Genomic DNA, 144,179 nt, shown 5'->3' with positions numbered 1-144,179 from the left:
TTCGGGGACCAACTGACGGAAGAATCTCTGCCACTTTCAGCATTTGGCTGCATTGGTCACTCTGGTGTGAACAGTTTGCCAGCAGATGGGGCAAGAAAGAGAATAGGAGGATGTCACAGGAGGCCTTTAGGAGTCAGGCTGGTCAATGTTGTACATCACTTAGGTCCACTTTCCCTTGGCCAGGACTCAGTCCATAGGCCACAGTTAGGTTCTGGAAGGCTGGGGAACTCGAGGAAGTAAAGGAACAGGTTTGGAGAAGAGCTACTCAGTCTCTGCTACTGGTATGACAAATACGTTCACGGGAGGGAAAATACAAAACGCCTCTAAATATGTTTTTAAAATCCCCAGCCTTGTTCATAATAAGGCAAATGTGTATTTTAACTACAGTAAGATAGCACTCATTATTTATCATGTTGCCCAATCTACTGTTTGAAACACACTCTTTTGGTGAGGATGTGGGGAAACAGAAATGCTCCTGCATTGTTAGTGAGGGTGTGAATTGATACAACGCCTGGAGAGGGCAATTTAGCAATATCTGTCAAAATCATGTGTGCATTTTCCCTTTGATCCAGAAATCCTACTTCTGTGATTTTATCCACTGGATGTACTTGCACATGTGTGGCATGATGACACATGTAAGCTTATTCAATGCAGATGTGTCTGTGATAACATAAGATTGGAAAAACCATAAGTGTCCATCAGTAGCAGACTGGTAAATAAATAAAAGTGAGTACATCTATATAAAAGGGTACCACGCAGCTATTTAAGAAAAAAGAATGTTATTTAGCTTAGTGGTTAAGTGTACGTTCTGGAACTACACTGCGTGGGTCCAATCCTGATTCTCCCCATTTTTAGCCATGTTACCTTTGACAAGTTATTCACATTCTGTGTGCTTTAGTTTCTTCATCGATAAACAAGGATAATATTTACTTCATTGGGTATGATGAGGGTTAAGCCAACAGGTTTAAAGCACTTAAAACAATGGCATGACAAGCACTCTCTAACTTTTGCCTCATTGTGATCACGCAGAAAGGTCTCCAAGATACATTAGAAATGGAAAAATTCAGGCCCAGACTCTGTTTGGTATTTAACCACTTGCATATAAAGAGGAGTGGTTGAAATACATATATATGCTTGTATATGCGCAATATAAAAGGAAGTATATATAAGAACCTGGTGGAAAAGTGTTGTTGCCTTTGGGGAGGAGAACTGTATGATTCTACAACTGGGGTGAGAGGCATACTTTTTTAAAAAATTTATTTATTTTTGGCTGCGTTGGGTCTTCGTTGCCGCGTGCAGGCTTTCTCTAGTTGCAGCGAGTGTGGGCTACTCTTTGTTGTGGTGCGCGGGCTTCTCATTGCGGTGGCTTCTCTTGTTGCAGAGAACAGGCTCTGGCGTGCAGTCTTCAGTAGATGGGGCATGCGGGCTTCAATAGTTGTGGCTCGCAGGCTCTAGAGCGCAGGCTCGGTAGTTGTGGCGCACAGGCTTAGTTGCTCCGAGGCATGTGGGATCTTCCCGGACCAGGGCTCGAACCCATGTCTCCTGCACTGGCAGGCGGATTCTTAACCACTGCACCACCAGGGAAGAACCAAGAGGCATACTTTTGACTGTATGTTTTGAAAGTTTTGAATTTTATACTGTGCGTGTGTATCACCTCTTCATTTTTTTTCTTTTTCTTTTTGTTAAAGGCAAGAAGAAAAGAAAAAGCAATAACATGGGCTTTGGAGCTATGCAAACTGAATTTGTGACCTTTTCTACCACGCAGGTCCAACTATATAAGGAGGGGCCTAATGCAAAATGAAAATGTGGGGCTTCTCATTCAAAAAGGCAGTGAAGGGACTTCCCTGGCTGTCCAGTGGTTAAGAATCCGCCTTCCAATGTAGGGGACTCAGGTTCAATCCCTGGTCAGGGAACAAGATTCGACATGCCGCAGGGCAACTAAGCCCATGTGCTCTAGATCCCGCGCGCCGCAACTACTGAGCCTGCGTGCCACAACTACTGAGCCCACGCACCACAGCAAAAGATCCTGCATGTCACAATGAAGATCCCGTGTGCCGCAACTAAGACCCAACGCAGCCAAATAAATAAATATTTTAAAAAATTGTTATTGCCCCCCCTTTCTCCCACAGTCTCTCTGTTGACCTGCCATGGTGTTTTGTATTTGCTGTTTAATGCCACGAAGGTCCTCACAGGTATCTTGGGCCCCCCACCTCTGGACCTGGCACTCTCCACCCTGCCCCTTCCTGTACACACACCCAGGCCCCCACCATGTGTGCCATTAGTTAACTTCTCTGGGGCTTCAATCTCTTCATCAGCAAAACGGAGGTTTTAGAAAATACACAAAACCTCAGTGAGATTTTTTTGAAACTTCAGTGAGATTTTATGTGTAAAGTGCTTAGCATATTACTTGATACCATGCCACAAATCATTACATGTTGAATATAACTATTAAATTACTAATGAGACTATAATTTGTATTATGTTAGGAAAAATGAATAGGTATATCAGAATTCTCATCATTAAGTACTTTATTAAAATAACGTACGGTGGTATAATGAACACATACAAACATCACAACAGGTAGAAACATCGACCACTGTAGATTAAACAGGAGTGTTCCTCCTACAGTTTTAGGTGGAGTAATGTGTCCCATTCCATCCCCAAAGCTGTCACCCGTCCCTAAAACTGTCAGCTATTCACCCATCTGCAGATAATATCAGCAAGTTCAGAACGAAGCATCTGACCATTATGAATCCATTTGGGGAAAAATTGGTCCTGATGAGACACATGTGGTTCACAGAAGCTGGATCAAGTACCTGAGTTCCCATGGCAACCAAGGATATCAAGGAACTCTGTCTCCCATAGAAAATGCAGGGTGAGGCTTTCTCGAAGAGGTAGGCCTGGAAGTTGCTGGGAAGGGTTGGTGCCTCTCTCCACTTTACGCCAGGCCCACATCCTTTCTACATACAAAAACCGCCTCTTGGGGTGCCATTTTCATGCTTCCATGGAGGACCAGTGCCCATGGGTTCAGACATCTTCTGTGTCCCCAGCCCAGAACATCATCCTCCTTGCCTCCACCTGTCCTTCCTTCCTCATGGGGTTGGGTGCTTCTTTTCACTCAGCAAAGTACCACTGTCTCTGTACATACTCTCTCACTGGAGTTATCCCGGGGTGTGTTACATTCCCCTGCCCCATTAATAGGGTGACCAGGTGGGGCAGTAGCTGCAGGGGAGTGTGGGGGTCAACACAGGAGAAATTATAGCAGGTTTGTAGCCTGATGGGAATGATCATATGTGGTGTAAGGCCGTGACTCAGTGTTAGTTTTCTCCATGTGATGAGCAGTTTCTCCAAATGTTGCCCTTTTCAACAACACAGTGTTGGAAGAGGAAGTCCACCATGCACCCTGAGTGTTCCTTTGTGGTTTTGCTGGGTATGCCAAGAATTTAAAGCCCTAACCACTCTTAACCAGGGAGATTTCTCAGGGTTTTATTTGTACTGAGCAATCCTGAGGGATAAGGTAACACCTCCCCCAAAGAGCAGGATTGCTTCTGCTCACTACAAAAGCAGTAAGTCTCCCAAGCTCAGGGCCCCCTCCTGTATCACAGCTTTCTGCATGTGCAGGCATCCAGGTAAGTCTACCTTCATCGCCCCCAGGGGACTTTGGGCACATGTAGCACTGGTGCAGACCTGTCGCTCTGGCTACTGCTTTTGCTGCGAGTGTAAAGTCCTTTGTCTCTCACTCAGGAGTCTTCTGTCTTCTGCCAGGATCTGTCAACCTGTGGCAAATTAACTTGTGAACTTGCAAGCAGGATAAAATCTCAGACCCTCCACTGTCCTTGACACACAGATTTAAGTACATCATGCCTCTGTTTCCTTTGGCTTTAAGATAAGGGACAAGTTAGCCAACATGGTCTTCCAGGCCCTGACTGGCCCGGCCCTGCCTACCTCTCCAGGTTCTTGTGCCACTTTCCCCCACATCTCTCTGCTCTTTAGTCATATGAAGGAAGGAAGCAGTGGCTGATGTGTGGCACTTGCCTGATGGTTACAAGGAGGCCTCAGTGTTGCTGACAACATGTCCTGCTACTCACGGCTAAGCCCTGTTGTTCTCCTGTTGGACATAAACAACCAAATCACCCAACCCAAACTCAACTCCCATAATAGGTCCTTTCTAACGTGATCTTCCTGGCACATATTCACGGTTCCACACGTCATTCATTTCTTCGCTGCAATGAGTAATAAATACAACTTAAATTTATCTCCCTGTGTATTCCTAGTGTTCTTTGGCTAGAAGGCATTAACATATACAATGTCAGAAGTTCTTTCAGCTTATCAAACATGGCAATTTCTTTCCTGCCGCAGGGACTTTGCACATACTGTTCTGTCTGCCTGGAATACTGTTCTCCTCTCCTCCTTTCCCTTGCTAACCTCTCCCTATCCTGAACTTGTTGGCATAAATTTTGCTTTCTATAGAATGTTTTCCTGACTTTCTGAGCAAAGTTTGGTTTTATATTCTGATAGCACTATGTATTTTTCCTTTATGCACATGTGTCATAATTTATAGCATTGATGTATATTTGTTACTTTTAATTTTTTTATATCTAAATATAGATACCCATCTTCCTTGCTTATTACTATTATGCAATATCTGTCAATAGGCCTGGTACATTGTGGGGACCCAATAGACACCATTTACTTATTCTACAAATAATTTTTTTGGCCTACTCTTTGCTGGTTACTATTCTATGATCTTCAGATCCAAAGGTGAAACAGATAAAATCATGGCCCTAGTGGAGATTACATCTCTGCCAGGGAAGGAAACAATATAAGAATTATACAAGTCCCTCCAAACATATTTATTGAGAGCCTGGGAGATATAACGCACTGCTCTAAAAGCTAGCGATGCAGCAGAGTACAAAATCAATATAATTTGTACCCTCAAGATGAGGTTAATTTGATAAGATTTGGCATGAAATAAAATGTGATGTGGTCATAGAGAATGGAGGGGTGCTCCCTCCATTTGATGTGGCAGACAGGAAGGTCTCTCTGAGAAGGTGATATGTGCTCAGAGTACTGTGGAATAAATAGGAAATGTAGTTATTGATCATGTATTTTGATGGTCATTTTATTAACCTTTTTTTTCCAAAGAAAATGGAGAGCAATAGGAGGTTGTTGAGCTGAGTAGGTGATTTAACTTACATTTTACCAGGATTTCTCAGCCTATTGTGAGGAGTACTGACACAGGATTGAGAGGTGAGAGACAAGAGTGATAACAAGAAAATTAGCTAAGAGGCTACTGAAATTATCCAGGTAAGAAATGATGGTGTCTTAGATCATGATGCTGTGGCACATATATCTGAGATGCACCTGTCATATTCATCTTCAAAATGATACTTGCCTTCCAATTGAGAAGAATGTGTTTAACTGACAACTGTTAGCTCTCTGAGCCTGCCTTTGCTTTCCAACTGAACTCCTAATCTTCTCTGGTGGCCCCCACCCAGTAACTGAACAAGACAGTGGTAGGCAAAGTCAGGATTCTTACTGGGTGGGCTTCCCTGGTGGCGCAGTGGTTGAGAATCTGCCTGCCAATGCAGGGGACATGGGTTCGAGCCCTGGTCTGGGAAGATCCCACATGCCGCGCAGCAACTAGGCCACAATTACTGAGCCTGCACATCTGGAGCCTGTGCTCTGCAACAAGCGAGGCCGAGATAGTGAGAGGCCTGCACACCACGATGAAGAGTGGCCCCCGTTTGCCACAACTAGAGAAAGCTCTTGCACAGAAATGAAGACCCAACACAGCCATAAATAAATAAAATTTTTTTAAAAAAGAATTCTTACTGGTTGACTCCCAGCCACCGTCTGAGCAAAGTGGCTCTACAAGGGCTTAACCATTTCCACCAAACATGGGCTCCTCTAACAGACAATATTTGCCCTAGAGCTCTTCACTATGCTGAGAGAGATTTCTCCAGCTCTGCATCATGGTTCAAAGGCTCTCTCTGCTCAATCTTTGTTCTTCCCTTTCATTTCACAGGTGTTACTCCCGGTGGTGGTTAATTTTGTGTGTCCAGGGGTTCCCGGACATTTGGCCAAACATTATTGCTGGATGTGTCTGTGAAAATGTTTCTGGATGAGATTAACATTGAATTGGTGGACTGAGCAAAGCAGATTGCCCTCTCTAATGTTGGTGTGCCTCTTCCAATCAGTTGAAGACCTGGATAGAACAAATGGAGTAAGAAGGAACTCTTCCTGCCTGCCCATTGAGCTGGGACATCAGTCTCTTCTAGCTTTTGTATTCAACCTGAAAAATCAGCTTGTTTCTGTTCATACATGTGATAAATAGCAAAACTGAATTTGAATTCAATTCTATTTGACTCCAAAGCTTATGCCATTTACCTCTATATCCTTTCAGTTTGGGCTTAGGTGGTTGGAAGGTGGTGGCCTGTCTTTAATAGATACATTTATTTAGGGTAATTCTTAAATCATAAAATGATACAGGAAGTAGTCTTGCGTCTTCTAATCACAAATTCAATATCTTTCATGGTTATAGGACTAATCAGATTATCAGATTATATATACTGTCTTGGTTGAATTTTGGCAGGTTGTGATTTTTGAGGAATATGTCTTTGTATTCTAAGTTGTCAAATTTATGAATGTAAAATTATTTGTACTATTCCATATTATGTTTTTAATTATGTAGAATCTTTAATGATATCCCCTATTTTATTCATGGTTTTGGTGATTTGTGAGTCATCTCATTTAATTTTTACTATTCTAGCAAAATGTTTACCAATGTTATTGACTTTTTCTCAAAGAACTTCTTTTTGTTAATACTTGCATTATATATTTTTTCTGTGTTTTCACTTTACCTATGTCACTGAGTTTGAAGTGAGTTTCTTGTAAACAGCAGCATTTGTTATTTTGTCACAGGTTCTTGAGGCTCCGGTTTGTATTTGGTCTACTTCTATGTTCAGATTGAATAAATTCTCTTGATATGTCCTTGATTCACTGATTCTGTCCTTTCTTCTCCACTGTACTATTGAGCTGAATTTTCTTATTTCAGTATTATATTATTTCTTACTGAGAGTTCCTAATTTTTCATTTAAGAGCATTTCAAATTGCTTGTGGAAGCATTTTTTATGACAGCTGCTTTAAAATTCTTATCAAGGGGGTCTCAGGCCCTGTGGATGAAGAGGGTTCCTGGGTGGAGCTGCTTGTTGAGGTAGGAGCACTCTGGAATCTGCCACCCTGTTGCCTCTTATCTCCTGTAGGGGAGGGTAGGCCAGTAGGGAAGAAATTCATTTTCCCTGGCTGCTTATTATCAGCAGGTCTCCTGATAAATCCTACTGGTCATTGCCACCAGGCTCCATTGGGTGTTGGTGATGGTATTTCTATTCACCTCAGGAGAGAAATAAGCCTACCTGGGCTTTCTGCTGCTGATAGGTTGGAGTTTGGGAAATGCCAGGCCCTGGTGTGTGTGTGTGTGTGTGTGTGCGCGCGCGTGTGTGTGTGTATTGTGGTGGTGGTGGTGAGGTTGTCATAAGACACTCTGCCACCATGCTGTTCCCACAGTCCTGGGGCCCTAACTAGCTTGCCTTCCTCTTTCCACCTTTCAGAGTTCTCATTTAGTTCCTCCTTGCATTATTTCCAGAGTTTATAGTTAGAAAGGAGGAGCAGGAAAAAATGAGTCCATGGCTACTCACTTATACCATTTTTAGAATTCCATTTTTTTTTTTTTTTTTTTTTTTTTTTTTGCCGTACGCGGGCCTCTCACTGTTGTGGCCTCTCCCGTTGCGGAGCACAGGCTCCAGACGCGCAGGCTCAGCGGCCATGGCTCACGGGCCCAGCCGCTCCGCGGCATGTGGGACCTTCCCGGACTGGGGCACGAAATCGTGTCCCCTGCATCGGCAGGCGGACTCTCAACCACTGCGCCACCAGGGAAGCCCAGGCATTTGATTTTTATTTACTGTAGTGTTTCTGAGTGTATCTCTCTGTATAGATTTTTAGTTATTGTTCTAAGTATTACATTATACACTATACATATTATTCCATTATACATTGTAGGTACATTACTTATCACAGTCCACCCATGTCTTCATTTTTTAGTTTAAGTAAAGTGTAGAAAACTTTCCAGTTTTTAAGTCCCTTTGCTCTCCCTTATTATAATATAATCATCTTAAATATTTCTCTACATACTTTGTGAACCACTTAAGACAATGCTATAATTTATCCTTCAATTCCTAAACATAGTTTAGAAAACTAAAGAGAAAGAAAGTCTACTATATGTACCCCTAATTTTTCTCTTTTTGCTGTTCTTTCTTCCTTCTCAATGTTCCAAGACTCCTTTCATCATTTTCTTTCTATTTAGAAAAATTGTTTCTAGCCATTCTGTTGGGAACAAATTCTCTTAGTTTTCCTTCATCTGAGAATGTCTTGATCTCTTCCTTTTTTCTGACAGATATTTTCTCTGGATATAGATTTTTTTGTTAAGTTATTTTCTTGCAGCCCTTGAAAAATGTTTTACCACTTCCTTCTAGCCTCAATGTTTATGATGATAAATCTATTGCCAATCTAAATTGTTTCTTCCTTATGTATAATGCATCACTTCTCTCTTGCTGCTTTCAAGAATTTTTCCCCCAAATTTGGGAAATTTTCTTCCAATATTTCTTCAAATACACTCACAGTTCCACTCTTTTTCTCTCTCCTGTGAGTCTCTGATGACAGGAATGTTAGGTATTTTGTAATAGTCCAAGTACCTGAGGCTCTGTCCTTTTTTTTTCAGTCTCTCTCTCTGTTCGTATTAGGTAATTTTATTGTTCTATATTCAAGTTCACTTATTCAGTTCTGTCTTCTCTATTCTGGCTCCGAGTCCATCCAGTGATTTTATTTTGGTTTTTGTATTTTCAGTTTTAAAATTTCTATTTGAGCCTCCTTTATGTCTTCTATTTCTTTGCTGATACTTTATATTTCTTTGCTGAGATTTTCAATCTTTTTTGTTTCAGGTGTGTTTGTAATGCACATTGAAACATTTATATGAGGGCTGCTTTAAATACTTGTCAGATAATACCAATATCTGTGTCATCTCAGTGTTGGCACATGTAGATTGTCTTTTCTCATTCCAGTTGAGATTTTCCTGGTTCTTGATATGATGAGTGATTTGTGTTGTATTTTGGACATTTTTTGTAGCATGTTATGAAGACTCTGGATCTTATTTAAATCCTTCGTTTCAACAGACTCCCTCTGACACCATACAGGTGGGAGAAGGGGAAGTGCTGCTTTATCATTGCCAGGTGTATGTGGAAGTCTAGGTTCCTCACTCAGCTTCCCTTGATACCCAGGAAGGGAGGGGCTCCTCGTTACCGTTAAAAGGTGGACAGGAGTTCAGGCTCCCTACTTGGCCAACACTGAGACTACCCCATCTGTATGTTGTGGGGCACCTCATTACTGTTCCCTGTATGGCCTCTACTGAAACCACAGGGGAATGCTTCCTTGTCACTGGGTGAGGATAAATGTCTCAGCTCCCCACTGGGCTTTGTCTGAAACCACTCTGATTCAGGAAAAGACATGCCTTGTTACAGCCAGGTGAGAATGGAAGTCTAAGCTCTCCACTCAGCCTTTATTGACCAAGGGGTGAGGTAAGGCCACATTATTTTCCATGATGTTTGGCTGGAGTAAGGCAATAATTGCCTTAATTTTCCTATCTTGTTATGCTGATGCTTGTTATCTTTTCCCAGTTCTTTGGCTACAGAAATAAGGCTTTTCTTGAAAATGTACCCATTGGCATTTCTGGGTTGCTAGATTCTGTTGCACCCAGTCTTGGATATATGAGACAAAAGAAAAAAAATTTAGGAACTCACTGCTGTGTTGTACTTCATGTCCTGAGGTTCCTAGCTGGTCTGATTTCTTCTTTTCGCCTATCAAGTGTAGGGTTTTTAGCTGTTCTTAGTGGAAAGAATGAGAAGTGTGTCTACTTTATCTTGTCCCATAAACTGACAGGTGATTTTTAATGAGAATTTTAGTTTGCAAGTGGATCAATAATTTATATCTTTGCATCAGTATGTTCTCTTCATATCTACAATGGAAAAAAGTCCTAATGAGAAGGTTTCCTTGGCGCACAAATAAGAGTCATAGTTCTTATGGGTTATGTCAATGAACCTAACATACTCATCGCTCCTACCAAAGGAATTAAATGTTTAAATTTTCTTCTTAATGTACTACTTGCTGGACTCCATATTGACACCCCATTCCCTCTTTGTTTACTAGCTTTTCTACAGCCTGTGTCCAATATAGTCTATTAGATTTCAAGTTTCTTGGATTCTAGCCTATGCTTTTCATATTGTACTCGTCATTTTCATGGATCTAGGCATTGCTAAACTACTTCAGACACAAATTTGTAGACATGGTTGCAAATACAGCATACATAGTAGTCCATGATACATTATATAAGAGCATTTTGGTATCTGAATAATACATGAGAAATTTTAAAATGAAGTTAATATACCTTAATGGCATGATAAAATGACTTCATAAGTTTAGAGAAAGATAGAACTCAATTATCTAAAGTTCTTATGATCACTAACTTTAAAATATCATAACATGTTAAAGACATTTAAGATGGTATATAGAATTGTACAGTGTAGGCCCATGCACCCACCATCCTGCCTAATAAATTAAACTATACTAATGCTAATGTTTTGTGTTCTTTGAATCATTATTATGGTTTGGCAATTTTTGAGTACAGAGTAAGGAACATAAGAGTTGATGTCAGGCCTAGGATCTAGTCCAAGCTTTACTATTCACTAGTTAACTGACCTAGGCAAGTCACTTAACCTCTTTGACACTCAGTTTCCTCATCTGTAAAACTGGGGTAGGGATGGTGCCTATTTCACAAGGTGGTTGTAACAGTCAAATTAGATGATTTTCTTAGTTAAGATGTTTTATCCAGTGCCTGGCACCCAATAAATGTAGTTTCTATTGTCATTTTTGTATCATCCCAAGCAGTGCGAGGAAAACAATAGTGAGTAGGCCATTATTCTAGTCTTCAAGGAGCTTGTCAAAAAGTAAGAAGGATAAATTGGATACAAAAACAGCTACTATAAGAGCTGTGGTAAGATAAATACCATAAGGGTAGGATTGCCAAAATGCTGTGAGAGTTCAAAGGTTTGGAACATGGTAGCTGATGTCAGAATTTTGTACCCAATTGTTACATGTGTGATTTCGTTAACACTGAGGTCTGGATATACAGCATTAAAGCTAGGAGGGCAAGTATGCTGCCACCCCCCTTCTTATATCCATGGGCAGACACTACTTCTTGATCTCAGATATGGCCTTAAAATTTTCTTGACATACTGCCTCAAGTCATCATTATTAATCAACTGGAGTTGTCCCTGAAATAGCGTAGGTACCTAAAGTATGATGCTCCTGGGAGGACATCAAGAAGAAAGGGACATAGGCTAACAGTGCCAAATAGTAGAAGCAAGAGATAGAAAGGTATTAAATTTTGAAGAAAGTCATCATTGGTGAATTTTGAGAGACACATTACATTAAATTGGATCCATAGTAAAGGTCATAGAGTTTGGAGCTTGAAGTGGATAGAGTTAATGGCCATTGGTGTTGTGGGCATCAAGGAGCTTTGAGGCTAAATTTGGATGGGTAATCCAAATAAATGTTGAAGTTGCCCATGAAAACAGCAGAAATTGCAGTGAAAAACAAGAACTGACTATAGTAGTCCCACCTTATCCGAGGTTTTGCTTTCTGTGGTTTCAGTTATCCAGAGTCAACTGCAGTCCAAAAATACTAAATGGAAAATTCCAGAAATAAAAAATTCATAAGTTTTAAATTGCACGCCATTCTGAGTAGCATAATGAAATCTCTAGCTGTCCCGCTCTGTCGCAGGCATCCCTTTGTCCAACATGTCCTGCCTGTTAGTCTCTTAGTAGCCGTCTAGGTTATCAGATTGTTGCAGTTTTGCAATGTTTGTGTTCAAGTAACCTTATTTTACTTAATAATGGCCCCAAAGCACAAGAGTAGTGATGCTGACAATTTGGATACACCAAAGGGAAGCTGTAAAGTGTTTCTTTTAAGTGAAAAGGTGAAAGTTCTCTACTTAAGGAAAGTAAAATATATGCTGAGGTTGCTAAGATCTACAGTAAGAACAAATCTTCTATCTGTGAAATTTTGAAGAAGGAAAAAGAAATTCATGCTAGTTTTGCTGTCGCACCTCAAACTGCAAAAGTTAGGGCCGCAGTGTGTGACAAGTACTTAGTTAAGATGGAAAAAGCATTAAATTTGTGCAATAAGATATTTTGAGAGAGAGAAAGACCATATTCACTTAACTTTTATTACAGTATATTATTATAATTGTTCTATTTTATTATTAGTTATTGTTAATCTCTTATTGTGCCTAATTTAGAAATTAAATTTTATCATGGGTATGTACATGTAGGAAAAACATTATATATATATATATATATATATATATATATATATATATATATATATATTCAGTACTCTCTGCAGTTTCAGTCATCCACTGGGGGTCTACTCTTGGAATGTATCCCCTGCAGATAAGTGGGGACTTCTATACATGCTGAAGAGGAATTACCTAGAACATAGTAGGCTTTAACAAGGAAGAAGATTTGTTTACATGTCTACTCCCTCCCTCTACTAGATTGTGGCATCTCAAAGCCAAGGAATTATATCTTATTTTCTTGGAATCTCAGCACCTAATACAGAGTACAAAACATTGAATGAATGGTTGAATGAATAAGGGAATGTTTGGTGACGATCAAGCAAGTGAATGTAGGCAACGTATTTGAAAGCAAGTTGAAAAGACCACCACAAAAGAGATTAGATTGGGGACTAAAGAGAAGTGCTGAAAGCTGAGTTTCCCTTGAGCAAATTGTATCTTCCTTTTCCTGAGTCTTCAATAGGCAATTTGCCCTATTAAGCACTCATCCTTACCTCAGTCTATTTCAAAGGCTCTCATCCTTGTCTGCAAGTTAGAAACACCTAAGTAGTTTAATTAAAAATTCAGTTGCCCTAGCTGTACCCCCCAGACCAATCAAATCAGAATCTCTGGAAGTATGACTTAGTCATCAGTATTTTAAAAAGCTCCCCAGGTAATTTGTGCTGCCAAGATTGAGAACTACTGGGTTGGGACTGGCTAAAACAAAGTACAAGTGTATTAAATTATTTAATTACACAAAAATTCAGTTTTACAGCCAGAATTAATTTCTAGTACTTTTAAAAATAAGAAATGGGGCTTCCCTGGTGACGCAGTGGTTGAGAGTCCGCCTGCCGATGCAGGGGACACGGCTTCGTGCCCCAGTCCGGGAAGATCCCACATGCCACGGAGCAGCTGGGCCCGTGAGCCATGGCCACTGAGCCTGCGCGTCCGGAGCCTGTGCTCTGCAACGGGAGAGGCCACAACAGTGAGAGGCCCACGTACCGCAAAAAAAATTTTTTAAATAAATAAATAAATAAAAATAAAATAAGAAATGAAGTATCTCAGTTCTCAACTTCTGTTTACAATGTTTATTCCATGATTACATAGTGCCTGGAGGCCTACAGATGGGTTGTGTTAGGCCCTCATAGTGCTGAAAAGTTTTGAATTGGTTGCCAACATTTAAAAATCAGATTTTACATAAAAATAGCAGCTTCCAACTTCTCTTGAAAATTAGAAGTGCTGGTAACATGATGTTTGCAAAATTTATTGAGAATGCGAGTTCACTAGTGGTACCAATCAGTCAAAACTGAATAGCTGATGCCCCAGTTAGATGGAAATATTCAGTTGTGTTTCCTTTTTTTTTCTTTCTTTTTTTTTCGTTCTGATTAGAGATTTACCCATTTTATTGATCTCATAGAATGAGCTTTTTGTTTCATTAATTATTCTGTGTTGTTTTTATCTTTTCTCTTTCATCAGTTTCCACTTTGATCTTCACTATTCCCTTTCTTCTGCTTACTTTGGGATTAATGTTCTCTTCTTTATCTAGCTTCCTAAGGAGGTCATTAATTTGAAACCTTTCTTATTTTCTAATGTAGACATTCAGTGCTATAAATTTCCTCCTAAGTACTTCTATATTTTTATATAATTGACATGTAACATTACATTAGTTTCAGGTGTAAAACATAATGATTCAATATCTGTTCTAAGTACTTTAGCAGTATCCCACAAAATTTGATATACTGTGTTTTCATTTTATTCAGTTAAAAGTACTTTTTAATTTCCTTCTTGATTTACCCTATAGTCCATGAGTTATTTAAAAGTTTATTATTTAGTTTCCAAATATTTAGGGATTTTCCAGAGTCTTTCTGTTATTGATTTCTAATTTAATAACTTTAGCATCTGATAATACACTTTGTATGACTTAATTCCTTTAAAATGTATTAGGACTTGTTTTTATTCCACAGAATATGATCTATAACAGCAAATGTTCCATGTGTACTTGAGAAGAATGTGTATTCTACTGTTTTTGGGTACAGTGTTCTGTAAATGTCAATCAGGTCTAGCTGGTTGATTGTATTGTTCAAGTTGGCTTCATGTCCTTGCTGATTTTCCGCTTACATTTTCTATTAGCTATTGAAACAGGAATATTGAAATCCCTGACATTGTAGATTTGAATATTTCTCTTTGTAGCTGTGAGATAATAGAAAATGTATATTGGTCTCAGATCCCAGTTTCTGACACAGAGCTCCTAAACCCCTTGTAAGTTCCTAAGGGATAAGAGTACTAGAAACATCTTTTGTTACAATATTTGGTCTTTGACCTCAGTTCCTGACACAGGGCTCCTGAAACCCTTGGAAATTTCTAAGTGATAATAGCACTAGAAGCATCTTTTGTGCTAATGAGGTGACTCTGGGTGGGCTTCTGGACAGGAGGTGGTCACCAGAATGATGAAGTCATGGTGAGAAGCTTGGAATTCTCAGCTTCACCCTCCCATCCTCAAGAGAGGGAAAAGGGGATGGAAATGGAGCTAATAATTCATTATGCCTACATGAGGAAGCCTTCATAATATCCCAGTAGTGTAGTATTCGGAGAGCCTCACCTAGGACGGTGATGCATCCCAAATTCGTGGAAACAGAAGCTCCTGTGCTCAGGACCCTCCCAGGCCTTCATCTACGTATCTGGCTATTCATCTGTATCCTTTATCATATCCTTTAATAAACTGGTAAATATAAGTGTCTCCCTAAGTTCTGTGAGCTGCTCTAGCAAATTAATCAAACCTGAAGATGAGACTATAAGAACCCAGTGGTCAGAAGCACAGGTGACAACCTGGACTTTCAGTTGGCATCTGAAGTGAGGGGAGCAGTCTTGTGGGACTGAATCCTTAAACCTGTGGGATCTGATGCTATCTCCAGGTAGTGTCAGATTTGAATTGAATTGAGTTAAATTGTAGGACACCCAGCTGGCATCACATAATTGCTTGGTGTGGGAAACCCACCCACACATCTGGTGTCAGAGTGTGATAGTAGTGTGAGAGTAAAGGAAAAACACAGGAAGAGGACTGGTTTTTTTTTTTTTTTCCTAACACAGTTCTATCAGGTTTTGCTCCATATATTTTGACACGATGTTATTAGGTACATAACCATTTATGATTGTTATGTCCTCTTATTTAATTGACTAATTTATCATTATTAAATATCCTTCCTTTTCTGTGATAATATCCTTTACCCTAAAATGTACTTTGTCTCATAAATTTAACATCTCCAGGTTTCTCTCCACTAGAGTTAACATGGTATACCTTTATCAAATCTTTTATTATATTTTTGCCTTTGCCTATATTTCTTATAGGCAGCATGCAGCTGTGTCTTGTATTTTTATCCAATCTGCCAATCTATAACTTTAAATTGGGGTGTTCAGACAAGTTAGATTTTGTCATTATTGATATGGTTTAGTTTGAGTTTAGTATTTTTCTATTTATTTCTATTATTTTCTATTCTATTTTTCTATTTATTTTCTATTTGTCCCATCTGTTCTCTGTTTCTTTCTTTCTCTTTCTCTGCCTTCTTTTCCATTAGTCAAGTATTTTTCTGATTCCATTTTATCCCCTTTGTCAGTTTATACTATAACTTTTTGTTTTGTTATTTTAGTGGTCAGTCTTAGATGACATATATCTAACTTACTGTAACCTACCTTCAAGTAATATTATACCACTTTGGGTACAATATAAGATCCTTAAAATAGCCTGCTCATTCTCCCCTCCTGGTCTTTATTCTATTGCTCTATACATTTTACTTTTACATATATTATAAAACTTACAATACATTATTATTTTTTGTTTAAACAATCAATTTTCTTTTAAAAAGTTTTAAATAATAAGAAAAATATTTTCATATAGTTATCCTTTTTGGTACCATTTCCAGAGGAAAAACACATTACTGTGTGTCTCCTCCATTTTCAATACTCTAACGCTACTTCACTTCTGACACCAGATGTGTCAGGGTGGCAGGGAGTTTCCCCACAGCACACAATTCTGCACCAGCTGGGTGTCCTACAACTTAATTCTGACACTATCTACCTGGAGATAGCGTCAGATACCAAAGGTTAAGAATTCAGTCCCACAAAACCACCCCCATCACTTCAGATGTCAATCGCAAGTTCAAGTTGTTACCTGTGCTTCTGACCTGCTGACTATAAATCAGAGGTTTCCATGACCCCCTCCTCAGATTCAATTAATTTGCTAGAGCAGCTCACAGAACACAGGAAAACATTTATTTACTAAATTACTGGTTTATTATAAAAGGAATAGTCAGATGAAAGAGTTGCATAGGGCAAGGTATGTGGGAAGGGGCAGAGTTTCCATGCTCTCTCTGGGCGCACCCCACTCTTCTTGCATCTCAGGATGTTCAGCAACCTGGAAGCTCTCTGAGCACGTCCATTTGGGTTTTCATGGAGGCTTTATTACATAGGCATGATGAATTAAATATTTGGCTATTGGTGATTGAACTCAATCTTCAGCCCCTCTCCTTTTGCTGGAGGGTGTGTGTGTGTGTGTGTGTGTGTGTGTGTGTGTGTGTGTGTGTTTAGGGGGTAAGCTGAAAGTTCTAACCCTCTGATCAAGGTTGTTTTCCCCTGGCAACCAGCCCTCATCCTTAGTGGCTTTCCAAAAATCACCTCATTAACATAATCTCAGACGTGGTTGAAAGGGGTTTGTTATGAATAAATAACAAGACACCCATTTCACCTTTATGCCCTAAAACTATTTCAGGAACTGAGGACAAAAGACCAAATATTATAACAAAAGATGCCCCTATGGCTCTTATGCAGGAAACTGCAAGAATTTTAGGAGCTATGTACCAAGAACAGCAGATGAAGACCAAATATATATTTCTTATTATTAATAACAATATCACACTATTTCTGGCCCTCTTTATTCCTTTCTGTAGATACATATTGCCATCTGGTATCATTTTTCTTTTTCCTGAAGCACTTTTAGTATTTCTTGTAGTACAAGTCTGCCAGTAATAAATTATTTCAGCTTTTATATGTCTGAAAAGTGTCTTTATTTTGCCTTTATTTTTGAAAGATATTCTTGCCAGATACAGAATTTACCTTACCATTTTATTTCCTTTCAGTATTTTAAAGATTTTTCTGCACTGTCTTCTTACTTGCATCGTTTCCCAGGAGAAATCTGATGTCATCATTTTCTTTCTTCCCCTGTACATAACAAGTCTTTTATCTCTGGGTGCTTTTAAGATTTTATCTTTTTCACTGGTTTTAAACACTTTGATCATAATGTAATAGGTGTAGTTTTCTTCATTTTTCTTGTGCTTGGAATTCATTTATCTTCTTGGTTCTGTGAGTTTATAGTTTTTATCAAATTTATACATTTTCAGCCATTATTTCTTCAATTTATTTTCTGTCTCCTTCCCTTCTCTCTTTCAGACTCCAATTATCCTTTCATTAGTTACTGGTCCATAGCCCACTGATATGCTGTTCATTTTTTATAACTCATTTTTCTCCTGTTTCATTTCAGATAGTTCATGCCATCAAGTACATTAATCTTTTCTTATGCAACGTCTAATCAGCCATTAATTCTATCCATCATATTTTTCATCATAAAAATTTTATTTTTCATCTCAAGAATGTCTATTTGGGTCTTTTTCATATATTCCACATCTCTACTTAACTTTTTGAACATTTGGAATACAGTTATAATGTCTATTTAAATGTCTATGTCTGCTAATTCTAACATCTCAGCTTTGAATCAGTTCTAATTGAATTTTCTCCTCGATAATTTTTGTTTATATTTTTATGCTTTTTACATTCTTTGTAATTTTTAATTGAATACTAGCTAGATATTATAGATTTTACCTTGTTCAATGTTAAATATGTCTCTATTCCTATAAATATTCTTTACATAGTTCTGGGAAATAATTAAGCTACCTGGAAATGGTTTGATATTATTGGGTCATGTTTTTGTTTTATTACAGTACTGGAGTAGTGCTCATTCTAGGCCTAATGATTCCCTGCTACGGAAGCTACTCTTCTGTGTACTCTAACCTCATGCTCCATGAATTTTGAGGTGTTTTAGTGTGGCTGGTGGGAACAGGCATTATTTCTGGCTCTGCCTTCCCAGCATATACTGTTAGTTCTAATCCTATTGGGTGACTCTATATCTGGCCTTGGGTACTTTCCTCACATGCATGTTCTGATCAGTCATCAACTGAATGCTGAAGGGGAATCTCAGTAGATATCTGAAGTTTGACCTCTGTGCAGTTTCTTTTCTTTAGTACTCTCTCCTGAAAGTTCTAGCCACCTAGGTCTCTCTGGCCACTCAGCCCCATGTTCTCAATGCAAGGAGTCCATCAGTCTTCTTCTCAATTCTCCCTCCCTATGTAAATTGATACAGCCACTATGGAGAACAGTACGGAGGCTCCTTAAAAAACTACAAATAGAACTACCATACGACCCAGCAATCCCACTACTGGGCATATACTCTGAGAAAACCATAATTCAAAAAGAGTCATGTACCAAAATGTTCATTGCAGCTCTATTTACAATAGCCAGGAGATGGAAGCAACCTAAGTGTCCATCATTGGATGAATGGATAAAGAAGATGTGGCACATATATACAATGGAATATTACTCAGCCATAAAAAGAAATGAAATTGAGTTAGTTGTTGTGAGTGGATGGACCTAGATTCTGTCATACAGAGTGAAGTAAGTCAGAAAGAGAAAGACAAATACCATATGCTAACACATATATATGGAATTTAAGAAAAAAAAAAAGGTCATGAAGAACCTAGGGGTAAGACGGGAATAAAGACACAGACCTACTAGAGAATGGACTTGAGGATATGGGAAGGGGCAAGGGTAAGCTGTGACAAAGTGAGAGAGTGACATGGACATATATACACTACCAAACGTAAAATAGATAGCTAGTGGGAAGCAGCCGCATAGCACAGGGAGATCAGCTCGGTGCTTTGTGACCACCTGGAGGGGTGGGATAGGGAGGGTGGGAGGGAGGGAGATGCAAGAGGGAAGAGATGTGGAGATATATGTATATGTATAGCTGATTCACTTTGTTATAAAGCAGAAACTAACACACCATTGTAAAGCAATTATACTCCAATAAAGATGTTAAAAAAAAATTCTCCCTCCCTGCACTATAGCCCAGAAAATCTCTCAAAGCAATAAACTGGGGTAATCTTTGAGCTTACTTCATTTGTTTCCTGGATCTCTGGATTGCTGGATCTCTGGATCTCCAGTGTCTTGAAAACTGATGTTTCATATTATTTAAAACATCTTTTGGTTGTCCCAGCTTTGAGGGTAAATCTTGGTTTTTTACTCCATATTATCCATAAGCAGAAATATCTGTTCCTTTTTCTTATTGTCTTTTAAATTGAGGTATTTTACATGAAATAATATGCACTACTCATGTGTGTAGAGCTCAATTATCTAAATATCTGTGCAATCATTGTCCAGATCAAGTTATTAAAATTGTTAAGCACTCCTAGAAGGTTCCCTCATCCTCCTCCACTACTTTGTTTTATTGCAAGACAGCTACCTTGTTCTTATGCTACAGTCATGATAAATCCATGTAATTTTATTGCTGCCACACTTCAGCTATCAATCCCTATCTTCTGTCTTCTAGAAGTAGTCTCACTTCAGATATTTTTTTAAGAGGTGGCTATTACAGAACAGAGTGGATTTATTTGTACTTTTTAAAAATTGAGGTATAAAAACTGGACAGCTACATGTAAAAGAATGAAATTGGAACATTTCCTAACACCACATACAAAAATAAACTTAAAATTGATTAAAGACCTAAACCTAAGACCAGATACTCCTAGAGGAAAACATAGGCAGAACACTTTTTGACATAAATTGCAGCAATATATTTTTGGATCCGTATCCTAGAGTAATGGAAAAAAAAAAGTAAACAAATGGGACCTAATTACACGTAAAAGCTTCTGTACAGCAAAGGAAACCATAAACAAAACAAAAAGGCATCCCACAGAATCAGAGAAAATAGTTGCAAACAATGCAACCGACAAGAGATTAATTTCCGAAGTATACAAACAGCTCATACAGCTCAATTTCAAAAAAAAAAAAAAAAAACAACCCAATCAAAAACTGGGCAGAAGACCTAAATAGACATTTTCCCAAAGAAGACATACAGATGGCCAACAAACACATGAAAGGATGCTCAACATCACTAATTATTAGAGAAATGCAAATCAAAACCACAATGAGATATCACCTCACACCAGTCAGAATGGCCATCATCAAAAAATCTACAAATAATACATGATGGAGAGGGTGTGGAGAAAAGGGAACCTTCCTACACTGTTGGTGGGAATGTACATTGGTGCAGCCACTATAGAGAATAGTATGGAGGTTGCTTAAGAAACTAAAAATAGAGTTACCATATGATCCAGCAGTCCCACTCCTGGGCATATATCTGGAGAAAACTCTAATTCAAAAAGATACATGCACCCCAATATTCATAGCAGCACAATTTACAATAGCCAAGACATGGAAGTGACCTAAGTGTCCATTGACAGATGAATGGATAAAGGAGATGTGGTAAATATATACAACAGAATATTACTCAGCCATAAAAAAGAATGAAATCATGCCATCTGCAGCAACATGGATGGACCTAGAGATTATCATACTAAGTGAAGTAAGTCAGACAGAGAAATACAAATATCATATGATATCACTTATATGTGGAATGATACAAACGAGGTTATTTACCAAACAGAAATAGACTCACAGACTTAGAAGACAAATTTATGGTTATCAAAGGGGACGGGGGGAGAGATAAATTTGGAATTTGAGATTAACAGATACAGACTACTATATATAAAATAGATAGACAAGACCTACTGTATAGCACAGGAAACTATATTCAATATCTTGTAATAACCTATAATGCAAAAGAATTTGAAAAAGAAATAGATATATATATAAATGAATCACTTTGCTATACACCTGAAACATTGTAAATCAACTCTACTTCAATAAAAAAATTAAAATTAAAAAAATAAGTAAATAAGGTAGTGGAAAAGAATGATAAGGAAGGTAAAGAACCCAAAATAGGTGCACAATTGGAGTTAATCCAGCTGGGCAACTCTGGGAGATAGTGAATGCATCTTAGAGTTATATCAATTAAGGTAGAAGAAACTACTGTATTTAGCCACTCACTCCCATCACTCATTAGTTGAGCATTACTTCTAAGGGAAATATCTCTCTAACACTTTTGGCTTGTTCTGATTGAAAATAAGTGTACTCCTGTAGCAAGAAACAAAATCAAAAGGTCCCTCAGACAGAAAGTTGAGATGTTCAATAAGGGCAACCTTCATTGTAAAGACGTGAGTGTGGACAGGATATGGTCAGGGCAAAAATATCTGCCACAGTGTCTATTTGATACTTAGTGATTATGTGGGGTATACAAAACCTTCAAATGTCAAATGTCAAACAAGATATGAGTATTAAAGTGTTAACTGACAATATTAAATACTATAAAGATTTTCTTAAAGAACACGTGGATCAACATAAATAAAAAGTACAGATAAATCATTTACATTCAAAGATATGACAGTTCTAGGTGGGAAATGAAATAATAAAAATAAGAAAATGCAGTATATTTTTTGATCAGTCAACGTAGTGGAAAACAGATGGAAATCTAAACTTTGAAAAAAAATAAAATTGAGGTATAATTGACATATAACATTATATTAGTTTCAGGTGTACAACATAATGATTTGATATTTGTATGTATTACAAAATGATCACCACAATAAGCCTAGTTAACATTTGTCACCACACATAGTTCCATAAACAATTTTTTTATGATAAGGACTTTTAAGATTTACTCTCTTAGCAACTTTCAAATATACAATCCAGTATTATTAACTAACTATAGTGACCATCTGTACATTACATTCCCATGACTTATTTATTTTATAACTGAAAGTTTGTACCTTTTGACTCCCTTCACTGATTTTGCCCACCCCCTACCCCCTGCCTCAGGCAACCACCAGTCTGTTTTCTGTATCTATGAGCTTGGTTTTTTTGTTTCTTTGTTTTGTTTTGTTTTTAATTCCACATATAAGTGAGGTCATCAGATACTTGTCTGTGACTTATTTTACTTAGCATAGTACCCCCAAGGTTTCCATCCATGTTGTCACAAATGGCAAGATTTCCTTCTGTTTTATGGCTGACTAGTAGTCCATTTCATATATATATATATATATATATATATATATATATATATACCCATCTCTTTATCTATTCTTCCATTGATAGACACTTAGTTTTCTTGCATATCTTGGCTATTGTAAATAATGCTGCAATGAACATGGGGATGCTTATATCTTTTCTAATTAGTATTTTAGTTTTCTTTGGATAAATTCCCAGAAGTGGAATTGCTGGATCATAAGGTAGTTTTATTTTCAGTTTTCTAAAGATCCTCCATACTGTTTTTTATTGTGCCTGCACCAATTTACATTCCCATCAACAGTGAACAAGCGTTCCCTTTTCTTCACATCCTTGCCAACACTTTTTGTCAAATGATACTGAGCCTGAGTATTCATATTTTCCCAGTTTGACACCAAAACCCACCCAATCTCACCATTACCAGTTATTTATCATTCACATAGTAGCCTATCAATAGATGCTAGTAAAAGTGAGCGTTGCTAATAGAATTACAACCATGACTCCAATCAAGAAAAGTAGCATGATGCTGTGGAAAAAGTAGTGGCTTACCTCCTCTTTTTCATCTTTCCTGTCTAGATAGCAAGTCAAAAACTTTATTTTTAAATCCGTGGTATTCTTTCCTGAGTTTATGATATTTTTTCATCTGCCAATTACCAATTTTTCATGTTTCCCAGACTTCAACAGTCAAAAAAACTTAAATAAATAATAAAGGAATATTTCTTTGATTCTGCTCCCACCTAGTCTTCAGAAACTTCAGTCTTTGCCAAATTGCACCTAAATGACTTTGAGAGAACCCAGGGAGGTTTCTTTTGCCCTCCCGGTTTTCTTACCTTGCTTATCATAAGAATTACCTCAGAATCTTCTCACACCTACCCTTCTCCTCCTTCTCCTCCTTCTCCTCCTTCTCCTTCACCTCCTTCTCCTTCTCCTTCTCCTTCTCCTTCTTCTTCTTCTTCTTCTTCTTCTTCCTCTTTTCCCTCTTCCTCTCCTTCTCCTTCTCCTTCTTCTGTTAACTTTTTTGTATAGTATGAGGTAGGGGTCCAAATTCATTATTTTGTATGTGGCTATTCAGTTGCTGAGGACCACTGAAAATACTACTCTGTCACTATGAATTCTTGTCACTCTTGGTCTATGGTTGATGAAAATCAATAGACTAATTGCAAGAGTTAATTTCTGGACTTTCCACTTCATTCCATTTATCTATATGTCTATTTTTATGCCAATACCACAATGTCTTGACTGCTCTAGGTTTGTAGAAAATTTTAAGATCAGGGATTCTGTGTCCTTCAATTTTGAATTTATTTTAAAGACTGTTTTAGCCATTGTGAGCCCCATGAATTTCCATATGAATTTTAGGGCTACCTTGTCAATTTCTGCAAAAATAATATATGTAGGATTTGATAAGGGATTCCACTGAATCTGTAGATCAACTTGGAGAGTATTGCCATCCGAACAGTACTAAGTTTTCTGATTCATGAACTTGGGATTTCTTTCCATTTATTTAGGTCTTCTTGAATTACTTTTAATAATGTTTTGTAGCCTAAGAGTATAATTTTTAAATTTCTTTTATTAAATTTATTCCTAATTATGTTTTCTGATTCTATGGTAAGTGGAATTATTTCCTTGATTTCATTTTTGGATTGTTCAATGTTAATGTATAAAAATATAACTGAATTTCATATATTGATCTTGTACTTTACAAACATGCTAAACCCATTTATTAGTTCTAATAGGTTTTCTTTTGGAGATTCTTAGGATTTTCTATAAACGAGATCACGTCTTCTGCAAATAGAGATAGTTTACTTCTTTTCAATCAAGATTTCTTTTTTTTTAATCTTGTTGCATAACTGCCCTCTCTAGAACCTCTAGTACAATGCTCTAGTACAATGTTGAATAGAAGTGGTGAAAGTGTATATCCTTGCCTTATCATTTATCTTACAGAGAAAGCATTCAATCTTTAATTATTAAATATGATAATAGCTGTGCATTTTTCATAGAAGACCTTTATAAGGTTGAGGAAGTTCCACTCTATTTCTAATTTGGCTTTATTTTTTTAATCATGAAGAGGTATTGGATTTTGTCAAATGCTCTTTCTGTGTCTGTTCAGATGATTTGTGGTTTTTGTCCTTTATTCTATTGATATGGTGACTTACTTTAAAAGATTTTCAGATTTTATACTAACTTTGCATTTATAGGATATATTCTACTTAGTCATAATATGATCCCTTGTATATGCTGGTAGGTTTGGTTTGGTAGTATTTTTTTGAGGACTTTTGCATAGAGGTCTGTAGTTTTCCTTTCTTGTCATGCCTTTGTCTGCTTTTGTTAATAGGAAAATACTGGCCTTGTAGAATTTGGGAAATATTTCTTCTCTTCTATTTTCTGTAACAATTTGTAAAGAATTGGTATTGATTTTAATTAATCATTTAAAAGTTTGGTAGAATTTATCAGTGTGTCTGGACCTGGACTTTTCTTGTAGGAAGTTTTATAAATTACAAATTCAATCTCTATAGTTGTTATAGGTGTATTTTGATTCTCCACTTCTTGAGTTAGTTTCAGTAGTTAGATGAAATGGACAAATTCCTAGAAAGAATCAAAGTATTCTAATTTATTGGGAACAGTTGCTCATAGCATTCTCTTATATTCTTTCTTGTTTCTTTAATGCCAGTAGTAACACTCACTCTCTCATTCCTCATTTTAGTAATTTGAGTCTTCTGCCTTTTTTCTTTTGGTCATTCTAGATAAAGAGTTATGAATTTTGTTGCTCTTTTCAGAGAATTGATTTTTTTGTTTTGTTGATTTTCAATTTGTTGTTTTATGGCCTAGTATATTGTCTAACCTGGAGAACGTTCCACGTGTACTGGACAAGAATATGTAGTCTGCTTATTTTAGGTGGAGCATTCTATAGATGTCTATTAAGTCTAGTTTCTTTATAGTGCTGTTCAGGTCTTCTAGTTCCTTGTTGATCTTCTGCTTTATTGTTCTAAACATTTCTGAAAATAGACTGTGAAAGTTTCCAACTATTATTGTTGAATTCTCCATAACTCTCTTCAATTCTGCAACTTTCTGCTTCTTTCATTTGAAGCTCTGTTTTGGGATGTATATATATTTACAAATTTAATATCTTACAGGCAGATATACTCTTTTATCCTTATAAAGTTTTTCCTTTATTTATAATAAACATTTTTGTTTTAAAGTCTATTTTTTCTAATATTATTGTAGCCACTCCAGCTTTTATACCTAATAGTGAAAAGCTGAATGCTTTCCCCTTAATTTCTGGAACAAGACAAAGAAACTATTCTTACCTCTTCTATTCAACATTGTATTAGAAGTCCTAAACAGTGCAATTAAGCACGAAAAATAAATAAAATTTACACTAATTGGAAAGGGGAAAAAAAGTTTCCTATTTGCAGACATAATTGTCTAGAAAAAAATTCATAAGCAATCTAGTGGGAGGGAGACACAAGAGGGAAGAGATATGGGGACATATGTATATGTGTAACTGATTCACTTTGTTATAAAGCAGAAACTAACACACCATTGTAAAGCAATTATACTCCAATAAACATGTTTTCTTAAAAAAAGAAAACCCTAGAAGTATCAAGTGAGTTTAACAAAAACTCAGGATATCAGTCAACACACAAAATCAATCATATATCTAAATACTAGTAATGAAATTTTTAAAAATTATACTAACTCCAACATTTAAACAAAATAGGAGAAACAATACAATTTATGATAGCTCAAAAAGGGAAGCAATTAGGTGTGAATTTAACAACAACAACAACGAAACAAACAGGATCTACATATTGAAAACTGTAGGGCACTGATTAAAGGAAACTACGAAGATCTAAAGAAATGCAGACAGATCTAGTGCTCATGGATTTGTAGAGTCCTCTTTACAAGAGAAAAGGGAACACTCTTGCACTGTTGGTGGGAATGTAAATTGATACAGCCACTATGGAGAACAGTATGGAGGTTCCTTAAAAAACTACAAATAGAACTACCATACGACCCAGCAATCCCACTACTGGGCATATACCCTGAGAAAACCATAATTCAAAAAGAGTCATGTACCAAAATGTTCATTGCAGCTCTATTTACAATAGCCAGGAGATGGAAGCAACCTAAGTGTCCATCATTGGATGAATGGATAAAGAAGATGTGGCACATATATACAATGGAATATTACTCAGCCATAAAACAGAATGAAAGTGAGTTATTTGTAGTGAGGTGGATGGACCTAGAATCTGTCATACAGAGTGAAGTAAGTCAGAAAGAGAAAAACAAATACCATATGCTAACACATATATATGGAATCTAAGAAAAAAACAAAAACGGTCATGAAGAACCTAGGGGTAAGACGGGAATAAAGACACAGACCTACTAGAGCACGGACTTGAGGATATGCGGAGGGGGAAGGGTAAGCTGTGACAAAGTGAGAGAGTGGCATGGACATATATACACTACCAAATGTAAAATAGATAGCTAGTGGGAAGTAGCCGCATAGCACAGGGAGATCAGCTAGGTGGTTTGTGACCACCTAGAGGGGTGGGATAGGGAGGGTGGGAGGGAGGGAGACGCAAGAGCGAAGAGCTATGGGAACATATGTATATGTATAACTGATTCACTTTGTTATAAAGCAGAAACTAACACACCATTTTAAAGCAATTATACTCCAATAAAGATGTTAAAAAAGATGACAATTATCTCAAGTTAATTTATAGATTTAACACAATTTCAGTCAAATCACAACAGGATTTTTGGTTGTTATAGAAAACCTGATTCCTTAATTTATAGGGAAAGTCAAAGGAATTAGAATCACCAAACCAACTTTGAAAAAGAAGAATATATTTGGAGGAATCACACACTACTTGAGATTAAGATTTACTTTAAAACTACAGTTATCGGGATAGCATGGTATTGGTGAAGGGGTAACACATAGATCAGTGGAAAAGAATAGAGCATTCAGAAATAGACCAATACAAATATGGTGAATTGATTTTTTTAACAAAGGTACAGATTCAATGGAGAAATAATTGTCCTTTTAACAAATTGTGTGCATACTAAAATCACAAAGAGATTCTACTACATATCTATTAGAAGGCTAACATAAAAGTAGTGTAAAGAATACCAAGTGCTGGCAAGGATGTAGAGCAACTATAATTCTCACACATTGATGGTGGGAATACAAAATGGTATAGTCAGTTTGGAAAACATTTTTGCAGTTTCTTATAAAGTTAAACATCTACACATCATAACCATTTATGAGCAGTCCTATTTCTAGGCATTTCTTTTGAGAAATTAAAATTGATGTTCACACAGAAGACTGCATATGAATGCTATAGCTGCTTAATTCATCATCTTCAAAAGTGGAAACCACCCAAATGTTTTTCAACTGGTGAATTGATAAACAATTTGCAACACATCCATATGATGAAATACACGTCATAAATAAAGACTAATGAATGGTTGATATATGCATCAACTTGGATGAATCTCAAAGGTGTTATCCTAGGTAAAAGAAGGCTGGCTCAAAAGGTTACATATTCTATGCTTCCATTTATGTGACATTTTAGAAAAGAAGAAACTAGATTGAAAGATAACATTAGGGATAGGGAAGACTGTGTGACTAAAACAGGATATCGTAGGGACTTTTGGGGGTTATGGGATCTGAACCATCTCTCAACCAAGATAATTATTAATAAATTTCCTTGGGCTATGCAATCCTCCTCTGCCTCTCATCAACTACCCTATCCATCAATCCATGTCTTTCTGTTCATATAGGCATGTGTTTCCTTTTTAAAAATTTATTGAAATTTTTTATCCTATTCCATTTAATCCCTCTACAGGTTTAAATGTATGCATTTTTCCTTATTCTACTTTTTACTCTCACTGTGAATCTGTTATTTTAGCGGTAACTTTTGAATATTTCTTATAATTATTTAACTTAACAATGTCTGAACTTTAAAAATATATTAACCTCTCTCCCAAACAAATGAATTCTGATGTCCATCTCCTCCTGAGTTGTATGATATTTTTGTTCAGAATCTTTGAATCACCATTTTTTCAACCCCAGCAATCAGTATGATTATTATGTTTTTATACACACCATGTTTTTTTAGATTGACATACATGTTTATCATTTTATTTGCTCTTAATTCCTTAGCTTTTCAGACTGTCCTTCTGGTATCATTTTCCATAGCCTGTAGTGCAGTAATTTTCAATCTTCTCTGTGCATCAGAAAGGAGCTTTAAAGGAGGTTTAAAAATATATGTAAATGCCTGACCTCACTCCTAAGCTTTAGATTAATTTTGGCTGGGATGGGGATCAGGCATTGGTATTTAAAAAAAGAAGAAAGACGAAAGCTCTCCTAGTGATTCTAATGGGCACCCAGAGTTGAGAACTACTGTTTTATAAGGTCCATATTTATGTTATTTTGTTTATTGCTTGTCTTCCTAACTAAGATGTAAGTTACAAAAGTGCAGGGATTTTTTTCACTCTTTTATTTATGCATGTATCTCTACTGCCTTGAACAGTGACAATTACACAGAAGTTGACCAACAAATGTTTGTTGAGTGAATGAAAGAAAGTGCTAAGAATACTAAACATGGCAGACAAGGGGAGCAGTTGTCTGGTTTTGGTTAAGGAGTGAAATGAAACATCAGCAAGGTTTCATGAGAGATAAAATGTGAGCTGACCTTTGAAAGATGAATATGAGTTAGCGGAGTGTGAATGCACAGAGATTTGAGATCTTGGTGCACTTTCCAAATTATAAACAGTTGTGTAAGACTTGGATTTAGGGTGGGAGAGGTTGAGTGATGAGAGATGGGATGAGAGAAAGAGACAGAGTTAGACAACCAAGGCTTTTGTATACCATAGTTGGCATTTGGGGAGTAATATAGAAGGTCTGAACTAAGATAGTGATCCTGGTTACTGAGAGAAGTGAATAAAGTTTATAAATGTTCAGTGAGCTCTTCTATAATGGCAACCCTCTTCCCGTCCCCCACATAGTGTAACCCCCATAGTACATTGCTATCCCATTTACCTGGTTTATTTCTATGTAGCGCTTGTCACCACTTAACATGTGTTTTCTTAAATATTTTATTAGCCATGAAACAAGAATGTAAGTTCTGTGAGGGCAGAAATTTTTGTCCATTTTGGCCATGGTTCTATCCTCAGGGCCTGGTGCATATTAATCTGCTCAATAAATATTTGTTGCATGAAATAATCAGAATTTTGATTGTGGAAGGCATCAAGGAAAATGCTCAGGTTTCACTGCTTCTGGATTTCTGATAATCCACTGACTATTTTTTTCCAGCTCAGTTCCAAATACAATTAATTCTTAATAGCATAAACCCCTCATTTTCTGTATTTGGTCATTGATTACCACAATAGCCTCTAAACCAACCTCTCTGCCTCCAGGTTGCACTGGTACAACCCATTTTCTATATTTTGGTTTAAGACATTACTAGATGCTTTTTGTTGTTGTTGAGGCAAGAGATAGAGACTTTATGTGGAAAGCCAGCAGATGGAGAAGATGGCAGACTAGAGTCCCCAGAAAACCATCTTGACTAGATGCTTTCTTGCTTAAAATTCATTTTTGGCTTTCTGTTTTCTTCATAATAAGCTCAAACTCTGTAACATGGCATGCAAGGTCCTTCTTCGTCTGGCCTCTTCTTACATCCAGGCTTCATCTCTCATCACCGCTTCTTTCACACCACACTTCAAATCCACTGTCATTCTTCCTTTTCATTCATCCATTCAATCACTTATTCAACATTAAACCAGGCTTTATTGAGCACCTTCTAGGAGATAAGGTCTGTTTTAGGTTTTTAGTATTCACCAGTCAATTGGATAGCCATAGTTGCAACACTGTCTTCTCTTTACCGATTATTATTGTCACATTATAGTGCTGCTAGTTGTTTATGTGTTCATTTCCCCCACTGGTTGGAGGGTCTTGAAATCCAGGACTATGTCTTATTCTTCTTTATATGGACAATATCAGGAGCAGAACCTTACACTGAGTGGTTGTTCAAAATCTGTTGGGTGAATGACAAAATATGAGTCAAATGTTGAAATGAACTATACAAATACTAGCAAAAGTAAGGACCTTGTGTCAGCCCCCGTCATTGCCTTGACCACATTTTGGTCGTTTACTCATTCGACAAACATTTATAATCACCTATTTTATGCTATACTCTTATGTGTTTAAATGTCGCCTTTAGCCCCTCCCTATGTTGTGGGGTTCTAGTGCAATGCCTCTGGGTATAGAACAGTGTTTGGTACATTTGTGGATTTATTGAAAATAACCACAAAAGAGGAGGCCTGGGGTACAGATTTTGGGCCCAGAAGAGCTTTCTGGAGGTAATGACAATAGTTAACTCAATATTGAACTTTTAACCAGAGTAAGGATTATTCTTATTATTGAAACTTTTTGTCAAATTATCATTGTCTTCATTTTCGGGGGGAGTATACAAGAACGCTTTCTAAATGAGTTCACTTTTATTTATTTGGAAATTTGAGTATGGCACGTAACTCTCTGGATACCATTCCAAGACAAAAATGATTCAGATTAAGAAGTTTTAAAAATCTTGAAATCGAAGTATGCCACTAATAAACATGAATTTATTATTATTTTTTTAATGCCAGGAAGCAGTAAATCAGTATCGTAAATACGTAACTGTAGACATCCGAGAGTTAAGGGACTAAAGGTAAGGGAGGTATTTGAAAGTCTGCATCAGGAAGGCGAGGTGACAAATTGGATACGTAGAGTTTGGCGGAGATGCTGTAGTACCTGGGATGACTAGGGCTAGGATTTGTAAAAAGTTACTGATTCCCTCTTCCAGACATCTTACGTCACTATCCGGGTTCCCATCTGGTGAGAGAGCCACTGAGATACAGTATTTCAAGAGCTTGCTAGAGAGTCACAGGAAGTTGTCTGGAGTGAAGGCGGGGGAAGGGTGTGGTGGTCCGGGCTAAAGCTTCCTCCAAACAAAAGAAAATAGCACTTCCGGTCACGCCATCGTCGCGTCGCGGCGTTCTTCATCAAGGTGAGTGTAAAGAAAGGGACTGGTAATTTTCACAAGTGAGTCCGCAGACACCTCAGGGACGGTTTCCTCCTTGCTTCAACATGAGGTGGAAAGAATTCATCCCCAGGGTACACTGAAGGATGTTTCTGACGCTTGTGGTTCCGATCGCTCACTCTCCTCTCTCTTACGCCTCGGGAGATGGCTGGCCGTCATCCCCTTCCGCCTTCTGACTCTCGTCGTCCTTTTATCCCTGATTATTCTTCACTTCTCCTCTTTATCCCGAATCCTCTAACCAGTCTTTCTGAGTTTGGGTCATTCCCTCTACCACCGATTTCCTTCCTACCTCTTACTCCCACCTTCCACCCCGCTCCCCTCTTAGCCTCAGAACTTTTGCTACCTCCTTCCCCCACTCTGAACCTACATTCTTCCTTCTTTTTACTTTCGACCCCAGTATTTTACTCCCCCTGAAGACTTCTGATCTCTTCGGTCCCACTCCTGCAGAGGCCGGTGAATTATATACTTTCTGAAATTAGATGTGACTTCAATTTCAAGGGCAAGGCTGGCTTTTGTTCTTTTTAAAAATAAGAAAAGGAGCAGAAATTTTAGAGCTCTCAGAGACATAGGAACTTGTTCAAATTATGTCCTTTTATGTATTTATTTTTTACCCAAAACGAAATCACATATCAGGTATTGCACTGGTTTCAGCCCTCCACTCATGACACTTAAAAAAATTTTGGTATACAATTGAATCCCCAAATTTTTAGAGTGGCAAACATAGTGGATTTTGCCTATAATTTGGTGTCAGCTTTAGAGGCTGGAAGCTTTCCCATCCCCTTTAGAATTTCTCACAGAGCAGAAATGGTTGACAGATATGACATCCAATCACAAATTTATCGTTTCATGTGAGTTCGGTTTATTATGTAAATCTTTTTCTGGTGTCCAGTAGCAACATTGAAGAGCAAGTTGGCAGAATTTTCAGGCAAAGATTTTTTTCTAGGAGCTTCGCATGTATTATCTATTTGGTGCAATATGAACTTTGTCTTTTTTTTTCATTTGTTGCAATGTGAAATGTATTTTTCTGCTCCATTTATCATGTGTAATTTGTCTTGCAAGAATATTCATTAATTATCACAATTTATTATTTCAGTTCTTTACCCAAGGGAGAGGAAATGATCATTAAATTTATAATGAGTGTCAGGGATTTTTCAGGCTCTAAAGAGGAATTTAACCAGAGATCTCTTTGAACAAGCAACTTATTCCCTCTTCCTCCTGTAGCTAATGTGTTAGGCTTGCCAAAATAAGAGATGATTCTTTTTTCTAGGCCAGGTATAATTTTCAGTTCTTTAACGAGGAGACTGAGGTTTCATGACACCAAAACACTTAGGAACTTTTTCAAAGGGTATTGCTGATGTCTATTTATTATCTATTCAAATCATAATTTAACAGCACTTAAATATCACACTGGCTTTAACCCACTGGGTGTGCATCCATCCATCCATTCATTCAAGAGTTTTTTTATTGAATAGCTTTTATACGCCAGACAGTGTTTTAAGCACTGAGGATATAACAGTGGAAAATAAAAACAAGAACAAAGTCCTTTAAACTACTCTAGAGACAATAAGTGAATATATAAGAAATATGTAATAGATTGTGATGGGGAGGCTGTACTATGTTAGATAGGATGGTCAGGAAGGCCTCCCTGGTATCGTGACATTTGAGCAGAAACCTAAAGGAAGAGAGAGCACAAACTATACAGTTATTAGTGGAAAAATAGGGTATATCTATGACAGTGTCTCTGCATTTGTTGGTCACTCTGCTTCCAACATTCCCTCTCCTCCCTTCTGCTTGTGGTCACTTTACTGCATAGCATTAATGAACCACTCTGCATACTCAGATGATCTAATCTGTCTGTGTAAATTCCCCATATTCTCTTCTGCTTGGCTAGCTTCTTGCTACCATTTAAGTGGATTGTCAGTTACCAGCCCCTCTAGGAAGACGTATCTCTGTCTCTATCCTCACCTCTTCCTCAATCTGTTTATTTGTGGTGCATTGTGTGCTGTCCTACAGCATACTTGCTTTCCTCTCTCACTGCTCTTATCACTGCGTGTTCATAATATGTTGCCCATAAATGTTTGGTATGGTAAATTGAAATGAATTTAGTGGCTCCCTAATTAATGTTCAAAACCACTCTCTAAAGTCAGTATCATCATTGTCATTTTCCTGATGATAAAACCAAGATTCAGGTGGATAGTAACTTGCTAACTAATAAAACCAAGTTAGTAACTTGCTAACTAATAAAACCAGGACTCAGGTGGATAGTAACTTGGTAGTGGAGTTAATGGAGTTAAAGTCTGTCAGACACTCAGTCCTGGCCTGGTCCTCTCTTTCTCTGTCTCTTTTCATTAATGAGAAATAGAAAATACACAGAATATTTTATTTTATTAGAAATAGTCTGGGTATAAAAATTTCATTTTGTAAGTTTCCTTTCACAAGTCAGATTATATCAGGTGCTTGATTTACTTCCTAGTTATAAATATTAAGAACTGAGAGGTGTGATTACTCTTTTTACTTGAATATTTTTTAATAAAATATTTAAACAAGCATAAGTTGAAAGAAGAGTACAATTAATACTTTTATACTCTGAACCTAGACTCAACAGTTGTTAACTTTTGCCATATTAGCTCACTTATTCACTGACTTGCTCACTATTCATCCATCCAATTTTTAAAAATTGAAGTATAATGTTTTATCTATTTTTTGATCTATTTTGGCTGAACCATTTGAGATTTGTAGGCATTATTTTTAAGTAAACTTAAATACATGCAGAAAGGTGCACATATAAGTGTACAGCTCAAAGCATTTTCACCCCTGTGTAACCTACCATATGATCTATCAATTCCACCCCTGGGTATATATCCAGAAAAAATGAAAACACTAGTTCAAAAAGATGCATGCACCCCAGTGTCCATAGCACCACTAATTACAATAGCCAGGATATGGAAGCAACTCAAGTATTCATCAACAGATGAATGGATAAAGATGTGGTGTATATATACAATGGAATATTACTCAGCCATAAAAAAGAATGAAATCCTGCCATTTGCAGCAATGTGTATGGACCTGGAGAATATTATGCTTAGTAAAATAAGTGAGACAGAAAGACGAATACATTATGGTATCACTTATATGTGGAATCTAAAAAATAATACAAATGAATGTATATAGCCAAACAGAAACAGACTTAGAGATATAGAAAACAAACTAGTGGTTACCAGAAGGGAGAGGGGCAAATTACAGGTATGGGATTAACAGATACAAACTACTATGTATAAAATAGATAAGCAAGGAGGATATGTTGTATAGCACAGGGAATTATAGCCATAATCTTGTAATAATTTTAATGTAGTATAATCTATAAAAATATTGTCACTGTGCTGTACACCTGAAACTAATATAATATTGTAAGTCAACTATACTTCAGTAAAAAAAAATAGAAAATTATCAGTATTTGAAATCCCTTGAATGTATTCCCTACCAGTCACAAACTGAACTCCAAATTAATCACATCTTGGCTTCTATCACTGTATAATAATTTTGCCTATTTTTGGACTCTATAAAAATATAATAGTATAGTATGTATTTTTTGGTGTTTGACTTATTTGGCTTAAGATTTTGTTTTTGAGATTGATCCAAGTTATTGGACGTAGTAGTAATTCCTTCATTCTTATTGCTGTGTATTCCATTGTGTGAATATACCGCAACTGATGGGCATTTTGGTTTTTTACATCTTTGGCCTGCAAATAGTACTGTAAACATTCTAGAACATGTCTTTTGGTGATTATATGCACAGCTTTCTGTTGAGCATACACCTAATAGTAGAATTGATGAATCACAGGTTATGGATAAGATTAGCTTTAGTAGATACTGCCAATTGGTTTTCCAAATTGGTTGTACTAAAAAACTCCTAATAGAAAATTTTAAGAGTTCCATTTGCTCTAGAATATTGCCAACACTTGTCATTGTGTTGTCTTTCTAAGGAAAAAAAAAGTAGCCATTCTAGTGGTTATTAATGGTACCTCGTTGTGGTTTTAATTTGCATATCTCTGGTGATAAATGTGTGTCTTTTCATGTTTGTTGGCCTGGGTATCTTTTTTTGAGGTGCCTGTTCAAGTCTTTTGACCACTTTTTCTCTTTGACTATCCTTTTCTTATTGATTTGTAGGAGATCTTTCTATATTAAGGATGTGAATACTTAGATCTATTTATTTGCAAATCTCAGTTGCTTGCATTTTCAGTCTCTTAATGGTGTCTTTTGATGAACTGAATAAGGCACACCTTGGTTTGGTTCTAGACCATTGCAATAAAGTGAATATCACAGTAAAGCAAGTCTTATGAAATTTTTGGTTCCCAAGTACATATAAAAGTTAATTTTACACTATGCTGTAGTATAGTAAGTGTTCAATAGCATTGTCTAAAAAACAATGTACATACCTTAATTAAAAGATACTTTATTACTAAAAAAAGTTAACCATCATCTGACAACACAGGGTTGCCACAAACATTTAATTTGTAAAAAATGCAATATCTGTGAAGCGTACTAATACAAGATATGCCTGTATCTCAATTTTAATATTGTTCAATTTATAATTTTTCCCCTTCATGAGTAGTGCTTGTTTGTCCTGGTTAAGAAATCTTTGCCTTTCCCAAGGTCATGAAGATATTTTTCTATGTGGTGTTACTGTTTAATCTCATTTATATTTCCAATTCATTTGATATTCATTTTATTGTATGTTGCCAGTATGAGTTATGGATATAGGTAAAGGCCCACTGTTTTGTTGTTATTGTTGAAACAGACGTACAGTCAATCCAATACCACTTATTGAAAAGGTCATCCTTTCCCTCCTATAGTGTCATCATCTTTTTCATAAATCAAAGGTTAGGTTATATATGACGGTTTGTTTCTGGATTCTGTTCATTTTGGTTTCTCTATTCTTATATGAGTACCACTGTCATAATTAATGTAACTTTATAATGTATCTTATTTATGGTCAGTAAGTCCTACAGTTTAGCTCTTTTTCTTCAATAATGCTTTGGTTATTCTTTTCTTTTTTTATCGGTATGTGGGCCTCTCACTGTTGTGGCCTCTCCCGTTGCAGAGTACAGGCTCCGGATGCGCAGGCTCAGCGGCCATGGCTCACGGGCCTAGCCGCCTCGCGGCATGTGGGATCTTCCCGGACCGGGGCACGAACCCGTGTCCCCTGCATCGGCAGACGGACTCTCAACCACTGCACCACCAGGGAAGCCCTATTCTTGGCCTTTTGAATTCCAATATACATTGTTGAATCAGCTTGTCAATTTTCACAAAAATCTTTCTTGGCATTATGATTGAGATACCATTTTAATAGATCAGTTTGAAGAGCACATATGGCACTTTTCCCATAAATATCTCAGTGTTCATCTCCTAATAATAGGAACATTTTGTAAATAATTTAATTGCCATTATCTCACTAAGAAAAAATAACAATAATTCCTAATATCATCTAATACCTACCTACTCCATTTTCAAATTAATTTTTTCCCCACAACTATTTTATACTTGGTATTTAAAACCATCAGCCAACATAATGTGTTTTTTTTAACATTTTTATTGGAATATAATTGCTTTACAATGTTGTGTGTGTTTCTGCTGTATAACAAAGTGAATCAGCTATATGTATACATATATCCACATATCCGTTCCCGCTTGAATCTCCCACCTTCCCTATCCCACCATGCTAGGCAGTCACAAAACAGCGAGCTGATCTCCCTGTGCTAGGCAGCTGCTTCCTACTATCTATTTTACATTTGGTAGTGTATATATGTCATTGCTGCTCTCTCATTTTGTCCCAGCTTACCCTTCCCCCTCCCCATGTCATCAAGTCCATTCTGTACTTCTGCGTCTTTATTCCTGTCCTGCCCCTAGGTTCATGAGAACCATTTTTTTTTTTAGATTCCATATACATGTGTTAGCATACGGTATTTGTTTTTTCTTTCTGACTTACTTCACTCTATGACAGACTCTACGTCCATCCACCTCACTACAAATAACTCAATTTCGTTTTTTTATGGCTGAGTAATATTACACTGTATATATGTGCCACATCTTCTTTATCCATTCACATGTCAATGGACACTTAGGTTGCTTCCATGTCCTGGCTATTGTAAATAGAGCTGCAATGAACATTGTGGTACATGACTCTTTTTGAATTATGGTTCTCTTAGGGTACATGTCCAGTAGTGGGATTGCTGGGTCGTATGGTAGTTCTAGTTTCAGTTTCTTAAGGAACCTCCATACTGTTCTCCATAGTGGCTGTATCAATTTACATTCCCACCAACACTGCAAGAGGGTTCCCTTTTCTCCGCACCCTCTCCAGCATTTATTGTTTGTAGGTTTTTTGATGATGGCCATTCTGACTGGTGTGAGGTGATACCTCATTGGAGTTTTGATTTGCATTTCTCTAATGATTAGTGATGTTGAGCATCCTTTCATGTGTTTGTTGGCAATCTGTATATCTTCTTTGGAGAAATGTCTATTTAGGTTTTCCACCCATTTTTGGATTGGTTTGTTTGTTTTTTTGATATTGAGCTGCATGAGCTGCTTGTATATTTTGGAGATTAATCTTTTGTCAGTTGCTTCATTTGCAAATATTTGCTCCCATTCTGAGGGTTGTCTTTTCTTCTTGTTTATGGTTTCCTTTGCTGTGCAAAAGCTTTTAAGTTTCATTAGGTCCCATTTGTTTATTTTTGTTTTTATTTCCATTTCTCTAGGAGGTGGGTCAGAAAGGATCTTGCTGTGATTTATGTCACAGAGTGTTCTGCCTGTGTTTTCCTCTAAGAGTTTGATAGTGTCTGGCCTTACATTTAGATCTTTAATCCATTTTGAGTTTATTTTTGTATATGGTGTTAGGGAGTATTCTAATTTCATTCTTTCACATGTAGCTGTTCAGTTTTCCCAGCACCACTTACTGAAGAGGTTGTCTTCTCTCCATGGTTTATTCTTGCCTCCTTTATCAAAAATGAGGTGACCATATGTGCGTGGGTTTATCTCTGGGCTTTCTATCCTGTTCCATTGATCTATATTTCTGTTTTTGTGCCAGTACCATACTGTCTTGATTACTGTAGCTTTGTAGTGTACTCTGAAGTCAGGGAGCTGACTTCTCCAGCTCCGTTTTTCTTTCTCAAGCTTGCTTTGGCTCTTTGGGGTCTTTTGTGTTTCCATACTAATCGTGAAATTTTTTGTTCTAGTTCTGTGAAAAATGCCATTGGTAGTTTGGTAGGGATTGCATTGATTCTATAGATTGCTTTGGGTAGTATAATCGGTTTCACAGTGTTGATTCTTCCAATCCAAAAACATGGTATAGCTCTCCATCTGTTTGTATCGTCTTTAATTTCTTTCACCAGTGTCTTATAGTTTTCTGCATAGAGGTCTTTTGTCTCCTTAGGTAGGTTTATTCCTAGGTTTTTTATTCTTTTTGTTGCAGTGGAAAATGGGAGTGTTTCCTTAATTTCTCTTTCAGATTTTTCGTCATTAGTGTATAGGAATGCAAGAGTTTCTGTGCATTAGTCTTGTATCCTGCTGCTTTACCAAATTCACCTCTAGCAGTTTTCTGGTAGCGTCTTTAGGATTCTCTATGTATAGTATCATGTCATCTGCAAACAGTGACAGCTTTACTTCTTCTTTTCTGCTTTGGATTCCTTTTATTTCTTTTTCTTCTCTGATTGCTGTGGCTAAAAGTTCCAAAACTATGTTGGATAATAGTAGTGAGTGTGTACAACCCTGTCTTGTTTCTGATCTTTGAGGAAATGGTTTCAATTTTTCACCATTGAGAACGTTGCTGGCTGTGGGTTTGTAATATATGGACTTTATTATGTTGAGGTAAGTTCCCTTTATGCCTACTTTCTGAGGGCTTTTTATAATAAATGGGTGTTGAATTTTCTCAAAAGCTTTTTTTTCATCTATTAAGATGATCATATGGTTTTTCTCCTTCAGTTGGTTAATATGGTGTATCACATTGATTGATTTGTGTATATTGAAGAATCCTTGCATTCCTGGGATAAACCCCACTTGATTATGGTGTGTGATTCTTTTAATGTGCTGTTGGATTCTGTTTGCTAGTATTTTGTTGACGATTTTTGCATCTATGTTCATCAGTAATATTGGCCTGTAGTTTTTGTTTTTTGTGACATCTTTGTTTGGTTTGGGAGTGTTCCTCCCTCTGCTATGTTTTGGAGGAATTATAGGTGTTAGCTCTTCTCCAAATGTGTGATAGAATTCGCCTGTGAAGCCCTCTGGTCCTGGGCTTTTGTTTGTTGGAAGATTTTTAATCACATTCTCAATTTCAGTGCTTGTGATTGGTCTGTTCATATTTTCTACTTCTTCCTGGTTCAGTCTCAGAAAGTTGTGCTTTTCTAAGAATTTGTCCATATCTTCCAGGTTGTCCATTTTATTGGCATATAGTTGCTTGTAGTAATCTTCATGATCCTTTGTATTTCTGCAATGTCAATGTTACTTCTCCATTTTCATTTCTAATTCTATTGATTTGAGTCTTCTGCCTTTTTTTCTTGATGAGTCTGGCCAATGGTTTATCAATTTTGTTTATCTTCTTAAAGAACCAGCTTTTAGTTTTATTGATCTTTGCTATCAGTTCCTTCATTTCTTTTTCATTTATGTCTGATCTGATCTTTATGATTTCTTTCTGCGAACTTTGGGGGTTTTTTTGTTCTTCTTTCTCTAATTGCTTTAGGTGTAAGGTTAGGTTGTTTATTTCAGATGTTTCTTGTTTCTTGAGGTAGGATTTTATTTGTATAAACTTCCCTCTTAGAACTGCTTTTGCTGCATCCCATAGGTTTTGGGTCATCGCGTTTTCATTGTCACTTGTTTCTAGGTATTTTTCGATTTCTTCTTTGATGTCTTCAGTGATCTCTTGGTTATTTAGTAGTGTATTGTTTAGCCTACATGTGTTTGTAATTTTTACAGATTCTTTCCTGTAATTGGCATCTAGTCTCATAGCGTTGTGGTCAGAAAAGATACCTGATACGATTTTAATTTTCTTAAATTTACCAAGGCTTGATTTGTGACCCAATATATGATCTATCCTGGAGAATGTTCCATGAGCACTTGAGAAGAATGTGTATTCTTTTGTTTTTGGGTTGAATGTCCTATAAATATCAACTAAATCCATCTTGTTTCTTGTGTCATTTAAAGCTTGTGTTTCCTTATTTATTTTCATTTTGGATGATCTGTCCATTGGTGAAAGTGGGGTGTTAAATCCCCTACTATTATTGTGTTACTGTCGATTTCCCCGTTCATGGTTGTTAGCATTTGCCTTATGTATTGAGGTACTCCTATGTTGGGTGTGTAAATTTTACAAGTGTTACATCATTTTGGATTGATCCCTTGATCATTATGTAGTGTCCTCGTTTGTCTTTTAGTTATGTTTATTTTAAAGTCTATTTTGTCTGATGTAAGAATTGCTCCTCCAGTTTTTTTTTGATTTCCATTTGCATGGAATATCTTTAACCCTCCCCCTAGTTTCAGTCTGTATGTGTCCCTAGGTGTGAAGTGGGTCGCTTGTAGACAGCATATATACGGGTCTTGTTTTTGTATCAATTCAGCCAGTCTATGTCTTTTGACAGGAGCATTTAACCATTCACATTTAAGGTAATTATTGATATGTATGTTCGTATTACCATTTTCTTCATTGTTTTGCGTTTGTTTTTGTATGTATTTTTCTTCTCTTGTGTTTCCTGCCTAGAGAAGTTCCTTTAGCATTTGTTGTAAAGCTGGTTTGGTGGTGCTGAAATCTCTTAACCTTTGCCTGTCTGTAAAGGTTATAATTTATCCTTTGAATCTGAATGAGATCCTTGCTGGGGAGAGTAACCTTGGTTGTAGTTTTTTCCCTTTCATCACTTTAAATATGTCCTGCCAGTCCCTTCTGGCTTACAGAGTTTCTGCTGTAATATCAGCTGTTAACTTTATGGGTGTTCCCTTGTATGTTATTTGTTGCTTTTCCCTTGCTACTTTGAATATTTTTTCTTAGTATTTAATTTTTGATAGTTTGATTAATATGTGTTTTGGCGTTTTTCTCTTGAATTGATCCTGTATGGGACTCTTTGCGCTTCCTGGACTTGATTGCCTATTTCCTTTCCCGTATTAGGGAAGTTTTCAACTATAATCTCTTCAAATATTTTCTCAGTCCCTTTCGTTTTCTCTTCTTCTTCTGGGATCCCTATAATTCAAATGTTGGTGCATTTAATGTTGTCCCAGCGGTCTCTGAGACTGTCCTCAATTCTTTTCATTCTTTTTTCTGTATTCTGCTCTGACATTGTTATCTTTTTTCTTTATTCTACTCTGCCATTGTTATTTCCCCTATTTTATCTTCCAGGTCACTTATCCGTTCTTCTGCCTCAGTTATTCTGCTATTGATTCCTTCCAGAGAATTTTTAATTTCACTTATTGTGTTGTTCGTCATTGTTTAGTCTTCAGTTCTCCTAGGTCCTTGTTAAACGTTTCTTGTATTTTCTATTTCCAAGATTTTGGAGTATTTTTGCTATCATTACTTCAATTCTTTTTCAGGTAGAATGCCTATTTCCTCTTCATTTGTTTGGTCTGGTGGGTTTTTACCTTGCTCCTTCATGCGCTGTGTGTTTTTCTGCCTTCTCATTTTACTTTACTTACTGTGTTTGGGGTTTCCTTTTTGCAGGCTGCAGGTTCGTAGTTCCCGTTGTTTTTGGTGTCTGCCTGCAGTGGGTGAGGTTGGTTCAGTGGCTTGTGTAGGCTTCCTGTTGGAAGGGACTAGTGCCTTTGTTCTTGTGGGGGCGGCTGGATCTTGTCTTTTTAGTGGGCAGTGTTGCGTCTGGTGGTGTGTTTTGGGGTATCTGTGAACTTAGTATGATTTTAGGCACCCTCTCTGCTAATGGGTGGGGTTGTGTTCCTGTCTTGCTAGTTGTTTGGCATGGGGCGTCCAGCACTGGAGTTTGCTGGCTGTTGGATGGACCTGGGTCTTAGCTTTGAGACAGAGATCTCTGGGAGAGCTCTTGCTGATTGATATTACATGCAGCCGGGAGGTTTTTGGTGGTCCAATGTCCTGAACTCAGCTCTCCCACCTCAGAGGCTTAGGCCTGACCCCAGGCCAGAGCACCAAGACCTTGTCAGCCACACGGCTGCCGAATCAACTAGCTCTGAAAATGGATGGCGCTGGAGCGTGGGGCCCACGCCCTCCATTGCTGGCAGATGGAGAGTGTGGGAGAGGTCAGGGGTGACAATGCAGTCTCCTAACATGTTTTTATATTTCTTAAGATTTTATTGTCATCATTTTCTATATTTTATTGAACTTGTTATATATTTAGTACTTTTCAATTCATTGCATTCATTATTTCTTCTATTGCTCAAACTATCAAGTTTGGAAGGAGCCAGTTGGAAGTCTTTCACATTGGCTTGTGTTTTTTTTTTTAATTGAAATTTTCAGATAGATTTAACTATTTTTTTTTTTTTTTTTTTTTTTTTGCGGTACGCGGGCCTCTCACTGCTGTGGCCTCTCCCGTTGCAGAGCACAGGCTCCGCACGCGCAGGCCCAGCGGCCATGGCTCACGGGCCCAGCCGCTCCACGGCATGTGGGATCTTCCCGGACCGGGGCACGAACCCACGCCCCCTGCATCGGCAGGCGGACTCTCAACCACCGCGCCACCAGGGAAGCCCCCAGATAGATTTAAAGTAGAAAATAGTAAAACACACACACACACCCAAAAACTGTGCATGACTCTATTCCTAAGCTTCAACAAGTAATACCATTTTGCCAATTTTGTTTGATCTTTTCTCCTGACCCACTTTTTTCACAGGGACATATTAAAGCAATCCCAGCCATCCTGTCATTGCACAGATAAATAACTCATTCTGTATCCCTAACTCATAGGTGCGTTATATAAGGAACCACTAGGCCATTATATTTACCTAATAAGTTTAATAATAATTCTTTATATTATCTAATGCTCAGTCCATATTCAAATTTCCATGATTGTCTTAAAAATGTCTATTTACAGTAGCTTTTTAAAATATATGTCCAAAGGCCATTTATTGCTACTGGATGTTTTTCTGTTGAGTCTCCTTTCCTATAAATCCTCTATACACCCCTCCCCACCCCCAATTTTAAAAACCATTGATTTATTGGAGAAACTAAATCATTTGTCTGATTGACAAATGGATTTAGATGATTGCTTCTTTGAGGTGGTTTTTATTGTGTTTTCCCCTCCCCATGTTTCCTGTTCACTGGCATTTAGAGCTAGAGGCTTGCGTAGATTCAGTTTAATTATTTTTTAAGGGAAAGAATCATTTCAGACAGTGTTACACACTTTCTTTTGCATTTCATCATGTGTCATTTTATCTTTTTAACTGATGCTGGGATTGATTTGTGTTTGCAGGTGATCTCAGCCTGATACCTCCATTGTAGCATTTCCTACCACCCTTTCTCCTGTTGATTTTAGCAGCCGTTGAAGATAATTGTCTAATTCATTATTTCAGTAGTGGTTGGAAAGTAGTGGTCTAATTCTAGCACTCATTCTCCATTTGTTAGCTGGGATTATTTTATAAAGGAGACCTTTTCCTTACCAGGTATCTTTTTCATCCTGAAATGTGTTTCATGAAAAGAAAGTCAAGATTTACAAACAGAAATAGACTCACAGACATAGAAAACTAACTTATGGTTATCAAAGGGGATAGCAGGGTTGAGGGGAGGGAGAGATAAATTAGGAGTTTGGGATTAATGTATGCATACTACTATATATAAAATAGTTAAACAACAAGGACCTACTCTATAGCACAGGGAACCATACCCAATATCTTATAAAAACCTATAATGGAAAAGAATCTGAAAAATTATGTAATATATATATATACACTTTCACATATGTGTGTGTAAATGAATCGCTTTGCCATACACTTGAAACTAACAGAATATTGTAAGTTAACTATACTTCAGTTAAAAAATGAGTTAACGTTAAAAAACAAAAGGATAAATACTTTTTTATCATTTATTAATTTTCAGAGAATTGGTTTCCTAGAGACCTTCATTGTTTAATATCATTAGGAATTCATGGATTTTTATGTAGTTAATGTGTATCCATTGTGATTAAAAAATGTTTTTTACTGTGGTTGGTTTACAATATTGTTTTAGTTTCATGTACAGCAAAGTGATTCAGTTACATTTTTATTCAGATTATTTTCCATTATAGGTTATTACAAGATATTAAATATAGTTCTCTGTGCTATACAGTAAATCCTTGTTACTTATCTATTTTATATATAGTAGTGTGTATCTATTAATCCCATACTCCTAATTTATCCCTCCTCCCCCCCTCTTTCCCCTGTGGTAATTATAAGTTTGTTTTCTATGTCTGTGAGTCTGTTTCTGTTTTTTTAAATTTATTTATTTTTATTTTTATTTATTTTTGGCTGTGTTGGATCTTTGTTGCTGAGTGCAGGCTTTAGTTGGGCGAGTGGGGGCTGCTCTTCTCTGCGGTGCGCGGGTTTCTCATTGTGGTGGCTTCTCTTGTTGGGGAGCATGAGCTCTAGGCACGCAGGCTTCAGTAGTTGTGGCTTGCGGGCTCTAGAGCACAGGCTCAGTAGTTGTGGCGCATGGGCTTAGTTGCTCCGCGGCATGTGGGATCTTCCCGGACCAGGGCTCGAACCTGTGTCCCCTGCATTGACAGGTGGATTCTTCCCACCAGGGAAGCCCTGTTTCTGTTTTGTAAATAGATTCATTTGTATTATTTTTTAGATTCCACCTGTAAGTGATATCATATGATATTTGTCTTTCTCTGCCTGACTTACTTCACTTAGTGTGATATTCTTTAGGTCCATCCATGTTCCGGTGGCAATATTTCATTTTTTAAGTCTGAGTAGTATTCCATTGTATAGAAATACCATATCTCTTAAGCCGGTAGTCTGTTGATGGGCACTTGGGTTGCTTCCATGTCTTGGCTATTGTAAATAGTGCTGATATAAGCATTGGCGTGCATATATTTCTTTGAATTAGAGTTTTTGTCTTTTCCAGATACATGCCCAGGAGTGGGATTGCTGGATCATAGGATAGTTCTATTTTTAGTGTTTTAAGGAATATCTGTACTGTTTTCCATAGTGGCTGCACCAATTTACATTCCCACCAACTGTATAGGAGGGTTCCCTTTTCTGCACACTCTTTCCAGTACTGATTATTTGTAGCATTATGATTTTTTTTGATGCTCAAATTGTGCCATTTTATTTTATTTATTTATTTTAAATATTTTTTATTTTTATTTTTTAATTATATTTTTATTTATTTGGCTACGTTGGGTCTTCGTTGCTGCACTTGGGCTTTCTCTGGTTGCGGCAAGTCGGGGGCTACTCTTCATTTTGGGGCATGGGCTTCTTATTGCACTGGCTTCTCTTGTTGCAGAGCATGGGCTCTAGGCACGCAGGTATCAGTAGGTTTGGCACGTGGGCTCAGCAGTTGTGGTTCACGGGCTCTAGAGAGCAGGCTCAGTAGTCATGGCGCACAGCCTCAGTTGCTCTGCAGCATGTGGGATCTTTCTGGACCAGGGATCGAACCTGTGTCTCCTGCATTGTCAGGTGGATTCTTAACAGCTGCGCCACCAGGGAAGTCCTATTTATTTTCTTAACTTAATTTTTATTGTAGTATAGTTGCTTTACAATGTTGTGTTAGCTTCTACTGTACAGCAAAGTGAATCAGCTATACGTATAATATATCCCCTCTCTTTTGGATTTCCTTCCCATTTAGATTACCACAGAGCATTGAGTAGAGTTCCCTGAGCTATACATTAGGGTCTCATTAGTTACCTATTTTATACATAGTATCAATAGTTGTATATATGTCAATCCCAATCTCCCAGTTCATCTCACACCCCCCTTGGTGTCAATATATTTGTTCTCTACATCTGTGTCTCTATTTCTCCTTTGCAAATAAGATCATCTATACCATCTTTCTCGATTCCCCATAAATGCATTAATATACGATGTTTGTTTTTCTCCTTCAGACTTACTTGACTCTGTATGACAATCTCTAGGTCCATCCATATCTCTACAAGTGACCCAATTTACTACTTTTTATGGCTCAGTAATATTCCATTGTATATACATACCACATCTTCTTTATCCATTCCTCTGTTGATGGACATTTAGGTTGCTTCCATGTCCTGGCTATTGTAAATAGTGCTGCAATGAATATTGGGGTGCATGTATTTATTGAGTTATGGCTTTTCTCTGGGTATATGCCCAGTAGTGGGATTGCTAGGTCATATGTTAGTTCTATTTTTTAGTTTTTTAAGGAACCTCCAGACTGTTCTCCATAGTGGCCATATAAATTTACATTCCCACCAACAGTGCATGGTTCCCTTTTCTCCACACCCTCTCCAGCATTTATTGTTTGTAGATATTTTTTGATGATGGCCATTCTGACTGGTGTGAGATGATACCTCAGTGTAGTTTTGATTTGCATTTCTCTAATACTTAGTGATGTTGAGCACCTTTTCATGTGTTTGTTGACCATCTGTATGTCTTCTTTGCAGAAATGTCTATTTACGTCTTCTGCCCATTTTTTGATTTGGTTGTGAGCTTTTTTTGGTATTTAGCTGCATGAGCTGTTTGTATATTTTGGAGATTAATCCTTTGTAAGTTGCTTTGTTTGCAAATATTTTCTCCCATTGTGAGGGTTGTCCTTTTGCCTTATTTATGGTTTCTCTTGCTGTGCAAAAGCTTTTAAGTTTAATTAGGTCCCATTTGTTTATTTTTGTTTTTATTTTCATTACTCTAGGTGGTGGGTCAAAAAAGATTTTGTTACATTTTACATCAAGCAGTGTTTGCCTATGTTTTCCTCTAAGAGTTTTACAGTGTCTGACCTTACATTCAGGTCTTTAATCCATTTTGAGTTTATTTTTGTGTAAGATGTTAGGGAGTTTTCTAATTTCATTGTTTTACATGTAGCTGTCCAGTTTTCCCAGCACCACTTGTTGAAGAGGCTGTCTTTTCTCCATTGTGTATTCCTACCTCCTTTGTCATAGATTAGGTGACCATAAGTGTGTGGGTTTATCTGTGGGCTTTCTATCCTGTTCCATTGATCTATATTTCTTTTTTTGTGTCAGTACCATACTGTCTTCATTACTGTAGCTTGGTAGTATAGTCTGAAGTCAGTGATCCTGATTCCTCCGGCTCTGTTTTTCTTTTGCAAAATTGCTTTGGCTATTCGGTGTCTTTTGTGTTTCCATACATAGTTCTTTGAAAAATGCTATTAGGAATTTGAAAGGGATTGCACTGAATCTGTAGATTACTATGAGTAGGATAGTCATTTTCTCAGTTATGTTTTTTTAACACCTTTATTGGAGTATAATTGCTTTACAATGGTCTGTTACTTTCTGCTTTATAACAAAGTGAATCAGCTATACGTATACATATATCCCCATATCTCCTCCCACTTGCTTCTCCCTCCCACCCGCCATATCCCACCCCTCTAGGTGGTCACAAATCACAGAGTTGATCTCCCTGTGCTATGTGGCTGCTTCCCGCTAGCTCTCTATTTTACATTTGGTAGTGTATATATGTCCATGCGACTGTCTCACTTAGTTCCAGCTTACCCTTCTCCCCATGTCCTCAAGTCCATTCTCTACATCTGCGTCTATATTCCTGTCTTGCCCTTAGGTTCTTCAGAACCTTTTTTTTTTTTTTTAGATTCTATATATGTGTTAGCATATGGATTTTTTAAACATCTTTATTGGAGTATAATTGTTCTACAATGGTGTATTAGTTTCTGCTGTATAACAGTGAGTCAGCTATACGTATGCATATATCCCCATATCTCCTACCTCTACCTTCTCTCCTACCTATCTCCTATCCTCCTACCTCCCATCCTCCCTATCCAACCCCTCTAGGTGGTCACAAAGCACCAAGCCAATCTCCCTGTGCTATGCGGCTGCTTCCCGCTAGCTATCTATTTTACATTTCGTAGCGTATGTATGTCCATGCCACTCTCTTTCTTCCTCCCAGCTTACCCTCCACCCTCCCTGTGTCCTCAAATCCATTCTCTACATCTGCGTCGTTTGTCCTGTCCTGTGCCTAGGAATTTGAGGACCGTTTTTGTTTTGTGTTTTTTTAGATTCCATATATATGTGTTAGCATACGGTATATGTTTTTCTCTTTCTGACTTACTTCACTCTGTATGACAGTCTCTAGGTCCATCCACCTCACTACAAATAACTCAATTTCGTTTCTTTTTATGGCTGAGTAATATTCCATTGTATATATGTGCCACATCTTCTTTAGGCATTCATCTGTCAGTGGACACATAGGTTGCTTCCCTGTCCTGGCTATTATAAATAGAACCGCAATGAACAATGTGGTACATGTCTCTTTTTGAATTATGGTTCTGTCAGCGTATATGCCCAGTAGTGGGATTGCTGGGTCGTATGGTAGTTCTATTTTTAGTTTTTTAAGGAACCTCCATACTGTTCTCCATAGTGGCTGTATCAATTTACATTCCCACCAACAGTGCAAGAGGGTTCTCTTTTCTCCACACCCTCTCCAGCATTTATTGTCTGTAGATTTTTGATGATGGCCATTCTCAGTGATGTGAGGTGATACCTCACTGTAGTTTTGATTTACATTTCTCTAATGATTATTGATGTTGAGCATCCTTTCCTGTGTTGCCAATCTGTATATCTTCTTTGGAGAAATGTCTATTTAGGTCTTCTGCCCGTTTTTGGATTGGGTTCTTTAGTTTTTAGTTATTGAGCTGCATGAGCTGCTTGTAAATTTTGGAAATTAATCCTTTGTCAGTTACTTCATTTGCAAATATTTTCTCCCATTCTGAGGGTTGTCTGTTGGTCTTGTTTATGGTTTCCTTTGCTGTGCAAAAGCTTTTAAGTTTCATTGGTCCCATTTGTTTATTTTTGTTTTTATTTCCATTTCTCTAGGAGGTGGGTCAAAAAGGATCTTGCTGTGATTTATGTCATAGGGTGTTCTGCCTATGTTTTCCTCTAAGAGTTTGATACTTTCTGGCCTTGCGTTTAGGTCTTTAATTCATTTTTAGATTATTTTTGTGTATGGTGTTAGGGAGTGTTCTAATCTCATACTTTTACATGTACCTGTCCAGTTGTCCCAGCACCACTTTCTGAAGAGGCTGTCTTTTCTCCACTGTATATTCTTGCCTCCTTTATCAAAGATAAGGTGACCATATGTGTGGTAGTTTATCTCTGGCCTTGCTATCCTGTTCCATTGATCTATATTTCTGTTTTTGTGCCAGTACCATACTGTCGTGATTACTGTAGCTTTGTAGTATAGTCAGAAGTCAGGGAGCCTGATTCCTCCAGCTCCATTTTTCGTTCTCAAGCTTGCTTTGGCTATTTGGGATCTTTTGTGTTTCCATACAAATTGTGAAATTTTTTGTTCTAGTTCTGTGAAAAATGCCAGTTGGAGTTTGACAGGGATTGCATTGAATCTGTAAATTGCTTTGGGTAGTAGAGTCATTTTCACAATGTTGATTCTTCCAATCCAAGAACGTGGTATATTGCTCTATCTATTTGTATCATCTTTAATTTCTTTCATCAATGTCTTATAATTTTCTGCATAAAGGTCTTTTGTCTCCTTAGGTAGGTTTATTCCTAGATATTTTATTCTTTTTGTTGCAGTGGTAAATGGGAGTGTTTTCTTAATTTCACTTTCAGATTTTTCATCATTGGTGTATAGGAATGCCAGAGATTTCTGTGCATTAATTTTGTATCCTGCTACTGGTAGCATCTTTAGGATACTCTACGTATAGTATCATGTCATCTGCAAACAGTGACAGCTTTACTTCTTCTTTTCTGATTTGAATTCTTTTTCTTTCTTTTTCTTCTCTGATTGCTGTGGTTAAATCTTCCAAAACTATGTTGAATAAGAGAGGTGAGAGTGGGCAACCTTGTCTTGTTCCTGATCTTAGTGGAAATGCTTTCAGTTTTTCACCATTGAGGACGATGTTGGCTGTGGGCTTGTCATATATGGCCTTTATTATGTTGAGGAAAGTTCCCTCTATGCCTACTTTCTGCAGGGTTTTTATCATAAATGGGTGTTGAATTTTGTTGAAAGCTTTTTATGCATCTATTGAGATGATCATATCATTTTCTCCTTCAGTTTGTTAATATGGTGTATCACATTGATTAATTTGCATATGTTGAAGAATCCTTGCATTCCTGGAATAAACCCCACTTGATCATGGTGTATGATCCTTTTAATGTGCTGTTGGATTCTGTTTGCTAGTATTTTGTTGAGGATTTTTGCATCTATGTTCATCAGTGATATTGGCCTGTATTTTTCTTTCTTTGTGACATCTTTGTCTGGTTTTAGTATCAGGGTGATGGTGTCCTCATAGAATGAGTTTGGCAGTGTTCCTCCCTCTGCTATATTTTGGAATAGTTTGAGAAGGATAGGTGTTAGCTCTTCTCTAAATGATAGAATTCGCCTCTGAAGCCATCTGGTCCTGGGCTTTTGTTTGTTGGAAGATTTTTAATCACAGTTTCAATTTCAGTGCTTGTGATTGGTCTGTTCATATTTTCTATTTCTTCCTGGTTCAGTCTCGGCAGGTTGTGCATTTCTAAGAATTTGTACATTTCTTCCAGGTTGACCATTTTATTGGCATAGAGTTGCTTCTAGTAATCTCACCTGATCCTTTTTATTTCTGCAGTGTCAGTTGTTACTTCTCCTTTTTCATTTCTAATTCTATTGATTTGAGTCTTCTCCTTTTTTTTCTTGATGAATCTGGCTAATGGTTTATCAATTTTGTTTACCTTCTCAAAGAACCAGCTTTTAGTTTTATTGATCTTTGCTCTTGTTTCTTTCATTTATTTCTGATCTGATCTTTATGATTTCCTTTCTTCTGCTAACTTTGGTTTTTTTTTTTGCTCTTGTTTCTCTAATTGCTTTTGGTGGAAGGTTAGGTTGTTTATTTGAAATGTTTCCTGTTTCTTAAGGTAGGATTGTATTGCTGTTAACTTCCCTCTTAGAACTGCTTTTGCTTCTTCCCATAGGTTTTGGGTCATCATGTCTCCATTATTATTTGTTTCTAGGTATTTTTTGATTTCCTCTTTGGTTTCTTCAGTGATCACCTCCTTACTAAGTAGTGTATTGTTTAGCCTCCTTGTGTTTGTATTTTTTACAGATCTTTTCTTGTAATTGATATCTAGTCTCATTGCGTTGTGGTTGGAAAAGATACTTGATATGATTTCAATTTTCTTAAATTTACCAAGGCTTGATTTGTGACCCAAGATATGATCTATCCTGGAGAATGTTCCATGAGCACTTGAGAAAAATGTGTATTCTGTTGTTTTTGGATGGAATGTCCTATAAATATCAATTAAGTCCATGTTGTTTAATGTATCATTTAAAGCTTGTGTTTCCTTATTTATATTCATTTTGGTTGAACTGTCCTTTGGTGAAAGTGGGGTGTTAAAATCCCCTACTATGATTGTGTTACTGTCGATTTCCCCTTTTATGGCTGTTAGTATTTGCCTTATATTTTGAGGTGCTCCTACGTTGAGTGCATAAATATTTACAATTGTTATATCTTCTTCTTGGATTGATCCCTTGATCATTATGTAGTGTCCTTCTTTGTCTCTTGTAATAGTCTTTATTTTAAAGTCTATTTTGTCTGATATGAGAATTGCTACTCCAGCTTTCTTTTGATTTCCTTTTGCACAGAGTATCTTTTTCCCTCCCCTTAGTTTCAGTTTGTATGTGTCCCTAGGTCTGAAGTGGGTCTCTTGTAGACAGCATATATATGGGTCTTGTTTTTTATCCATTCAGCCAGTCTGTGTCTTTTGGTGGGAGCATTTAATCCATTTACATTTAAGGAAATTATCAATATGTATGTTCCTATTATCATTTTCTTAATTGTTTTGCATTTGTTATTGTAGGTCTTTTCTTTCTCTTGTGTTTCCTGCCTAGAGAAGTTCCTTTAGCATTTGTTTTAAATCTGGTTTGGTGGTGCTGATTTCTCTTAATTTTTGCTTGCCTGTAACGTGTTAAATTTCTCTGTCAAATCTGAATCAGATCCTTGCTGGGTCCAGTAATCTTGGTTGTAGGTTGTTCCCTTTCATCACTTTAAATATGTCCTGCCACTACCTTCTGGATTGCAGAGTTTCTGCTGAAAGATCAGTTGTTAACCTTATGGGGATTCCCTTGTGTGTTATTTGTTGTTTTCCCTTTGCTGTTTTTAATATGGTTTTTTTGTATTTAATTTTTGATTAAATACATATTGATTAAATATGTGTCTTGGCGTGTTTCTCCTTGGATTTATCCTGTATTGGGCTCTCTGTGCTTCCTGGACTTGATTAACTCTTTCCTTTCCCATATTAGGGAAGTTTTCAACTATAATCTCTTCAAATATTTTGTCAGTCCCTTTCTTTTTCTCTTCTTCTTCTGGAACCCCTATAATTCGAATGTTGTTGCGTTTAATGTTGTCCCAGAGGTCTCTGAGACTGTTCTCAATTCTTTTCATTCTTTTTTCTTTATTCTGCTCTGCAGTAGTTATTTCCACTATTTTATCTTCCAGGTCACTTATCCGTTCTTCTGCCTCAGTTATTCTGCTATTGATCCCATCTAGAGTATTTTTCATTTCATTTATTGTGTTGTTCATCGTTGCTTGTTTCCTCTTTAGTTCTTCTAGGTCCTTGTTAAATGTTTCTTGTACTTTCTCTATTCTATTTCCCAGATTTTGGATCATCTTTACTATCATTATTCTGAATTCTTTTTCAGGTAGACTGCCTATTTCCTCTTCATTTGTTAGGTCTGGTGGGTTTTTACCTTGCTCCTTCATCTGCTGTGTGTTTTTCTGTCTTCTCATTTTGCTTATCTTACTGTGTTTGGGGTCTCCATTTTGCAGGCAGCTGGTTCGTAGTTCCCGTTGTTTTTGGTGTCTGTCCCCAGTTGCTAAAGTTGGTTCAGTGGGTTGTGTAGCCTTCCTGGTGGAGAGGACTAGTGCCTGTGTTCTGGTGGATGAGGCTGGATCTTGTCTTTCTGTTGGGCAGGTGTACGTCTGGTGGTGTGTTTTGGGGTGTCTGTGGCCTTATTATGATTTTAGGCAGCCTCTCTGCTAACGGGTGGGGTTGTTTTACTGTCTTGCTAGTTGTTTGGCAAAGGTTGTCCAGCACTGTAGCTTGCTGGTCGTTGAGTGAAGCTGGGTCTTGGTGTTGAGATGGACATCTCTGGGGGATTTTCGCCGTTTGATATTACGTGGAGCTGGGAGGTCTCTTGTGGACCAGTGTCCTGAAGTTGGTTCTCCCACCTCGGAGGCACAGCACTGACTCCTGGCTGGAGCACCAAGAGCCTTTTATCCACTCAGCTTGTATCCAGAAGAAAGCACAGAGAGACCACTGGGAAAGACGCTTGGCTGCAGAAACCAGGCTGCCTAACCTGGCCACACAAACCTGGAGCCAGGCCGAGTTTCACTTGCTCACAGGGTGCCTCGTGCAGAGGCCTTGCACGGCCCTTCAGCACAGATTCCCTGTATGCTATAATTTATAAACCACTCTGTCAACCTACGACAGTATTTTTCAAAAGCATTTTTGTTATTTTTGAATCCCTGTGTGGACATATTGAAAACAGCACTCCAATGATTGTTGTAAAGCAAAGGATGCAACCTTTCACGCCACCCTAGTCTCGAAGCTCCCATCCCTGTTCCTCAGGCCGAGTCCCCATGGGAACCCTCCTTATTAATTTTCTGTCTGGATGATCTGTCCATTGGTGTAAGTGGGGTGTTAAAGTCTCCCACTATTAATGTGTTACTGTCGATTTCCCCTTTTATGGTTGTTAGCATTTGCCTTATGTATTGAGGTCCTCCTATGTTGGGTGCATAAGTATTTACAATTTTTATATATTCTTTTTGGATTGATCCTGTGACCATTATGTAGTGTCCTTCCTTGTCTCTTGTAACAGTCTTCATTTTAAAATCTATTTTGTCTGATATGAGTATTGCTACTCCAGCTTTCTTTTGATTTCCATTTGCATGGAATATCTTTTTCCCTCCCTTTAGTTTCAGTCTATATGTGTCCCTAGGTCTGAAGTGGGTGTCTTGTAGACAGCATACATACGGGTCTTGTTTTTGTATCCATTCAGCCCGTCTGTGTCTTTTGGTTGGAGCATTTAATCCATTTACATTTAAGGTAATTATCAATATGTATATTCTTATTACCATTTTCTTAATTGTTTTGGGTTTGTTTTTATAGGTCTTTTTTCTTCTCGTGTTTCACACCTAGGGAAGTTCCTTTAGCATTTGTTGTAAAGTTGGTTTGGTGGTGCTGAATTCTGTTAGCTTTTGTTTGTCTGTAAAGGTTTTAATTTTTCCGTCGAATCTGAATAAGATCCTTGCTGGGTAGACTAATCTTGTTTGTTGAAATTGTGCCTTTCTAGAAATTAGGAGTCCTTTTTGTTTGGTTCCTGTATCATTTTCACATGATTTCATTAGATCTTGACTTCACTGCTCTCTGATATATTTTCAGCTCATCATGTATACTCCCTGCTCCAGCCCTGGAATCAGTTATTTTGCAAGGAATTGTGTATTCTTTCAGTAGGGATTGGTACTTAGAAAACAAGATGTGAATTCTCAGGGGATTTTTTTTTTTTTTTTTAGTCCTGCTGCCTGACCTTTTGTTATGCCATTTTCCTCACTATTTTGAACACATTTGAATGACTCCATCAGCATTGCATTGAAAATTTGCTGAGCATGACCTTTATTTGTTTATGTACTCATTCATTCAGCAAAAACGTATGGAGCACTTACAACCAGGTATATGGTCTTATGTTCAGTGCAGGGGATGTGAAGGTAAACCTGACTGGTTTCCAGTCCTTGGTGAAGATTCATTATTGTGGGGATATGAGTAAATAAACAGGCAATGTCTAAAGACTGTGATCAGTACTATGGTGGACATAGGCAAGTGGGATTGACAGTCTGTGGGAGCACAGATTGGGCACCTGAAAATGCTTTGGAATGGGGCGATAATGGTTGATATTGGATGAGTAGAAGAAGTATGAAGGTGAAAGAGCCATGAAGGGTGTTCCAGTCAGAGGAAGCTGGAAGAGGCAGTGGGATCTTGATGTATTCAAGGAGAGGTATGTATGTAGTTAGTTATAAGTGGAACATAAATTTTATGTAGGGGAGGAGAGACAAAACTGGAAACATGAATGGGGGCCAGGACATTGAGAGCCCCAGAGGTCAGGTCAGAGAACTGGGCTTTCACTCTGAAGGGTATGAGGGAGAAGTAATGCAGTTGTCTTAAGCAGATGAGATATATAATCACCCCTGTGACGTACTGATGATGCATTGGGTGGTAGATGGGAGTGGGGCAGTATGAGAATGGTAAGAAGGAGAGAGGTGTAACTGTCAGGAGAGAGATAATGTCATGTTACAGTGCGCTTTAGATGTGTGTGTGATATGTGGGAGAATTGTGTGTGTGTGTGTGTGTGTGTGTTACAATAGGTTATAATATACATACCATAGGTTATATATACACACAATAGGTTATATATGTTATATATACAGTTGTATACAACAGATTATTATAAAACACATAATATATAATGTATATACATATACATAACTTTCCCACACACCACACACATGTATAGAATAATATATAATATATACAAAATAGATCTGTGCATACACATGGATGTAGTGTTGTATGTCTGTAATTCTGTTTGCTCATGTATATCCAGGGGCCGTCTCATTGCCACAGGTCTAAAATAGAGAATATTTCAGTGGAGAAACATCCCCCAAGGAAAGCTGAAGAGTGGGAAAGGGCTAACAAAGACTGTCTCCTTGACCAAACTTTAGTCATGTTCCTTTGAGCCCTCTTTTCAACTAAACGTCATCCTTGGGCATTGTCTTTGGCCTGCTTAGTTTTAGAAAGGATTCTGCTAATTCAATTTAGCCAGAATCCCCCAACCCTTACTTGATATTTTAACACTCTGATCTGCCTTCAGCGAGAATCCCAAGTTAGTTTAGCAACAATCACCTTCGTCTTGACGTTTCCTTTTAGTAATTTTCTATAGCTTCTTGGCTATAGATCCCCAGCTGTCTTTACTGTACTCAGAGTTGAGTCCAATCTCTCTCCCCTGTAGCAATAGTCTTGACACCTATCACAATAGTCCTCAATAAAGTCTTTCTTACCATTTTAACAAGTGTCAGAATAATTTTTTCTTTAACAGGCCACACCAAAACTTTTGCCTATTGTGCTCTTCCTCTTCAAAGCTCCACCAGTTGGCACCGAGGCCCAGTTGTGTATCCTTGAGTAATCTGAGAATTCCTCTTCCTCCTCTCCTTCCTGGGATTTAAGGGTATGAGGTGATTTTTTTTTCAGCTTCTCCCAGAGGTTAGAATATAGCTTTAACAGTTATCTCTGGGAGGGTGGAATGATGATTGAAGATGCTTATCTCCTTTTATGTGTTTCTCTGTGCCAGGCACTGTTGTACACTAATGAACATGTATTGCACTTCTTTTTTAAAACTACTATCTTAAACTTTTAAAAATATAAAATGTGAAATTTATCTACATGGATATATAACGTGGATTTGAGAGGGTTCTCTTAGGTTAAGGATTTAGGGGAAACCAGAGCAGTGAGCGTGTATGGATCAGTGCATTGATGAAGGCTAAAATACAGCAGGCCAGTAGTGTAATTGGCGAAAGTGTTGATGAAGTGAATGTAGACTACTGTGTCAAGACTCTTGTCTATGAAAAGTAGAATAGATAACAAATGATATGTGTATATTTTTAGGATGAGAGATCTGAGCGTGTTTATATGTTCTGCAGAGGAGGAGCTAATAAAAACAGAGGTTATTGAAAATACAGGAGAGAAATGGGATAACTGGAGAAGCAAATGTGGAAAAGCTGTGGTATAGAGAACACGTGGAAGGACTGGCCATGAACAAGAGAAAGGGCATCACTTCTGATATTGCAGTTAAAGAGGGTCAGAAAGGCTTGTTTGTGAGGTTTTGGAAAGGCAAGAGATTGAGGGAGTTTCTTTCTTGCCCCAATATATTCTCTCTGAATAAGGCAGTAAGGGCATTCTGGAGTGTGAGAGGGGATGACCAGGAGCCAGAGGAAAGAGGAAGAAGGTTGCACCCTTCTTTGGGGAATGAGAGAAGATTGATGGGCAGTAATGAACACCTCTCTGAGCTGGAAATAAAATGTTTTTAGTCTTGTCCTTTTTTCCAGGTGTGTTCGGCTGCCAAAAAGTGGGAGCAAGGAAGGCAAGCATTGGGTTTGATTTTAGACTTGTGAATGTGTGATGATGATTTTGGGTGGTGGGAGGTTTGAGGGGCTAAGTAGATTATTGAGGTTACTGATGAGATTAGTTCAGGTTATAGACCATGGGATTTAGTCTCATCAGGAAAAAGTGTGTTCTCAGGAGGATTCTGTAGAACCAGAGAAGGAGAAGCTGTGTGAATATGTGGGTGGGTGTCAGTGAAGCTGTGTGGAGGTTTCAAAGCTCAAAGAGTGGATGTTAGATAGAGGTGGAATGGCAGACAAGAAATCATGGTCAGAGTAGGATATAGGAGCTTAAGATTTCAGGGGGAAAGTAGTTCTGGATGATGAGAAGATTCCGTGGGTGGGTGAGCTGGAGTAGAAGGAGGTCAAGGAACTGTGAAGCTGGGGTGATGGACAAGTTAGCCATGGGATCATCAAAGATAGTAGGAAAGGTTTAGCGTGTAAGAGTAGAGAGGAAGGCGAGAAAGATGCTCTTTTGTGGAAGAAGGGGTGAGTGTAGCTAAGAGGCACATGGCATGACAAAGGAGTGGGGATTTTTACAGAAGGGAGGAAGAGTTAGGGAATGGAAGCAGCAATGGCCAGCGTGAGTAGTTGCCCTTAACCAGCTTTGCAGCAGATCCCTTGGATAGTCCTGGCTTTGTTTCAACTTTGTCGTTACTTCACAAACCTTATTTTATTTTTGCCAATAACCAGGGCCAAGAAAGGACTGGCGGTAAAATCTTGAATGTAAGGGGAGCTAAGATAGCATTCTATTCACTGCTTCCTGTACCTGGAGGGACTTGAACAACTGCCCTTAGCAACTTTAAGGGAAATGGCACTGCTGGTAGGACCCTGGCCTGCCCAGGCTTCCCTTTCCAAAAATCCTATTGTAAATGAATGTGGATAACCAGTCCCCATAGCTTTTACAGAGGGGTGGATGCTTTTTATGTCATTCCTTACCTCAGAAAGGTTGAGAACACGTGCACTTAGGGGATGCTTTAAGGGAGTTCCATAGGGAGGCCCGAATTCTTTTTTTTTTTTTAATGGTTTTCGAATTGTGCAATATAACAAAAATACCAAAAGTTGCATAAAATGTAAATGTACACTAAAATGAATAATTATAAAGTAAACACCCGTAAAAGAACCTTCCAGGGCCAAATATAGAACATTGCAAGTTATCCAGAAGCCTCGTCTTATCCCTGTTTCTCTCCCAAAGGTAACCATTTATCCTGACTTGCCTTTTATGATAATCATTTCTTTGCCTATGTATACAGATACATGTGGACACACACATCTGTCTATACATTCTACTGTTTATGGACATTTGGATTGCTTTCAGTTTTGGGGTATTGTGAACGGTACTGCTGTTCTTATATATGTCTCCTGTTCCACATGTGCTTGAGTTCTCTAAGATATATATCTGGGAGAGGGATTATCTGGTATTAGTTTATGCATATTTTCAGCTTTACTAGATAGTGGAAAATTGATTTTCAAAAGGATTGCATCAATTTTAACTCCCACTAAAAGTATATGAGGATACATACCTTGGTTCTTTTCTCCCCCAGTCTTGAGGCCAGAAAACTATGGCTCAGAGATGATCAGGGATAGCCAGGACTTGTGATTTGCTGTGGATATGGGGGGGTCTTGGTTACTATTTCACATTTCTCCTGGAACAGTTGCCCTTAGCTGCTTCAGTAGGAGAACCTTGGTTTGGTCCTATCTTTTCCAGAGTTTCTAGGCCCAAGAATTGGGCCCTAGAATTGAGTGTGGTTGCTCAGCCTCTGAGGCCATTTGAGAATGAAGACAGCTGGGTTAGCATCCTACAATGCTCCTCTTTCTTGGATGGTCCAAACAATTGATCTTAGCAATTAGCCAGAGGTTCTGTGGGTGGGCTCTGACTCAGTTAACTCTTCCTCAAACTCAAGGGTCAAGAACCAGAACCAGGAAGTGATCAGAGATAATTAGCATCTATGGCTAGCAGAATATGAAGACTGGGGTAGTGGCTTAGATGACCCTGTGTCTTTGGAGGATCCTTGAACAACCATCTTTAGCCATCTCCAAGGAGGGAGCTGGCTTGTTCCTTTCTTTTACACAGTCTGACCCTTAGGGAGTCTTGTCCTTAGGGAGGACCCTGGCTTGTTTGTTTCTCACCCAAAATCTCAAAGATTGAGAACCTTGGTTGGTTTATTTCTGTGGCCAGTTAGAAGTGAAGATGGCTGGGTAAGCATTTGGAGTGCCTCCTAGAGTCTCATCTTATGTTTGTTTGTTTATGGCACACCTTTAATTACCTGAATTTTGTAGAAATACAGTTGAAGTGGTCAAAAATTGCATATGAGTTTATCAACTTTTAGAAAATTGACAAAATTTTATATGAAGGTGTGAAATATTATACATATGTATTATTGTTTTTTAATTTTAAAACTAGTAATGGAATAATAAATAATTCCAAACCTTAATTAAAATTAGTATTTAATGTACTTCTTGGACCTGATTTACTTCACTAATATTAGAGCATATTTAAAATTAGGAGATGCTTATTTCGTATTTTAGTTCTCTGTTTCTTTACTTTTTATTATTGTTATTATTTTTGCTTTCTCTATGCATGTTGAGAATTTGAATTTTCAAGATATTGAAAACAGTGGCATATTTATTGTGGTTCTCCACTTGATGTCCTTTCATCCTTTGGCTTCTATTTGTGTCAATCTGTTTAATGCTCTTGGCTGCATTTCCATACATACTCACAAGGCAGAGTTATTCTAGAAAACATCATCCTTCTTTACTACCAGTTGAACACTACAGTGTAGTCCTACAATACAGTTAATATAGGACCCAGTTATCTTTTACAACACGTTGGGCTCTGCTCTGTATCACAGGGCAAGCCACCTGAGAATGTCCATCTGACAGATACTTCTTGAGTAGCATGTTATGCAGAGGTTTCACATACCAGTGTGTGTGGTTTACCAGTTGGGAATTTTGGGACCAGGGATGTGGGAGAACCAGCAGGCTCAGGAGAGAACTATTTCATTTATGGCTAGAAGGTGAAGGGGGTGTTCTATACATCACTGAAGGGTGTGGTAAGCTTATTTTTCAAGGAGGGGGATCCTGGAGGTCACAAAGGAAAGATTCTAGGTGGGAAGGAGAATAGTGAACTGATAGCTTCAAGAGGCAATGAGCGTGGCTTGCTACTTTTCATTCCCTCTATTTTCTTGGTTATCAGAAAAATATTTTCCCAGGACCCTCGTAGATAGGAAGTATGAGTGAAGAAAGAGGGAAGTTACAGAAGATGAGAGAGGAAAACATACATAGTCTGAGAATGTCAGAAGTGGTAGGATACCTGTGGGGAAGATAGATTGATTTCAAACCTTAGAAAAGTTAGCTAGACCATTAATTAATTAATCAATCAAGAAAATAAGTAAAAAATGTAGTGATATAGACTCTGCTGAATAATGAGGACATGTTGTTGAATTAGATATATTTTCTACTGAGTCTGGTGGGTGAGATAGACACAGACATTACAACAGGGAGTATTATGACAGAGAGACCAGGGTGTGGTGCTTTCAGTAGAAATATGGAGGAGGGTATCTCTAACCCCGGGGCTCAGAGAAGGCCTCCTGGAAGGCACCATGGTAAGAACTTAATTTTCCATAGAAGTAGCAGTTAATCTGGCAGTGGCTGAGAATCCTCTTGAGTGTGGGGACCAGAGAGCAGGTGGTCATTTAGACCATGTACGGTAGCTACCTGGGTATGTCATCTAGCCTTGAGCTTGGGAAGTACCCGAAGAAATGAGCAGTTGAGAGGCCACTCTGGTCTAGAAGAGCTAGGGAAAGGGGACAAATAGAAATAGTTTCATAAATGGTTCAGTTTATGCTATAATATTGATCACCTTAGCCTTCATGGAAGAGCAGCTACTTCCATTTCCCCATGAAATTATCAGTTTCTCTTTATGACATGTTTTTTGCATCTTGTTTAGGGAATTCTTTCTCACCTTGATTTCATAAAGGTGTTTTACGGTATCTTCCTGTAAAATTTTTATAATTTTCTTTTCACAATTAGGTTTATGATTCACTTGGAATTTATTTTTATGTACTATATGATGTAGAGATCTTATTTTTTTTTCTGAATGATTAATCGGTGGTTCAAGGACTATTTACTGAGTTGTCTGTTCTTTCTCCACAGATTTATAATGCTGTCTCTATAATATACCAAGTTGTAATGTATGTATATATCTGTTTCTAGGCTTTCTGTTCTCTTCCACTGGTCTATTTGTCTATTTCTATACTAGTATTACACTGTTAATTACTATAGTTTTGTAATGCATCTTAATATTTGGTAGGGAAAGACCCCTTCCTTAACTCTTCCTCAAAAGTATATTCTTTGCCTTTTACTTTTCCATATGAATTTTGAGATAAGCTTAATATGGTCTCTGAGAAACTGAAATTTTGATTAGAACTGCATTTTAGTTATAGATTATAGATACAGAAATGGCATCTTTACAACAATGAACGTGGTTTATCTCTCCTTTTATCTAGATATTTTTAACGTCTTTGAAAAAAGTTTATTATAATTTTCTCTGCAAGGGTCTCATGCATATCTTGTTAGGTATATTTCTGTGTACTGATAGTTTTTGTTGCTCTCGCTAATATTTTTAAATTACATTTTGTAATTCATTGTGACTGGTATACGGGAATGCTTGTTTCTGGTGTATAGTTTCTAGATCCATTCACCTTACTAACCTCTTTCTCTAGATCCAATTGTTTGTTTGTAGATTTTATTGAGTTTTTATATAACATTTATGTAAATCATACTTAAAAGTACGTGAATTATACCTGTACAGCCCAGTGAATTATCACAAAGTGGTTTTGGTTTGTTAATGTAATTTGTGAATAACTGTAATTATTTTTCCCTTTCAGTCCTTATACCTCTGTAAGTTGATATCATTGTGTATAAAGTAAAGTAGAATTCTTTTCTGAAACAAGTTCACTTGAGCATCTCTGAGGCCTCATGCTCTAATGAGCTGTGTTTGACGTGTAAATACTTTAGAAGTCATCAAAGAAAGGAAATTACCTTTATTTGGAAATTTTAACAGTACTTAATAAAAGAGCCTACAAGGTGGTAGTATTTCAGTTAATTGACTACTGTCCAGGATTTGGTCTTTAGCATTTGTGAAATGCTAAAATGAAACTTGGTGATAAACAAATACAAATTAATTTACTGAGACTAAGATTCAGAGAGAAAAGCACACACGTCTCACACTAATATTTTCTTGTGGCGAGAACACTCAGGTCCTCTCTCTAGGGTATGTCATTTGGGGTACTTGGGAAGTCAAACTAAGAAAACAGCATGTTGCTTACTGTGAGATCATCGAGTTAAAGCAAAAAGGTAGAGTATCTCACAAACATGGAGTCTTTTGTGCAGCTGTGGGTTGTTTGAGGAATACATTTAGATGTTCTACCCTGTCTTCATCACACCCCAAGCAGTTTGAGAGGCAGCAAGATGTAGTGAAATAATACTAGACTTTGTAGCCAGTAGACAGGGATTTAAATCCTAGCTTATAGTGTACTGACCTTAGGGGTTTCATTTTTCTCACTGGTGAAATAGAAATCATGACACTGTTCATTTAAAAGAAATGTATCCTCTCAAAGTATTTGTTACATAGTAAATCCAGCAGAATCATGGATTTATATTTGTTTATCCATGCCTATGGGTAGAGAGGAAAGTGCCAATGATCTTTTCCTAATTTGTCAGAATGGTCTTAGAAGTATTAATCTGTTTTTAAATACAGAGATAGCAATTTCAGCTTTATCACCAGATGTATTAGTTTTCTATTGCTGCTGTAATAAATTGTGGCAAACGTAGATAATAAACACAGATTTATTATCTTGTAGTTCTGGAGGTCAGCAGTCCTAAAATCAAGGTGCTGGCAGGGCCGAGCTCCCTCCAGAGGCTCTAGGGGAAATCGGTTTCCTTGCTTTTTCCGGCTTCTTAAAGGCTGCCGGCGTTCCCTTGGTTCATGGTCGTTTTCCCTATCTTCAGATCTACCAGTATATCGTCTTCAACTCTGTGACTCTGACCTTCTACTTTCATGATCATATCTCCTTCTCTGACTCTCATCCTCCCGCTTACTTCTTATAGACTCTTGTAATTACATTGAGCCCACCAGTATAATTCAGGATAATCTCTCCATCTCAAGATCCTTAATCACACATGCAAAGTCCCATTTGCCATGTAAGGTGACATACTCACAGGATCAGGATGTGGACATCTTGGGAAAGCCATTATTCTGTCTACCCCACCAGGTTAATGAATTACCAAATAAGATACTTAATTAGAATTACACATTTCATTTGTGGGTTATTTTCATAGAAAAAAGCATCAATTTCTAAAGTTGCAAGAGTCTTATAAAATGCCTTTCTTTAAATAATACTTCTAAGGAAAGATATGTATTAACAGAGAATAGAATTAGTTGGTAGCAGTTATGAATATTCATAAGTCTCCATATTGTAAAAGAGAACAAGATTGACATTCTCATTAAAATTCTCAATTTAACATCTTTCAAATTTAGATTATTTGAAATAATTGTGAAGCAAAATGGTTTCCACCCCTTCAAGGCTGTAGGGAGAGAGTACAGAGCCCACATTTCTTTTTGAGTTTCCTTTTGTTGATTGTGAACATTTGCATTTGTAAAGTTAGGCTCTGGAATTTCACTAGCTACTTTTAAAGAAAAAGCAGGTCTGGAGCCCAATTTTGCTTGTAGAAATGGAGAAAGGGCTGAAAAGGATTTTCTGTATTATCAGTGAAATTATATATTTTGTGCCTCGTAAAGTAGTTGTTAAGATTCAGCGTGATCACTTTTACGAAGTCCTGACACCTGCTTCAGTGAGTGAGAGCAGTTTGAGTCTCTTACACTCTTCTGTACTTTCCATCTTTTGTCTCTTATTAATTTCCTGACTTGTCTTAAATTTTCATAAATTATTTTCCTAATCTCCTGATGAAAGCTATACCTTGAGTTTTTCATTTGGGGTATTGTATTTTTTTAAGTTGATTAGGTTTACTTATGATATACCACTTATTACAGTTTCCTGTTGCTTGGAAGTATCTTTAAGTTTGTTACTTATTTCTTTATCCATGGTAAAATACTGATTTTATGGTTTGTGTTTGCTAATCCCAGTGTTTGAAGTCTTTTCTGTTATCAGCTGATCCTGCTGATTTGCTTCTTTGTCTAATTCAAGGTTCAAGGATCCCAGGGCAAGTCCTGTAGTTCAACCTGAGCTACAAAATGACCTGCTTCCTACCCCGAGATGGTAGTCTTTGGGGTCCCAGCTTATTGTAGGGAGGGTCTCCTGATAGTTTTCCTACTCTGTGTAGTTCTGGGCTTTATCTGTTTCCTTTGCCTTTCAAGGCAACTGAAATATAGAAAGTTAAATTTTGGGGGGATTGCCTCTCTGCTTATATTTACTTCTCTAGGTTCCCCTTTTCCCATGGTGTTGCTCTGATATTTCCATATTTTTATTGCCCTGTCTTTTTGTTGTTTTCAAGTAGTTGTTACTTCTTTTTCACCAAGATTTTTTTTAGTTGTTTTATCATGAGGGTTTGTCCAAACAAGCTGCGGGGGCAGAACTAGCAAATTTTCCTAGAACTCTTTCATTTTCTTTTGAGATTAGGTTTAGGCTCAGAACGTCTCATTACCTTTTGGGTTTTTATTTGCTTTATTTTATAGAGGAAATATCTGTTGGCTGAGGAAATATGTACAACCTAAAAGTAGCGAGTTAAGTTTGATTCGGGGACCTTACTGAGGGAGGAGACAGGGTATATAGGAGTTCTTTGCTGGAAAAAAATGTAGTTGAACATCAAAATATTACTGCTAATCACAAAAATAGACATCTCAAGTTAACCATTTTAGTACTTTCTATGTATGGGAAGATGCAAGAGTCCAGGCTCAAATTATTCCTTAGATACGCATCTTATAACTGTCTAGGGCCAGTATCCCCAGCACAGAATGCTTCCTGTTTTTCTCCATCGTGAATTCCTTTCAGGGCGCACCATGCGGGAGGAGTGGGGGGCGGCTGCAGTGGCTGCTGACTTGATGGCTGGCAACATTGTTGTTTACTGGAATGGCAAGCAACACTCCCTTTGCACACATCCAGCGCTCAGAAAAGTAAGGATATTTGCCCAAGGTCCAATAGCAAGTAAGAAGTAACATTGGGATTCTAGCCTTGCTCTCTTCAACCCTGAAGCCTATATGCTTAACCAATTCAGTGCACTGTAACCTTTGGATTCCAATGTTTTCTGTTCCTGGATTATGGAACAAATCCATGGAGAGTAAATGACTTGTGTTTTTCTTATCAGGTTTTCATCCCTCAAGGTCAGCGCCCTCTCCGTGGCTCTTGGGAACACAAGCATTTCTATGCCTCTTTCACAAGACCTTTGCCTGGTTCTAAAACATCTAATAAGTAAGAAACCCCCTTCCATCACCCCCCCGTACCCTTCAGAACTGAATTTAAGGACATGCAGTACCCCACCTCTAACCACAAACTTTTATTTCCTTTTCAGCTGCAGGATTTTCCACATCAAAAGACCAAAATAAATTCCCATCTGAATTTGGAAAGAGCTAAGGACAAAAGAACCCAGAAAGAAATCCTCTTAGGTGAGCAAAGGAAGGAAAATGAGGTAGGGAGGGACTTGTGAACTTACAGCTTTATTAGATAGTGTTAGGATAGTTTTGGAATTTTGGTTGGTGAATGCCCACGAGGCCCCTTGGCATGGTGGAAAACACAGGAGCTTAAGAGCCAGGCATACTTGAATTGGCTATCAGTTCCCCTACTTACTAATTCTAAAATATTGAGTAACTCAGTTTCCCTCTCTGACCATCAGTTTCTTCATCTATACATTTGTAATAATAAAACCTATCTCTCAAGGTTTCCATGTGAAATATAGTATTTCAGTGAGTGTTTGTGCTTGGTATATGCTTACTAAATAGTTGTAGTAGTTGTTGTCTTTATTGTTGCAACTGTAGGGGTGGGAAAATTTTCCCTTCTTCCTTTATAGGTCCCTTGACTGGTCTAATAATTAAACTGACATAAGACAGATTAACAGGATAAAAACAAATTTAATTTTGTATGTACAGGAGTCCCACAAAAATGTGAGACTCAAGTGATCAGAACAGAGAGCTGTTATACCTTGTAGATTAAAAAAACAATGTATTGGGCTTCCCTGGTGGCGCAGTGGTTGAGAGTCCGCCTGCTGATGCAGGGGACACGGGTTCGTGCCCCGGTCCGGGAAGATCCCACATGCCGTGGAGCGGCTAGGCCCGTGAGCCATGGCCGCTGAGCCTGCGCGTCTGGAGCCTATGCTCCGCAATGGGAGAGACCACAACAGTGAGAGGCCTAAATACCGCAAAAAAAAAAAAAAAAAAAATGTATTTATGAAGAATCGACAAGGCAAAGGGGTTTGGCCTAGAAATAGTAAAGAATTAACAAGGTTTGTTTGTACAGCCTTCTCGGGCCCTAAATTCCCTGTCTCTGGTGATAAGGATGCCTTCTACCCTTCTGGTACAGGGAGGATCTCTTTCTCTTGAGAAAGTTTTCTCCTGCTTTCAGGGGGACAAAGGAGGGTCAGAGTATCATTCTTGCACCAGCTGGTTCTCAAGTACCTTTAATTCAAAATAATCAATATGCCAACATGGCATATTTTGGGGTTACATATTCTAAACCCCTATACCCCTCTCAAACTCTCCATCTGGTGGGTACCATAAAATCAGGCAAAAGAGAATCTTTCTTTTCCTGTTTTCTTTTTGGTTACCTTTTTGTTAGCATGCCCAGTTACTTCTCCCTTCTCTATTGCTTCCCCTTCTTCAGTGCCCTGAAAATGAATCTCTTGCCGTCTCCCTTCTTCCAAATCCTTGCTTTTCTCTCTTAGTTCTACACATTCAACACCTCCTTTGTTCAGGGCATCTTCCCATTTCCACTCAGTTGAATCTCTTTCATTGTCTCTGCCATTAGCCTCCAAACAAACTAGTCATCCTCACATCACTTTGCTTCCCCAAGTCCCTCTCTCCCTGAGTTGGGAGGCCACCTAAAAGTGAGACAAAGCCATGAAGTCCCTAGACCTTAGTTTTCTGACTAATTTTCTTTCTACCTCATTTTGGCAGCTTCATTTCATCAAGTAAAAGTTATATGTGTTTTCTATCTATTCTGTGTTTGCTTGTGGATATCTTTATCTTTTTTTTTTTACATACTTTGTATTATAAAGGTAGACACATGCTCATCGTGAGGATTTTGGAGAACAACAAAACTTTATAAGGAAGGAAATAAAAATTGTTCATTTCATTACCCAGATATAACTCCTATTAACTAATTGATATATTTCCTTTCAGTATATACAATTTTGTATCCTGCTGTATTAGTTTCCTAGGACTGCCATAACAAAGTACCACAGGCTGGGTATCTTAAACGGCAGAAATTTATTTCCTCAGAATTCTGAGGCATAGAAGTCTAAGATCAAGGTGTTGACCAGGTTGGTTTCTTCTCAGTCCTCTCTCCTTGGCTCGTAGATGGCTATCTTTTCCTCCCTGTGTCTTCACATGGTCTTCCCTCTATGTGTCTCTGTGTTCTAACTTCTTCTTATAAGGACACCAGTCATATTGGATAAAGGCCTACCCTAATGATCTCATCTTAACTAAATTACCTCTTTAAAGGTCCTATATCCAGGTACAGTCACATTCTGAGGTACTGGAGGTTAGGACTTCAACATGTGAATTTTAAAGGGACACAATTCAGCCCATGCTTTCTCCTCTAAAACCTGTTTTCTTTAAAAATTATCTCACATGAGAATCTCCCTTGTCAGTAACAATTTTGGGCAACATTTTTGTTGGCTGCGTAATATCCCTTCATAAAAGTATACTGCAATTTATTTAACCATTTCCATGTTTTTGGATATTTTGTGTGTTTCCATTTTTTCACTAATATAAATGCTTCAATGAATCGTTTTGTACATGAATCTTTATTTGCATATCTGACCATTTTGTTTGGTAGATTGTTTAAAGAGTAATTACTGGCTCAAAAGGTACGACTATTCTATGGCTCATAATTACACACTGGAAAGTTGTTTTCTAGAAGTTTTTACCAGTTTACATTCATACCAGCAAGGACAGCAGTCAAACATGCACTCATATAAACTGCTTGGTGAGAGTGAGAGAGGAACAGTTAATCTCACATGGTTGTTTCAATTTACAGTTATTGATGACTGATAAGGTAAAATATTTCATGTTTTTATATTTCCTTTTTTGTGACTGGTTTACGTATGGTTTTTTGCCCATTTATGTTTGAGGATCTATCATTTTAGATGATAAGCTTATGACTAAGACTAGGATCTATTTCAATGAGGGAAATCTCAGAAAAAGCCAAATTCCGAAGAATATTATGGATCCAGAATCCAAGACCAATTGGTCAGAGTCTCTTCTGTGGAGAAGACTTGGCATGTGATGACATAGGCTGCAAGAAAGCTTTGCAGGGAAGAATCTAACATATTCCTTTCTCCAGGGAAGTCTGTTGTGGGCACAATACTGCCACTTATAAAAATAATCTTACTGAAGAGAAAGGCTGAGAGTGCATTGGCTGAGAAAAGGCTGAGCTAGATGTCTGTTATATGAGGAAAGCCCCTAGGAGAAAGAGCATAGAGATATGGTTCATAGGACTATGACTCTGCACAGTTTTTAGAATGTGTGAGACACTGGGAAATTTTTGATGCACAGAAGCCCTACATGTATGATTAGTGTCCAAAAGTCTTTTGTTAGTGTTCAAGGTTGATGCCTCAGAGTACTCTAGTAGAGAGAAATCCTGTGAAGGTAATGAATATAAAGGAATTTTTAGTCATGAGGCCGATCTTAATTTGACATCTGAGGATTCACACTTGAGAACTTATTAATTAATATGGCTGTAAAAATGTGGGAAGGCCTTCAGGCAGAACTCGGTTCTCTTTCAACACCAGAAGTTTCATAGGGTGGGGAAACTTTCCCAATGTGAAAGAAATTGCAGTGAATAATCAAGGTTTTTCCACCATATGAAAATGCATAGTGAAGAGAAACCCTATGAGGGTATTAACTGGGAAAGATTTCAGGACAAGCTCAGACATTTTCTTTTGAAACATGAGAGAGTTCCAAGGTAAGAAAATGGTTGCAATGCCTGTGTGGAAGGCTTTTCAGATCTAGCTCAAATCTTATTAAGCCAAAAAAGAATTCATGGTGCAAAGAAAGCTTATGCATGTAATGAATGTGGGAAGGGGTTTTGGTGGTATCAGTCCTTATAGAATATCAGAAAATTCGTAGTGGAGATGGAAGGAGATCGTTGTTTATCATCTGCAAATTCATAGTGGAGAGAAACTACTAGAATGAATAAGCCTTCAATTAGAGGCTAAGTCTTATCTATCATTAAGTGATTCATAAAGGCAAGACCCTCAATGTATGTAAAAAATATGAGTGGGCTTCCCTGGTGCCGCAGTAGTTGAGAGTCCGCCTGCCAATGCAGGGGACGCGGGTTCATGCCCCGGTCCGGGAAGATCCCACATGCCGCGAAGTGGCTGGGCCCGTGAGCCATGGCCGCTGGGCCTGCGCGTCCGGAGCCTGTGCTCCGCAATAGAAGAGGCCACAACAGTGAGAGGCCCGTGTACCACAAAAAAAAAAAAAATGAGTATGCTTTCCTTAGGATTTAGCCTTATTTGGTATCAGTGAGTTCATAGTGCAGTGAATGTAGAAAGGCCTTCAATTTGAAGTGTAATCTTGCTCAGCATTAGACAGTACAGGAATCTGATTAATGTAATGCTGTGGAAAGGTCTTTGTGAGAAAAATCAGATCTTGGTAAAAATGAAAAAAGGATTCATAATAAAAGTTAATTAAAATACTTTCCATTTATTGCATATAATTATACACTTACCATGTATACTACTACTATAAGAACTTTACATAGTTTGTTTAATCATTTAATTCTTGGAACAATCGGATAATATAGGAACTCTCATCCTTGTTTTACATGTGAAGAAACCAAGAAAAAGAGATGGAAGAATTTTCCCAAGGTCACACAGCTATCACTGGAAGAGCCAGGGTTTGAATCCTAGACAGTTTAATTATTCTAGGTTTATACTGGCAATGTGTAAATCTTCAGAGATTTGTTAGCCTTTATTCATCATTAAGTGATTCATTCCAGAAATCACAATTCACTCTTCAGTGCAGTGAGTTTTGGTAGCCTTCAGTCAGTTTTGGAATCTGGTAAATACTCCCAGAAACTCCACATTGAGCTCCAGAAAATGGAGTAAAGGTTATAAAGCCTTTATTGCTTTGAATAGGGATCACCTCCAAACTTGAAAGATTTCATTAATAACTGGATTCTCTTCTCAAATGTTCACCACAACCACTTCTCATGGTGTAGGCTCTGAAATTGGCTAGGTCAGTTTCATCATCACTAAATAAGGGAGAATTGTCCAGTTCTACAAAAGACTGAGTAGGAATGAAGGCCAGACAGATGTGTGTGCTGGAAGCTTCAGGAAAGGTTCCAGATCATTTTAGGAATTATAACCAGAAAAGCCAAAATAAACCGAGAAAATCTAGCCGATAAGAAGTGGAGAAACTAGGGTATATGGAATGATTTTCCTCCCGGTATGGGTATAGACATAGGTTGCTTGTCTATCACCCAGTATTCAGAGGAACTACTGCTTGAAATTGCCATAGGAATATTCAGTGCCTTAGCATTGACAGATCAGTATGCCTTCCAGAAACTCAAGGTATAAGAACTCTAATACATTGATTTTTATATCCTCTCACTTTAAGAAGGCAGCATGGGGATTTCCCTGGTGGTCCAGTGGTTAAGACTCTGCACTTCCACTGCAGGGGGCATGGGTTCAATCCCTGGTTGGGGAAATAAGATCCCACATGCCGTGTGGCACGGCCAAAAGAATAAAAAAAAAGAGAGGCAGCATGGTACAGCAGAAAAGTATTTGTGTTCTAGAATCAGCTATACCGACGTTTATTTACCAGCTTAACCACCTTCTAGCTGTGTGACCTTGGTTATATTTAATAAATCTCTCTGAGTCTCATGTTGCTCATTTTTTGGGTCAGAATATTAATACCACAACAAGTTGTAAAGATTCAAGGGATTTTAAGGGTTATAAAGTGTCTAGTGTAGTGCCTGGCACATAGTACACACTTAATGAATGTTTGCTATAATTTTTTTAGTTCTTCCAGGGCCTCAACCCTCTATAATACAGAGCTCCCTGACCCCAGTGTTTTACAGCTGTGTTGAGATATTAATCACTTTAGACCATGAGCTTCTGCTAAGTCATATGGTACCTTTGTGTGAATTGGAATATGGTATCTCTTCCTCAAAACATTTTATTACTACCTGCCAGAAAATTGTCATAATAAATGCAAATATCTATGATGTGCACAGTATGAATGATACCCTGCAGAATCATGTGATGCACAGCTTGCACAATCTGCAAATGGTAGGCTAAATAGTGGACCTCCAAAGATGTCTGTCTTAATTCCCAGAACCTGAATATGAACCTAATATGTTACTTGAAATGGTAAAAGGTTAAGGATTTTGAGCTATGGAGATTGTCCTAGATGATTAGGGTGGGCTCAGTATAATCACAAGGCTCTTTATAAGAGATAGGCAAGATGGTCAGAGTTATAGAGAGAAGATATGTGGGCAGAAGCAGGGGTCAGAGAGGAAATAAGATGCTAAGCTGATGACTTTGATGTTGAAGAAAGAGACCATGAGCCAAAAAATGTAGACTCTAGAAGCTAGAAAAAGCAAGGAAATGCTTCTCCCCTAGAGCATCCAGAAGGAATGCAACCTTGTGAACCCATTTTAGACTTTCGACTTCTAGAACTGTAAAAGAATAAACTTATGTTGCTTTAAGCCACTAAGTTTGTGGTAATTTGTAGTGACAATAGGAAACTAATACACTGTACAGGCAGCCCAATTTGCCTGGAGCTTCCAGGCCAGTTACTTCTGGCAATGAACAGTCTTGTCCAGTATAGCCCCATGTCTGTAGATAAGTTATCATTTTGTATATGTGTTATGGTCTTAAGATTTGGAAACAGTGCTCCAATAGATTGTTGTTCCATTTGAGAAAGGAGTTTTTTCTCTTCTGTACTTTCCCAGGGGTTCTGGATGCAGAAGGAATGAAGATAAGTTGATCCATTGTTTCTCCAAGTGTGATATGCCTGGTAGCTCAGGTGCAGCACTTTGCTTGTTATCAGATTTCTGATCCTTAGAGAGGAATATTTTCTGAATCAATTGAGACGAAATTGAAGTATAAATCAGAATACCAGTATGTGGGGTTTTGTCTCTTCTGATGACAAGATGTCTCTTCAATGGGTAGTGCTGGATGTATACAGACAGAATTTACCTCCTGATGCCAATTTTTGCTACAACATACTGTTGCAAAGAGTGTTTAGGAGATACTCTGCCATTGGTTATGTTTATTCTCCCATGTTAATTCTCTTAGATCAACTCCAGTAATTACTGAGGCACTCCATTGTGACAGCCTACATTCCAGGATAAGAAATAAATTTTATATCTTCTGCCAATTCCAATTGATCGAAATCGGTTTTAATAATATGCTGGCTTGACAATGATTCTGAGGTGCAAGGGGAAATTCTATGGTAGATTGCTGATGTCTGCCATAGATAGGAGATTGGCATCAGGCTGGCCTCATATATTACATCCTTATGATGATTCTTTTATTTATTCAGAAACATTTGTTAAGCATCTTCTTTATACCAGGCACTGTGATATATATTTTGAATAGAGAGGTGAAAAAGATATGTTCCTAGTCCTAGAGAAGCTGATATTAGTAGAAGAGACACATAAACAAATGTACACAGCAAAATATCACAGATGCTTGATAAAAGTCTATATAGAATACATTAGAGACACAGAGGAGGACATAATTAATTCTGTTGGGTGGGAGAGGGTTCCAGAAAGAAATTAATGCCTAAGTCCTGCAAGGTGTGTAGATGTTGTCAGCTTTAACTGTTGGGGCTGAGAAATAGAAGAGAGTCATTCTAAGCAGTGGTGGTATGAGCAAAGACACATTATATGAAATAATTCAATGTTTTCAGTATATTTATGGTATGTTCAAAATGGTTAGTATACTTGGAACATAGAAAGTGAGAGGGTATTTAATGAGAAGAAGATAGTGGCCAGATCATTGAGAGCCTTGAATGCTATACTAAGAACAGTGGGGAGATATTGGGATTTTAGGCAAGGGATTATTAACAGGAACAGATTTGCATTTTAGAAATATCCAGTGAATGAGTTTTTTTTAATTAATTTTTATTGGAGTATAGTTGCTTTACAATGCTGTGTCCATTTCTACTGCACAGCAAAATGAATCAGCCACACACACACATATATCCCCTCTTTTTTGGATTTCCTTCCCATTTAGGTCACCACAGTGCATTAAGTAGAGTTCCCTGTGCTATACAGTATGTCCTCATCAGTTGTCTAGCGGATGAGATTTTGATGGATAGACTGGAGAAGACAGAACTGGGTACAGGGAGACGAGTTCAGAGGCTATTACAAAAGAGGAGAGATGTTGAAGCCTGAGTTAAGGCAGTGGGAATGAAATTAGAATACATGTATGTGAAAAATTAAGAACTCAGTGGCTGACTGGAGGATATAGGGAGGCCGATGAGAAGAAGGAATCTAGGATGATCTTCAGTTTTCTTTCTGCCTTTGGTGGTTGAAATGTAAAAACCATTCCATGAGCTGGAGAACTCAGAATGAGGAACAGGTTTGAGGGGAAAAAATGATGAGTTCAATTTTGAACAAAGTCTGAAGCACCTTTGGAATGTCCAAGAGGAAGTATTCAGCAGGCAGTCAGGAATTTATTCTGCTGTGAAGCAAGTAGGGTTACAGATAGATTTGGAGGTCATCAAGCATAGAGGTGCTGGTTTTAATTAAGGTATGAATGAGCTTGCCCCAGGAGAGTGTGTGGAGTGAGAAAAGGTGGGGGCGGGGAAGAATCTCAGAAATACAGGCATTTGGGAGTGGGGATGGGGGCAAAAAAGCTGAGAATGAGCAGCAGGAAAGGTAGGAGGGGAACCAGGGGAAATACTACATTCTTCTTGTGCTCTCTTGTGGCAGTCTGAGTTTCTTTCCCAGAATAAATTTCCCCTCTCCTGTCTTCAGTCTCCCCTGTCTCTGACTATCTTGGACCCATAATTTCCAGTTCCACCCTACCTGTGAGACTGGGGCTACCAGGTCCTCTGGTGGTCACTTCTCAAGTGTAAAACTCCCCTTTGACTATTGCTACAATTTAAGAACAATTTGGAACACCCACTTCCCTGAGTTGCAAAAGAATAAAAGGCAAACATTGGGGGCCCTTCACTTTCTACATTTATATGCTCCTCACCTCTTGATCTATTCTGTTGGCCATATTAATTTCAGTAAATCCCAGTTCTCATCATATCCCTTTCCTTTATAATTAACTAGCTCCCTTTATAATGAAAGTATATTCTATTTTGTATTTTTATTATAGTAAGTATAATATTTAGATACAGTATATTCTATATTATAATAAGGCCTATATATGGCTTAAAAATATTTAGTCATAACAAAAAATAGCAGTATTTAGCTTCACCTCCCCACACTCACCAGGCTCAAGTGCCTGAAGTAACCAACTTTGAAATGTGTTAGCTATTTATTTTGGTTTTTATCTCAATAATTCTAAACAATACGGCTATACTATTATTTCTTGAGTTACTTATTTCAGGTATTAGCTGTTGACTTCCTGTTGTGGTAGATGAAGATTAAATTTTCACTTTTCCTCTCCTACTTCCCTTCTCCATCCTTTTAATATAGTTATAGCATACATTTTTAATGATAACATTTACATTATTGTGTGTGCATTGTTCACTAAAGAAACCAGTAGTGAATTGTGATTACATTTTTCTTGTACACATTTTTATCAATTCTAGATTGAATAATTGCTTTTCACTTGCATTTTTTATATATTACTATCTTTTCCATCTAATCTGTATGTCTGTTTTTTTTGGTTTTGTTTGGGTTTTTGCAACATACTCAAGTAAGTTAGGTTATTTTCTGGAAATCCCCTTTCTAGAGCTTTCTGTCCTATTCCAGTCTGGACTATTTCCACCCCCAACTCCTGGAAGCTTTTAGAATTTCTACTTTATCACTGATATTCTGAAATTTCATGGTGATGTGTGGATATTTGTGTATCTATTGTACTGGACACTTGGTAGACTCTTTCAGTGTGTATGTTCTTGTGCTTAAGCTCTGGAAAATTTTATTGCAAGCTCCATAAGGACGGAGATTTTTATCTAATTTATTTCTGTGTCTACAATGCCTAGAATAATGCCTGATACATGATGGGCACTTATTATTTGTTGAATGAATGAATGATTATTTACATTTAAAATAATATGAATAAAATAATGCCAGTAAACCCACCATCCAGGACAAGAAATAGAACATTAGCCATACCTTAGTGCTCCCCCTGCCATGTGCGCTTCTCCAATCACCCCTCCCGTCTACCTCCATCTAGAGGTAACACTTCTCCCTGACTTTTGTATTAACAGTCCCCTTGGTTTTCTTATAGTTTTATCACCTTATATGTATGTCCCTAAACAATATATCGTTAATTTAAAAAAAATTGAAAAGCACACATCTAGTTGCATGAGAAAAGGGTAGTATTGCCTCTGTTAGATAATGTGTCCTAGGAAAACATAGGTTCTGAGTCAAAGACTGACTTCAGCGTTCCTGAGAATTTAGTAAAGCCATTTCTGGGAAAATTAGTGATTGAAATCATGAAGTTTCGTGTAAAGTTCTTTGCCTGTCTGGCTTTAATTTTTCTATTGTAGATAATTTTTTCTTTCTATCTGTAAGGTTGTAAGATGTTTTCTTTATTCTTTGAGTTCAGGAATTTGATCAGGGTATGCCTAAGTATGTTTTATAATGTAAGCTTCATGAAGGCAGGGATTTTTGTCTGTTTTGTTTACTGATATATCTCAAGGGCCTTAGAACCATGCCAGACACATAACAGGTCCTTATTAAATGTATTGATTAGATTAACATATAGCACCATAAAGTAATGAATGGATAGGTGAATGGATAAATGAATTAGTCAGTGTCAGTCTTGTCTGGAATTCAGAGGGATCATATGGTAGTTCCATTTTTAGTTTTTTGAAGAGCTTCCATACTGTTTTCCATAGTGGCAATTTACAACCCCACCAACAGTGTACAAGGGTTCTCTTTTCTCCACATCGTTGCCAACATTTGTTATTTGTAGACTTTTTGATGATAGCCATTCTGACAGGTGTGAGGTGATATCTCATTGTGTTTTTTTTTAAATTGAGGTAGAGTTGCTGTACAATATATGTTTCAGATGTACAATATGCTAATTCACAATTTTAAAGGTTATGCTCCATTTATAGTTATTATAAAATATTGGCTATATTCCCTGTGTTGTACAGTATATCCTTGTAGCTTATTCACTTTATACCTAGTAGTTTCTGCCTCTTAAATGCCTACCTCTGTCTCGCCCCTCCCCCTTTCCCTCTCCCCACCGGTAACCACTAATTTGTTCTCCATGTCTGTGAGTCTGTTTCTTTTTTGCTATATTCACAAGTTTGTTTTATCTTTCAGATTCCACATATAAGTGATATCATAGAGTATTTGTCTTTCTCTGTCTAACTTATTTCACTTAGCATAATACCCTCCAAGTCCATCCATGTTGCTGCAAATGGCAAAATTTCATTCTTTTTTTATGGCTGAGCAGTGTTTCATTGAATATATATGTCACATCTTCTTTATCCATTCGTCTGTTGATGAACACTTAAGTTGCTTCCATACCTTGGTAATTGTAAATAGTACTGCTAATGGATTAGCAGTATTGACCTTGTTGTATTTGGGTCAGTACCACTAGAACACCCAACTATGTGCAAGGATGAAAAGTGTTCCTATGCAAAAGAGGTCACATGTGAAGTCCAGTTCTCACACTGCTTTATTTCCAGAGAACAGTTGGCATTTCTGTACAACACAAATTGTCCTAGGGTAAAAACTGAAAATTCCAATATTTGGGCCTAGTTACCTTGGACACAAATTGTACTCTGAAATGGTGTTATTTCACTAATAAGTAGACAAGCACAGTATTTAAGTTTGTATGCAAGGGCTCAAAAGCTAGCACAAAGCTAGCTAGCAAAAAGAAAAAAAAGAAATAGCTAAAATGTCTGTTAGAGTATAAATTTCCAGAAAACTTGTTAACAAGAACATCCTATCAGACTAAATTCTAGTTTTTTCTTAAAAGGGTTTTTTACCCCTTAAGAAATGGTTCACCGATGTATAATCTTGTCTTTCTCTAGTAAGGCTTCCGTACATCTGGATGAATATCTAACTCCTTTTCTAGTATTTCACATAAAGGTTTGCCACCCTATCCCATGAAAGAATTCTAAGCAATCTTAAGTGCTAATCAAAAACAAACTCCACCTTGAAACTTGTTTGTGTTAAAGACAGATAAAGCCAGTAAAGAGAATTTACATGATTTCAGTGGTCTACATTGTGTGGGAATTGTAAGGGATCAATAAATAACACTTGTCTTCCCTGCCTAGGTTCAAAACCAATTGAAATATAAATGTAGGAATCAGATAGATGGAGATCAAAACATCATCTTCATTACTAATAAAGCTGGTTGGAGAAGATGCTTTTAGTGTGGAGTTCCAATTAGTGTGGACCCCAGAATTAGGCAGATTTGCCCAGACAACTGCAAAACCACAAGACTCCAGGCCAAAGTAGGCCCCTTATTGTATGGCAGGGAGCCAGTCAGAATGCATGTTCACTATAGGCACACAGATTCCTGAAAGAGAAGCAGAGAGCAAGGGCCCAAGCCAAGCCTACTCAGATATTTCTCCTAAACATATTAGTCATATAACTCATCTCTTTTCCCATGGACAGGAAAGCAGGAGTGTTAGTCTAGTTGAAGTTCTTCCACATGGAAGCATGAGAAGTGAAGATTAAGCGTTCCATCTAACATAGCTTAGTGATATCTTCAGTATTGCCATTTGCTTGAACCTGTCTATCCTCTACAGTACCAAAAATATCACAATTTTGCTTTTAGCTTCACAAAAAAAACTGTTGGGATATTTTAGGAAGACTTAGGTATAGTGCAAATAACTTAACTGCATAGTTTCATATTAAAGTCATATCAATGGAATATTTAAAAACTTCATCTAAATGCAGTAACAAAACATGAAGAAATGTTTCTTAAAGGCAAATGTACCAAAAGGAATCCATTTACAACTAGCTAAAGTGGGAACACAAAATATTGTAATTTGACCATGGTCTGTTCCTCTACTTACTAAAGCTTTGAAATGAAGCTTCATGTAAGAAATTTCCCTACTATATCTGCATTCATGTAATAACCACATATTGGGAAAGTATGTGGTATGGGGGTGGTAGAGAAGAGAAGGGAAGGGAAAAAAGAGAGAAAATGAGAAAGATTGCAGGGGATGGGCACCATGTGTGAAATTGTGGATGATCTGAGCTGTGTATTTGATGCAGAGATGGGGAGAGTATTGAGTGACAGTGGGATAGTGGGAAGTGATGTGAGCAAGGTATGTGTGATCATGGTGGCAATGGGGACGGTGTGAATAATAGTGGAGGATGGTATGAAATCACTGAAAATGAAGTAAGAGGCAATGTGAATGTTAGTGACAGGACAAGATCAGAAAGTATGTGATAATGATAGAGATGCAGTGCATGTCATACTGTGGAAGATGAGAACTGTGCATATGTATGGTTGTGTGAAAGAGTAGGGAGGGAAAGAAAATAGTGAGAAAGGACACGATGTTAATGAGACCCTGGGATGCTTGTGTGTTTGAAAATGTGGATGGGGCATTTCAAGCAATAATAGGAGGACGTAGACAGTGGGTGGAATGGGGAAAATGTAGTGTGATGGTAGAAGATAGGTACATGGTGGAAGTGATAGGGTTAGTGTGTTTATATGTTTGAGTGTGTGATGCTGGGGGCAATAAGAAGTATATCAATTAGTGGGGGCAGATAGGTACAGTGAGCATGCATGACAATGGGGAATGGTAATACTTATGATAACTTAGAGCATGGAAATCATGAGTGTCTGAGTGGAGTTGTTGAATAAAGTGTGTGATGGGTAAATGCAGTTTCTGAGTGTCAGTGAGGAATGGCAAAAGAATGTGTGAGAATGGAGGTGATGTGGTTATTGATTGTGAGTGTGTATGATATGGAGATAGCATGAGCATGTGGGAAAGGAATTTTGGAGGATGATGGAGGTTTTATAGTGGGGATGTGGACTGTGTGTATGATAGTGGGTATGGATAGGCACTGTGTGATAGTGTAGGGATTGAGTAATGGTAGATGTGACTGAGTGATGGAGATGGTGTGTGTGATAATGGAGGTTGATTAGAGGTACTTACATTTGACAGTGGGTGTCATGGTACTGTATGGACACTTGTGTGTATGATAGTACAGGATAGGATAATGTATGTGCAGAAATGGGAGTAATAAAGACAGTGTGTGGGTTAGTGTGATAGTTTGGAGAACTGGGACAGTGTGTGGAGATCATAAATCACAGTCATTATCACATAAGTCATAGAGGGAATCATGTGTGAATGAGATAGTGTATTAAAGATTCCGTGTGTGTGTTTGTCAGAGAGAGAGAGAGAGAGATTTCATGTTTTGTGATAGGCATTTGGAATTGCATTTGGATATGAGTAACAGAGATCTGAAAAGTAAGTTGCTTAAAATGACTAGGGGATATCTTTATCTTACTAAAACAAATCCAATGGTATAAAGCCCAGGACTTCCATGATTTCATCAGTGTCTCAGGTACCACATATTTTTTTGTTGTTGTTCCATGATCCTTAGCATGTGGCTCCCATCATGGTTGCAGGATGGCTGCTGCAACTCCACCCATCATTTACATGTTCCAGGTAGGAAGATGAGGAAGAGGAGAGGGTAAAATAACTTGTCAGTAGAATTCATCTCCTTTATACAGAGCTTTCCCCCAAATCCTACCCAACAATTTCCATCTACATCCAGTGGACAGAACTGTGACACATGACCACCACTGTCTGCAAGGGTGTCTGGGAAGTATGTTTACAATTGGGAACATTATCACCCATAATAAAAATCAAGGTTTATTTAGTAAGAAAAAGGGATGTTGGGTAGGATACAGCCAGTAGAGAAAGAGGTTGAAGATATGGGAGAGAGGGTTTATAATTAATAGATTAAAATCCCAGAGGTGAGAGACACAGTATTCAGGGTACAGGAACACTATATGATTGGCACAGTTTGAGTTGCTGGGGATATCATAGTAGGCAGAAATAAACATGTTTTCTTTACCCTCATGGAACTTACTGTCTTGTGAAGAAGACAGACATTAATCACAGACCAAATTTTTGTGAAGTTGACACTGCTGTGGAGGGTAAGTAGGGGGCTTTGTGAGTAGGTTTAAAGAGGATTTGATCTACTCAGGGAGGTGAAAGATGGAGGAAGTGATGATTGAGCTGAGACTTGAAGGCAGATTCAGAGTTAACTGGATGAAGGATGGATGGATGGTTGGGATGGGGGAAAGTGTTCCCAAAAGAGGAAACAGTGTAAACAAGGGCATTTATGTGCTGTTTGTTTTTAAATTTTTATTTTTATTTAATTTAGAATGTTTGCTATTGTTATGTCTTCAAGTTCACTTGGAACTTGAATTAACTAGGAAAGTTCACTAATCTTTCCTAGTTAATTCCATCCAGTGTATTTTTTATTTCAATTATTCTGCTTTCTATCACTAAGCCCGTGATTTGCACCTTATTAAATATATCTCATTTCTCTACTTAACATGACCATTCTTTTTTCTAGCCTTTTGGACATATGGAACATAGTTATAATAACTTTTTTAATGTGCTTGTCTGCTAAATATAGCATCTGTGTAAGTTCTGGGTCAGTTTGGATTGATTAACTTTCTTTTTCCTCCTCATGATGGGTCACATTTTTCTGTTTTTTCATATGCTTGAGTTTTTTTTTTAATTGCATGCCAGGCATTATGAACTTTACTTTTTGGTAAAATTTTGGTATAAAGGTTTACCTTTTGGTGCTATTATTGTATTATTATACATCTTCTTGAGCTTTATTATGAGAAGCAATTACTCGGAAGCAGTTAAATCTTTTTCAGGCCTTGCTTTTAAGATTTATTAGGCAGGACCACAGCATTGTTCTGCTAAATTATCCCAGCCTACTGAGGCAAGCCCATCTGAATACCCCATGCCTCAGGAATTGAGTTTTTCTGCTCTGGATGGTGGGAACAGGCATGATCCCCAGACCTGTCTGAGCTTCTGACACTTGTTCCCTCTAACACTTTCAGGTGGTTCTTTTCCAAGCCTTGGATAATTTCTTTATATGCATTCACTAATCAGTACTCTCCTGAATATTTTATGGCAATCCTTCAAAGGTGTCTGGAGTTCTCCCTAAGTGCAGCGCTCTCCTTTTTGGTATTCTGTTCTCTTAACTCTAGCCACCTTGGTCTTTCTGGTCTCATCTCTGTCACCTAAACTGAGTGAATCCTTTGGACTTTGACTGCGTTCTCCCTCATTGCACCACAAACTGGAAACTCCCCCAAGTTGTAAAGGTTCACCTCATTTTTCCTCATCTCTCAGGGATCACTGGTTTTCATTCCTGGATGTCCAATGTCTTGAAAACAATTATTTCACATTTTTTGTCCTCCATTTTTTTAGTATTTTTGTCAGGTTGGAGGGTCAATTGAGTCTCTAGCTTGCCTCTTAGGAAGCTATGTGGTGGAGACTTGTTTAAGAATAATTTCCTTTCTTTTCTTTCCATTTTCGTTTCCATTTCCTTTTTCTCTTCTTCTTTACTCTTCCTCTCCTCTCCTTTGAGCTGGTTGGTTTCCTCACTACTGCCAAGTATCAGATATAAGTGATAGCTGTACTTTAAAAATCTGTGTTATCAGATGAGGAGAAAGAGCCTGAAAAAGAACAAGAAATTTATTCAAAATCAAGGATTTGAGGAAGATTTTGGATCACGGGTAATGTGACCACATATTCCAAGGATAACTCTTCATAACTCTGAGTTTAAGAAACTTCTGAGTGTAAAGACAGGTTAAAGAGACAGATTAACCTCCCTTCAAAGGATAGATGTTTAAGCCTTAGGATAGATACTCACAGAATTGGCTCCCAGCCAGGGAGCTTCCAAGACTATAGTAAGAATTAGAATAACTGTGCTCTAATCTTAGACACTGTCCTACATTAGGATGAATCTATACATAGGACAGACAGCCCATGATGTGGGTCACATGATCATAGCTTCAGTCCAACTTCAGAGATTATAAGTCACCAAGAAGGTCATGATGGTGAGAAAACATGTGCAAAGAGTATTGAAGAGCCTTTAACCAGGCTCCAGATCTCGTTAACATCAGAAAATTCATCAGCAGAGATAAGCCCATGTATGTAGTGATCATGGATGATCTTTCAACCAGAGTTCAAGTTACTCAACATCGCTAATCATCAGAGAAATGCAAGTCAAAACCAAAGTGAGGTATCACCTTACACCTGACAGAATGGCTATCATCAGAAAGAACACAAATAACAAATGTTGGCAAGGATGTGGAGGAGAAGGAACCCTCTACACTGTTGGTGGGAATGTGAATTGGTTCAGCCACTATGGAAAACAGTATGGAGGCTCCTCAAAAAACTAAAAATAGAACTACCATGTGATCCAGCAATTCTACTCCTGGGTATATATTCGAAAAAAACCAAAAAACACTAATTCAAAAAGATATATGCACCCCAGTTTTCATAGCAGCATTATTTACAATAGTCAAGATAAGGAAGCAACCTAAGTGTCCATCAACAGATGAATGCATAAAAAAGATGTGGTATATAAATACAGTGGAATATTAACCATAAAAACAAATGAAAGTCTGCCATTTGCAACAACATGAATGGACCTAGAAGGTATTATGCTTATTGAAATGTCAGACAGAGAAAGACAAATACTGTATGTTATCACTTATATGTGGAATCTAAAAAATAAAACAAACAAATGAATATAACAAAACAGAAACAGACTCCCAGATACAGGGAACAAGCTAGTGGTTACTAGTGGGGAGAGGGAAGGAGGGAGGGGTAGGGGATTAAGAAGTATGAACTACCATTTATAAAATAAATAAATCACAAGGATATATTCTACAGCACAGGGAAATATAGCCATTATTTTATAATAACTTTAAATGAATATAATCTATAAAAATATTGAACCACTATGTTGTATACCTTAAACTAATATAATATTGTAAAACAACTATAATTCAATATAAAAAAGTTATTAAGTGTAGTTGAATACATGGTGAAGAGAAGCCATAGGAATGCACTTAATGTAGAGAGGTCTTTAGGAGCAAGTCAAACCTTAGTAATCATCAGAAATTCCAATCTGGAAGGAAACTGTTGACTATCCAAAATGTGATAAAATACTCCCCTTTCTTCTTATCTCATGCAGATTCCCCCAATCTCTATAAGTGGTTCTTTGGATCCCTCTTCACATGGCTTTGGCAAGGGAGTCGCATGCCCTTCCCTTCCTCAAGGGAGAGAAAGACACTCTTTCCCAAGCCAAGGACCCACAACACTGTAAATTGTTCTCTAATTCTTTCTAGTCTCTAAGTACATTTGGGCTGAGAAGGAATGGAATAAGTATCAGTAGTATGAGTAGTCTGCCACCCCTGCCTAAGCCCTATTGGATTGTGTTCAGAACTCCTTGGTGGCTCTCTTTAGAATATGGGGATACTTGGCATCTTTTTTTTTTTTTTTTTTTTTAGCTATGTGGCTTTAACCAAAATTCTGAGGCAACTGTAAAAGTCCCAGTGAATATCCTGCTGAATTTGTATTGTGTTTTCTTACTTTATACTTCATGCTTCTGTCATGAAAATCATCAGAATAATTCAGATTTTTATCATTTCCCACTTAGAGCATAGTCTTGAAAGGTAAGTTACTGAGAAAGTATTTTTAGGCCCTAAATACACATTTCCAAATTAATCTCCAGAAAAATGAATATTTATTTGGCTTTTGGATTGGGAAGGACATCTGTAGCATTAAAAATATAGAGGAAATGACAATGGAAAAGAAAGTAATGGTTTACATTTTTTCCTAGATCAAGAATTCATGAACAAAATTAAGAGGCAAGCCACAAACTAAAAAATAAATTGCAGCAAATGAGCTAGATATAAGGTTAATAATCTTAATATTTAAAGAACTCTCACAGCAGAAGTACAAATGTCTAATAAACATTGAAAGTGTGTTCCACTTCATTAATCATGAAAGAAATGCAATTTAAATCAATTAAATATCATTTTGTCTATCAAACTGGAAAATATTTTTCAAGCAAACACTCAACACTATCAGAGGTACATGTGACCTCTTCTACATTACTAGTATTGATCAAAATCTTTCTGGAAAGCGTTTTGGTATTATTGAATAGCAACCTTAAAATAGTTCATACACCTTTGACCTAGTAATTCCATTTCTAATAATATACCATGAGAAAATAATTTGAAATATGCACCGAAGTTTGTGGGGAAAAAAATCACCACAATGATAATTTAATGAACAAAAATAAATAGAAATAATACTTTTGTTAATTAGTCATAGGTAAATTCATATCATTGGATATTGCATAGTTATTATAAAGGAAGTTTGCAAAGGCTTTTTAATGTCATGGAAAATGTTATGTCAAAATAATTGTGATGTAACATCATGTACTAAAAAACAGTCTCAGGTGGAATACATCATTTACCATTGTGCATGTGCGTGTGTGTGTACAATGTTGGAGTTGGTATGGTATCCCAGTGCTTTTCAGATTATCCTTGTTTCATTAAAGGAATCAGGAAATGCCATAAAGCTGAAGTATGTGATGACTTGTCTAAGCCCAGCTCCCTGTTATAGTTGTCGTTAAAGCTTTGTGATTCTCAAATTAGGGGGTTTAGAAGTTTTATATTGATGCTGAACATTAAAAGACACATATGGAGCTAAATCATATCCCAGGTATATGAGAACATTCAGATATACCTCTGGATTTTCCAATGCAAATGATAGAGGGCCTGTGTGTCACAAGATACCAAGAGCCCTTATGGCAAGATCATCTGATAAAATATCAAACATCCTCAAACTGTGTGGAAGTTCTACTTGCAGGCTTCTTCCTCTTGTCTCTTCTGGTAACCTTCTGCTTATTAATGGAATATTAATTGCTAGGTGGTGGGAGGGAGGAATTAACTGGAAGGGAAATGTGGAGTATGAAGGAAGGTGTAACCTATTTAAGTTTATAAAAAAATCATTTGATGTAACCTCGAGATGTCAGTTTGGCTGATCCCGTGATACAAATTGGCATGAACCGCTCAGTAAGGTTTCTTAAAATTGTGTGAGCGTGACTGGGCTCAGTTTGTTTACATTAGACTGAGATCCATTAGTCCTTGAAAGCAGGTAATATGTGTGTTTTTGCTCATCATTATTTCCCCAGCACTTACCACAATACATAGCACCTCTTAAGCATACAGTACTTTAAAATTTCTTTCTTCATTCTTACACATATGTAAATGAAACAGATGAAATCAAGTTACCTCCATTCCAGAAAACATGGAAGAAGGATTTAAGAATTCCATAATGCTCATTTTGAGGCACCATAATATTTTATGTTTGGGCCTCAATGAACAGTATCTTTGTAAGAGTTTTAAGAATCATATTTTGAATGATTAGTCTATCATTCACTTAGGGGTGTTATAATAGCATGATATGATTTTGGTTTTATTATTCCTTCTTGCACATCTATTATGATTTGTATATTATTCTGTTTACATTATGCAGTGAACTTTTAATCTAGAATGTTTTGCCTTAAAGTACTATGTCTAATATTAATACATCTTCTTTTGTTTATTAATTGTGTGCCATAACTTAATTCATCCTTTTATTTTATCCTTGCTATATGTTTATGGTTGAAATATTTCTATTGTGAATTGCATGTAGTTGTTTAATAATGGAAAAATGTATTGCATAAATTTCCTTTGATTAAAGCATCCCAGAATGTCTATAATTGTAGTTTTGATTTCCTCTTTGAAGGAAAGCTTCATTTATTCCCTCTCTGATGCTTTTCCTGTCTTTATGTAGTTCTGCACTTCTGCCCTATATCATTTTCCTTGTGCCTGAAAAATCTTTTGACACTTCTTGCAGGGCAGATCTACTGGTGATGAATTCCTTCAGTCTTTGCTTGTCTGAGAAAGTCTTTATATCTCCTTCACTTTTAAATGATACTTTTGCTAGACATAGAAATCTAGGTCACTGGATTTTATTCTTTTAACATTTTAAATATTTCACTCCACTTTCTTCTTGCATGCTTGGTTTCTGGTGAAGTCTTCTGTAATTCTTGTCCTTGTTCTGATATAAGTATACTTAGAATTTTTTTCCCTCTGTCTTCTTCCAATATTTTTCTTTGTTTTTGGTTTTCTGCAGTTCGAATATGATGTTCCTCAGTGTAAATTTTTTAGTATTTACCTGCTTGGTGTTCTCTGAGTTTCTTGGACCTGTGATTTGTTGTCTTCATTAATTTTGGAAAAGTCTTAGCCATTATTATTTGCAATATTCTTCTGTTCCATTCTCTCTCTTTTCTCCTTCTAGTGTTCCAGTTATGACATAGTTGTATCCTTTGAAATTGTCTCACAATTCTGGAATGTTCTGTTCTGTTTTTTTCATTCTTCTTTCTATTTATATCAGTTTGGCAAGTATCTCCTGCCCTGTCTTCAAGTTCATAAACTCTTTCCTCAGCTGTGTCCAGTCTACTAATGAGCCCATCAAATGCAGTCTTTATTTCTGTCATGAGATTTTTTTATTTCTAGCATTTCCTTTTGATTCTTTCTTAGGATTTCCATCTCTCTGCTTACATTACCCATCTGTTCTTGCATGTTGTTTGCTTTCTTCATTAGAGCCTTTAACATATTAATTGTAGTATGTTAAATTCCCTAATAATTCCAATAGCTCTGTCACATTTGAGTCTGATGCTTGCTTTGTCTCTTCAGACTTTTTCTTCCTGCCTTTTGGTGTGCCTTGTAATTTTTTGTTGAAAGCTGGACAGGTCATAGGAACTGAGAGAAAGAGAAGCCTCTATTGTGAAGATTTATGTTAATCTTGCTAGGAGTTGGGCTTTGTTTAAAATTTACTTTAGCAACAGGTGGCAGAGGCTTCATATTCCTCTAGCGTCCTCTCCTCTCTTGACTTTGGGCTTCCTTAGAAAGTCTCCGTCTTGCAGCTCATTCCGCTATAATCCACTATAATATAGTGGAGCCCTGTTGGTATGGTGGTATGGTGTGGGGGAAAGGGAGTGTTTTGTAATATTCCAATTAAATTTCAGTGTTTTAGTGGGCCTGTGACCCTTACAAGTACTTCTTCTTGTATAGTCCCCACATCTCCACCCACACAACTCTCCCTCTGCCACACACACACCTTAGGTGAGACAAGAAAGCTAGAGGGGGGCTGGAGTGAGAAAAATAATGTCCTACCTTCATGGCTCTGGGACAGGGCTCTGGTAGTCCTTCCTCCTGGAAAGTAGGGCGTTGTTATGGATAAGGCTCTGGGCATATTTCACAAGGATAATCACAAAGACTCTTACCCTCCTCCTGCTGGGGCTGCCAAGGTGTCTTTCTCGTATCTTTACTGTGAGAACCTGGTGAGATTCCTGGAAATAAAGCCCATGAAAGTGTGCTTTCTCAACAAGACTACCACTCCCAGGAGTTTCTCACTCTCATTCTAGTCCATATTCAGCCTCTAGCAGTTTGTCAAAATTTTCATTTAAGAGTTCCTACAAGGTTATGGCTCTAGTGGCTTCTGCCTTAGGTAAGCAGATCTTGTCTGTGACTCTTGATTTGCCTGTCCCTCAATATTTCAGGATGGTGGTTTGCTCTGAAACCTTGTTTCTCCTTGAAGTCTAAGAAAACTCATTGACTTTTAGTTTGTTTAGCTTTTTGTTCTTGTTAGCACTTCTTTTCAAGACTGTATCTCTAGCCTCATATTCATTTTGGGAAGAAAAGCAAAGAAGAAGTAAGAAGTCAGTAGATATTGTGGGTTACTGAAAAAAGGAGAAACCTAGACCCTGTGTTACAGGGATGGGAAGAAACCCAAGATAGGTTTGTAAGATCCTCTAGCAATGTGGCCTTGTGCCTCACTTCTTGGGTAAGGCCAGGAAGAGGACAAGGACAAGACTACAAACTAAAAATGGTTGTGTGGTATCTATATGCTTTCTGAGCTTTGGGCTTCCTCACATAGTTTCTCTCAGCTCAGGATATCATGGGAGTATAAGAAGAATATGTTAATCAAAGACAGCCTCACAGAGATGAACATATGATAGGAGTAGCAGAATATTTCCCATGTATATGAGTGGGATATGACACCCTCAGAGAGAGTCAGACCCCAAAAGGGGCTTTGTGGTAAAGAATTAGGCTCAACTCAACAGCTAGCTGCTTGGACAAACATTGGTAAACCAGATATGACATCATGTCATGCTGGCATGGACATGTGATACTCAACATATATCACTCATCCTGATGTTTTGACACTAAGATACCATAACTTACAATCCCAAAGAATGGGGTGAGGAGAACTTCACACTGCTGGAGTTGAGTTTCAACCACTCAGTAGATTGGGAACTTGACAGAATTCAAGTTGAATTGCAGAGAAAAAGAAAACTTACATTTCCTGCATACCTAAATTTGTCAGATAACATCCATACCTGATGAATAACGAGCAGCAGAAAGTATGTGATAAATGCTGAGTATCACACACAAATTTATCTATTCAAAATGTGGGGCACGTGGTGCTTACTGGTTGAAAACCACAGTGGTCTTACCTCTAGGCAAGAGTGACGTCCTGTGAGAAATTACCTCTGGCACTTTGATGGGTACCAAATATAAAGGGAACTAGGTATTTGAGGAGAAAAAAGAAGTTCTAACATTAAGCATTCTTCTCTCTGCAGACTGAAATCTGCCAATAGTGAGGTGTGATTCCACATCATTCCTCCTTCTCCCTCTCCCCCATCCCCCTTCCTCTTCCTCCTCCACCCTGCCCCTCTTACTTCAGACACTCCTCTTTCCTCCCTAGTTATTTTCTCTACACCCTCCTTCCTCTTTCTCTTCCTTCCCCTTGTTTATTTTCCTTTCTTTTTCATTTACCCCTTAATCTCTCTATCTCCTTCCACCTCCCTTTCACACTTTTCCATCCTACATCTCTTCTCCCTTATGCATTCTACTTCCTCATTCTCTTTCCTCCTGCTTTGTCTATTTCAACTTAGTATCCATTCCTTCTCCATTCTCTTATTTCTCCTTATCTTAATAATTCCATTTACTTGCAACTGCTATTGTCACTCATTCTTTCTTTTTCTTCTTTCCTTCCTCCCTTCTCTTTCTCTTCATCCCCTCTCTTTTCAACTTTTCTCTCTCCATTTCTCCCTCTCTTCATGCATCCTTCTAGCAATAGGATGATGAAAAGTGAGAGAATAGAATGGAATCGAGGTGTACTTAAAATGGTAGAATCAACAAGAATAGGTGATGGATTAGATTTGGGAACAAGGCAGAAAGAAACATGAGTAACTGTAAGTAAAATAGGAAGAGAAATAAACTACTAAATATGTTGTTTGAAAGCTACTTATAAAAAAGCAACAAACACATTCTAAATGGTAAAATCATTTCAAGAAAAAGAAAGGGATGTTACTTTTTCAGATTATTGCCCAATATTGTTTTTGTTATTTCAGCAACTCATATGAGACATCAAAATGACTGCAATATATATTGTTAATTAAGTGATCAAATTATTTTTTCTTATAGTATGATTTTACATTAGAAATCTCAATAGTTATAACTTTTTTAAAAGCCCCCAACTAGAATTGGGGGCTTCTGCTTCCAGCAGGAAGAGGTAAATGGTATAGATGTACTCTTCCCTATTTGTCACTGAGCATTATATATAAACCAAACGTGTGATGACCCTGAAAGTAGGAGATAAGATGGCATGCTCTCTAGGGAACTTGGATCCCAAGCAATGATGTGGTGAGTTCCTTGGCTATGTAATTAGGCACCTGGTCTCTCCCAATCAGGGTGGTATCAGTAAAAGCTTAATATGGAGCTGGAACTCTCACTTAGCCCTCAGTAACAAGAAGCCCCTCTCTCCCAGGTGTCAGTGGAGGCTGAGTAGGAATGTGGACTTCCACCCACATGTGGTAAACCAGAAGATTTAAGTAAGATTCAGATCCTTATAAGATGCAAAATATCCTGGATGCAATTGAAAATCAATTGTCATATCAAGAACTATGATAATCACAACTGGAATGAGAAAAGACAGTCAACACACACCAACACCAAGATGACAGATATTAGAGTCATCTACAAGGGTTTTTAAACAGCCTTGATAAAAACGTTTCAATGAGCAATTGTTCATAGGACACATGAAAGAATAGAAAGTCTCAGCAAAGAAATAGAAAATCTTCAAAAGAATAGAAGATATAAAGAAGAATTTTAAAAATTTAGGAACTGAAAAATCCAATAAATGAACTTAATCAATAGATGAACTCAACAGCAGAATAAGAAGACAGAAGAATGAATTAGTGAACTTGAAGGTGAAATGATAGAAATTATATCTGACAGAGAAAAATAGACTGAAAAACAAAAATAAATAGAGCCTTCAGGTATTTGTTGGACTATTGCAAAAGATCTAACATAGGTGTCATCATAGTCACAGAAGGAGAGAAGGAGGAAGGGCTGAAAAAGTGGCTGAAAACTTCCCAAATTTGGAGAAAAGTATAAACAGATAGACTCAACATCATCAGCCAACAGGATCTAACTGATATTTATAGAACACTCCACCCAACAACAGCAGAATACACAAAACTCTGATGAAGAACTCAAAGAAGATCAAAATAAAAGGAGAGACATACTGTATTCATGAATTAGAACAATCAACATAGGAAAGATGTTAATTCTCCCTAAATTGATATACAGGTTGAATGCAGTTGCTATCAAAATTACAGTAAGATGCTTTGTAGATATAAATTATTCCAAAATGTGTAGAAAAACAGAAGAACTAGAATAATAGATAAAATAATTCTGAAAAAGAAGAATAAAATTCTATCCAACTTCAAGACTATTGTATAACTACAGTAATCAGGACTATTGCAGTATTGATGGATGAGTAGACACACAGACCAGTGGAACAGAATAGAGAACTCAGAAATAGCCTCATGCAAGTATGGCCAACTGATTTTTTACAAAGGTGCAAAGATAACTCAATGGAAGGATTATCTTTTAAACAAATTGTGCTGGAATGATCAGATGGATTTCTGTAGCTCTGCCTCTCCCATACCCCCAAATAAAACTCGACCTAGACCTCAAATCTCATTCAAAATTTCAATCTAAATGGATGATAGACTCCCATATAAAAGTTAAAACCTGGGCTTCCCTCGTGGCACAGTGGTTGAGAGTCCGCCTGCAGATGCAGGGGACACGGGTTCATGCCTTGTTCCGGAAAGATCCCACATGCCGCGGAGCAGCTGGGCCCGTGATCCATGGCCACTGAGCCTGCGCATCCGGAGCCTGTTCTCCGCAACGGGAGAGGCCACAACAGTAAGAGGCCCGTGTACCACAAAAAAAGAAAAAAAAAAAAAAAAAAAAAGTTAAAACCATAAGTCTTTTAGAATATAATATAGGATAAAATCTTCAGATCCTTATGGCTTGTTGAAGAGTTCTTAGAAATGACACAAAAACCACAGTCTTTGAAAGGAAAAAAAATCAATAAATTGGACTTCTAAAAAATTTGCCATGTGACTCTGTTAAGAGGATGAAAACACAAGCTACAAACTGGGAGAAACCAGTTTGCGAACCATATATCTGACAAAAGACTCGTACATAAAATATATAAATTCTCAAGGTTCAACACTTTAAAAAAAAGAAAGAAAACAATCAATTGAAAAATGGACAAAAGACATGAAGAAACATTTCTCCAAAGAGGATATATTGATGGCAAATAGGCATATGTTAAAAATGTTCAACATTATTAGCCATTAGGGAAATGTAAATTATAACCACAATGAGTTATTATTTCACATTTATCAGAATTCCTAAAAATATGCAACACATGCTGCCAAGGATTTGGAGAAAATAGATCCACTCACATATTGTTGGTGGGAATGTAAAATGATACAATCACTCTGGGAAAGTTTGGCAAGTTTCTTATAAACCTAGCATGCTCTTATTACACAATCCAGCAATTGCCCTCTTGGGCATTTATCCCAGAGAAATGAGAACTTATGTTCACAGAAAAAACTGTACAAAAATGTTTATAGCAGCTTTATTCTAATAGCCCAAACTGGAAACCACACAGATGTACTTCAGTGGGTGAATGGTTAAACCAACTGTGGCACATCTATACCATTGAATAGTACTCAGCAATAAAAAGGAGAAAACCACACAACTTGGATGTATCTCACAGGCATTATGCTGAGTGAAAAAAGTCACTCAAAATGTGACATACTGTATGATTCCAATTTTATAATCTTCTTGGAATGTTAAAATTACAGAGATGGAGAACACATTAATGGCTTCCAAGGGTTAGGGATAGTGGTGGGAATGGAGCTAAGTGTGACTATAAAGGGGTAGTACAGGGAAATCTTTGTGGTGACAGAATAGTTCTGTATCTTGGTTGTTGTGGTGATTACTGTGGAAACCTCCACATGTGATAAAGTGACATAGAACTATACACACATGTGATACCAATGTCAATTTCCTGGTTTTGATATTGTATTATATGTATATAGATGTGCTCACTGAGGGAAGCAGCTAAAGGGTACATAAGACCTCTCTGTACTATCTTTGCAATTTTCAGTGTATCCATAATTAATTTTTAAAATTTAAATATTCTTAAGTATGTTAAAGTGGTAGAATTAATAAAATAATTTGCTAAGAGCAGCTGGCCCAGCTGTATTTCAAAAATCATGCCATAAATATTGGCATGGTTGGATACTATTACTGTCACCACTGAATAATACTGTATACTGGATGCTGCCCTTGGCCCTGCTACCAATGCTGCGCCTAGAAACTGGATTTTCTTGCGGTTCCTGCTCCCACCATCACAGATATGGCATTGAATTCCATCATTGAATCTTTGAATCACTCCTTTCAGATCAAGTGTTAGGTTGGAATTATGACTGTGCAGTAGAAGACTTGACTCGGCAGGTCTGGGGTGTTCAAACCCTATGCATTCCGAAAAATGTCTGCACATTCCAAAGAAAGGTCCAGCTCTTGACAAACCCCTGGGAGATAACCTCTAAGCCTTTGGCATATGGTGCCTGATTAGAGTCTCTTTGTTCACCCGGGGCTTTGGGCCAACAGATGGTTTATGTTAAGAGTATGATTTATAGTGGGACCTTGAGCCTTGCGGCATTAGTTTGACCTCTGCACAGGCTGAAGACTGAGTAAACTAAGGTTAGCCACCCAGGTGTTCCATGCCTACGTGACTGACCTCCAGTAAAATCCCAGGCGCCAAGGCTCAGGTGAGCTTCCCTGGTTATCACACATCTTGCTGGGAGAAGCACTGCCATACAACTCCACTGAGAGAGGACAACTGGAAGCTCATCCCTGTTCTCTCCTGGACTTTGACTTAATGCATCTTTTAGCTTTGTGGATTTAAATCGATATCCTTTCATTGTAATAAACCATAGCCATGAATGTAGCACCTATCCTGAGTTCTGTGAGTGCTTCTAGTGAATCATTGAACCCGATGGTGGTCTTCAGGACCCCACCACACTGGTAAATCCTAGATCACATTCTCTTAGCTGCTAAGGGAATGTGCATAAGTGAATAATATATCTGGCCTTTTTGGCAGATATATTCTTGCAGTTGGAACTGTTACATAGTATAGAGTATACACACTTACTAAAATGTGAAAAAAAACATTTGCAATACATCTAGCTCTAAGGGATTTCAATAAGCATCTGTAGGACTGTACCAAGAAGTCCGCAAAATAATTAAGACAAAGACAACACAAGAAAAATAGGTAAAAGACTTGCATAAGTACTTTCCAAAAGAAATCCAGTAGGTCCATTCTTATATGAATATGTGGTCCACTACTTATCAGAAATGTAAATTAAAAACAGAAGGAGATACCAATAAAATACACATCAGATTGGAAAAAAAATTGGAAAAGTCTTATGACACCAAACGTAGAGTATATCAGTCTTACTCCTGGGCATCTGATGTCATAGGAATAAATATTGAGCATTAAAATATAAGGATATATGTACAAGTATTTTATTGCAATGTTGTTGGTATGTGCTCCCTCCCTCCGCCAAAACACCTGAAACCAAAATGAATTACCATCAGTGAGGAAATGGTTGAATACATTGTGGTCCATCCCTATTATGGAATATTATGCAGGAATGTAAAAGAATGAATCAGAGGTAGATTAGCATTAACTAAGATAAATCAGATGCATTAAAGTGTATATAATATGATCTTAATTTTTGTAAAACAAAAAACATGGAACATGTTTGGACATAAAAGGATATAAAAATGGCTGTTAAAAATGCATGTCTCAGGACTTCCCTGGTGGCACAGTGGTTGAGAGTCCACCTGCCGATGCAGGGTACACGGGTTTGTGCCCCGGTCCGGGAAGATCCCACATGCCGCCGAGCAGCTGGGCCTGTGAGCCATGGCTGGCTGAGCCTGCGTGTCCAGAGCCTGTGCTCAGCAACGGGAGAGGCCTGCGTACCGCAAAAAAAAAAAACCATGTCTCAGATGAGGGTATAGAGGTGAAAGAAAGTGGGAGGCAGTAAGTAAAAGAATGCAATTTAAAGTATGGCATATATAATGTAATCCCATTTATGTAAGAATATATATGCATAAAGTGTATGAAAAGGTAGCATCAAAATCTTAATAGCAGTTACCTCAAGGTGGTGAGATTTGGAGTGATGGCTACTTAATTTCTAAAATATTTAGGTAATGTTTGAATTTTTAATGATGAATATGCATTATTTGTGTAATGAGTAAAAGTAAGTGAATTCATCACAGGAAAGAAAAAAGAGTGCCTCTCAGGTTTCTTGCATAAGCAGTAGGGTGGATGGTGGGATTCATTCATTCATTAAATATTTTTTGAGCATATAAAATATGCCAGGCATCATTTTAGGTGCTAGGGATACAGCAATGAATAAAACAAACAAAAATCCATCTCTCTAAAAGAGAGAGAAGGGCATGACTAAAGGAGAAACACAATGTGCTGAGGAGGAGGATATATGGGACCTGTTAATAGTAAAAATACCAAGACAATTGCAGAAGTGAGGTAGTCTGTTGGATTATAGATCTAGAACTCATAAGCCAAGTCAAGAACTGGAAATACAGATTTGGGAGCAGAAAGCATATAACATGGTGTTTCAGACCTTTCCTGAGTCTGATCACGTCCCACTGCAGACACTTTACAGAGGAAGTGCTGAGGAAAAACAGGCAGCTTGACAGGGGAGGTTGCTATGCAACAGATGAGGAAAGTCATCCAGCCAGGCAGAATTGATGTTGGCCCTTGGGGACCAAATGCTGCACTTCTTCCCAGCATTAGCTTCCTTTCATATGTTGGCTCCTGGCAGGAGCTGATGCAAGAACAAATGTGAAGTGTACAAAGATCTACCTTGGATTTTTGGAGAGTATCAGTTCAATTTGAGTCATTTCACATCTGTATATCATTTTCTGCCTTTTTGAGCTTCTCCAGTCATTCTGGAAGTGCAGCACGTTTGTTGTTGGGTAGGACCCCAGTAAGTACTACTTGTGCTTCCCGTTGAGAAGCCAGGCTCAGAGAATTCCAGTGGCCTGAGTGGGCTCATGCAGCTAGTGACACACTGGTTCAGCACTCCATCCCACGAATTGAGGCCCAGCCCTGGAAGGAAGCAGGGCAAACGTTTACTCTTAATCAAGGCTTGCCATGGCTCAGACATACAGGTGCCTTATTGTCCTGGCTGCTCCAGCAGGCACCAGAAAGGCCTCAGGGACAGCGTTTGTGCCACTCATAGCAAAGAGGCCTGACGGAGCAGGGAGTGGACCCCAAGGAGCAATTTGCACACTGGGATGGACCCACGTAGAGCAGGCGGGGAGGGGGGAGCGGGGGACTTCCACCTGTGCCCTCCGGGATGCAGAGCGTGAGCTTAGGTCTCAGGGAACAGAACACTTGCTTGCTTGGGACGGGTGCTGACAGAGCAGGGGAGGTGGGGCGGATCTGTTGCTCAAACTGAAGAAGGGAGGGTGCCTCAGTCCCCGGGCCAGCGATGGTGCAACAGGGGTTTTTAGGGTCTGGAAGACCCAGGCCCACATTTTGCATTTTCTGTTTACTGGCTCAGTGTCCTTGTCTAGTTCATGTAATGTCTGTAGCTCAGCGTCTTTATCTGTACAATGGAGATGCTGATATCCACCTCCCAAGGCTGCTGTGAGAGGAAAACAAGCTCCAGCGTAGATCGTGCTGTGAAGTACACGTTGTGCCCTTCCCTCCCCTCCTCCCCGCCTCCACACACAAAATAAATAGCTGGAGCTGCAAAAGGGCAGGAAAGAAGCTAATGTTTATGAGTCTGGAAGCTGTTGGGTGGGGGGGAAGATCATGTAGAGTCACGTGGCAGGCACAGACTTTTTCTACCTCCATTAATGTATCCTCTCTGGCCATTCCTTTTCCTAGGCCCCCTAAGTGGATGAGCTTATTTTTAGCAGGAGCCAAGCACTTGTTGCAATTAGAGACCCCACACAGAGACCTCCTTAATAGTGACCTAAGTGCTGCTAGACTAGAGGGTGGAGTTGCATGCCCACCTGACAGGAGGGGCCTTGAGAGGGAGGGATAGAACAGAGACGCATTGCGGAAAAGGTAGGGGGCCGGTGTGTGGGGCAAGGGGTGGGATCTAGAGGCACAGCGCATCTGTTTGGGGGAGGGGATATAGAGGAAGGGGAGGGACCGCTGTAAACTGTCCACCTGGTTGGTGGTGGGGTGGTGTGTTGGCAAAGGGGCGGGACTGCTTCCCGCTGCACATGCGCAGCTTAGCCTTCAGGGCGAAGCTTTTGTTGGGGAAACGGGCGGGACTCTTATTTGGTCGGTCAGTTCTTGCGCATGCGTACAACCATGTGAGGCGGTGGGTGGTATATTAGGCGAAGAGGCGGGGTCGTCCTAGCTGCCGCGCTGGCATTTTCTCCTGGACAAGGAGAGGGTGCGGCTGCTGAGAGCAGAACACTGCAATCCCGATCCTCTGAGTCGTGAAGAAGGGAGGCAACGAGGGGGTTGGGGTTGGGGCCTGAGGCAAGGTGAGAATTAGCCCCCAGACAGGGCATCTTGCCCCCTGGTGCGGGCCCCCCATTTTTCATCCCGATCCCTTTACCCCGGATTCTGATCCCTCTTCCACTCCCCGAACCCCGATTCACACACCCCTCACCTGAACCTCCCTTATTCAGAATCCCTGTTCGCTCTCTGAACCCCTCCCATCGTTCAGAATCTCTACAGATTTCTCGACCTCGATCTGTACTGTTATACGATTCCTCCTGATTGGAAAACTCCATTCAATTTCCCAAATGCGAATCCCAACGCAATCTGCCTGGATTCAGAACTCTTATCTGAACCCCGATTTGAAGCTTCTCCCCGTCGTAGCTTCTCGGGATTCAGAACCTCCATCCGGACACCCATTCACTTTTCGCACTCCGATCTGGCCCGTTCCCCTCACATTCAGCACCTCATCCGCCCCCACAATCAAACCTCAAACACCACCATCTCCCCAAATATGTTCCTTCGCATTTGCCCTCTGTAGTATAATGCCCAACTCCTCCTCCACACCCCCCAGGCTCTGCTCTTGCCAGAGGGACAAGAACCATGTCTCAGAAAATGGACTGTGGTGCGGGCCTCCTCGGCTTCCAGGTGAGATCTCCACTCCCCTCCCCACCATTTCCCTAGCCGACAGTTCCCCCCGGGCCCCTTTGGCTGTCCAGACGCCTGGATCCGATTTTGCCTTCTTGGTGCCTAGATTCCGTCGTTTTTCAAATTCCCATGGTTTAAGGGCGCGGGGTGTGGGGGGGGTCGTCCCTTTTCAGCCATCAGTCCCTGCTCAGAGAAAGGGGAGACCCTGTTAGTAGTCAGGGCAATCTGCCCAGAGAATCCTGGTTGGGTAAGGAACCTTTTTTTTCCGTAGTCCTGAGGCTTGTAGAGCTCTCCGCCGCCCCCTCCCCCAACCTCCCGCCTCCACCCTCCCTTTCTCCAGCATTCCCCACCCCCTGCGACCCCCTTATTCTCCTCAACTCCTCAAGGCGGCACTCTTGCTCCGCCTCCTCCTCCTGAGCTCCTACCTCACTCTGCATTGCCCTGTTCTAACCTCACTCCTAGATCAGCACCCCCCATCCACTTTGCCCCCTCTCCTCATTTGGCCCCACCCCTTGTTTAGCCCCTGCCCCACTCAGCCCCTACCACAAGTTTTGTTATCCCTTAATCCACACAGGCCACTAGATCTCTTCCTCAGCCTTCCTCTTTTTGCACCAACCGCTCGCCTGCACCTTCCCTGCATGTTCTCTCCCCTATCCTCCCAACCCCACTTCGCAGACCCAGAGATTTAATTTTTTTCCCCTGTATTTGCAGGCTGAGGCCTCCGTGGAAGACAGCACCTTGCTTATGCAGACCCTGATGGAGGCCATCCAGATCTCAGAGGCTCCGCCTACCAACCAGGCCACAGCAGCTGCCAGCGCGCCGAATGCTAGTCCTCAGAGTTCACAGTCCCCAACAGCCAGTGAGATGGCTGATATGCAGGCTTTAGCAGCTGCCACTAAGCCTAAGACAGCTTTTAAGGCCCAGAATGCCACCACAAAAGGCCCAAATGCTGCCTATGATTTCTCTCAGGCTCTTAATGCCAAGGAGACTCCCAACACACCGCCTACAGCAGCCTTTAAGTCCCAGAATGCCCCCCCAAAGGGCCCAAATGCTGCCTATGATTTTTCCCAGGCAGCAACCACCAGTGAGTTAACTGCCAACAAGTCGGAGATGGCCTTTAAGGCCCAGAATACCACTACTACGGTGGGCCCAAATGCCACCTACAATTTCTCTCAGTCTCTCAGTGCCAGTGAGATGGTCAGCACTCAGCCCAAAACAGCCTTCAGGGCTTGGAATGACACCACTAAGGCCCCAGTAGCTGATACCCAGACCCAGAATGTTAACCAAGCCAAGATAGCCACTTCCCAGGCTGACATAGAGGCTGACCCATGCCCAGGTATCTGTGAATCTGATGGTGCAGCTGCACAGACATCAGCAGATGGTTCCCAGGCTCAGAATCTGGAGTCCAGGACTATAATTCGGGGCAAGAGGACCCGCAAGGTGAGATCCCTGCTAGTTCCACTTTGCTTTGGGCGCTCTCTTTTCTTCTCTGAGGTTGTTCATTTGTTCTAAACAAAACAAAACAATATATGTAACTGTCTGTATTTGACTAGGTTGTAGGGGATGATAAAGGTGAAAGTGTTAATTCCTGTTCTCTGAGTGTCCGCAGACTAATGGGGAGATGAGACATGGACACATAATATATACAGCCTGTATGTAATTCACTTTACGTTTTGAAAGTAGCCACCATGTGTTAGGTCTTGGTCTAGGCACATTCACACAGGTTATCTCACTCACTAAATCTTCAAGGTACCTCATACCAGCTAGGGATCATAGTTTCAGTTTTATGAGAAGGAAACTAAGTCCCAGAGAGGTGAAGTGACTTGAGTGATTTGTCCAGGGTGGTACAAGCAGAGCCAGTGGTGGACATGGGAAGAGGAGAAGCCTCAGGCCCCACCCTTGGGTTGCTCCTGGCCTGGTTCAGAGATGAAACTCCTGCCTGGAAGACAGTGAAAGACAAGCCCAGGACTCAGGGTGACCATTGGCTAGTGGGTCAGGCTGTCACTACAGGTGAGGGTTTTAGGGGGCCTTCCTGGAATAGATATGGTGAGGACATAGAAACAGTTGGTGACCCTGACCTTCCTTTTCTCTGATGATGCAGATTAATAACTTGAATGTGGAAGAGAGCAGCAGTGGGGATCAGAGGCGGGCCCCACTGGCTCCAGGGACCTGGAGGTCTGCACCGGTTCCAGTTACCACTCAGAGCCCACCTGGCGCACCCCCCAATGTGCTCTGGCAGACCCCATTGGCTTGGCAGAACCCATCAGGCTGGCAAAACCAGCCAGCCAGGCAGACCCCACCAGCACGTCAGAGCCCCCCAGCTAGGCAGACCCCACCAGCCTGGCAAAACCCAGTTGCTTGGCAGAACCCAGTGATCTGGCCAAACCCAGTGATCTGGCAGAACCCTGTGATCTGGCCGAACCCCATTGTCTGGCCTGGTCCAGTTGTCTGGCCGAACCCATTGGCCTGGCAGAATCCACCTGGATGGCAGACTCCACCTGGATGGCAGACTCCACCAGGCTGGCAGGGTCCTCCAGATTGGCAAGGCCCTCCCGACTGGCCACTACCCCCTGATTGGCCACTGCCACCCGATTGGCCGCTTCCCACTGACTGGCCGCTCCCACCTGACTGGATCCCCACCGATTGGCCAGTTCCACCTGACTGGCAGAACCTGCGCCCCTCACCAAACCTGCGCCCCTCTCCCAACTCGCGTGCCTCACAGAACCTGGGTGCCTCACAGCCCCGAGATGTGGCCCTTCTTCAGGAAAGAGTAAGAACTGTAACTCCCCAGTCACTTCTCCCCCCACCCCTTGCTCTTTTCATTGTTGTCTTTCCATCTATAATTCAACCAAGTGTTCTGTAAATATCTTATAACTTTTATGATTTCCTTTTTCCCTCCCAGGCGAATAAGTTGGTCAAGTACCTGATGCTTAAAGATTACACAAAGGTGCCCATCAAGCGCTCAGGTAGGTATCCAGTGCCCTCTCCTGGAGCTCTGCTCTTCCCCTCACCCCGTGCTCTGTGGACATCTCTTTGCTTATATGTCCCCTCCTCTTCAATCCCGTCCTTCCATGGTTGAGTCTTCCTTTTTCACTGACTGTGCTCCCCTGGGCAGGGCTGGCAAAGAGGTCGCAGCTCTGTGGCCCCTGCTCAGCTCAGGTGCTCCCTCCTCTCTCCTACAGAAATGCTGAGGGATATCATCCGTGAATACACTGATGTGTATCCAGAAATCATTGAACGCGCATGCTTTGTCCTGGAGAAGGTGAGAAGGCAGCCCTGAGGAACAGAATGATGGGGAAACGTTTTTTGGTTTTTGTTTTTGATAGATATCATGGGAAAGTCTTGATTTAAAAGATTCATGGGATTCCTACTGGGAGTTTAGGGCAAATCTCACAGGGAGGCGAAGGAGTAGCTGAGTGTGGGTAGTACTGAGTGGGGGTAGCTTATGCTAGATTTTGTAATTTCATAGTCTGTTTTCTTGTCCCTGTAGAAATTTGGAATTCAGCTGAAGGAAATTGACAAGGAAGAACACCTGTATATTCTCATCAGTACCCCTGAGTCCCTGGCTGGCATACTGGGAACGTAAGATGGGAAAGGAGGTGGAACATTGCCTTTCTCAGTGATGCTTTTTTCCTGGAGTTTCGAGTAGGCCAGGGTCCAGGATTCAGGGTCACATAGCAGGTCATGGGCAGACCTGGGGTAGAATTATCCCCTAGCTGAGGAATACTGGGGAAGCTAGATGGGTAAGCTGCCTGGGGTGTCTCATGCAAATGACTGCTGAAAATACATTCTTTTTGTACTTCTTTAGGACCAAAGACACACCCAAGCTGGGTCTCCTCTTAGTGATTTTGGGTGTCATCTTCATGAATGGCAACCGTGCCAGTGAAGGTGAGTGGCTGGGCCAGCAGCTGGGGGTTGGCTACCGCCTGTTTTCCACGCTCATTTTCCATCCCTTGTCTCCCCTTGCCTCCCATTGCAGCTGTCCTCTGGGAGGCACTACGCAAGATGGGACTGCGTCCTGGGTATGATTGGGCTCTCTCATCTCTTGCCTGTGTATATCATCCTTTGGCAACAGAGGATGGTCCCAGGATTGCATCAGTCTGGTGGTCTAAGGGAATTGGTTTGGGGAGGTACAGAGCCCAAGAATGTGACCTGGGTGGATGGGGAAATAGTCCTGACCTCTCTGCCTCTTCTCTTGTCTCTGACCTCTGTGCTGGAAAACTCTTTTCTTTCCTTTGGGCAATGTCATAGTGTGTGATTATGGATCCCTTTTTTTTTGTTGTTGTTACTATCAGGGTAAGACATCCCCTCCTTGGAGATCTGAGGAAACTTCTCACTTACGAGTTTGTAAAGCAAAAGTAAGTGATGCCTAAGCAGCTTTGTCTGGTCTTCATGAATTCTGTGTGCTGGTCAGCCTCAGAAAACCCTTTCCATGCTCATTTCTTACACTAACTATACCTATACCTATGCATATACACACACATATGTACGCAGGAGTATTTATTGAGTATGCTCCTTGTGGTTGGATTTTCCTGCAGTATAGTGATCTTGCAAGTGGAGCCTGTCCACCACGCCCACAGTAGATATTCCAAAGGCTGAGCTTAGCTGAGGCTTTGCAATGGGCCTATCTGTGATTCAATGACAAGATTATAAGCACTTGGAGCTAGAGCTGTGACAGAGGGGGTGAAATTAAGTGTTGTCCTTTCTATGACCCTACTCAAGCCACCCTCCAGGCCTAGGTGACTGCTTTGTGTAGAAGCACTGGCACAGGAATTCAAAGGCCTGATTATTAGAGGGTAAATCTGTGTTTAGGAATGAGACTGGGGGGAGTTGCTACCTGAAATCTGGGATGTCAGAATCTCAGATTATTACGCATTGATGGACTATCATTCTGCCTGGGTAGAAACAAAGGCCTTTCTCCTCTTTCTAAGGTACCTAGACTACAGACGAGTGCCCAACAGCAATCCTCCTGAGTATGAGTTCCTCTGGGGCCTCCGTTCCTACCATGAGACTAGCAAGATGAAAGTGCTGCGATTCATTGCAGAGGTAATAGAGGAACTGCAAGACTCAATAGGTTAAGGGATGAACTATGACTGACTGGGAAAATTCCAGAGCAGGAATGAGATTTTAGGTATCACACACGGTAGGTACCACATTATTGGTGGTATTTGTTGTTACTACATAAACAATAGCACAAAGTAGGGTGCTAAATATATAGTAGGTGCTTCATAAATATTAACTAATACTATTATGGGTTTTATTTTCTATTCCTCATCTCAGGTTCAGAAGAGAGACCCTCGTGACTGGACTGCGCAGTTCATGGAGGCCGCAGATGAGGCCTTGGATGCTCTGGATGCTGCTGCAGCTGAGGCCGAGGCCCGGGCTGAGGCAAGAACCCGCATGGGGATTGGAGATGAGGCCGTATCTGGGCCCTGGAGCTGGGATGACATTGAGTTTGAGCTGCTGACCTGGGACGAGGAAGGAGATTTTGGAGATCCCTGGTCCAGAATTCCATTTACCTTCTGGGCCAGATACCACCAGAATGCTCGCTCCAGATTTCCTCAGACCTTCGCCGGCCCCATTATTGGCCCTGGTGGTACAGCCAGTGCCAACTTTGCTGCCAACTTTGGTGCCATCGGTTTCTTCTGGGTTGAGTGAGATGTTGGGTAGGTATATCACTTTGGATTGGGCACTTAGGGTCATTGGGAGATATAGAATCCATGGGAATGTATTTATGTGCTCTAGCTGGGAGTCCTAGGAAACACGTGGTGGGTAGCAGAGGGAAGTATGCGGAAGCAGTATTTGTTATTTATGTTCCTTACTATTTGGTATATAGCATTGACTTTTACATTTTTTTTCTTTTTTATGTTCACAGATATTGCTAATCAGTTGCAATAGTCTTTCCCCTGAGTGAGGCTGAAGCCTCAGAATCCTTCTAAACACAGCTATCTAGAGAGCCACATCCTGTTGACTGAAAGTGGCATGCAAGATAAATTTATTTGCTGTTCCTTGTCTATTGCTTTCTTCCCCCCCTTGTGTGCTGTCAAGTTTTGGTATCAGAAATAAACGTTGAAACTGCAAAGTGAATTAGATGTGCTCCCTGTTTTTTCTGTGTTTAGGGAGAGATCAACATGTTTATATGGGAGAGATGGGGCCTCAGTTCTAGCCTGAAGGGCGGATCAGCTTTCTGACTAACGGATAGGGAAACAAAGGAGGGATTGATGAACACGAATGTTAATGAGGTCTAAAAAAAAGTATGGTATTAAATATCACTGAAGTGACTCATATGTGATAGATATGCTGCTAGGTGTTTTGAAGTGACATTGAAAGATGAAATAATGAGAGAGGGTGTAGGTGGTCAGACAGTTGCATTTAAGAAGACGGAGGAGGTAGAACTCCAGGTAATAATAATAAAGTTCGGAGAGTGGGTAGTTGAAGGTAAGGGGAGATAACTGTTCCTGGAGATAATGTTCTGGGGACTCCAGGGTGTTCGTTATATTATCCATGTGGAAAGTGAAATGACCCCAGGATGGGGGCAGGAATAGGAGCAGAGAACATGATGAGCCAGGTGCCAGAGTTTCCTGTGTGAGAAGGAAGATCTCATACCCCTAGTCATATTGCTCATAAAGGGTCAGTCCCACTGGTGCCCCTTACTTCTGGAAATGCTGCCCAGGAATCTGCCTCTAGAAAGCCTTCACAGTCCCCACCCCCACAGGAACAGGGCCTCATCACAGAGACAAGTTCTTATGCATAGTGAAGGAGGCCTCACAATGGCCACTTCTCCCCCTCCTGCAGGGAGAAAGAGGAACCTTTGTTGCTCAGGGAACAAGAATTGAGAAAGTAAGACAAAGCTCCATGCAGAGCCAGACAGTCTTTCGGCTGTGACTGTGAACGGGGATGGCTTGAGCTGCTGAGGTCTTGCTGGAAGCAGAGCTCTCTCGCTGAGGATCAACTTAGAGGCCATAACTTCCTCAGAGGCTTAGTGTTACCTGAGCATATGGGCAAGGGCAGACGCAGGAGCTCCTGGGGTAGAAGAAAGCAGGAGCAAAGGCAATTTAGCCTCCTGGGAAGGGCTCAGTAGTGGGCAGGGACAGTGTCCAGGGCTTCCACAGTTTCCCGGGTGACATTCACATTCTGAGAGGAGAGAACCCAGTATTAGCAGGAAGCAGCCAGCAGTGTGGAGCCCCCGCCCCTCCCTGCCTCTTGTCCTTACTGCCAGGCTCCCCTCTTTCAGACAGGCCTGGATCCTGACCCTCTTCTCAGGCAAGTATGGGGGAACCTCAGCCAGAGAGGCCTTTTAGGCAGGGTTGCTCTAGCTGTGCGTGTCTATGGTGCCTCGGGTCTGGGCTGTGGTTCCTGCATTTCTGGGTGCTGGTTATTCTACCTGTTGGTGGAAACACCCAAGCTCTGTGGGACTGGGGCTGCCTTTCTGCAGGGGAGGGTGCTTTCACCACGTGCCAGCTTAGGCCACAGAGTCCCTCACCTACCTCAGGCTTCTCCCGATGTGTGTTTACAGCCTCCACGTTCAGGTAGATGGACTCCACTTTGCAGCCTCAGAAAAGAACAACCCGTTCATCCATAAGCCACCCGGGTAAGCACAGGTCTTCCCTGAGGTGTCATTCCCTCCTCCACCCGTCACCACCCACACCCCCAGCTCCACGCTGTGCGCAGACTGTGACTGCCCTTTAGGGAGGGGAATTTAGACCACTTGTGTGATGTCAGGGGAAGACACTAGGCCTAAGAGACAGGAATGGGGCATCCCCCCAGCTCTGCCCCTAATAGTCTCAGACTTCTCTGAGCCTCCCTTGCCCAGTTGTCAATGGGAATGAGAGATGACAAGAGATGATTTTTGCACCCTTCCCCAGCTCGTGTCTGTGAGACAGAAACCTAATAATAACAATGGAGCTCTGTGGATCCTCCTAGCTGTGTTAGGTGCTAAAGTGGTGGAAGAGTCCTGGGGCCTCTGCCTTGTGGGGACCAGTCCCAGGTAAAGTTTATTTCCAGAACTATGTGGTTATGGCAACATCAGAGGTGTGGAAGGTCACAAGGGAGTTCTAGGAAGCCTGAAGAAAGAGGAGGGTGGTATCATTGGGGCCTGGAGCGGGCAGAGGAGGCCCAATGCCTATGGAAGTCCCCTTAGCTCCATCCCTGTGGATTGAACCCTAATCCAGGCTTCAGTACACCATCTGCCCTATTCATATCCCAGAAGAGATTTGATTCTTTTCCTTCACTGCTCATGAAATTCTGGTGCAATTTGGACAGTTGGCAAAATCTGAATAAGGTCAGTTATTGGTCTGTTAGTGTCAATGTTAGTGGTCTGATTTTGATTATTGTACTGTTTTCTGTAAGAGAATGTGTTTGTAACTTACTCTCAAAATATTTTAAAATTTGTGTCCAAATGTATGTGTGTATAGAGTGTGAGAGACAAGGAGAATAACACAAATATAGTAAAATACTTACACTGGAGAATCTAGGTTAATTGTACACGGGAATTCTTTTTACTATCCTTGCAACTTTTTTGTAAGTCTTATCAGAATAAAAAGTTAAAAAATTATTTTTACTTTAATATTTACTGAAGTTCACTTATCCAACATCTACACACACTCCTTGCCATTGCACCCTTTGGAAATATATATATATATATATATATATATATATATTATATGAATATATAGGATATGCATCCAGATCTAAGTCCGGGGATAATGGTTCATCCTAATTAGCAGAGATTTTGAATGAGGACATTTGGGAAAATGGACACAAAACAGATCTAGGGAAGTGGTATATGGACTTCTTGGAACCGGTCCGGAGCATGAGACTATTAGTGTTAGATGTGACTGCTCACATCAATATGCTTTCAGTAATCAGGTGGGCAATATGACCCATTCAGTGGAGGTCAGTAAACCTCTTTTCTCAGACACTCCTGTGCTTCCTTAATGGGCACCTGTAGAAAGTGGTCATGGTGGCATGAACAGAGGCTATACATGACCTCAGCAATATGGTTTCACTCAGCAATATGGTTTCACTTTACAAAGCCTTTCACTTACAAAGGCTGATGTGACCACCCCCGCTGCTGAATGCCCAACTTGTCAACACTGTACTGAATTCCTGTTACATATCAATCTCAAGGGGACCAGCCAGGTACCTGGGGGTAAGTTAATTAATTTGGAGCCATTATATCATGGAGGAGTTAGTTGGCTTTATAATTTCTCTGGAATAAGTGAGTATTCTAGACATGGATTTGCCTTCACTGCCTGCAGTACTTCTGTCAGTACCACCATCTGTGATCTTACAGAATGTTTTATCCATAGTTGTGAAATTTTATGCAGACTTGCTTCTGATCAAGGGACATTTTAAAACTAAAAAAGTGTGGTGATTGGCTTATACCTACGGAATTCGTTGTTTTATCATGCACTCCATTACTCATAAAAAATGTTGTCCTTATACAGTGGAATAATGACTCTATTGAAGACAGTTATGCCACAAGTTGAGAGACAACACCTTGTGTGTTAGAGGTGCTGTCCTACAATATATGCTATGTGTCTTGAACTAGCCACCATATACAACATATAATGTCATCTAGTCAACAACCAGAATTCCTAGGTCTAAGAACTGAAAGATGGAATTTAGAGTTGCTCCTAAAGGCCTATTCACAAAATGTTTCTGGTCCTTGCAACTTTGGACTCTACTGGTTTAGAATTTTTAGTAGGCACCTGGCTCCAAGCTGTATAGCTACCTTCAGTCATAAAGAGATGAGAAGTTTGCTTTCCCTCTGTATAAAGCCAATTAGCTGACGCAGATGGTCACCCCAATTACCGGATAAAGTTAGTGACAAATGGTGCTGTCAAGTGCTAACATGACTGATTTCAATCTTCAAGGGGAAGTAGGGTTGCTGCTACATAATGGGTGCAGAAAGGAGTGTGTCTGGAGACCAGGAGATCTTCTAGTGTGCCTTATCATGTCCCAACATGGTTAAAATTATTAAACAGCTACAGCAATCCCATACAGGCAAGGCTACCAATCTCTCAGACTGCACATAAATAAATGTTTGAATCATTCTTCTACATAACCCATCCAACCCAGTCAACCCATGCTGACTGGATGAAAAGAAACATAACAGGAAGAGTGAAGAAAGAAAGTTTATATCAACTTTGACCTAGTAACCAGTTTTAGAAATGAAGGCTGCAGTAGCTACCATATTTGATTCTTTGCAAAAATATGCATATATGTATATATTTTAGTGTGCCCCTTTTTATTACTTTCTTTTTACTATTACTCTCTTTTCTTACTATTTTATTCATGGTGAGTTGGTGGTAGTTTTATTTTTTATTTATTCATCTTATTACAGAATATTGATGCAGTATTGTATTGAACTAGAGGAAGAATGGATGCCATCTGAAGACCCTGAACTTGCACATGGATACTATGACTGATAACACTTCAGGTTTGGCTCCCTTTGGGGATGAGTGAATACATTTCTTCTTGTATGAAGAATAGTTGCATGTTGCCATTTTCCAAAGTATAAGATGGCAAAAAGTATGTGTAGATGTTGGACAAATGGACTGTAGAGAATATCTGTCTTGTTGGTATACATTCATTCTCCTAATGGCACTCAATTTCCTTTTAAAATAATAGAGTTCCCCCATTTTTGTGGTAGGAAGAATTCTAGGATGACTCACGAGATCCCCACCCTTGGTGTACATACACCTTCTCACCATTATTCAATAAAACACTAATCTAGACACTGCTGTGAAGGGATTTTCCACATGTAATAAGGTCCCAAATCAGTTGACCTTAAAACAAGATGATCATCCTGGGTGGGCCGGACCTAATCAGGTGAGATCTTAGAGGAGCCTGTACTCTTCCTGTTAAGAGATATTTGAAGACTGAGAGAGATTTAATACATGGAAATCATCCATTCCTGGATTTGAAGATTGAGGGGCTATATGGCAAAGAAAATGGGTGGCCTCTATGAACTAAGTGAGGCCCTCAGCTGATAGCCAGCAAAGAAACGAGGACCTCAGACCTACAGCTCAAAGACAGGAGTTCTGCCAATAATCTGAATGTACATGGAAGTGGATTCTTCCCCAGAGGTTCCAGAAGGGAATGTAACCCTGCTGACTCCTTGATTTCGGGCTTGCCTGAACAGAGAACCCAGGCAAGCCATGCCTGGACTTCTGACCTACAATTACTATGAGATAATAAATGGATGTTGTTTTCCACTCAAATTGTGGTCATTTGTTTTTCATTAATAGAAAACTGATACATAGTCTTTGTGGGATGACATGTTCAGATGTGTGCCTCCTCCCACTGAAATGTTATAAGCCAGATTCTTCCTCTCCCTGTCCTGGTATTGTCAAGGGGCAGGCATGCAACCTACTCTTCTCAATCACATGTCCTTTCCTTGGACTTTGAAACTTAACTGATTGACACAAGAGTAAAAAAAATGGGTTATGGGATTTTTATCCCCAGGGCAGCATTCTGATCAGACTATTTCTGTCTTTGTGCTCCCTATCCAGTTCTTAAGTTCCTTTCTCCAGTCTCCCTCCAGTTCTGTGAGTCTCTGATACCTTTCTAATAAAGCCTACTTATTTACTTTGGCAAGAAAGACTTCCTATTGCTTATAAGCAGTGATGTGCTGCGGCCAGCTTGCTCCTGTGTGCACTTCATCCTGCCTTTACATTCAGTGAAACTGGTAACTTGAAGTTGACCATGGTGAGATTATGTACTCCATGAAAAGCGGCAAAGACTACCAATCAGGGATATTTTTGTTTTGTTTTGAGAACCAGTTGTTAACCATTTACCAGCATACCATTGCTTACAATCTTAAGTGATGGAATAGGTGAGTGCATGGAAAAGGGCAGGGATACTGTGAGCTCTAGGAGAGCTGAGACAGCAGGATGTTGTAGAAAGAACTTGGACTTTGCCATCAGAGAGCCCTAGCTTCTAATTCTGCCTCCCCCAGTGGTGTCACTTGGGGCAAGTATTTTCTCTTCTCTGTGTTTTAGCTTATTTATCTATGAAAGTATATGAGAAAGCCCATATACAACAAACCCACAGCAAACATCATTTTCAATGGTGAAAAACTGAAAGATTTCCTCTAAGATCAGGAACAAGACAAGGATGTCCACTCTTGCCACTTTTATTCAACATAGTTTTGGAAGTCCTAGCCACGGCAATCAGAGAAGAAAAAGAAATAAAAGGAATCCAAATTGGAGAAGTAAAACTGTCACTGTTTGCAGATGACATGATACTATATGTAGAAAATCCTAAAGATGCTACCAGAAAACTACTAGATCTAATCAATGAATTTGGTAAAGTTTTAAGATACAAAATTAATACACAGAAATCTCTTGCATTCCTTGCATTCCTATATGCTAACAATGAAAGATCAGAAAGAGAAATCAAGGAAACAATCCCATTTACCATCGCATCAAAAAGAATAAAATACCTAGGAAGAAACCTACCTAAGGAGGCAAAAGACCTGTACTCAGAAAACTATAAGATACTGATGAAAGAAATCAAAGATGTCACAAACAGATGGAGAGATATACCATGCTCTTGCATTGAAAGAATCAATATTGTCAAAATGACTATACAACCCAAAGTAATCTACAGATTCAATGCAATTCCCATCAAATTAGCAATAGCATTTTTCACAGAATTAGAACAAAAACTTTTACAATTTGTATGGAAACACAAAAGACCCGGAATAGCCAAGGCAATCAATTTTTTTGGTTTATTTTTAAATTTAATTTTATTTTTTATACAGCAGGCTCTTATTAGTTATCTAGTTTATACATAGTAGTGTATATATGTCAATCCCAACTTCCCAGTTCATTCCACCACCACCCCCTCCCTCCACGCTTTTCCCCCTTGGTGTCCATATGTTTGCTGTCTACATCTGTGTCTCTATTTCTGCAGCCAAGGCAATCTTGAGAAAGAAAAATGGAGCTGGAGGAATCAGGCTCCCAGACTTGAGACTATACTACAAAGCTACAGTAATCAGGACAGTATGGTACTGGCACAAAAACAGAAATATAGATCAATGGAACAGGATAGAAAGCCCAAATAAACCCACACACCTATGGTCACCTAATCTATGACAAAGGAGGAAAGAATATACAATGGAGAAAAGACAGTCTCTTCAATACCTGGTGCTAGGAAAACTGGATAGCTACATGTAAAAGAATGAAATTAGAACATTCTCTAACACTATACACAAAAGTAAACTCAAAATGGATTAAAGACCTAAATGTAAGACCAGATACTATAAAACTCTTAGAGGAAAACATAGGCAGGACACTCTCTGCCTGATCTTTTTTGATCCATCTCTGAGAGTAATGAAAATAAAAACAAAAATAAACAAATGGGACCTGATGAAACTTAAAAGCTTTTGCACAGCAAAGGAAAACATCAGCCAAATGAAAAGAAAACCCACAAAATGGGAGAAAATATTTGAGAATGAAGCAATCGACAAGGGATTAATCTCCAAAATATACAAACAGCTTATGCAGCTCAATATCAAAAAAACAAACAACCCAATTTTAAAAAATTGGCAGAAGGTCTAAATAGACATTTCTCCAAAGAAGACATACAGATGGCCAAGAGGCACATGAAAAGATGTTCAGCATCACTAATTATTAGAGAAATTCAAATCAAAACTACAATGAGTTATCACCTCACACCAGTTAGAATGGCCATAATTTTAAAAATTCTACAAACAAGAAATGCTGGAGAGGGTGTGGAGAAAAGGGAACCCTCCTATACAGTTGGTGGGAATGTAAATTGGTACAGCCACTATGGAGAACAGTATGGAGATTCCTTAAAAAGTAAAAATAGAGCTACCATATGATTCAGCAATCCCACTCCTGGGCATATACCCAAAGAAAACTATAATTCAGAAGGATACATGCACCCCAATGTTCATTGCAACACTATTTATAATACCCAGGACATGGAAGCAACCTAAATGTCCATTGATGGAGGAATGGATGAAGAAGATGTGGTACATATATACCATGGAATATTACTCAGCCATAAAAAGAATGAAATAATGCCATTTACAGCAACATGGATGGACCTAGATATGGTCACACTGAGTGAAGTAAGTCAGACAGAGAAAGACAAGTGTTATATGATATCCTTTATATATGGAATCTAAAAAATATGGTACAAATGAACTTATTTACAGAACGGAAATTGAGTCACAGATGTAGAAAACAAACTTATGGTTACCAACGGGGAAACGGGGGGGGGATATTGATACATAGACACTACTATATATAAAAGATAACTAATTAAAACCTACTGCATAGCACAAGGAACTCTATTCGGTGCTCTGTAATGACCTATATGGGAATGGAGTCTAGAAGAGATTGGATACATGTATATGTATGGCTGATTCACTTTGCTGTACAGCAGAAACTAACACAGCATTGTAAATCAGCTATACTCCAATTTAAAAAATTAATTAAAAAAAGAAAGTATATGAGGAAAATTCAGTATTTGGCAACAAAGCAAAAAACAAACAAACCAACAAACAAAAAAACCCACCAAAACCACTTAGTGCTTACTTTTCCCAGGCACCTTTGCAATTTTGTTGGGATCATCTGACTATTTCTAGCCAATGGATAGAAGTAATATGTGCATTTCCAGGACATCACCTAAAAGCCCATATATCTTTAAAATAATGTGTGCCCAGCAGACTCCTGGAGGAGGTTCCCTGCATGGGTAGCTTGATGTCATGGTGGAAGTGGGACTGTTAGTAGTAGAATGAGAACATGGAAGGACTGGGGTGGCCTCTAAATCCTGGGTCTGGCCCCAACTTTCTCTATCTCTGCCAGAGCACTGAAGTACAAAAAGGTTCACACGCAGAAGTAGTTTTTAGTAATTTGGTTTGTTATGGAGAGGTGCAGGTGAATGACATAGACAGACTGGATTGGGGGTTCCCAGTCCAAAGGGAAACAGAGGAACAAGTGTAAGCTGGGGCCAGATTAAAGAAAATCCCCAAAGACCAGCCTGGGCAGCTTAGACTCTCTTCTGGGGTATTAGTCATCCACGCACATGATGCCAATTTTTTTACCCATTAATTTTAGTATCATTGATGATTCTTGCCTCATTCAGTTATTACCATGCTTATTGTCCAGAGATGACTTCTATTTTCATCACTTTTTCTACTTTTGAAAAGTTGGATTTCTACTATTGAATTCTCTGCTATAAAGAAATTTCTTTCTCTTCTCATGTAAGAATGTATATATGTATGTATGTATGTATGTATGTGTGTGTATGTATATCAGTGTTGACTCTGATTATTATTCTATTCAATACAGTATAATCTTTTACTAAGATTTATTTAGATATGCAAATACTTACAGATTTGATCAGTAGGAATCCCTTCTAGTTGACTCTTCAGTTCATTTGATGCATCCCCATCATTTATTGAGCATTTCTTACATTTGGCACAGCAAGGTAATACAGACTCATTTTGTATGTTTCCTGCCTCAGCCATCATACATTTCACCATGGAGCTCTTGCTTTTTTTTCTTCAGTGGGAAATGGTGTTTATAAACCAAGACCTGTGTGCTAAATGTACTCACTGCTATTGAGGTATCATTGCTACAGGCCATCTCAGAAGACAGATCTAGGAGAAGTGTGTGTGTGTGTGTGTGTGTGTGTGTGTGTGTGTGTGTGTGTGCATCCATATTTTAATCTATTGATATTTTACATCCATTTTAAAAGCAATGAGTTCATACTGTTACCTCACTTCCAGTCCAACACAGGATTCATTTCAACCTTCTCCCTTTCAATAATTGTAATCCCCTTCTCCAACAGTGAGAAACCTGGCTCTCATTATCCACTAATTTATTTATTTGTTCAATGCTAGTCTACACAAAATTTAGTTTCAGAATTTTTAACCCATACGTCTTAAAGAAAAATAAAATCAACAACAAAAACGACAATAAAACTATTACTTAGGGCTTCCCTGGTGGCGCAGTGGTTGAGAGTCCGCCTGCCAATGCAGGGGACACGGGTTCGTGCCCCGGTCCAGGAAGATCCCACATGCCGCCGAGCGGCTGGGCCCGTGAGCCATGGCCGCTGAGCCTGCACATCTGGAGCCTGTGCTCCGCAACGGGAGAGGCCACACAGTGAGAGGCCCACGTACAGCAAAAAAAAAAAAAAAAACCAAAAAAACCCCCTATTACTTAGAGTTCAATATTTAAGTTGGTTTTGTTGTTAGTCCTAAGGCATACAATGCACTTTTCAAAAGTCACTTTGGGGGACTCTTGCTTCCAGAAATATGGAGTAGACGTACTTAAAAAATATTCCTTCCAGAAATAAACCTTTAGACAGTAACTGCAAAACATCATGAAAAAACTGCAGTGCACTCCAACACCCTCACCCCCAGTGAAGGTCAAATGGAGAGCCTAGATTTCTACCCTCTCATGGGTGTAGACAGGCACTATAGACTCTGACCTTGCCAGGATGGTGTCAGAGAAAAGTAAATGGGGATCCAGAACTTTTGTCCTGTCTGGGTAGCAACTAGTTCCACTCCTCACCTCAGATGTCAAGACCATGTGCAGAAGTAATGAGTAGTCCTTCCCCCTTCTGATTGTGGTGATGTCAGAGAATACCTAAGTAGAGAGTCAGAAATTTCACCACCTCTAGGGTAAGGAGTCTACCATCATCTCTGGAAGTGTCAGTGAAGGCAATATGAGGAGCCTGGACTTCTACACCTACCCAGAAATAATGAAGCACCCCTCCATCCCCACTGGGATGGTGTCAGAGAAGGTCTGTAGAGAGCCAGGACTATCACTACCCCTTATCCTTAACAAGGCCACCATACCACTGTGTCAGTAGAAACCACATGGGGTGCAGTAACAAAACACTTCTGCCTCTATCAGCCAGGGTGGTATCAGCAGAAGCCTAAAGAGGAGCCTGAACGCCTGCCCCTGCACAGTGGTAATAAGGAGTCTCTCTTGCACTCTGGGTATCAACAGAGGCCAAGTGGAGAACCTGCACTTCAACTCCTACCTAACAAGAATGAGGCAATACCACCTTTCAACAGCTGGAGCAGTGTCAGAAGTTGCTCGCTAAAACATAAAATTTAAGTAAGATATCGAGTCCCATCACAAAATACACCAAATTTCCAAATTTCAATATGAAATCACTCATCATAGTAAAACTCAATTTGTGTTTTAAATATTTTAGTTCAATTTTTTTTATTATGGCAAAATACACATAACATAAATCTTACTATCTTAAGCAGTTTAAAGTGTACAGTTCAGTGGTATTAAGTACATCCATATTGTGCAACCACCACCATCATCCATCTCCAGAATTCTTCATCTTGCAAAACTGAAACTCTGTACCATTAAATGATAACTTCCCATGACCCAGCCTCTGGTAACCACCACTCTACTTTTTGTTACTACAAGTTCAGGTTTTTTGTTTGTTTGTTTTTATTATATTCTACATATAAGTGAAATCATGTAGTATTTGTCTTTCTCTGACTTATTTCACTTAGCATAATGCCCTTAAGGTCCATCCATATTGTCACAAATGGCAGGATTACCTTCTTTTTATGACTGAATAATATTCCATCATATATAATTGGCTATTGTGAATAATGCTGTAATGAACATGGGGGTGCTGATCTCTTTAAGATAGTTGATTGCATTTTCTTCAGATATATACCTAGAAGTGGGATTGCTGAATCATATGTTAGTTCTATTTTTAGTTTCTTGAGGAATGTTCATACTGTTTTCCATAGTGGCTGTACCAGTTTACTTTCCCACCAAGAGTGCGTAAAAGTTCCCTTTTCTTCACAGTCTCTCCAACACTTGTTGTTGCTTGTCTTTTTGATAATAGCCATTCAAACAGGTGTGAGGTGATAGCACATGGTAGTTTTGATTTGTATTTCCTTGATAATTAGTGAAGTTGAGCATCTTTTCATGTGCCTGTGGGCCATTTGTATGTCTTTGGGGAAATGTCTGTTCAAGTCCTTTGCCCATTTTTTAATAGGATTGTTTATTTTTTCGCTATTCAGTTGTATGCATTCTTCATACGTTTGGATATTAACCTCTTATCAGATAGATGGTTTGTAAGTATTTTCTCCCAGTCTGTAGTGTACCTTTTTATTGTATGGATTGCTTCTTTTTCTGTGCAGAAGATTTTTTTGTTTCATGCAATGCCACTTGTTTACTTTTGCTTTTCTTACTTGTGCTTTTTTTGTCATATCCAAAAAAATCATTGCTAAGACCAATTTCAAGGAGGTTTTTACCTATGTTTTCTTTTAGTAATTTTATACTTTTGAGTCCTATGTTTAAGTTTTTATCCACTTTGAGTAAACTTTTTGTGAGTGGTGTAAGATAGAGGTCTGATTTCATTCTTTTGCATGTGAATATACAGTTTTTCCAACACCATTTGCTGAAGACACTATCTTTTCCCCATTGAATATTCTTGGCTCTCTTATCAAATATTAGTTGACCATATACGCATGGGTTTATTTCTGGGCTCTTGATTCTATTCCTTTGGGCTATGTGTCTGTCTTTATGCCAGTGCCGTATGGTTCTGATTACTATAAATTTGTAATAAAATTTGAATTCAGGAAGTGTGATGCCTCTGCTTTGTTCTTCTATCTCAGGGGTTGCTTTGACTATGCAGGGTCTTTTGTGGTTCCATACAAGTTTTAAGATTATTTTTTCTACATCTGTGAAAAATACCATTGGAGTATTGATATGGATTTCACTAAATCTATAGATGGTTTGGGGTAGTATGGATATTTTAACAATATAAGTTCTTCCCATACATGAACATGGAATATCTTTCCACTTGTGTCTTCCTCAATGTCTTTCATCAATGTTTCATAGTATTCAGTGTACACATCTTTCACCTCTTTGGTTAAATTTATTCCTAAATATTTTATTATTTTTATGGTATTGTAAATGGGATTATTTTCTTCATCTTTTCAAATAATTTGTTGTTAGTGAGTAGAAACATAAGTGATTTTTGTATGTTGACTTTGTATCCTGCAAATTTAGTGAGTTTGTTTATCAGTTCTAACAGATTTTTCGTGGAGTCTTTAAGGTTTTCTATCATGTCATCTGCAAACAGAGACAATTTTATTCTTCCATTCTGATTTGTGTGCCTTTTATTTCTTTTTTTCTTGCCTAATTGCTACTAGAACTTCCACTACTATGTTTAATGGGAGTGGTGAGAGTGGGCAACCTTTTCTTATTCCTGACCTTAGCAGAAAAGCTTTCATAGTTTCACCATTATGATGTTAGCTGTGAATTTGTCATATATGGCCTTTATTATGTTGAGGTACATTCCTACTACAGCCAAGTTTTTGAGAGTTTTTATTATGAAAGGATGCTGAATCTTGTTAAATGCTTCTTCTGCATACATTGAGATTATGATATGATTTTTGTATTTCATTCTATTAATGTATGTTACATTTGTTGATTTGCGTATTTAGACCCATCCTTGCATCACAGGGATAAATCCCACTTGATTGTGGTGTATGATCCTTTGAATCTGCTGTTAAATTTGGTTTGCTATTATTTTGTTGGGAATTTTTATAAATATATTCATCAGGGATATTGGCCTATGGTTTTCTTTTCTTGTATGTCTTTATCTGGCTTTGCTATTAGGGTAATGCTGGCCTCATAAAGTGAGTTTGGGAGTGTTTCCTTCACTTCAATTTTTTGGAAGAGCTTGAGAAGGATTGGTATTCATTCTTCATTGAATGTTTGGTAGAATTCACCTGTGAAGTCATCTGATCAAGGGCTTTTATTTGTTGGGAGTATTTTTTGTTTTGTTTTTAATTACTGATTCAGTCTTCTTAGTCATTAGCCGGTTCAGCTTTTTTATTTCTTCATGATGCAGACTTGGTAGGTTGTATGTTTCCATAAATTTATCCATTTCTTTTAGAATATCTAATATTATGGCATAAAAGTGTTCTCTCTTTTTTTCTTAGTATAATTAAAAGTTTGTCAATTTTGTTTATGTTTTCAAAAAAACCAAATCTTGGTCCCAGTTCAGAAAGCTTCCTGGGCATGAAGGCTCGAGAGTTATTTCATAATAAGAGTGAGAGCCAGTGCAATGAGGATCGCATGATCATCAGCAGCCTTTCTGAGACCCTAAAGACAGAGCTGGGCAAAGATTTAGGTATGGAAACCAATACTCCCCTGAATCTAGATGGCCTGCACCCATCCCCCTCACACCTGGACAGTGTTGGACGTCTCTGTGTCCTGGACTACAATGAGATTCATCATGAACACAGCTAAAGATGATGATAAATCAGTGTTAACTTGTGTATTGCTGGAAAAGAACAGGAGGTGTGAAAAAAAAACCACTCAGTTTCATTCATCTTTTATATTGTGTTCTTTGGTCTCTTTTTCATTTATTTGTGTTCTGATCTTTGTTATCTTCTTCCTTCTAATAACTTTGGGCTTAGTTTGTTCTTTTTCTATTTCACTGAGGTGTAAAGTTAGGTTGTTTATTTCAGATTTTCTTTTTTCCTAAGTCCCTCTTAGAACTGCTTTTGCTGCATCCCATAAATTTTGGAATGTTGTGCTTCCATTATTGTTTCTTTTAACGTATTTTTTATTTGCTTTTAATTTCTTCTTTGATCTATTGGTTGTTCATAAACATGTTTAATCTCTACCTATTTTTAAATTTTTCAGTTTTCCTCCTGTTATTTAGTGTCATACCACTGTGGTCTGAAAAACTACATGATATGATTTCATTCATCTTAAGTTAAAAAAAAATTATTTATTTATTTACTTACTTACTTACCTAGGCTGTGCTGGGTCATAGTTGTGGCACACAGAATATCCATTACGACATGCAGGAACTTTAGTTGCGTCATGTGAACTTTCAGTTGCATGCAAGATATAGTTCCCTGGAGAGGGATCGAACCCAGGCCCGCAGCATAGGGAGTGCATAGTCCTACCCACTGGACCACCAGGGAAGTACCTCATTCATCTTTTTTTTTTAAACATCTTCATTGGAGTATAATTGCTTTACAATGTTGTATTAGTTTCTGCTGTATAACAAATTGAATCAGCTATATGTACACATATATCTCCATATCCACTCCCTCTTGCACCTCCCTCCCACCCTTCCTATGCCACCCTTCTAGGTGGTCTAAAGCACTGAGCTCATCTCCCTGTGCTATGCAGCTGCTTCCCACTAGCTATCTATTTTATATTTGGTAGTGTATATATGTGAATACTACTCTCTCTCTTCATCCCAGCTTACACTTACCCCTCCCTGTGTCCTCAAGTCCATTTTCTACGTCTGCAACTTTATTCCTGTACTGCCCATAGGTTCATCAGAACAATTTTTTTTTAAGATTCCATATATGTGTTAGCATATGGTATATGTTTTTCTCTTTCTAACTTACTTCACTCTGTATGACAGACTCTAGGTCCATCCACCTCACTACAAATAACTCAATTTTGTTTTTTATGGCTGAGTAATCTTCCATTGTATATATGTGCCAGATCTTCTTTATCCATTTATCTGCTGACGGACACTTAGGTTGATTCCAAGTCCTGACTACTGTAAATACTGCTGCAATGAACATTGTGGTACATGTCTCTTTTTGAACTATGGTTTTCTCAGGATATATGCCCAGTAGTGGGATTTCTGGGTCATATGGTAGTTCTATTTTTAGATTTTTAAGGAACATCCATACTGTTCTCCATAGTGGCTGTATCAATTTACATTCCCACCAACAGTGCAAGAGGGTTCCCTTTTCTCCACATTCTTTCCAGCAGTTATTATTTGTAGATATTTTGATGATGGCCATTCTGACCAGTGTGAGGTGATACCTCACTGTTGATTTGATTTGTACTTCTCTAATGATTAGAGATGTTGAGAATCCTTTTGTGCATTTGTTGGCAATCTGTATATCTTCTTTGGAGAAATGTTATTTAGGTTTTCTGCCCATTTTTAGATTGGGTTGTTTTCTTGATTTTGAACTGCATGAGCTGCTTCTATATTTGGGAGATTAATCCTTTGTCAGCTGCTTCATGTGCAAATATTTTCCCCCATTCTGAGGGTGGTCTTTTCGTCTTGTTTATGGATTCTTTTGCTGTGTAAAAACTTTTAAGTTTCATTATGTCCTACTTGTTTATTTTTGTATTTATTTCCATTTCTCTAGGAGGTGAGTCAAAAGGGATCTTGCTGTGATTTATGCCATAGAGTGTTGTGACTATATTTTCCTCTAAGAGTTTTATAGTATCTGACCTTTCATTTAGTGCTTTAATCCATTTCAAGTTTATTTTTGTGTATGGTGTTAAAAAGTATTCTAATTTCACTCCTTTACATGTAGCTATCCAATTTTTCCAGCACCACTTACTGAAGAGGTTGTCTTTGCTCCATTGTATATTCTTGCCTCCTTCATCAAAGGTAAGGTGACTATATGTGTATGGGTTTATCTCTGGGCTTTCTATCCTGTTGCATTGATCTATATTTCTGTTTTTGTGCCAGTGCCACACTGTCTTGATTACTGTAGCTTTGTAGTATAGTCTGGTGTCAGGGATCCTGATTCCTCCACCTCCATTTTTCTATCTCAACATTGCTTTGGGTCTTTTGTGTTTCCAAACAAATTGTGAAATATTTTGTTCTAGTTCTGTGAAAAATGCCAGTGGTAATTTGATAGGTATTGCATTGAATCTGTCAAATGCTTTGGGTAGTATAGTCATTTTCACAATGCTGATTCTTCAATTCCAAGAACATGGTATATCTCTCTATCTGTTTATATCATTTTTAATTTCTTTCATCAGTGTCTTATAGTTTTCTGCATACAGGTCTTTTGTCTCCTTAGGTAGATTTATTCCTAGGTATTCTATTCTTTATGTTGCAATGGTAAATGGGAATGTTTCCTTAATTTCTCTTTCATATTTTTCATTAATAGTATATAAGAACACAAGAGATTTGCATTAAATTTGTATCCTGTGACTTTACCAAACTCACTGATTAGCTTTAGTAGTTTTCTGGTAACATTTTTAGGATTCTTTATGTATAGTTATCATGTCATCTGCAAACAGTGACAGCTTTATTCCTTTTTTTCCAATTTGGCTTCCTTTTATGTCTTTTTCTTCTCTGATTGCTGTGGCTAAAACTTCCAAAACTATGTTGAATAATAGTGGTGAGTGTGGGAAACCTTGTATTTTTCCTGATCTCAGTGGAAATGGTTTCAATTTTTCACCATAGAGAATGATGTTGGCTGTGGGTTTGTCATATATGGTCTTTATTATGTTGAGGTAAGTTCCCTCTACACCTACTTTCTGGAGGGTTTTTTTCATAAATAGGTGTTGAATTTTGTTGAAAACTTTTTCTGCATCTATTGAGAAGATCATATGGTTTTTATCCTTCAATTGGTTAATATGGTGTATCACATTGATTGATTTGCATATATTGAAGAATCCTTGTAATCCTGATATAAACGACACTTGCTCATGGCACATGATCCTTCCAATGTGTTGTTGGACTCTGCTAGTATTTTGCTAAGGATTTTTGCATCTATGTTCATCAGTGATATTGACCTGTAGCTTTCTCTCTTTGTGATATCTTTGTCTGGTTTTGGTATCAGGCTGATGGTGGCCTTGTAGAATGAGTTTGGGAGTGTTCCTCCCTGTGCTATAATTCGGAAGAGTTTGAGAAGGATAGGTGTTAGCTCTTCTTTAAATGCTTGATAGAATTCGCCTGTGAAACCATCTGGTCCTGGGCTTTTGTTTGTTGGAAAATTGTTAATAACAGTCTCAATTTCAGTGCTTGTGATGGGACTATTTTTTCTATTTATTTCTGGTTCAGTCTCAGAAGGTTGTGCATTTCTAAGAATTTATCCATTTCTTCCAGGTTGTCCATTTTATTGGCATACACTGCTTGTATTAATCTCTCATGATCCTTTATATTTCTGAAGTGTCAGTTGTTACTTCTCCTTTTTCATTTCTAATTCTATTGATTTGAGTCTTCTCCCTTTTTTTCTCGATAAATCTGGCTAATTGTTTATCAATTTTGTTTATCTTCTCAAAAATCACCTTTTAGTTTTATTGATCTTTGCTCTTGTTTCCTTCATTTCTTTTCCATTTACTTCTGATATGATATTTATGATTTCTTGCCTTCTAACTTTGGGGTTTTTTGTTCTTCTTTCTCTTATTGCTTTAGGTGTAAGGTTAGGTTGTTTATTTCCGATGTTTCTTGTTTCTTGACGTAGGATTCTATTGCTATATACTTCCCTCTTAGAATTGCTTTTGCTGCATCCCATAGGTTTTGGGTCGTTGTGCTTTCATTGTCATTTGTTTCTAGGTATTTTTTGATTTCCTTTTTGATTTCTTCAGTGATCTCTTGAATAGTAAGTAGTGTATTGTTTAGCCTCCATGTGTTTGTATGTTTTACAGATTTCTTCCTGTAATTGATATCTAGTCTCATAGCATTGTGGTCGGAAAAGATACTTGATATGATTTCAATTTTCTTAAATATGCCAAGGCTTGATTTGTGTCGCAAGATGTGATATATCCTGGAGAATTTACCATGAGCACTTGAAAAGAAAGAGTATTCTGTTGATTTTGGATGGAATGTCCTATAAATATCAATTAAATCCATCTTGTTTAATGTATCTCTTAAATGCTGAATTCTCTTAGCTTTTGCTTGTCTGCCAAGGTTTTAATATCTCTGTTGAATCTGAATGAGATCCTTCCTCGGTAGAGTAATTGTGGTTATAGCTTTTACCCTTTCAGCACTTTAAATATGTCCTGCCACTCCCTTCCGGCTTGCAGAGTTTCTGCTGATAGATCAGCTGTTAACCTTATGGGGATTCCCTTGTATATTATTTGTTGTTTTTCCCTTGCTGCTTTTAATATTTTTTCTTTGTATTTAATTTTTGATAGTTTGATTGATATGAGTCTTGGCATGTTTCTCCTTGGATTTATCCTCTATGGGACTCTCTGTACTTTCTGGACTTGGTAGACTATTTTCTTTCCCATGTTAGGGAAGTTTTCAACTATAACCTCTTCAAATGTTTTATCAGACCCTTTCTTTTTCTTTTCTTCTTCTGGGACATATATAATTCGAATTTTGGGATGTTTAATATTGTCCCAGATGTCTTGGAGACTGTCCTCAATTCTTTTCATTCTTTTTTCTTTATTCTGCTCTGTGGTAAGTATTTCCACTTTTTTTTCCCCATGTAACTTATCCGTTCTTCTGCCTCAGTTGTCCTGCTATTGATTCCTTCTAGAGAATTTTTAATTTCATTTATTGTGTTATTCATCACTGTTTGTTTGTGCTTTAGTTCTTCTAGGTCCTGGTTAATAGTTTCTTGTATTTTCTCCATTCTATTTCGAAGATTGTGGATCATCTTTACTATCATTAGTCTGAATTATTTTCAGGTAGACTGCCAATTTCCTCTTCATTTGTTTGGTCTGGTGGGTTTTTACCTTGCTCCTTCATCTTCTGTGTGTTTCTCTGTCTTCTCATTTTGCTTAACTTACTGTGTTTGGGGTCTCCTTTTCACAGCCTGCAGGTTCGAAGTTCCTGTTGTTTTAGGCATCTGCACCCAGTGGCTTAGCTTGGTTCAGTGGGTTGTGTAGGGTTCCTGGTGGAGGGGACTGGTGCCTGTGTTCTGGTAGCTGGGGCTGGATCTTGTCTTTCTGGTGGGCAAGGCAGTGGCCAGTGGTGTTTTGGGGTGTCTGTGAACTTAGTATGACTTTAGGCAGCCTCTCTGCTAATGGGTGGGATGTGTTCATATCTTGCTAGTTTTTTGGCATGGGGCATACAGCATTGGAACTTGTTGGCCGCTGGGTGGAGCTGGGTCTTAGTGTTGAGATGGATATCTCTGGGAGAGCTGTCACCGATTGATATTATGTGTGGCAGGGAGGTTTCTGGTGGTCCAATGTCCTGGAATCAGCTCCCCCGCCTCCAAGGCTCAGGGCTAACACCTGGCTGGAGCACCAAGACCCTACCAGCCACCAGTCTCAGAAGAAAAGGAAGAAAGAAATGGTAAAATAGTAATAATAGAATTTTAAAAAAGAGAGCAACCAAACCAATAAACAAATCCACCAATGATAACAAGCACTAAAAAATAAACTAAGATAAATGTAAAACTCAGAAACAAATCCATCGCAGAAAGCAAGCCCCAAGTTTACAGTTGCCCCCAAAGTCCACTGCTTCAATTTTTGAAACATTCCTTGTCTATTCAGTTATTCCACAGATGCAGGGTTTATCAACTTGATTGTGGAGATTTAATCCACTGCTCCTGAGGCTGCACGGAGAAATATCCCTTTCTCTTCCTAATTCGGCCAGCTCCTGGGGTTCAGCTTCGATTTTGGCCCTGCCTCTGCATGTAGGTCCCCTTCAGGCATCTGTTCCCCACCCAGACAGGAAGGGTTTAAAGCAGCGTCTAATTAGGGCTCTCTTGCTCAATCAGGCTGTGGAGAGGGAGGGGTACAGTAGTCATAATTGAAATGCAGGGCAAGGCTGAGGTGACAGAGGCTGGCGTGACGTTGCCACAGCCTGAGATGTGCCGTGCATTCTCCCAGGGAAGTTGTCCCTGGATCTCGGGACTCCCTCCCAGGTAGTTGTGGCACACTAGCCCCCTTCAGGCTGTCATCACACAGCCAACCCCAGTAGTCTCCCTGGGACTCAGCAACAGGGGTGCAGAGGGCAAAGCGGAGAGATTCCTGTACAGAGGATCAGTGTCAACCAGCACTTACCAACCTGAGACACTTGTCTGCTCACCCACCGTGGTGGGTGGGCGATGGGTGCTGAGGCTCAGGCTTTGGAAGTCAGATCCCAGGGAGACTACTGGGTTTCGCTGTGTGAAGACAGCCTGAAGGGGGCCAGTGTGCCACAACTAGCTGGGAGGTAGTCTGTAAAAATGTCTGGACCTGCCGAAGAGGCAAAAGACCATTGTTCTAGGGTGCACAAAGAAAAAGGATTCCTTCCACATGTGCCCACAGAAGGCAGAGCACCGCCTAAGTGAGTTTCAGAGACAGGCATGAGATGCAGCTATCAGCTCAGATCAGAGGAATAGGCATGAAATGCTAATTCTGCTGCCACTGCCACCAATAATCCTGTGTGCAAGCACAGGTCACTACCCACACCCCTCCGGGAGCCTGTGTAGCACACCGCTGCCCGGGTCCTGAGATCCAGGGACAACTTCCCTGGGAGAATACATGGCACACCTCAGGCTGTGGCAATGTCACTCTGGCCTCTGTCACTGCAGGCTTGCCCCGTATCTCAATTATGACTACTGTACCTCTCCCTCTCCACAGCCTGAGTGAGCAAGAAAGCGCTAATTAGATGCTGCCTTAACCCCTTCCTGTCTGGGTGGGAAACAGATGCCTGAAGGGGACCTACATAGAGAGGCAGGGCCAAAATTGAAGCTGAACCCCAGGAGCTGGGTGAACAAAGACGATAAAGGAATGTTTCTCTGTGCAGCCACAGGAGCAGTGAATTAAATCCCTGACATCAACTTGATAAACCCTGCATCTGGGAATACTTGAATAGACAAGGAATGTTTCAAAAATTGAAGCAGTGGACTTTGGGAGCAAATGTAGACTTGGGGTTTGCTTTCTGCAATGGATTTGTTTCTGAGTTTTATATTTATCTTAGTTTATTTTTTAGTGCTTGTTATCATTGGTGGATTTGTTTATAGGTTTTGTTACTCTCTTCATTTTAAATTTTTTTTTAATTTTATTGTTACAATTTTACCTTTACTTTCTTCCTTTTCTTCTGAGACTGCTGGGTGGCAGGGTCTTGGTGTTCCAGCCTGGTGTCAGGCCTGAGCCTCGGAGGTGGGAGAGCCAAGTCCAGGACATTGGACAACCAGAGACGTCCCAGCCACACATAATATCAAATAGCAAGAGCTCTCCCAGAGAGCTCCATCTCAACACGAGGACCCAGCTACACCCAACAGCCAGCAAGCTCAAATACTGGATGCCCCATGCCAAACAATGAGCAAGATACAAACACAATCCTACCCATTAGCAGAGAGGCTGTCTAAAGTCATACTAGGTTAACACAGTAAGTTAAGCAAAATGAGAAGACAGAGAAACACACAGCAGATGAAGGAGCAACGTAAAAACCCACCAGACCAAACAAATGAAGAGGAAGTGGGCAGTCTACCTGAAAAAGAATTCAGAGCAATGATAGTAAACATGATCCAAAATCTTCAAAATAGAATGGAGAAAATACAAGAAACTATTAACCAGGACATAGAAGAACTAAAACGCAAAGAAGCAATGATGAACAACACAATAACTGAAATTAAAAATTCCCTTAAAGTAATCAATAGCAGAATAACTGAGGCAGAAGAACGGGTAAGTGACATGGAAGATAAAATAGTAGAAAGAACTACCACAGGGCAGAATAAAGAAAAAAGAATGAAAAGAATTGAGGACAGTCTCAGAGACATCTGGGACAATATTAAACACACCAACATTCGAATCATAGGGGTCCCAGAAGAAGAAGAGAAAAAGAAAGGGTCTGAGAAAATATTTGAAGAGGTTATAGTACAAAATTTCCCTGCCATGTGAAAGGAAATAGTCTATCAAGTCCAGGAAGTGCAGAGAGTCCTACACAGGATAAATCCAGGAGAAACATGCCAAGACACATATTAATCAAACTATCAAAAATTTTTTAAAATAGTAAAGAAAAAATGGAAAAACAGAAAAAAACATACAAGGGAATCCCCATAAGCTAAACAGCTCATCTTTCAGCAGAAATGCTGCAAGCCAGAAGGGAGTAGCAGGACATATTTAAACTGATGAAAGGGAAAACGCTACAACCAAGATTACTCTACCCAGCAAGGATCTCATTCAGGTTCGACAGAGATGTTAAAACCTTGGCAGCCAAGCAAAAGCTAAGAGAATTCAGCATATAAATGATACATTAAACAAGATGGACTTAATTGATATTTATAGGACATTCCATCCAAAATCAACAGAATACACTTTCCTCTCAAGTGCTCAAGGACATTCTCCACGATATATCACATCTTGGGTCACAAATAAAGCCTTGGTATATTTAAAATTTGAAATCATATCAGGTATCTTTTCCAACTACAACACTACGAGACTAGATATAAACTACAAGAAAAGATCTGTAAGAAATACGAACACACGGAGGGTAAACCATACACTACTTAATAATCAAGTGGTGGCTGGAGAAATCAAAGAGGAAATAAAAAAATGCCTAGAGACAAATGACAATGGAGACACGATGACTGAAAACCTATGGGATACAGCAAAAGCAGTTCTAAGAGGGAAGTTTATAGCAATACAATCCTACTTTAAGAAACTGGAAACACCCCAAATAATAACCTAAACTTGCACATAAAGCAATTAGAGAAAGGACAAAAAACCCCAAAGTTAGCAGAAGGAAAGAAAACATAAAGATCAGATCAGAAATAAATGAAAAAGAAATGAAGGAAATGAGAACAAAGATCAATAAAACTAAAAGCTGGTTCTTTGAGAAGATAAACAAAATTAATAAACCATTAGACAAATGCATCAAGAAAAAAAGGGAGAAGACACAAATCAATAGAATTAGAAATGAAAAAGGAAGAGTAACAACTGACACTGCAGAAATACAAAGGATCATGAGAGATTACTACGAGCAACTCTATGCCAATAAAATGGACAACCTGGAAGAAATGGACAAATTCTTAGAAATGCACAACCTACCGAGACTGAGCCAGAAAGAAATAGAAAATATGAACAGACAAATCACAAGCACTGAAATTGAAACTGTGATTAAAAATCTTAAAACAAACAAAAGCCCAGGACCAGGTGGCTTAACAAGGGAATTCTATCAAATATTTAGAGAAGAGCTAACATCTATCCTTCTCAAAATCTTCCAAAATATAGCAGACAGAGGAACACTCCCAAACTCATTCTACGAGGCCACCATCACCCTGAAACCAAAACCAAACAAAGATGTCACAAAGAAAGAAAACTACAGGCCAATATCACTGATGAACATACATGAAAAAATCCACAACAAAATACTAGCAAACAGAATCCATATAGCACATTAAAAGGATTGTACACCGTGATCAAGTGGGGTTGATTCCACAAATGCAAGGATTCTTCAATATACGCAAATCAAACAGCGTGATACACCATATTAACAAATTGAAGGAGAAACACGATATGATCATCTCAATAGATGCAGAGAAACCTTTCGACAAAATTCAACACCGATTTATGATAAAAACCCTGCAGAAACTAGGTACAGAGGGAACTTTCCTCAACATAATAAAGGCCATAGATGACAAACTGACAGGCAATATCGTCCTCAATGGTGAAAAACTGAAACGATTTCCACTAAGATCAGGAGCAAGGAAAAGGTTGCCCACTCTCACCAATATTATTCAACATAGTTTTGGAAGTTTTAGCCACAGCAATCAGAGAAGAAAAAGAAATAAATGGAATCCCAATCGGAAAAGAAAAAGTAAAGCTGTCACTGTCTGCAGATGACATGATACTTTTCATAGAGAATCCTAAAGATGCTACCAGAAAACTACTAGAGCTAATCAATGAACTTGGTAAAGTAACAGAATACAAAATTAATGCACAGAAATCTCTGGCATTCCTATACACTTATGGTGAAAACTTTGAAAGTGAAATTAAGAAAACACTCCCATTTACCATTGCAACAAAAAGAAGAAAATATCTAGGAATAAACCTACCTAAGGATACAAACGACCTGTATGCAGAAAAGTATATGATACTGATGAAAGAAATTAAAGATGATAGAAATAGATGGAGAGATATACCATGTTCTTGGATTGGAAGAATCAACATTGAGAAAATGACTGTACTACCCAAAGCAATCTACAGATTCAATGCAATACCTATCAAACTACCACTGGCATATTGCACAGAACTAGAACAAAAAATTTCACAATTTGTATGGAAACAAAAAAGACCCCAAATAGCCAAAGCAATCTTGAGAATGAAAAACGGAGCTGCAGGAATCAGGCTCCCTGACTTCAGACTATACTACAAAGCTACAGTAATCAAGACATAACGGTACTGGCACAAAAACAGAAATATAGATCAATGGAACAGGATAGCAAGGCCAGAGATAATCCCACACACATATGGTCACCTTATCTTTGATAAAGGAGGCAAGAATATACAGTGGAGAAAAGACAGCCTCTTCAATATGTGGTGCTGGGAAAACTGGACAGGTACATGAAAACGTATGAAATTAGAACACTCCCTAATACCATACACAAAAATGAACTGAAAATGGATTAAAGACCTAAATGTAAGGCCAGACACTATCAAAGTCTTAGAGGAAAACGTAGGCAGAACACTCTATGACATAAATCACAGCAAGATCCTTTTTGACCCAATTCCTAGAAAAATGGAAATAAAAACAAAAATAAACAAATGGGAACTAATGAAACTTCAAAGCTTTTGCACAGCAAAGGAAAACATAAACAAGACCAATAGACAGCCATCAGAATGGGAGAAAATATTTGCAAATGAAGTAACTGACAAAGGATTAATCTCCAAGATTTACAAGCAGCTCATGCAGCTCAATAACAAAAAAACAAACAACCCAATCCAAAAATGAGAAGAAGACCTAAATAGACATTTGTCCAAGTAGATATACAGATTGCCAACAAACACATGAAAGAATGCTCAAAATCATTAATCATTAGAGATATGCAAATCAAAACTACAATGAGATATCATTTCACACCGGTCAGAATGACCATCATCAAAAAATCTAGAAACAATAAATGCTGGAGAGGGTGTGGAGAAAAGGGAACACTCTTGCACTGTTTGTGGGAATGTAAATTGATACAGCCACTATGGAGAACAGTATGGAGGTTCCTTAAACAACTACAAATAGAACTAGCTTACGACCCAGCAATCCCACTACTGGGCATATACCCTGAGAAAACCATAATTCAAAAAGAGTCATGTACCAAAATGTTCATTGCAGCTCTATTTACAATAGCCAGGACATGGAAGCAACCTAAGTGTCCATCATCAGATGAATGGATAAAGAAGATGTGGCAGTATATACAATGGAATATTACTCAGCCATACAAGGAAACGAAATTGAGATATTTGTAGTGAGGTGGATGGACATAGAGTCTGTCATACAGAGTGAAGTAAGTGAGAAAGAGAAAAACAAATACAGTATGCTAACACATATATATAGAATCTAAGAAAAAAAAAGTTCATGAAGAACTGAAGGGTAAGATGGGAGTAAAGACACAGACCCACTAAATAGATTTGAGGATATGGGGAGCAGGAAGGGTAAGCTGTGTCAAAGTGAGAGAGTGGCATGGACATATATACACTACCAAATGTAAAATAGATAGTTAGTGGGAAGCAGCCGCATAGCACAGGGAGATCAGCTCGGTGCTTTGTGACCACCTAGAGGGGTGGGATAGGGAGGGTGAGAGGAAAGGAGACGCAAGAGGGAAGAGATACGGGAACATACGTATATGTATACCTGATTCACTTTGTTATAAAGCAGAAACTAACACACCATTGTAAAGCAATTTTACTCCAATAAAGATGTTAAAAAAACCCCAAGAGATCACTGATGAAATCAAAGAGGAAATCAAAAAATACCTAGAAATAAATGACAATGAAAACATGATGACCCAAAGCTTTGGGATGCAGCAAAAGCACTTCTAAGATGGAATTTTATCGTAATACAATCCTACCTCAAGACACAATAAACATCTCAAACAAACCATGGAATCTTACACCTACAGCAATTAGAGACAGAAGAACAAAAACACACCAAAGTTAAGAGAAAGCAAGAAAACATAAAGATCAGATAAATAAATGAAGTAAACAATAGCAAAGATCAGTAACACTAAAAGGAGATTCTTTGAGAAGATAAACAAAATTGATAAAACATTAACCAGCCTCATCAGGAAAAAAAAGGGAGGAGACATAAATCAATAGAAGTAGAAATGAAAAGGGAGCTGTAACAACTGACACTGCAGAAGTTCAAAGGATCACGAGAGTTTACTACAAGCAATTATATGCCAGTAAAATGGGCAACCTGTAAGAAATGGACAAATTCTAAGAAAAGTACAACCTTCCGAGACTGAACCAGGAAGAAATAGAAAAAATAAACAGACCAATCACAAGCACTGAAATAGAGACTGTGATTTAAAATCTTCCAAAAAACAAAAGCCCAGGACAAGATGGCTTCAGAGGTGAATTCTATCAATCATTTAGAAAAGAGTTAACACCTATCCTTCTTAATCTCTTCCAAAATCTAGCAGAGGGAGGAACACTCCCAAACTCATTTTGTAAGGTCTCCATCACCCTGATACCAAAACCAGAAGAAGATGTCACAAAGAAAGAAAATTACAGGCCAATATCACTGATGAACATAGATGCAAAAATCCTCAACAAAATACAAGCAAACAGAATCCAATAACACATTAAAAGGATTATGCGCCATGATCACGTAGGGTTTATCCCAGGAATGCAAGGAATCTTCAATATATGCAAACCAATCAATGTGATACACCATATTACCAAATTGAAGGATAAAAACCATATGATCTTCTCAAAAGAGGCAGAAAAATCTTTAGACAATATTCGACACCAATTTATGAAAAAAAAAAAAAAACCTCCAGAAAGTAGGGATACAGGGAACTTACCTCAACATAATAAAGACCATATATGACAAACCCAGAGCCCACATCATTCTCAATGGTGAAAAACTGAAACTATTTCCACTAAGATCAGGAACAAGAGAAGATTACCCACTCTTACCACTATTTTTCAACATACTCTTGGAAGTTTTAGCTGCAGCAATCAGAGAAAAAAGAGAAATAAATGTAATCCAAATCACAAAATAAGGAGTAAAGCTGTCACTGTTTGCGTATGTCATGATACTATACATAGAGAATCCTAAAGATGCTACCAGAAAACTGCTAGAGCTAATCAATGAATGTGGTAAAGTTGCAGGATACAAAATTAATGTACAGAAATATCTTGCATTCCTATACCCCAATGATTAAAAATCTGAAACATATATTAAGGAAACACTCCAATTTACCATTGCAACAAAAAGAATAAAATACCTAGGAATAAACCTACGTAAGGAGATGAAAGAACTGTATGCAGAAAAGTATAAGACACTGATGAAAGAAATTAAAGATGAAACAAACAGATGGAGAGATTTAACATGTTCATGGATTGGAAGAATCAACATTGTGAAAATGACTCTACTACCCAAAGCAATCTATGGATGCAATACAATCCCTATCAAGCTACCAATGGCATTTTTTGCAGAACTAAAACAAAAAATTTCACAATTTGTATGGAAACAAAAAAGACTCTGAATACCCAAAGCAATCTTGAGAATGAGAAATGGAGCTGGAGGAATCAGGCTCCTAGACTTCAGACTATACCACAAAGCTACAGTAATCAATACAGTATGGTACTGGCACAAAAACAGAAATATAGATCAAAGGAACAGGATAGAAAGCCCAGAGATAAACACATGCACATATGATCACCTTATGTATGATAAAGAAGGCAAGAATATACAATGGAGAAAAGACAGTCTCTTCAATACTTGGTGCTGGGAAAACTGGACAGCTATATGGAAAAGAAGAAATTAGAACACTCCTTAACACCATTCAGAAAATAAATTCAAAATGGACTAAAGACATAAATGTAAGGCCAGACACTATAAAAGTCTTAGAGGAAAACATAGGCAGAACACTCTATGACATAAACCACAGCAAGATCCTTTGTGACCCACCTCCTAGAGAAACAATATAAACAAAATATAAACAAAAATATAAACAAAAATATAAACAAATATAAACAAACGGGACCTAATGAAACTTCAAAACTTTTGCATAGCAAAGGAAACCATAAACAAGGCGAAAAGACAACCCTCAGAATGGGAGAAAATATTTGCAAATGGAGCAACTGACAATGGATTAATATCCAAAACATACAAGCAACTCATGCAGCTCAATATCAATAAAAGAAACAACCCAATCCCAAAATGAGCAGAAGACCTAATAGACATTTCTCCAAGAAGATATACATATTGCCAACAAACACATGAAAGTATGCTCGGCATCATTAATCATTAGAGAAATGTAAATCAAAACTACAATGAGATATCATCTCACACCAGTCAGAATGGCCATCATCAAAAATCTAGAAACAATGAATGCTGGAGAGGGTGTGGAGAAAAGGGAACACTGCTGCTGGGAATGTGAATTGGTACAGACACTATGGAGAACAGTATGGAGTTTCCTCAAAATCTAGAAATAGAACTACTATATGACCCAGCAGTCCCACTACTGGGCGTATACCTTGAGAAAACCATAATTCAAAAAGAGTCATGTACCAAAATGTTCACTGCAGCTCTATTTACAATAGCCAGGACATGGAAGCAACCTAAGTGTCCATCAACAGATGAGTGGATAAAGAAGATGTGGCACATATATACGATGGAATATTACTCAGCCATACAAAGAAACGAAATTGAGTTATTTGTAGTGAGGTGGATGGACCTACAGTCTGTCATACAGAGTGAAGTAAGTCAGAAAGAGAAAAACAAATATCATATGCTAACACATATATATGGAATCTAAAAAAAAAAAAGGTCATGGAGAGCCTAGGGGCAAGACGGGAATAAAGACCCAGACCTACTAGAGTATGGACTTGAGGATATGGGAGGGGGAAGGGTAAGCTGGGACAAAGTGAGAGAGTGGCATGGACATATATACGCTACCAAACGTAAAATAGATAGCTAGTGGGAAGCAGCTGCATAGCACAGGGAGATCAGCTCGGTTCTTTGTGACCGCCTGGAGGGGTGGGATAGGGAGTGTGGGAGGGAGGGAGATGCAAGAGGGAAGAGATATGGGGACATATGTGTATGTATAACTGATTCACTTTGTTATAAAGCAGAAACTAACACACCATTGTAAAGCAATTATACTCCAATAAAGATGTTTAAAAATCAAACAAACAAATAAACAAACAACTGAATCCAAATCTGGGCAAAAACCCTAAATAGACATTTCTCCAAAGAAGATATACAGATTGCCAACAAACACATGAAAGGATGCTCAACATCCCCAATCATTAGAGAAATGCAAATCAAAACTACAATGAGGTATGATCTCACACCAGTCATAATGGCCATCATCAAAATATCTACAAACAATAAATGCTGGAAAGGGTGTGGAGAAAAGGGAACCCTCTTGCACTATTGGTGGGAATGTAAGTTGATACCGCCATTATGGAGAACATTATGGAGGTTCCTTAAAAAGTAAAAATAGACCTACCATACCACCCAGCAATCCCAGTACTGGGCATATACCATGTGAAAAGCATAATTCAAATATAGTCATGTACCACAATGTTCACTGCAGCTCCAATTACAATAGCCAGGGCATGGAAACAACTAAGTGTCCATCGACAGATGAATGGATAAAGAAGATGTGGCACATATATACAATGGAATATTACTCAGCCATACAATGAAATGAAGTTGATTTATTTGTAGTGAGGTGGATGGACCTAGAGTCTGTCACGCAGAGTGAAGTAAGTCAGAAAGAGAAAATCAAATACCATATTCTAACACATATATATATGGAATCTTAAAAAAAAGTTTCTTAAGAACCTAGGCAAGGGATAGGAATGAAGATGCAGATCTAGAGAATGGGCTCTGGACCCGGGGAGGGGGAAGGTTAAGCTGGGACAAAGTGAGACAGTGGCATGGACTTATATGTATTACCAAATATAAAATAGCTAGCTAGTGGGAAGCAGCCGGATACCACGGGGAGATCAGCTCAGGGCTTTGTGAACACATAGAGGGGTGGTATAAGGAGGGTGGGAGGGAGATGCAAGAGGGACGAGATATGGGAATATATGTATAGCTGATTCACTTTGTTATAAAGCAGAAATTAACACACCGTTTTAAAGAAATTATACTCCAATAAAGATGTTTAAAAAAACCCAGAAAAACAAAACAAAATCTTAAATTTGAACACACCCTAAAGTTCTACATTTTACTCTCCCTCCCCACATTTTCTGTATTTGATGTCACCATTTACATCTTTAATATAGTATATTCATTAAGAAATTATTAAGCTGTATTGAATACTTTTGCCTTATAATTTTATACTACAATTATAACTAATTTACACACCACCATTAGAATATTAGAGTATTCTGAATTTAACTATACATCTACCTTTACCAGTGAGTTTATACTTTCATATATTTTCATGACACTAATTAACTTCCTTTCATTTCAGCTTGAAAAACTCCCTTTAACCTTTCTTATCAGGCTGGTCTAGTTATGGTGAACTCTTTCATCCTTTGTTTGGCAAAATTTTTATCTCTTTTTCAGTTCCAAAGACAGCTTTGCCAGGTAAAGTATTCTTGTTTGGAATTTTTTTTTCTTTCAGTGCTCCCTTTTGACTTACAAGATTTCTGCTGAAAAATCCACTGATGTCCTTAAGGGGGTTCCCTTGTATATAACAAGTCAGTTTTCTCTTGTTGCTTCTAAGATTACCTGTGTCTTTAACTTTGGACAATTTCAATATGTCTCAGCATCGGTCTCTTTTGATTTATATTTTTGTTATCATTTAGGTTTCCTGCATCTGGATTTTTGTTTCTTTCCCCAGGTTTGAATAAGGTTCATAACCCTTTCTCTCTCTCTCTTCTCTTCTGAGACACTTATAATTCATATATTGATCCACTTGATAGTGTCTCATAAGTCCCTTAAACTATCTTCACTATTTTCATTCTTTTTTATTTTTGCTCCTCTGATTGGAAGATTTCTCCTGGCCTGTCTTTTAGTTCTCTGATCCTTTCTTCCACTTGATCTAATCTGATGTTGAATCCTTCAATTGAAATTTTCAGTTTAGTTACTGTTTTCAACTCTATGATTTCTGTTTGGTACTTTTAAATATTTTCTCTGTTGAAACTCTCACTTTGTTCATGCCTTGTTCTCCGGACCTGATGAGTATATTTATGACCATTATTTTGAACACTCTGTCAAGTAAGTCGCTTACTTCCATTTCATTAAGGTTGGTTTCTGGAGATTTACCTTGTTCTTTTGTTTAGAACTTATTCTCCCACTTCTTTATTTTCCTTGACTGTGTTGGTTTTTGCACATTAGGTGAAACAGTGATATCTCCTAGTTTTGACAGACTGGCCTCATGTAGGTGATGAACTTCATCAATCAGCCCAGCCTGAGCTCCTTGTTGCTTTTCAAATTTTCTGTTTGCCCAAGCTGCCATCTTTGTTCTTAGTGGCTCCCAGTAGATTAAGATTACCAAGACTTTCAGGGTCCCAAATGCTTGGGAATGCCTACATTCCTGTTCAGGCTCCTTAAGGACTATTAATTTACTACCCCTTCAGCTTCCTGATGCAGACTAATTAGAAGTTCAACTTTTTGGATGCAGGTGGTAATGTCAGAAACTTAGATATGCAGTTTGGCCTGTGTCAGGGAGAAACCAAGAGCTAGGTGTTTGTACCTACTTGCTTAGTCTTGAGCCAGAGGGAATAGACATTAGAGTGCTTATGCACTCTTATAGAACGACCTCTTTTTTGTGTGTATTCTAGGGGATTCGTGAATGCCAAGCCCTATCATCTCCCAGAACTAAGTAATTTTGGAGCTCATTCCCCAGGTGGCAGCCATAACAGTTGAGGTGCTAGATTTATGAGAAAATTCCTTCCAAAAAGAAGCTGGATATTTGATTGTACTGTTGGAGTGAGCCAGTGGGAGAAGGTGGGGAACATGGCCACCAGCTCTTTCTGGATCCTGGGAGGATCACAGTTAGCTCTCACATGCAGGCTGAGTAGAAGCCAGACCTTCAGGCAACAGCTGGGAAAGTATGCAGTCAAACTTCTTCCAGGGAGAACTTGGGAAATGGGTGTTTTTGCTGTTCCCTCTGTGCTGAGCCTGGGGATATAGCTTCAGGAAGTTCTAATGCACCCACTTAAAAACTGATTCTTTGTTTAATATAATTAATATGTAGTGAGTGCCAAGCCCCATTGGCTGTCAAAACTAAGAAGACTCATCCATTGGGTAGAAGCTATAAAAGTTGGGATGCTTGCTGTCTGCACAAGTTCCTTCCAGGAAAAACTAGTGACTTGGTTTTGTTGGAATGAACTGGAGAGAGAAGGTAGCGGATATGCTCACCAGCTCTTTCAGGCTTCAGGGAGGATCTCAGTCAGCTCTCAGATACAGGCTGATAAGAAGCTGGATCTTCAGGCTGCAGCTGGGAAAAGACGCAGTCATAACTCTTCCAGGGAAAAACTAGGAGATTGGCATTTTTTTCCCGCTCCATCTGCACTGAGTTTGGGGAGGCGATAGCTGCAGGATGTGTTAATATGTCCATTTAACAACTGCTTTTTTCTTTGCTATGATCTTATGAAACTCATATATGCTGAGCCCTATTGGCTCTCAGAGCTAGGTGATTTGAGTGGCAGACTTAAAAACTGGACACTAAGAGGGGGATTAAGATGGCAGAGTAAGAGGATGTGGAACTCACCTCCCTCCACGAACACATCAAAAATACATTTACATGTGTAACAATTCTTATGAGAAACTAACTGGAAACTGGAAAAATAACTCTTATACAACCAAGGCTATAAGAAAGATACACACATAATTGGGTAGGATGAAAAGAAAAGCATTGGGTCAGAACCTATGACCCTGGGAGGGGACTAAGAGGAAAAGGGAGATTACACAGTTGGACACTCACCCTGGAGAGTGAGTGGGTTAAGCCACAGACTGGGTGTCCCAGCCCTGGGGACCTATGCATAGGAGACAAGCCCTCTTGGTTGCTTGTAGAATCACTGGGACAAGTAAAAAACTGAAGATGCATAAACTCCACTTATGAGGGGTGTGTAGGTGCTGGCTTGCCACCAGACAGGACGGAGAGAGGTGTGTCCTAGTGGCAGCCACCTCACTGCACTCCTCAATCCAAATTGAGTGAACACTCACTCCATGCCATAGCTAGGAACTGAATCTATTGTGACCAGGACCTGGGAAAATAATCTAGGAACAGAGGTAACCTGGGGGACCAAGGTGTGGTCCAAGTGAGGCATCAGTGGCCATTGTTGGCACTAGATCAGACAGCATTACAGAAGCAGCCCAGACTTCTGATTGCCACTTGAATTCCCACAATCACCATGCCTGTTCCCCAGCCCCAGCCAAGCAAGTGCTCCAGTCAAGGCCACTCCATGCCACAACGTAACACTAGAGCTAGGATGACCACAACAGGGGAGAAGGCTGTGTGTGAGCATAGCTACAGATGCCTACACAGGCAGACCATCAGACCTCAGTAAACAATGCCTTCCTTTGGGGCAAAGGCCACAGTGCAGGAAGAAGGAAAAACACACAATGGAAACAGAGCCAGTTTGAGCCTGATCCTCAAGCCTTTCACTCTAGCAATTTGGGAGCAGGCCCTGCCCCTGACAGGGTGGTAATGGCCACTGAGCAGAGAGAAAATCCTGCCTCACACCCTGCACAGACTCTAGCTCCTCCATCAAAAGCCACACCCCCTACCAAAGTGATGGTGGCCAGGACATGATGAGGAAAGACATGACTGGTGTCCACATCAAATCCATCCCTCACACCGGGGCACTGGGCATATGCAGTCTACATAGGGACATGCCCACCTAAGAACAACCCTTCAAGACCACAATAGATAACTCTTTCAGCTAAATTCTTAGAGACAGAGAAAGTTAAGTAGGATAAAAAGTCAGAGGAACTACTCTCAATTGAAAGAGCAAGAGAAAATCCTTGAAAAAATAGTGAAATAGAGATAATCTGTCTACCAGACAATAAATTGAAAACACTGATAATAAAAATGCTAAATGAATTAAGAAAGAGAATTGATCTGAGCACAGGTCATTTTAACAAACAACTAGAAACTATAAAGAAGACCCAATCAAAAATAGATAATTCCATTTCTGAGATAAAAAGCACACTAGAAGCAATGAATTGCAGACTAAATGACACAGAAGAATGCATAAGTGATCTGGAAGATAGAATAATGGAAATCACCCAATCAGAACAGCAGACAGAAAGACAAATTTAAAAAAATGAAAGCAACATATGACATCTATGGTATAACATAAAATGTGCCAACGTTTGCATCATAAAAGTTCCAAAGGAGAAGAGAGAAGGGGATCAAAATATATCTGAAGAAATTATGGCTGAAAACTTCCCAAACTTAAAGAAGGAAGCAGATACAGAAAGCACAGAGGATTCCAAAAAAGGGTGAACCCAAACAAACCTACACCAAGACATATCATAATTAGAATGGCAAAAGTTAAAGATAAAGAGAGGTTCTGAAGGTAGCAAGAGAAGAACAAAGAGTCATATACAAGGGAATCCCCATAAGGCTATCAGCTGATTTCGCTGCAGAAACTTTGCAGGCCAGAAGGGAGTGGCATGATATATTCAAAGTCCTGAAATGGAAAAACTTGCAACCTAGGATACTCTATCTAGCAAGATGATCAGTTAGAATAGAATGAGAGATAAAGAACTTCTCAGACAAGCAACAATTAAAGAATTCAGCAATACTAAATCTACCCTAAAATAAATATTGCAGGATCTTCTCTAAATGGAAAAGAATCTATAGAAAATGGAAAATCCCAGTAGGAAAGGCAAATATATAGTAAGAATAGAAGATCACTTAAACCAGAACATAGATTAAAAGACAGAAAAATTGCAAAAGTAAATATAATTATAACACAAAGTAAAGGTATAAGCATGAAGATGTAAAATATGACATCAAAAACACAAAATGTGGTGGAGGGGAGTAAAAAGTGTACATCTTTTAGACTGTTTGAACTTAAATACTATCAGTTTAAAGCAAGTACCTATAATTATGGGTCAACATATGTGAACCACATGGTAACCACAAATCAAAAACTTACAACAGGTACACAATAACCACAAAGAAAGAAACTCAAGCATACTACAAAAGAAAAGCATTAAACCACAATGGCAGGAGAAAAAGATGAAGAAATGAACAGAGAGGAACTACAAAAACAACTGGAAAACAAGTAATAAAATGGCAATAAGTACATAACTATCAATAACTACTTTAAATGTCAGTGGACTAAATACTCTGATCAAAAGACATAGAGTGGGCTGATTGGATAAGAAAACAAGACCCTTCAATATGCTGCCTACAAGAGACTCACTTCAAGTGAAAGACACACAGACTAAAAGTGGATGGAAAAACATATTTTATGCAAACAAATGACAAGGAAGCAGAGGTAGCAATACTCAGACAAAATAGACTTTAAAACAAAGGCTATAATGAAAGACAAAGAAGGGCATTATATAATGATAAAGGGATAAATACAAGAAGAGAATATTACACTTGTTTACATATACGCACCCAATACAGGAGCACCTAAATATATAAAGCAAATACTAACAGACGTAAAGGGAGAAACTGACAATAATAGTAGGAAAATTGAACATCCCACTGACACTAATGGACAGATCGCCCAGACAGAAAATCCATAAGGCAACAGTGGTCTTAAATGACACAATAGACCATTTGAACTTAATTTATATCTATAAGACATTACATCTAAAAACAAAAAGCAGAATACATAATCTTTTCAAACGCACATGGAATGTTCTCCAAGATAGATCACATACTAGGTCTCAAAACAAGCCTCAACAATTTTAAGAGGATAGAAATTATATCAAGCATTATTTCTTACCATGACAGTATAAAACTAGAAATCAATTACAGAAAGGAAAATGGGAAAAGAACAAACATGTGGAGACTAAAATACACGCTACTAAAAAACCAACAGTCAATGATGAAATCAAAGAAGAAATCAGAAAATACCTCAGGACAAATGAAAATTGAAACACAACTTTCCAAAATCTCTGAGATGCAGCAAAAGCAGTTCTAAGAGGGAAGTTCATAGAGATATAGGCCTTCCTCAAGAACCAAGAAAAATCTCAAATAAACAACCTAAACTACCACCTAAAAGAATTAGAAAAAGAACAAACAAACCCCAAAGTCAGCAGAAGGAAGGAAATAGTAAAGCTCAGAGAGAAAATAAATACAATAGAAATTTAAAAAATAGAAAAGATTGATGAAACCAAGAGGTATTTTTAATAAACATTTTATAAATTTGTTTTAAATTTTGTACTAATGGATGTCTCTAAATCTTGCATCCAACAAATGCAAAACACCTATTTTTCCATGACGCATATACATTACAATTGCAAACAACTTGTCTATTAGAGAATTTTCAACAAATTTCCAAAGGCTGATAATTGAACAGGAGAGGTTCTTCAACTACAATGGATTTAAGGTTTATTTTTTAATTTAATATAATCTATTTTTTTATACAGCAGGTTGTTATTAGTTATCCATTTTATACATATTAGTGTATATATGTCAATCTCAATCTCCCAATTCATCACAACACCACCACCTCACCTGCCAAGAGGTATTTTTTTGAAAGGATAAACAAAATCAACAAACTCCTAGCCAGGATCACCAAGAAGAAAAGAGAGCACCCAAATAAACAAAATAAGAAAGGAAAGAGAAGAAATAACATCTGACACTACAGAGATACAAAAAATCATAAGAGAATACTATGAACAGTTATATGCCAACAAAGACTCAATATGATAAAGATAGCATTTCTTCTCATGTTGGTCTATAAGTTTAATTCCTATAAAACTCTCAGCAGGATATTTTGTAGATATAGACAAGCAGATTCTAAATTAATATGGAAAGGCATTAGAATATCAAAAATAATTTTGAACAAAGAATAAAGTTTGAGGAATAAGACAATCTGATTTTAAGAATGACTATGAAGTGTTTCTCAATCTCAGTACCATTGACATTTAGGCCAGTTGACATTTAGCAACACCACCACCACCTCCAATTGTGAAAACCAAAATATCCCCAGCTATTGCTAAATGTCTCTTAGGAGCAATATTATCTCTCATCAAGAACCACTTAGTATAGTAATAAAGACAGTGTGGTATTGGCAAATATATAGACATATAGACCAATGGAACAGAATAGAGATTTGACAAACTGAGAAACAGATCCACACAAATATGGGTATTTGATTTTTTTTTTGCGGTACGTGGGCCTCTCACTGTTGCAGCCTCTCCCGTTGTGGAGCACAGGCTCCAGACATGCAGGCTCAGCAGCCATGGCTCGCAGGCCCAGCCGCTCCACAGCATGTGGGATCCTCCTGGACTGGGGCACGAACCCATGTCCCCTGCATCGGCAGGTGGACTCTCAACCACTGTGCCACCAGGGAAGCCCAGGCATTTGATTTTAACAACAGTGCAAAACAAATAAATAAGACAGGACAGTATTTTCAACAAATGTTGTTGGAGCAATTAGACATCCATGTGCAAAAAAAAAATTGAACCTTGAATTAAACCACTCACCTTATACAATATTTAAATTAATATAGATTCTAAATCTAAATATCAATGTAATATTATAAAAAGGAGAGGACATAGAATAAATTGTTGCTTGAATTAGGCAAAGAGTTCTTAGATATAACAGCAAAAGCATCATTGTTAAATTGAATTTCATTAAAATTTTGCTTTGCAAAAGTTACTGTTAAGAGAATTAAAAGACAGGCTACATACTGAGAGAAAATATACAAACCACATATTTAACAAAGGGCTTGTATCCAGAAGATATTTTTAAAACTCTCAAAATTCAATACTAAAACAAGAACATTTGAAAATGGGCAAGAGACTTGAACAGACACTTCAACAAAGACAAATAAGAATGTGAAAAGATATACAACATCATTAGGTAAATGCAAATTAAAACCACGATGAACTACTACTACTTGCCTGAATGTCAAGGATGTGGAGAAAATGGTTCTCTGATACACTGTATGATAGAGATTTCTGTGGTGATGGAATAGTTTTGTATCTCGACTGCCATGGTTGTTACAAGAATTTATACATGTGATAAAATGGCATATGACTATACATACATTTTATGTGTCAATTTTCTGGTATTCTACTATACTATGGGTGTGTAAAATGTAATTGGGGAAATTGGGTGAGAGGTACACAGTACCTGTACTATTTTTTTCAACTTCCTGTGAATCTATAATTATTTCAAACTAAAAAAAAATTTTAAGCTAATGAAACTACCAGGTG

The 144,179-nt window shown here is 38.6% G+C and overlaps 1 protein-coding gene across 3 annotated transcripts; it reads left to right on the top strand.

Moving 5' to 3' along the window:
• Window positions 1–31,636: 31,636 nt before the first annotated feature.
• On the top strand, window positions 31,637–105,071 carry MAGED1 (MAGE family member D1). Of its 3 annotated transcripts, XM_030851471.3 has the most exons (15): window positions 31,696–31,719; window positions 66,341–66,444; window positions 66,545–66,638; window positions 98,911–98,984; window positions 99,696–100,424; window positions 101,086–101,754; window positions 101,887–101,950; window positions 102,167–102,246; window positions 102,475–102,566; window positions 102,793–102,872; window positions 102,964–103,006; window positions 103,280–103,342; window positions 103,916–104,030; window positions 104,265–104,650; window positions 104,860–105,071. In XM_030851471.3, the coding sequence occupies exons 4-14, from the start codon at window positions 98,940–98,942 to the stop codon at window positions 104,640–104,642; spliced, it is 2,358 nt and encodes a 785-aa protein (XP_030707331.1). In that variant the 5' UTR covers window positions 31,696–31,719; window positions 66,341–66,444; window positions 66,545–66,638; window positions 98,911–98,939; the 3' UTR covers window positions 104,643–104,650; window positions 104,860–105,071. The 3 variants fall into 3 exon arrangements, with proteins under 3 accessions (XP_060148348.1, XP_030707331.1, XP_030707330.1); XM_060292365.1 differs by lacking the exons at window positions 66,341–66,444; window positions 66,545–66,638 and having other exon boundaries at window positions 31,637–31,719; XM_030851470.3 differs by lacking the exons at window positions 31,696–31,719; window positions 66,341–66,444; window positions 66,545–66,638 and adding an exon at window positions 98,160–98,380.
• The last annotated feature ends 39,108 nt before the right edge of the window (window positions 105,072–144,179 follow it).

Source organism: Globicephala melas, chromosome X (assembly GCF_963455315.2).
Source record: "Globicephala melas chromosome X, mGloMel1.2, whole genome shotgun sequence".
NCBI lineage: Eukaryota > Metazoa > Chordata > Mammalia > Artiodactyla > Delphinidae > Globicephala > Globicephala melas.
Note: the sequence above shows the minus strand (reverse complement) of the source record. Positions and strands in the feature narration are given on the sequence as shown.

Coding starts and splice junctions, on each gene's coding strand:
- MAGED1 (XM_060292365.1), top strand. CDS start 98,940: ATGTCTCAGAAAATGGACTGTGGTGCGGGCCTCCTCGGCTTCCAG. Junction 101,951..102,166: donor GGTGCCCATCAAGCGCTCAG/GTAGGTATCCAG, acceptor TCTCTCCTACAG/AAATGCTGAGGGATATCATC. Junction 103,343..103,915: donor TACGAGTTTGTAAAGCAAAA/GTAAGTGATGCC, acceptor CCTCTTTCTAAG/GTACCTAGACTACAGACGAG.